At 46.9% G+C, this 128798-nt stretch overlaps 1 long non-coding RNA gene across 1 annotated transcript; it reads right to left on the bottom strand.

Annotated features, from left to right (window-relative positions):
- Positions 1-7298: 7298 nt before the first annotated feature.
- Positions 7299-70349, bottom strand: LOC137517865 (uncharacterized). The gene is made up of 3 exons (XR_011020695.1): positions 70100-70349; positions 8868-8962; positions 7299-7540 (listed from the first exon to the last, which is right to left on the bottom strand). It is a non-coding gene; the product is annotated as an uncharacterized lncRNA (long non-coding RNA).
- Between the last annotated feature and the right edge of the window lie 58449 nt (positions 70350-128798).

Below are 128798 nucleotides of genomic sequence, written 5' to 3'. Positions count from 1 at the left end.
TAATTTTAAGCGCCTTTGGTACTCAAAGTAGGCTTCAGCAGTGCTTGCACCAGAGTACTCCCAAAGACAGATACCTCAGATTAGCAAGTGTGCAGGACAGATGCACTAGTCTTCTGAAGTACTTAACACGAGTACTTCTGGTGCCTGCATGAAAAGTGCAGGAGAGGTATTCAAACCTACAGGAGGGAGGGAAGCTGCCATATGTCTTTCCTTTTAAAACGTACCAGTTGCCTGTCAGTCCTGCTTGATCCTTTGCCCCTTGTTCCAATGCAGGATCTTCCGTTAAAATCTCCCGCCATGGGAGGCTTCAGAAGTCTTCGTGAGCCCAAGTGCTCTCGAAGACTGGCCGCTCTGTACTGTGCATGTGGGAGAGAGCGTGCATACGCAGTACAGTATGGAGCCACATGTTTTCTTGAGCACTCTGGCTTCTGAAGCCTCGGGCAGCGGCAGAGAGCAGTCTCTGACTCATCGGGGGAGCCAGTGGTGGAACGCGTGGACCAGGAGAGGAACGACAAGGCTGTATAAGACCCATAGCCTTCCTTCTCCTTAGGTGATTATCTGTTTGTTTGTTTTTCTTTTTTTAGGAAATGCTTCAGATTCACTTTGAAGAGCAACTGTCGGGCATAAAATCAAAACTCAATTATTTTTTATCTGGTAAACAAGTAAAAAGGATGCTAACCAGGCAATCCAAAAGGTAAAATCGCTATTACTTTTCTTGTTGATAAATGATCATTCACCAGTTTACCTGACTCCTATATGGTACACACAAAGGAAGTTGCAGGGCATGCTGGGTTGTCCATTTTTGCTTCTCTATTTCCCCTCAGACTTTACTAATGCAGCCTGATTAGCTGAGGCCTCTTTCCCTCCTGTTTTCCCCTCCCACACCTCTGTTCCTCTCTGATTGGCCAATATTTCTCATGCTGAGACAATGCACTTTCTATAGTGGAGGGCAGGCAATGCATACACAATCAGGCAGAAGAGAGTAAGGGAGGAAATGACATCAGGATTGGATTCAAAATAGCCACAATTAAAATAGGAAATAAGAACGATTTTCTCTTTTTTTTTTAATTTACTGTAGAAATCACTAAAATCAAAACGTGGACAGTTAATGCATATGCAAGTAGAGCAAGTATTTATCTACTCTTATGTATGTTTGTTTTTCCTGAGATTGTATGGCTGACAGCTCCTCTTTATCCCTCTGGGGGATAATCCTGAGCTGAGCTCGGGGTAAGCCGCCACAGAGGATTTCTCAGGCCCTGGTGGGCCGATTTGCATAATTTTTTTGTTGTTGCACGCAGCTAGCACTTCGCTAGCTGCGTGTAGATACCGATCGCCGCCGCTCCGCACTGATTCGCCGCTACCCGCCGTGCCGCGCCGCTCCCCCCCCCCCCAAGACCCCGTGCGCAGCCTGGCCAATCAGTGCCAGGCAGCGCTGAGGGGTGGATCGGGACTCCCTCTGACGTGACGTCGTTGACATCGATGACGTCATCCCGATCGTCGCCATGGCGACGGGGGAAGCCAAACAGGAAATCCCGTTCTGAACGGGATTTCCTGTTTGCTTTGATTGCCAGAGGCAATCGGAGGGGGTGGGGGGATGCCGCTGCACTGCGGCTATCATGTAGCTAGCGCTAGGCTAGCTACATGATTAAAAAAAATAATAATTTAAAAAAAAATGTGCTGCGCCGCCCCCTGGCGATATTATTGTATCGCCCAGGAGGTTAAGCAATACCAGTTGCCTGGCTATTCTGCTGATCATCTCTCTCTCTACAGGCTGTCTACATGTGGGTTTGATATGGCTGTGTAAAACTTAAAGCTATAGGCTTGCTATACACCAGCGGTTCTGGATGCTTGCTTGGCTTAACAAGGGCGAAAAGGGATAATTTGCATATTCAGTAATAGTGCATTGTGGGTAACCACAAATGCTCACTTATAGCTGAATTATTGCAGATTTCCTTCTGTTTTAAGAAGGCAAATACACCAAGCTTTGCCAATATTTTAAGCCATAGACCCTGAACAAGCATGCAACAGATCAGGTGTTTCAGACATTGTTGCCAGATCTGACAAGATTAGCTGCATGCTTGTTCCTGGTGTTATTCAGACACTGATCCAGCCAAATGGATCAGCTGGGCTGCCAGGCATCCAGTATTGTTTAACCGGAAATAAATATGGCAGCCTCCATATACCTCTCTCTTGAGTTGTCCTTTATGCTGACAGCAAGGCACAGCTTTGATGTACAGATCTGAACTAAGGTGAATGCCATTTCTTTTATCATCAAACACAAAAAGAGCATTTTAAAGGCAAATTGACACAGAACCTGCAGTAGAGACACTAGGGAGGAATCCTACACAAGTCATCCTGTATTCCTTGCTCTGCCCACATGTCCTGCAGTGCCTAGGTGTTCCCAGGACTATCCTGGTACCGGTGTATTTATAGCCTGGAGCAGTTCCCCATTGTCCATGTGCTGCAGAGAATCTGGGAGGGCAGAGGAAGGATAATAACAGAACAGAATCACAACTATGTATCCCACCAAGGCAGGGACTGGCCACCGTCCAAGAAGAACATCCCTGACAGCTGTAATTATATCTCAGACAGAACCGCAGGCAAACCACTGAACACACAGCTGGATTACAGAGATGTCAATTATTTACCTGCCGAATGGCTTGTAAGTCAGTCCAGCCAGCTAGCTAGCCACGCCGTGCAGCCAAGCAGGCCACCTGTTTTATGTGGCAGCTCATTGGATGAGGAGGCATCAAACTGTCCAATCGGCAGGCAGAGAATGCAGGAAGTGGAAATGACATGTTCCTGTCTGTGATGTAGCAAACACAAGAATGAGGTCTCATTCACAGTGGCATGTTGTGTAGATGCGTTATAAAGTCTTATAATGCAGCTTACCGCACTGCAATGATAATCCTATGGGATGTGTCGCGTTGAAAAATGTTGCGTTATGATAACTCGCTGCTTGCAGTGCGTTACCTGTAAACGCAGACGCATTGCAATTGAAATTTTGAATACCAAGTACCCCAAAGCTCACAAACTTGGTAATCGAGTGACTGTGTTTCAAGGTTAGAAAAAGTGGGTGGGGCCAAAAACCAAATACATACCTGGGCAACGCCGGGTCATAAGCTAGTGTGTGTGTGTGTGTGTGATTATAAAAATATATATATATATATATATATATATATATATATATATATATATATATATATATATTTTTATATATATATATATTTTTATATATATATTTTTATATATATATATATATATATATATATTTATATATATATATATATATATATATATATATATATATATATATATATATATATATATATTTTTATATATATATATATATATTTTTATATATATATATATATATATTTATATATATATATATATATATATATATATTTATATATATATTTATATAGTGCTGCAATGTCACCTCCTGTGCTTTGTTTTAACTGCTGTGTCATGATTACAGAACATTCGACACATAGGTGAACTGGGGCCCTAGGTAAGATAGCAGATTTGCGATAGGTGGTACTCCCTCCACCTCCCAAGGAGTCACATCTGAGCGTGGTTGTGTTCAAATGTGACTTGTTGAGGTTCTCTGATCGCCACCATAAGTCAAGTGCTGCCATGTGTGGTGGTGCCATTTGGTTTCACTTTACTTGCACCCGAATTTCGCTTGTGGGCGGCAGATGGGACACTGAATGGCCCCACAAGAACGTAGTTCATCCTCTGGTCTGAGAGCTCTAGCAGCCACCTGACTGTAGGCACCCACCTACACTGCCTGGTGTGCCGATTCTCTGAAGAAGAAGCAGATCAGGTGTTCAGACTGCATGCTTGTAACACAAAAAAAGAGAAAACCGAGAGATGTGTAGCAGTCAATAGATATACTCAAACATAGGTTACCTCCAAGGTAACCACTGTAAAGGCAGGTGGGGGTCATAAACCTGTTCCCACTCAGGTATACTGTCGCTCTCTGTAGAAGGAAGGAAAGATGTGGGTACACCCCTCCACCAAGGGTGGATAACTATAGTACTTAGAGACCATGGATAGAAAAGCCAGTTAGGAAAAAATACTTTAAAATCGTTAAAAGGAGGTAGTGGTGGGCTCACCCCAGATAGTCTGACATGGGCTGTATTTTAGTGGTTGGATAGTGTACTGGTTAAGGGCTCCGCCTTTGACATGGGAGACCTGGGTTTGAATCCTGGCTAGGGGCAGTTCCTATTCAGTAAGAAGTTCTTGGGCAAGACTTCCTAACACTACAGGGTGGCCCTTTGAGTGTTCCCTTAGTGCATACATGTCAAACTCTGGCCCGCAGGGGCAAATTTGGCCCTCAGAGCCATTAAATTTGGCCCTCAAGTGGCTTCTTCACTTTACACAACCAGGGAAGCTATATTGGAGGTAAAGTCTTAGAACATCAGTGAAGCCATGGGGAGGTAGGGAGAAAGCACGAAACCCCAGTAAAGGGGAGGGTGGGGGTCTAGACATCAGGGAACTGTATAGGGGAGGAAGGACTATTAGACACTAGAGAACTTTATAAGGGAGGAAGGTGGCCAGTAGACATTGAGGTTGCCTCGTGACTAGGTCCCAGTGTACAGTTTTGGCCCACTTTGTATTTGAGTTTGACACCCCTGCCTTAGGGGCTGCAGCTCTTGAGTGCTTTGAGTCCAACAGGAGAAAAGCACTATACAAATATTAGGATTATTATTATAAAGGGGTTCTTAATTAATTAAAAGAAACTGCAACAGTAGTAGCTCCACTGAGACACGTTTCGTGGGAGAACCTGCTTCCTCAAGCAAAATACCGTGGAGCATCTAGGAGCCATTAAAAGCAGAATGCTCAGGACTACATATAATACCGTATGCCTGCATGCTTGTTCCAGGTGTGACTATACTAAAGGTAGATCAACAGTAAAGGCATGTGGCATTTCCTTATTAGGAAATAAAGATGGCAGCACCCATATCTCTCTCACTACAAGTTTTCATTTAGAAATTTTAATCCCGTTTGTTGGGGGGGATTTCAGCTGTTTCAGCGCTCCGGGGGATGTGTGGAGCGGCGGGACGTCATTGGAGGTCTGCATTAATAAATGGAATTTACTGAATGCTAATCACTTCCAGAGACAATCAGTCACTTATTAATTCCTCCATGTGAGGCCCATAAGGAAATGATGAAGCACAATTTTTTTTATACTCACCCCCCCCCCCCCCCCCCTTGTCTTTAAAAATAAATTTGTAGTCTACTTCTATTAACTGATGATGGATTAACTGAAAGGAACATCTCTATACTGTGCTATATACATGGTTAGTCTGAATTAGAAGATTTACAAAAAGAAAAAAAAAAGAGTACGACCGGCTTGGGTATTTTAGAACCCCTGAAATACCATGTTTCCCCGAAAATAAGTCTTTATATACATTTTTGCACCAAAAGTTGTGCTAGGGCTTATTTTCAGGGGATGTCTTATATTTTTGTGAACACACAAGTTCCTGTGCTGTGTGTCCTTCTGCTTTCCCCTCTGTGCCGCCTCTTCCTCTGATGGATCCACCTCTTGTGTGGCTCTGTATTCCCCATGTACCTTTAGTGTGCTCTTGCTATCCCCCTTTACCTTTGTCCTCCGATGTGTCTTTTGCTGTCTCCTATGTCCTCTGATGTCTCTCTGCATCCTCCTCTTACCTTCAGCTCCATGCCTGGCTGTTGCCCATGTCCTCTGATGTCCCGCTTCATCCTCTTCTTTCCCCACCTCCATGTCTCTGTATCCCCGAGCTCCAGTCTATGGAGAAGAAGTACGGCAACTTGTGTTTCTACTGGAACTGATGGTCTCGCATGCAGAACCGTGGCTCTGTTATGCCCACGAGACCGCGGGCTCCAATAATAACACAAATTGCCATACCTTTTCCCTTACTGCTGCCAGGACTTGCTTTCGGGGGTAGGGCTTATATTTTGACCATGCTCGAAATTCCTGCTAGGGCTAACTTTCAGGAGATGGCTTACTTTCAGGGAAACAGAGTAGTACTAAGGCTGGACTCATAGTGGTTGGTTTGGAGATGCGATGGAGACTGGACATAGATGTTAATTTAAAGCTTACCTGGGGGGTTCTTCCAGCCTCTAGAATTATTCAGGATACCCACTTTTATGTTAAAGTGGTATGAAAGTCAACATTTCTACTTTGCTCTAAAGATTCCTTACAGCTTTAAAGCTACTATCCCAGAACAAAAAATTGTAGCAGAACATCACTGAAACAGTTAAACAGCACCTTGTCCTGCCATGGAAAGGCTATTCAGCATGAAATCCGCATCCAGACTGGAGATAACAGTATCTTTGTTTACATTCCAATGTTGTTAAGGTGGCCATACATCAGGCGACTTGGAGGCCGATTGACCATCCAATTTGATGCCGCCAAGTGCATGCCTGACTGACAAAGCGACCAATTTCGGGACGGAAATTGGTCGCATGGTCGATCTCGCACGCTGCAAGATGTCGAGCCGAAGTTGGTTGGTCGAGTAGGCGGGCGGTACGGCAGCCAATTTCAGAACAAACGACGAAACCCTCGCCGCTGCCGCCATAATGTATACATGTGTGTGCATTTATACATTACCTGTCCGGTGTCAGCCTCCACGTGGTTTTCTTCCATCTCGCCAGGTTCCGCATACACGCTAGCGGCACAGTGTCAGCCGCTAGTGTGTATGCGGCTGTTACCCAGCATGGACGGTCACCATGCGGAGGCTGCTACAGGACAAGTAATGTATAAATGCACACACTGGGGGCAGCGGCGGTGCGGACGTGGTGGGCTCAGCCGATTCCCTGAAGAATTCATGCTGTAATTGGATGGGAATCACCCTGTGTATATGGGCAGGTTCGGCAAGAGAAAACTTTATCTCTAATCAGATTCGATTAGAGATAAATTTGTCTCTTTGTCGAATCTGTTCATAATCAGAGTTTCAGACCACTGTAAGTTTCAGCATCAGCAACACTTCCTATATCTTGTATACTGCTGTGTATTGGTATATAGCCCTGCCCTCTTAGTTATGTTTAGCCTAGGTTGTCAGGTCACACAGTCTTCAGCCCTAGTGCACTCTGTGAAACCAGGTGTTGTTTCTGCTCACTTTGGAACACAGAAAAAAATATCTGCAGTGATGCGCCCACCAGCAGTAAAGATGTCGCCACCTCTGATAAATGTAAATCAGATTGAGGATTAGTTTACAATGGACAAAAACATGGACTAAATCATTCATAAATTAATATTGGAAAATATAAGCAACTTTAATCATTTAGTTACATTCAGTAAAGTCCCCCTTTAGGTCCTGCCTCTTCATCTTCAGACAGTTATGCCATCAATTCCTAGTTACCTGGAAACTTCCTCAGTACAGTTACCATCTCCCTCCAGCAGGTGGCGCAGGAGAGGTCAGACAGCTGCTCATCCTTACATTGTGCAGAATTTCGGAAGCTGGGATAGACTGGGATAATGCTTGTGCTCCTCTGCATTACATTTTATTGCGCCTGGCTATAAACCTGTATCTGTCATTTCAGTGCATCCCTCAATAGAAAGAATAAAGATTAAAATGTGAAAATAATTTTTTGAAACTGCTGTACCATAAACAAATTGAAGGCCTAACAAGTACCAGATGGCATCATGTGACATCTCCAATCACAGGAACTGTCTGTGAAGGATTATTTGGGTGGGTCGGACATGTAGAAAGTCAGACAGTCGTGGCTGTTTACACCAGACCAGCTGGTAACGTGAGCTGCACCTCACTGCGGGGTAACTGTCTGCTGCACTTGCTTCATGTCATATGGAAATGGAGTCAATCGACCTCTGCTTCAATTTTTTCTTCATGTTAAGGGGGCAAAGAGGACCTGTAACTAAAATCACCTTACGTAAAACGAGCAAGATGTTGTCCGTTGGTAAGGTCCACAATAGCCCCTGGGACCCCTGCCATTGCTGAGGGGGGGGGGGGGGGGATCTAAGGGGGCCTGCTCCTGTCAGCAAATGAAGAGTTAAATGCAGAGAAACGGAAGTTCCAATTTCCGCCAATGTCAGTTTTTTTGTTTTTCCGATTTTCGAAGTTTTATTTGTCATTTTTTTTCATCAAAAAACGCAAAAGATGACCAAAAAAAAAAAAATCTGGAAATCTGAAGAATGGAAAATCTTGTCTTGTGATTGGTCTAAAATTACTGCGGTAATATTTTTGCAGAAAGCTTCTGCGTTCTCAGATTGGTCCAATGCTTCCAAGTTCTGTCATTGGGCTAAAATTACCGAGGTGCTGTAAATCGCTCAATCCCGATTTCCGAACGGAAATGCTGAAATTTCAATTCTGTTGAATGTGAATGAGCATAAGAGTGTCACATAGATCACCGACGTTCGGAGCATATCCCCCCGTTCTCAAGTTGTGACAGTCTCGCCAACATCATCAGTAGCACAGTAGTTACACCTCCCCATCAGGTCCGCTTAGTGCAATGTGACCTGTGATTGACTGGCACAAGTATACCGCCACTGCCTGGTGGCTTAGCTGATATGGTGAGGTATAAATACTGTGATGATGATGATTTCACAACTTGAGTAGGGGCGATATGCTCCGAAACGTCTGTGATCTATGTGACAGTCTTAGGTAAGGTTCTGTAATACAAGACCGTAATACATGTGGATGGTATACAAAATCTCAGCGCTTTTTTACACTTTAATAACCTGCAGTCACCTTTGTGCTCAACAAACAGGTGACCACAACCGCACACAATAGTTATGCAGGTCAATATTATGGTGCAAAATAAAGCAGTTTATTCCAGATGGACATAAAAGCACGTAGAACAAGTAAACAGATACATTGTGGGTCCTGAACAACAGGGACCCACATGCATAAATTCACCTTAAATACACAACTCGGTGTAAAGGTAGATCAGTGAAGAGCCCACTCTCCGTATCCCGACCGGTTTCGGCATTCCACCGTCGTCAGGGGGGATCCTGTGGTGCAAAATAAAAGCAGTTTATTCCAAATGGACATAAAAGCAAGAAGAACAAGTAAACTAATTTGCCTTAAAGAGACATTGAAGCGAAAAAAAAAATATGATATAGTGAATTGGTTGTGTACTATGAATAATTACTAGAAGATTAGCAGCAAAGAAAATATTCTCATACTTTTATTTTCAGGTATATAGTGTTTTTTCTAACATTGCATCATTCTCTAATATGTGCAGATTACACAACACTCAGCATTCAAAATGAGTCTTTCAGAGCAGTCTGTGAAGTAATGACCTCTCCTCTAGCAGAGGAAAAGTAAATAGTCCAGGAACAGTTGAGATAATAAAAGTCAGATAACAGCCCTCTCCACGACTAACTTAGTCGGAGAGCTTAATGGCTTGTTTGCACAGAGATAACAACTGGAGTTTCTCAACTCTTCCTGTACTGGAAACAATTACACTGATGTATCTGATCTTAATGTTTTATTTCTTAGCTGTGCTACACATACAAATCATAATATCATCATTTTTTTTCTCGCTTCAGTGTCTCTTTAAGTACACAACTTGGTGTATAGGTAGATCAGAGAAGTGCCCACTCTCTGTATCCTGACTGGTTTTGGCATTCGGCTGTCGACAGGGGGGATCCTGCGGTGCAAATTAAAAGCAGGGTTTTTTTTTTTTGGTTTTTTTTATACAATTCTTTAAAATAAAAGCAGTTTATTCCAAACAGTCATAAAAGCACAGAGATTTTGTATACTATCTTATTACCTATTTCTGTGCAATAGGATCTCTGGCTGCCTTCAAGCACTGGTCTATTTGTGTGGTTGAAGAGGAGCGCTTGTATATATTGTACTATTACAGCAATACATGTGGATGGTGTCTGCTACATTCTTGTCTTCCTGCTTGGTGAACCGGACAGCCATGGCACATCCAATTATTCATTAGTGCATCCTTCCCATCGCTTCTACTTACCTGCTTCCGCCAGCGGGAACTCCTCTTCTGTGTAGCTGTGCGCCCGGCAGCCAATCACCATACAGCTCATGATGCTTGTAGTCACATGACAGGAGCCGCATGGTGATTGGCTGCACTGCACATAGGAGAGGAGCAAGGAAGACCAGTCTTGCTGCTCTGCATTTAACTCTGCATCTGCTAAATTAGAATTATCGCAATTCCATAAAAATTGGTTGTACAGAAAAATTAAGTTTTTTATTTTTTTTATTCAAATGAATCTGATTGAATTTCCCATTTTTGTCAATATAGGTCAATTGGGCGTGGCATTTGCCCCCTTTGCCTCTATGGTAGCGCCAGCCCTGTATGCTGGCGTGTGTATGGTGAACATGGATGTATTTTGTAGCTCCCTTGTGGGATTAGTTTGATGCACTGTCTACACCGAAAGAGGATGTATAGGCAGTAGCAGTGTTAGGGAGTCTTGCCCAAGGACTCCTACTGAATAGGTTCTGAATTACTGAACAGGCAGAGCCGAGATTCGAACCCAGGTCGCCTGTGTCAGAGGCACATACAAATAAGAATTATGTTTCTTCCATAGGAAAATTAGCTATAAATTACTTTTCTCCTATGTTGCTGTCACTTACAGTAGTTAATAGAGATCTGACAAAACTGACAGGTTTTTGACTAGTCCATCTCCTTATGGGGGATTCTCTTTATTTCATTTATTCTTTACAAAAGCACTCCCTGGAATAGATCTATACAAAGAGGCAGGCTGCCCACTACCTGCTTGCACACTATTCTGGCATATTTATATAAGTGCTTTTGAAAACAGAAAATCCTGTGAATCCCACACGAGGAGATGGACTAGCCCAGAACCTGTCCGTGCTGTCAGATTCCTACTACCCACTATAAGTGACAGCAACATAGGAGAAAAGTAATTTATAGCTCATTTTACTCTGGAGAAAAGTACTTTTTATTTAAGTGTTTTTGTGTATTTAAATTTTTAAAGGTTTTCACGAGAGTGGTCCTATAACTTTTGTAGAGCATTTGTGTACTGATAATAAGTGTCGATGACAGTTATCCGCTCTTGGCCACGGCTGTAACATGTGATATCTGTTTGGCTGTAATCTGTGAAATCAATCCTAAAAAGATAATAAAAATGCGATGAAGAGGCAGGATGAAGCATCTTTTCCGCATTATTGGTGGAGCTGAATTGCGATGTCTCCTATTGGCAATGCACTCGCCGCCAGCAAATCAATCCCATCCCGCAATATGTGTGTGCGAGCCGGGGGAGCGTGTTAACAGGATGCAGCCATGTTGATTGATTAGCAGTTTCCTCAATTCCTTCCTGTGCATTAATGGAGAACTGCTGCTTGGCTTATAAACGTCTGGCAGGATTCATCATCATCATCTCCCCACTCCAGTGGCCTCCTGGCTGTAATGCAGTGGCGTAATTAATGAGCTATGGGCACTAGTGCAAGCATGGCTGGATTTACCATAAGGCACTGTAGGCATGTGCCTACAGGAGCCTGATAAAGGGAAGGGCGGCTCACTCCCTTCACCTAGTGCCTCCTTCCCTATGCAGAGCATAAATGAGAGGTTACTCGCCCAGCTCACTGCATCCCACTGACGAAATCTCCCTCCAGTCAGGGGCACTACTAGCTACTTAGTATTAGGTAGCCAGAGGTACCCTCAGTATTAAGGGGCACCTATAGCTACCTACGCCAGGCAAGGGAACTAAGGGAGACGTGACAGCTGGGCCAGCCAGCACACTTGTGGTGCGGTTTGGTGGGTTCATAGAGAGAGAAGTCTAAGGTGCCAGGACATCTGTGCCTATAGGCTCCTGTGATGTAAATCCGGGACTGAGCGCAACTTTTACATCGGTGTGTGTCCCCCCCCCATCACACACCCAAAACCCTCTCTATATAAAAATTTGTATGGCCCTATAATACCTGCCAAGGACTATCACAGTATGAAAGGTACAAAAAGGAGATGGGGAACAATTTGTTAAAGAAAACCTGTAATGACAAAAAGTTCCCCTGGGGGGTACTCACCTCGGTTGGGGGAAGCCTCTGGATCCTAATGAGGCTTCCCCCGTCCCCCTGTGTCCCACAGCCGTCTCGTTCTGGCCCTTCGAACAGCGGGGATGTAAATATTTCCCTTCCCGGCTCCAGCGCAGGTGCAGTATCGGCTCTCCGCTCGGAGATGGGCAGAAATAGCCAATCACTATCGGCTGCTCTCCTGCGCAGGCGCAAGTCTCCTGCCCTGCGTAGTAGAGCTGACCCGACGGAGATCAGCTATTTCTGCCTATCTCCGTGCTGAGAGACGCAACAGCGCCCCCGCTGGAGCCAGGGAAGGTAAATAAATGTAGCTTGTCAGGCGTGTTGAGCCTGGATTGCAGGTCGCTTCGGGGGAGCCAGCGCTGGATTGCCTGCAGCTACAGCGGAGGGGGGAAGTCTCATTGGGACCAGTGGCGTCCCTACCATAGAGCGCAGGGGGGCGGGGCGCACCGGGTGACAGACACCCAGGGGGGTGTCGCCACGACCCCCCACAGCAGCACAGCAGGAGGGGGAAGCAGGGCTAGAAGGAGGGGCTGTGGAGGCAGCGGTGGGGAGGGGGGAAATATCCCCCCCTCCCTCACCTGGGACCTCTCCTTCTGCCTCTCTCTCCCCCTCCAAAAATTAGCGGCGACAAGTGCGGGGCGGCCGGAGGCGTATGGACAATTACTCACCTGATTTCCGCGTTCCAAGCGTGGAGCGCAGCGTCATGACGTTACAGGCCTCCGTCTTCAATGCCGCCCACTGTGCTTCCTGATTAGCGGAAGCACAGTGGGCGGCATTGGAGGCGGAGACCTGTAACGTCATGACGCTTGGATCGCGGAGATTAGGTGAGTAATTATCTGTACACCTCCGGCCGCCCCGCACTTGTAGCCGCTATGCTGGAGGGGGGAGAGAGACAGAAGGAGGGGTCCCAGGTGAGGGACCCCTCCACAGCCCCTCCATCTAGCCCTGCTTCCCACTCCTGGGGCACCTACACTGGGGGCAACTATACTAATTTACCGGGGGCAACTATACTAGCCATACTGGGGGCAACTATACTAGCCATACTGGGGGCAACTATACTAGCCATACTGGGGGCACCTACACTGGGGGCAACTATACTAGCTTACTGGGGGCATCTATACTACCTTACTGGGGGCAACTATACTAGCCATACTGGGGGCAACTATACTAGCTTACTGGGGGCAACTATACTAGTCATACTGGGGGCAACTATACTAGTCATACTGGGGGCAACTATACTAGTCATACTGGGGGCAACTATACTAGCCATACTGGGGGCAACTATACTAGCCATACTGGGGGCACCTACACTGGGGGCAACTATACTGGCCATACTGGGGGCAACTATACTAGCCATACTGGGGGCAACTATATAGCTATACTGGCTGGGGCAACTATACTAGCTATACTGGGGGCAGCTATCCTGGCTGGAGGCAACTATACTGGCTGGGGGCAACTGTACTAACTGGGGGCAACTATACTAGCTATACTGTCTGGGGGCAACTATACTAGCTATACTGGCTGGGGGCGACCATACTAGCTATACTGGGGCAACTATACTAACTTCATTGGGGGCAACTATACTAGCTATACTGTGGGCAACTGTACTAGCTATACTGGGGGCAACTATATTACCTACACTAAGGGCAACTATACTAGCTATATTGGGGGCAACTATACTGGGGCAATGGCAGCGCCATTCTCCAAGCACCCCTAAAGCACTCCCCAGCGTGAACTGACTTTCGGCGTCTAATAGACGCCGTGTCAGTTCACTGACAGCAGCAGCCCACAGCTGCGGCAGAGCAGGGCTACAGTAAAATGGCGTCTGAAGCCCTGCTCTGGAGACTTTGAGTCTGCAGTGCAGGGCTTCAGGCGCCATTTTCCCATAGCACGCGCCGCAGGTTATAGCCACACCCACTTTTTTTTGGGGGGGGGGGGGGGGGGGTCTTTTAATACCCAACACCGGGTGTCAAATGCCCTAGGTACGCCACTGATTGGGACCCTGAGGCTTCCCCTTACCGAGGGGAACTTTTTTTGTTAAAGGTTCCCTTTAATGGTGCCAACACACGGTACAATAAAAACGTTCAGTTTTCCCATTTGTTCGACCAAAATGATCGAATCGAATGAAAGTCAAAAATAATTATTTTTTTCGATCAAGAAAAACGAACGATTATCCCATGTTTTCAATAAAAATCAGATTGGACATGTTGGAGAAATCTTTATATTCAATCTACCGGAATAATCAAACAAAATTATCTAATCGAAAAAATTGTACCATGTATGGGCAATATAGTAAACCTCGCTGATAAACAAATTACAGCCATAAAAGTTTTCCTGGCAGAATACAACTTCTGAGCTCAGGGGGCTGGGGGGAGAGATAAAAAGGTCAATAGTTCATGTCGTTTAACTCTGGGACACTTACTACGGTGCCACTGATTAGAGACAGTAAAACATTCAACCTACTTTGTAAATGTTTAAATATAAAAGAAAACCCTGGGATACTTAAAAAATGTCATTTTTAGGAGTAGGAGGATAAATATAATTGTTTATCTCATCCGTTTATTTTCACCTCGGGTTTACTTTAAGGCTATGTTTCCAGTGAAGCATTGAGTTTTCACATCAGGAATATCACATGCGATTTTTCTGAAAATGGAAAAAAAAAAAGCATGGTATTTTACATGTGTGTTTAATGCAAATGTTCATGTGTGATTTTTTTGTGTGCAATACCCCTACTTTACATGTTCTGCCTAGTAACAACACAATTGCTAACTTCCAGCTAGAGCAATATCCTGCCTCTATCTGGCCAGCAGACACCAGTCAGCCAATCAGGTGTACTGTCATACACCCTTTGCCTGCTGTACCAAATCTAGCAGGAATTACATAAATTAGCATTCAGGTGGGAGGCTTCGGTTGGATGCAATCGTGAATTGCATCGTTTACAGGGACGCCCCGTGTAGGCACATCTCCCACATGGTCCCCTCCCTGACCACTCACCTGTCAACCGCATCCTAGAAGCTGCAAAAAAGAAATTTAAAATCACAAACACTGGTTCGCATGACAGCCGGGGGCCCCAGGTCTCTCTCACTCACTGGGGCCCCCAAACCACCATGCGACACCTAGAGGGAAGTGTGGGCAAGCCCTGGACCTCTCACCTCCAGGGAACTCACCCCCACCACCTCTAAACTGAATGCCAACTGCAACAAACACAATTGCTAACTTCCAGCTAGAGCAATATCCTGCCTCTATCTGGCCAGCAGACGCCAGATAGAGGAAGGCCCAGGGTAGGGTCTGTTTTGTCCCCACCTTTGTCGCCTGATGAAGCGGGCTGGGCCTGCGAAACGCGTTGCACTGTTTTTGGGGTACCGTATAGTAAATGTATTGATTTATATGAAGACAGGATCTCGTGTCTGCTTTTGGGAGGCAAGCTCACCACTTCCTCCAAGCAATTTTTATTGACTTTTATCCTGCTGGCGCCTCTGTTCTACATACAAAAATACTCTGTGTCCACTCCTGGTGGAGGGGAGTGCTACCCCCTTTCTGAGTGAGGACAGGTCTAATCTCCTCACCTGCCTATACAATGGTTGCCTGAATGGTAACCCATGTTTGTGAGTATAAATTCTCTCACTAAACCACTTACCAATTGTCTTTAACATACTACACCATATTGGGCTCTTGTTTTTTTCTATTTTATGATGCAAGTACAGATCTGAATTGCTTAGCCGTGTCATGCAGAATACTCGTTCGGGATCGCACCGCAGTTTGATTCGGACGGCAAGCCATAGAAGATATAGGTAGAATTTCCCCGTCCAGCTTGCCTGCGGGAAAAAGCTGCAGATTTGGGCTGCATTCGACCTCAATGGAAAGGGGCCCTTTTTAGTACAATTGTTAGCGAGTGATGATATTTTCAATCAGAAAATTCAGATTGTGTTGTATGAAAAGCAAAGAAGTGGGTCCAGTCGATCCTGAATGCATTAGCAATCTTTTGATCAAGGAAATGGTCTAACGGCATGGCAGATCTTTTTCATAGATACCATCGTACCAGATTTAGATACGATAGCTCATTGGATTCTTTAGTGCTGTGAATAGATTAAATATAGGGTTTTTATTTTTCGATTTGAATGAGCTTATCGAAAATAGACAGTTTAGTAAAAATTGCACCATTAATGGGTACCTTAAAGGCTCATATACATGTCGTCATGCCGACGCTGAATTCAGATGTGCGCTGACGCTGTTCGCTTGTCGCTAACCGTCAGTGATTGCTCGTTTTCCAATGACTGTCATCTAGTGTGTGTACAAATATATAGGAGTCGGAAAGGGGTTGATAATGGTTAAATACTCACGTGATCAGCTGTACTTTGTTGAGGTGGGTAATCGCTCCCTGCCCCGCCCCCTCCCATCAGAATTACGCCCATGGTGGATTTTTTTCAGATTTCGCCCAAAGCTCCGGCCACCCCCCTCTGCATTGCTGTGACCTGACCCCAACTCGGCAGCCAGGACCTAATTGATGGTTGCTGAGCTGGGGGCGGGACACAGCAATACACGCGGGGGTTCCGAAAAAGCTTTGTCAGACTCTAGAAACATGAGAAGGGGGGCGAAGCATCACCTGTGACCCGATTACGTCAGGTAAGTATTCAATGAGACGCCCCCTCCCCCTCATCCTGCAGCATACCAACCATCAATAAAGGATTCGGATGAAAAGGGGTCATAAGCAAGGTAGTAGCATTGGCTCATCTTGATGATTCTTTTGGCAACGAGGTGGACAGGACAAGTGGGGGTTTGGCCCCCTGACACCCCTAGGTCCCAGGCACCTGCCTACCTAGCCTTGTGGATTATCCTGCTCTGTCTGGCATGAGAGGCTTTGTATTTTTATACTGGAGGAAAGAAGCCCTGAGTATTTTGCCAAGGGTATAGAGCTGATCCATCCACGACTCATATGAGCTGAATTCAGCCTCAAGCAGAGGACCACCATGACGAAGTCACCTGATCTGCACTGTCGAGCCCGGACCGGTGGCTGGATGGGAACAGACAATGTTTAGTAATTTTAGACACAGCACAATGTTTTCACACCCCCATCCAGAATGTGCAGAGCCTAAATATAGATATCTCTGTGTGCAGCGCACCAACCACATCAACACTCCACATAACATGCTCTTTATTCCCGAGCCAAGACGCCTGCAGTGCCCAGCCAGCCCGCGCAGATCCGCCCGGCCTGAACTGGTTAAAGGAACTTTACAGTCAAATGTAAACTTTTTATTTCTTCAACGAAATTAGCTCAGTGGGCAAATGAGGGAGAGACAAACTGCTATTTTTTCCCCAGCTCTGTATTCAGTTACGTTCCTGAGGACCAGCTTTGAAGTGTATCTAAACTTCAGTTAGAAAAACTGATCCAACATTTACAGCCTCAGTGCTGATGAAGCCATTTTGGAACTGGATGCTATTTCAAAATGACCTTTTCCATGCCCATTGCCAGGCAGCCCTGATTTACCCTACCTGAGCCTATTGAAAGGCTGTGCTGTGAAACCATGGCAACAATACAGCATTTGGTGAACAGAATAGCCCCAAATTGTCATATTTCGTGGCTCTGAGATGATCCTTTGCAAGAACGACAAAAGCTTCAATTCATTAAAGAGACACTGAAGCGAAAAAAAAAAATTATGATATTATGATTTGTATGTGTAGTACAGCTAAGAAATAAAACATTAAGATCAGATACATCAGTGTAATTGTTTCCAGTACAGGAAGAGTTGAGAAACTCCAGTTGTTATCTCTATGCAAACAAGCCATTAAGCTCTCCGACTGAAGCTAAGTACCCACGGGGGTACAATTGTAGCTGTCGCCGCACACGGGAGCGTGTGCGCGACAGTTCGGCGGCAGTTCGGCGACAGCTCGTCGCCAAATCCCTCTGCATCCACACGGCAGCAGAGGGATTAGCGATGCGGCGGAAGCTGTCGCCGAGTTTCCTCCCCCCCGCCGGAAGCTCCGTGTGTTGTGTGTGGGTAGCTGTCGCTAGCCCGCATACACATGCGGGGCTAGCGACAGTTCCGGCGAGGTTGCGGCGACGACTGTAGCCGGCGATTGAACATGTCAATCGCCTGGCGACAGCTCCGACGGGCGACGGTTCGGGGCGCGCGCATCATACACACGGGGGAACTGTCGCCGCAATACGCGCGTGCCACGCGGTTGCGGCGACGGCTGTCCCCCGTGAGTATGGGCCTTAAGTTAGTCGTGGAGAGGGCTGTTATCTGACTTTTATTATCTCAACTGCTCCTGGACTATTTACTTTTCCTCTGCTAGAGGAGAGGTCATTAGTTCACAGACTGCTCTGAAAGACTCGTTTTGAATGCTGAGTGTTGTGTAATCTGCACATATTATAGAATGATGCAATGTTAGAAAAAACACTATATACCTGAAAATAAAAGTATGAGAATATTTTCTTTGCTGCTAATCTTCTAGTAATTATTCATAGTACACAACCAATTCACTATATCATATTTTTTTTTTCGCTTCAGTGTCTGTTAGGTAAAAAAATAATAATTAGGTCGGTAAAATACCGCATTCAATATTTTAGACTTTTTTTTCAAATTCACTAAGAATTGTTGCTGTAATAGTTTCTTTTTCCTGTTTGTAGTGGAGATGAGTGGTACCCGGTGGGGTCTTCTGCTGTTGTAGCCCATCCACCTCAAGGTTGTGCGTGTTGTGGCTTCACAAATGCTTTGCTGCATACCTCGGTTGTAACGAGTGGTTATTTCAGTCAACGTTGCTCTTCTATCAGCTTGAATCAGTCGGCCCATTCTCCTCTGACCTCTAGCATCAACAAGGCATTTTCGCCCATAGGAATGCCGCATACTGGATGTTTTTCCCTTTTCACACCTTTCTTTGTAAACCCTAGAAATGGTTGTGCCTGAAAATCTCAGTAACTGAGCAGATTGTGAAATACTCAGACCCGCCCATCTGGCACCAACAACCATGCCACGCTCAAAATTGCTTAAATCACCTTTCCCATTCTGACATTCAGTTTGGAATTCAGGAGATTGTCTTGACCAGGACCACACCCCTAAATGCATTGAAACAACTGCCATGTGATTGGTTGATTAGCTAATTGCATTGATGAGAAATTGAACAGGTGTTCCTAATAATCCTTTAGGTGAGTGTGTGTGTGTGTGTGTGTGTATATATATATATATATATATATATATATATATATATATATATATATATATATATATATATATATACACACCTGAATTGGTGTGGATTGGTGCTATAATTCTGTGACAGGCTCCCGGTGAGCCTCATACTGGAGATCTGCTAGTGGCAGTCAGTTCTTTCGCACTGTATTACTTTTCGCCTTGAGTTCTACTTTTCCTCCTTCCAGTAGCATATTCATTGTCATGCTAAAAATAAGACAAAACTTCAGCCTAAGACAAGAAGAAAGCGTCTATACGGCTCCTTTGTCTCTCCTCTGTATATTCTGTTCTTTCGTACTTTGCAGAGAAACCGAAAAAAAAAAATAGCCCATTGCGCCTCTGTAGAGCCGGCAGCACTGGCTGCGCCCATCAGATGTGATTCCCTCTCATAAAGTACCTCGTTAGCTGGAGACTTCTGCTACTGTGTCATTGCACAACATCCTCACTCTCTCTGCTCCCCTCTTGTTAAGTCGTTTGTCAGGCTTTGGAGGGCGGCAGAGCGGTTCCAGAACAGCCAACGAAACAAAAAATAAATTCATAATAATAACAAGTTTTCTGTCTTCCCGGAGAGCGGAGAAGCTAAACCCCAAATAAAGAAAAAGCCAATTTCAGATATGAGCGAGGTAATTAGGTGTTTTGGTTCCCAGCCCGAGGCGAGAGTTCTGAGGCCTCTTCAAAGTCATCGTGTGCAAGCGGGCCGAGGCGATGGCGGAATCCAATGATAATTGCGTTATGGCTCTACTCCATGACTAACGCAAAGGGGAAACGGCGAAGCACCGGGTCAGGACAGGCGAGGGCGGCGGATTCCCAATGCATTGATTTTTGGCTTTTAGAGGTGTCTAGAAAAAGAAAGACAATTTACTTTCGGCTGTCAAAAACACTGTTGTTATTTTATTGGATTCAAATAATTTCGGCTTTTTGTGTCTCAGTTGTGTTGGCATCTTTGGTTCAATATATATATATTTTTTTTAAATGAATGTTCAAAATCCTTGCTGCTGAGTGCTGACACAGTAACTCTGGTATTTTTCATGGTCTTCAATTTTGGGTCGACCTCACTGCCTTCCAAGTGGACAAGTCCAGCTTCTTCCCACATCAACCCTCTCCACTGGATTTTAGTCCCACGTTGGAGGTCATGAACCTCTGTACACACTCCTGACTATTGACTGAGACCATCACTGTTTGCCACCTCAGCCTCAGTCAAGCATATGTATGAAGCTTGAAGGACAACTGAAGCGAGAAGTATATGGAGCAGGGGCGTAACAATAGACCCTGCAAGGAATGCCTCCGCAGGGGGGCCCAGAAGCCACAGGGGGCCCGTGGGGGGAAAAGTATGAGAGACTGACAGCTAAGGGAATGGAGAAAAAAAAACGTATTCTGCTCTCACACCATTGTTATATTGACTGCATGTGTCCACCACACAGATAAGGACTCATACACACTTTGGAATTTGTACACTGTCCCTAGGGTTCGTAAAAAAACATCTGTCTCTCACTGCTACAAAGTTCTGATGATTTCACGTACAACCTTTAAAACCAAACTAGTCACATTTTGAAAAAAAAGTTGTACACTTTCCCTTAAACTCCTTGCTTTCACTCTGAAAGGATTCCTAGATTCTTATCACACATGCTGACCTTATGGCCTCGGATTACTTTTACAACAAAATGGAGTGGAGATTGATGTCTTTACTGTTGCTGCTTCATTTAGAGCTTGTTGTCTCATGGTCCAAGATCTTGTAATAACAGTATCAATCGTGACATTCTGAATGTTTTGCCAAAGTTATGCTGGGTTTACACCATACAATTTTCTGTTACATTCTTCTGTTAGATTTTTCTGTTAGATTTTCTGTTAGAATGCATAATTAGATTATTTTCTGTAGGGAATGGTCATTATCTCTGGTGTACTGTCTTCTGTTTATCTCCTGCTGAGTAGAACAATGCCTAATTGCTCTGCAGATAGATCGTAAGATAGATACATTTCCAACATGTTGAACTTTATCTATCTGGCAGGTAAATCTAACAGAAAAATTGTATGGTCACGGTGTAAACCCAGCATTACAGTGAATACTATATGTTATGTTCAGCATGTCATTGTTGTTCCTCCATATAGCATGTGCTCTCATGTAGTAAAATAATACAGCTGTGTGTGTATGTATGTACTGGGAACAGAGCTGCAACCAGGGACTTGTCGGCTGCAAGGGGCTGGAGGAAGCCCCGGGTAAGTAGATCTGGGGGTAGCATAGATTGCCTGACGTTTCCTTTAAGTCTAATGCTGGGAATACACGTTTAGTTTTTGCCTTCGTTTAAACCTTCGTTTCGATTGTGCCTTTTGTCCTTTTCGATCCCGAAATAATCGATCGTACGGTTAATATCACCACCCACGGTTTCGGTTTTTTTTTCGATTCTGATGGTTTCGTTTTTCCAATGATCGAAGGCTGCAAAGAAACGAAACGTAGTACAGGGACGGACGGCATAAACGAATATATAATCGATCTGAACAGCCATCAAGCCTACCAATGGCTCGATTAGATGGATAAAGAGAGATAATATCAAACATGTTCGATCACTAGTCGTTCGTTTTTGGGGTCTATTAATCGAAACTATAATGAGATTATGACTATTTTCACATACGTTTTCAACACTCGATTCGTTTACCGAACGATTCGAAGGCTTAAACGAAGGCAAAAACGAAACGTGTATTCCCAGCATAAGTGTTTTTATCTGCATGGGGAAAACACATTGGTCCTCAGTTTTCCTGTGCAGAAAGCGAGGGGGGTGGGGGGCCCATCCAAAGTTTCGCAGGGGGGCCAGTGATGTCTAGTTACGCCTCTGTGGAGGCTGCCGTATTTATTTTCTTCTAAACAATACCAGTTGCCTGGCAGCCCTGCAGTGCTCATCTATTAGGCTGCCGTAGTATGACATTAATGTCAGAAACACCTGATCTGCCGCATGCTTGTTCAGGGTCTATGGCTGAAAGTATTAGAGGCAGAGGATCAGCAGGACAGCCAGGCAACTAATATTGTTTAGAAGGAAATAAATATGGCAGCCTCCACATCCTTCTCACTACAGTCTGGCTGGAGTTTTCTACTCTCTCCAAAAAACCTTGGTTTATGAACTTCTGCCTACATTATAAAAAGTTAAAAATCGTGAGGAAAAAATCCCTTTAAATTTTTGTTAAAGTGAACTTAAAGAGAGAACGGTATGGAGGCTGCCATATTTATTTCCTTTTAAACAATGCCAGTTTGCATGGCAGTCATGTTGATCTTCTGGTATAAGTAGTGTCTTAGGGCCCTTTTACACTTAAAGGACAATTGAAGTGAGAGGTATACGGAGGCTGCCATATTTTTTCCTTTTAAGCAATACTAGTTCCCTGGCTGCCCTGCTGGTTTATTTAGCTGCAGGAGTGTCTGAATCAGACCAGAAACAAGCATGCAGCTTATTTTTTCAGATCTGACAATAATGTCAAAAACACCTGATCTGCTGCATGCTTGTTCAGGGTCTACAGCTAAAAGTATTATAGAGGCAGAGAATCAGCAGGATGGCCAGGCAACTAGTATTGCTTAAAAGGAAATAAATATGGCAGCCTCCTTCTCACTACAGTTGCATACCTCCCAACTTTTTGAGATGAGAAAAAGGGACACTTAAGCCACACCCCTGCCACACCCCTGGCCACACCCTCACCACGCCTCTAGTCAAGCATCGCATAAAGATTTCATAAGAAACATATGTTGTTTTATAATTCAAATCACACTGGTCCTTTTTATCCTGTTCATTTTCCTTCATAGTAACATTTTAAAATTAGTAATATATCCATTTATAGGTTTGGAATAAAGTTTAGAGTCAATCAAACACATTTTTAGTATAGAAATATATATATTTACATAGGAAGAGGGACAAAGTCCTGAAAGAGGGACACATGAGGGTGAAAGAAGGACAGAGGGACAGGGTTCCCAAAAAGGGACTGTCCCTCCGAAAAAGGGACAGTTGGGAGCTATGCAGTTGTCCTCTACTGCATTGAAATGAGTTAGTATGCGTTAGAATGCATTGGTACTCATTTTTTTTTCATAGCAGTGCATTGTGAAGAAGAGTTAAAAAAAGCTTACAGTGGGAACTGTGCCATAGAGAGACCGGCATAACTTTGGAAATCAGATTTCTTTCAGGTTTAACTGAGAGCAGCTGATTGTCAGGCCCGGATTTACCTCACAGGAGCCTATAGGCACAGATGTCCTGGCACCTTAGACTCAGTGGCGGCTCCAGGAATTTTTTTTAGGGGGTGCTATGCAGGTGCTGGACCAATTTCCGGGGGAGCTGACGACCTGCGGTGCGCGAAGCGCGCCGCGCCAAAAATGGGTGTGGCTACAACCTGCGGCACGCGAAGCGCGCCGCGGCGAAAAAATGGCCGTGGTCATGACCGGATGAGGGCGGGGCTAACTGTAATTTAAAGTGAACCCAGGGTGAGAGTGATATGGTGGCTGCCATATTTATTTCCTTTTAAACAATACTAGTTGCCTGGCAGCCCTGCTGATCTATTTGGCTGTAGTAGTGAACTGAATTACACCAGAAACAAGCCATGCAGCTAATCTTGTCAGTTCTGACAATATTGTCAGAAACCCCTGACCTGCTGCATGCTTGTTCAGGGTCTATGGTTGAAAGAATAAGAGGCAGAGGACCAGCACGGCAGCCAGGCAACTGGTATTGCTTAAAGGGAGATAAATATGGCAGCCTCAATATTATTCTCACCTCGGGTTCCCTTTAAAAGTGCAACGCAAAGACAGAGGGCCCAAGTTTTGGTGACCCTTTTCCCAGAAAATTCACATAATTGTGCAGGTTTTCTCAAGAAAATACACGTAATGTGAGCAGATTTTAACAAAAAACACGTCCAATGACCCCAATATGCACAATCGTTATCAGATATGGCCCCAATATGCACAATCGTTATCAGATATGGCCCCAATATGCACAATCGTTATCAGATATGGCCCCAATATGCACAATCGTTATCAGATATGGCCCCAATATGCACAATCGTTATCAGATATGGCCCCAATATGCACAATCGTTATCAGATATGGCCCCAATATGCACAATCGTTATCAGATATGGCCCCAATATGCACAATCGTTATCAGATATGGCCCCAATATGCACAATCGTTATCAGATATAGCCCCAATATGCACAATCGTTATCAGATATAGCCCCAATATGCACAATCGGTAGCAGATATGACCCCAATATGCACAATCGGTAGCAGATATGACCCCAATATGCACAATCGTTATCAGATATGGCCCCAATATGCACAATCGTTATCAGATATGGCCCCAATATGCACAATCGGTAGCAGATATGGTCCCAATATGCACAATCGGTAGCAGATATGGTCCCAATATGCACAATCGGTAGCAGATATGGTCCCAATATGCACAATCGGTAGCAGATATGGTCCCAATATGCACAATCGGTGGCAGATATGGCCCCAATATGCACAATCGGTAGCAGAAATGACCCCAATATGCACAATCGGTAGCAGATATGACCCCAATATGCACAATCCGTAGCAGAAATGACCCCAATATGCACAATCGGTAGCAGATATGGCCCCAATATGCACAATCGGTAGCAGATATGACCCCAATATGCACAATCGGTAGCAGATATGACCCCAATATGCACAATCGGTAGCAGATATGACCCCAATATGCACAATCGGTAGCAGATATGACCCCAATATGCACAATCGGTAGCAGATATGACCCCAATATGCACAATCGGTAGCAGATATGACCCCAATATGCACAATCGGTAGCAGATATGACCCCAATATGCACAATCGGTAGCAGAAATGACCCCAATATGCACAATCGGTAGCAGAAATGACCCCAATATGCACAATCGGTAGCAGAAATGACCCCAATATGCACAATCGGTAGCAGATATCGCCCCAATATGCACAATCCGTAGCAGATATGACCCCAATATGCACAATCCGTAGCAGATATGACCCCAATATGCACAATCCGTAGCAGATATGACCCCAATATGCACAATCCGCATCACCTGAAAAAGAAAAGAAAAACCCATTTACTCACCTACAGCCAGAAGACCTTCTTTCCCGACCTCCTGTCCCGAGTCCCGACCTCATTGTGGCGCGCAGCGCCCGCGTGCCCACGATCCTCTTCCTTCCCGACGCCACCACGAGACTTCCTGCCTGCATGCAGAGAGCAGGGCTACGGGAAAATGGCCGCCCGAAGTCTGCAGAACAGGGCTCCGGGCGGCCATCTTACCGTAGCCCTGCCTGCTGCTCCGTGCTGCCGGTGTGTGAACTGACTTGGCGTCTTTTAGACGCCTGAAGTCAGTTCACTCCAGGGGGTGCTTTGGGGGTGCTTAGACAATTCTAGGGGGTGCTCGAGCACCCCCAAGCACCCCCCTGGCGCCGCCCCTGCTTAGACTTCACCCTCCATGACCCTACAAACCCCCATAAAACTGCTTAACAAGTGTGCTGACTGTCCTAGCTGTCACTTCTCCCCTACTTCCCTTGCCCATCATAGGTAGCTACAGGTGTCCCTTAGTCTTAAGTAGCCAGAGATATCCTCAGTATTAAGTAGCTAGTGGAGCCCCTGAATGCAGAGACCTGGGTGAATAACCTCTCATTTACACCCTCATCAGGACTCTGCCAGAGAAGGAGGGAGGTGCTCGGGAAGGGGAGTGAGCCGCCTTTCCATTATCAGGCGCCTGTAGGCACGGGCCTACAGTGCCTTATGGTAAATCCAGCCCTGGATTAAGTTTAAAAGGGCCCTTAGGCTTGGTTCACACATAAAAAGGTGTCCAGTCCTGTCCGGTCAGTTTTTGACAGTTGGCCTCAGTTTTGCATGTGTTTCTATGGTTGTGTTCACACATAAAAGGTGTACATTTCTGGTCTGGTCCTGTCTTGTCAGTTTTGTATCAGTATTGTATACGGCTGTGTTCACATATAAAAGGTGCACATTTCCGGTCCAGTCAGGTAAAACTGTTAGAAAACTGCAAAACTGACAGGACAGTACTGGACTGGACTGGAAATGTGCAGATTTATGTGTGAACCAGCCCTGACACAAGCATCTGGCTAAACCAGTCAGACTTGAGTCAGATCACTTGATGTGCATGCTTGTTCAGGGTGTATGGCTAAAAGTATTAGGGCTCGTTTCCACTATTGCGGTGCGTAATCGCCTGGATTCCACCGCTGATGAAATCGCATGCGGATGCGATTCCCCATGCGGTTTTTGCCGCGAATTCGCATGCGATTTCGCATAGGTGAGGGTATATGCGATTTTAAGCATGTCACTGCCTGTGTGAATTTACATTGGTACCTATGCAAATTTGCGTCAAAAAACGCATGGGGAATACGCATGCGATTTCCCTATTAACCATTTACCGACATCCTAACGTATTAAAACGTCATGCTTACCGCTATTAATGGCAACATGACGTTTTAATACGTCGTGCATTCCCGCCGCTGCTACCGCCGTGTGCGCGCCGCTACCGCCGCTGTTTCCGTCGGGATCCCGTGCTGGGTGATTGGGGAAGAAGACCGAACGGTCCTCTACCCAATCACAGTGCCTGGAGTGAATGGACGTGACCGCGAACAGCGGCTACGTCCAATTAGAGTTGGGCCGAACCTCCGATTTTCGGTTCGCGAACCGGGTTCGCGAACTTTCGCGAAAGGTTCGGTTCGCGTTAAAGTTCGCGAACCGCAATAGACTTCAATGGGGATGCGAACTTTGAAAAAAAAAATTAATTATGCTGGCCACAAAAGTGATGGAAAAGATGTTTCAAGGGGTCTAACACCTGGAGGGGGGGATGGCGGAGTGGGATACATGCCAAAAGTCCCCGGGAAAAATCTGGATTTGACGCAAAGCAGCGTTTTAAGGGCAGAAATCACATTGAATGTTAAATGACAGGCCTAAAGTGCTTTCAAACATCTTGCATGTGTATACATCAATCAGGTAGTGTAATTAAGGTACTGCTTCACACTGACGCACCAAACTCATCGTGTAACGCACCGCAAACAGCTGTTTGTGTAGTGACGGCCGTGCTGGACTGGTGCGCACCATGGCGAGAGTGCAGGTTTTGGTGGCTTTACAGCCCATATGGTCAGTCACCTGGCTGATGTAGCTGAATGACAGAACAGTGACTGTCCAGCTGATCAAATTTGGTCTGACCACAATGAGGCAACGACCTTATTATCGTGGGTGTGCCCCCCGAGACACTCATCTAGGCGCCGGTCATTGCTCCATTGTGATACGCAAGCCCCTTCACCACGGCAAGGTAATGATCACGAAGGGGAATGGGCGCATGTTCATGCCTTTTCTTTTGTTGTTGCAGCTGCCCGCAGTGCAGCCAGAAAAATTAGGCAGTCATGTACACGCACCCGAAAAATTATTACAGCGGCCGCTGCTAGCAGCGGCCTAAAAAATTCAGCAATCCGCCTGGAGTCCCGGACCCTGTTGGTGGTGGCGGAGAAGGTAGTGAAGCGGCCTGCAGGCAGACATGCTGTGTGGAGGGACTGGGAGCGACTTAGTCTTCTTGGGGCAGGCCAGGCAGCCAGTCACACGGCGTGCAGGCAGAGATGCTGTATGTGCGGGGACTGACTTAGTCTTGGGGCGGGCAGCAGCCCTCCGGGATCCATGCCTCATTCATTTTTATAAAGGTGAGGTACTTAACACTTTTGTGACTTAGGCGACTTCTCTTCTCTGTGACAATGCCTCCAGCTGCGCTGAAGGTCCTTTCTGAGAGGACGCTTGCGGCAGGGCAGGAGAGAAGTTGGATGGCAAATTGGGACAGCTCTGGCCACAGGTCAAGCCTGCGCACCCAGTAGTTCAAGGGTTCCTCATCGCTGTTCACAGCAGTGTCTACATCCACACTTAAGGCCAGGTAGTCGGCTACCTGCCGTTCCAGGCGTTGGTGGAGGGTGGATCCGGAAGGGCTACGGCGAGGCGTTGGACTAAAGAACGTCCGCATGTCCGACATCACCATGAGATCGCTGGAGCGTCCTGTCTTTGACTGCGTGGACACGGGAGGAGGATTAGTGGCAGTGGTACCTTGCTGGCGTTGTGCCGTCACATCACCCTTAAAGGCATTGTAAAGCATAGTTGACAGCTGGTTCTGCATGTGCTGCATCCTTTCCACCTTCCGGTGAGTTGGTAACAGGTCCGCCACTTTGTGCCTGTACCGAGGGTCTAGTAGTGTGGCCACCCAGTACAGCTCATTCCCCTTGAGGTTTTTTATACGGGGGTCCCTCAACAGGCAGGACAGCATAAAAGACGACATCTGCACAAAGTCGGATCCAGTACCCTCCATCTCCTCTTGCTCTTCCTCAGTGACGTCAGGTAAGTCAACCTCCTCCCCCCAGCCGCGAACAATACCACGGGAAGGTTGCGCAGCACAAGCCCCCTGCGACGCCTGCTGCGGTTGTTCTCCTGCCGCTGTCCCCTCCTCCTCCTCCTCCTCCCCCAAAGAAACACCTTGCTCATCATCCTCTGAGTCTGACTCATCTTCTGCACATGACCTCTCTTCTTCCTCCTCCTCCCCCCTCTGTGCTGCCGCAGGTGTTGAGGAAACAGCTGGGTCTGATGAAAATTGGTCCCATGCCTGTTCCTGCCGTAACGGTTCCTGGTCACGCTCATTCGCAGCTTCATCCGCCACTCTACGCACAGCACGCTCCAAGAAGTACGCGTAGGGAATTAAGTCGCTGATGGTGCCCTCACTGCGGCTCACCAGGTTGGTCACCTCCTCAAACGGCCGCATGAGCCTGCATGCATTTTTCATCATTGTCCAGTTGTCGGGCCAGAACATCCCCATCTTCCCAGACTGTTTCGTTCTACTCCAGTTGTAGAGGTACTGGGTGACGGCTTTCTTCTGTTCTAGCAGGCGGGAGAACATGAGGAGGGTCGAGTTCCAGCGAGTGGGGCTATCGCAAATGAGGCGTCTCACCGGCATGTTGTTTTTACGCTGAATTTCTGCAAATCGTGCCATGGCTGTGTAAGAGCGCCTCAAATGCCCACAGAACTTCCTGGCCTGCTTCAGGACATCCGCTAAGCCAGGGTACTTTGCCACAAATCTTTGAACCACCAGATTCATGACATGTGCCATGCAGGGTATGTGTGTCAGCTTCCCCATATGCAAAGCGGCAAGCAGATTGCTGCCGTTGTCGCACACCACGTTGCCTATCTCCAGGTGGTGCGGGGTCAGCCACTCATCCACCTGTTTCTTAAGAGCAGCCAGGAGAGCTGCTCCAGTGTGACTCTCCGCTTTGAGACAAGCCATGTCTAAGATGGCGTGACACCGTCGTACCTGGCATGCAGCATAGGCCCTGCGGAGCTGGGGCTGTGTAGCTGGAGAGGAGAACTGCCACTCAGCCAAGGAGGAGGAGGAGGACAGCGAAGAGCATGTAGCAGGAGGAGAGGAGGTGGCAGGAGGCCTGCCTGCAAGCCGTGGAGGTGTCACAATTTGGTCCGCCGCTTTCTGCTTGCCATCGTTCACCACCAGGTTCACCCAATGGGCTGTGTAGGTAATGTAGTGGCCCTGCCCGTGCTTGGCAGACCAGGCATCCGTGGTCAGGTGTACCCTTGACCCAACGCTCTTCGCAAGAGATGACACCACTTGCCTCTCAACTTCACGGTGCAGTTGGGGTATGGCCTTTCTGGAAAAATAAGTGCGGCCTGGCATCTTCCACTGCGGTGTTCCGATGGCCACAAATTTACGGAAGGCCTCAGAGTCCACCAGCCGGTATGGTAACAGCTGGCGAGCTAACAGTTCCGCCACGCCAGCTGTCAGACGCCGGGCAAGGGGGTGACTGGCCAAAAGTGGCTTCTTCCGCTCAAACATTTCCTTCACGGACACCTGACTGCTGCTGTGGGCAGAGGAGCAGGAACCGCTCAAGGGCAGAGGCGGAGTGGAGGAGGGTGCCTGTGAAGGTGCAAGGGAGAGAGCGGCATAAGCAGATGATGCACCTGAAGGAGGAAGAGGAGAAGGAGGGTGACTTTGCTTTTGTGTGCTGCTGCTGCTTTTGCTCAGGTGGCCATCCCATTGCTGTTTGTGCCTTTTCTGCAGGTGCCTTCGTAAGGCACTTGTCCCTACGTGAGTGTTGGCCTTTCCACGGCTCAATTTTTGTTGGCAGAGCGAACAGATGGCTTTGGTCCGATCTGAGGCACACACATTAAAAAATTTCCACACCGCTGAGCCACCCTGGGATGTGGGCACCTCAGCAGCTGATGCTGAAGGGCAAGTTGGCTGGCTGTACATAGGTGGCGAATCTGGCGATACATGGTGCCGGACTCTGCCACCAGCTGTTTCTGACGAAGAGCTGCCCCAGCTTCTTTCAGCAACTTCTATCCTCCTACTACTCTCTGACTCCCCCTCTGAACTGTCCCCCTCTTCATCTCCTCTATTGGGAACATACAGAGGATCCCTATCATCGTCATCATCGTAATCATCCTGCCCAGCTTCGCTTGCCTCAGAAAAATCCAAATGTGTAGGTCCTTCATCCTCCTTACACGTTACATCCATAGTGTTGTCGCGTAACGCAGACATATGAGCTGGTGAAAATTCATCTGGCTGTAACAATGGCTGTGCATCAGTGATTTCACCACCACTAAATAATTCTTGCGAAGTGTCAAATGCAGCGGAAGTGGTGCTAGTAGTAGCGCTGGTGGCTGAGCAAGATGAGGTGTTCTGTGTCGCTAAATACTCAACCACGTCCTGACAATCTTGGGAGGTGATGGGACGTGCCTTCTTCCGAGCACTGTACTGTGGGCCAGGTCCACACGAAATTACATTTACACGACCTCGCGCAGACCTGCCGGGTGGCCTTCCTCAGCCTCTGCCACTACCTCTTCCTCTTCCTCTACCTGTTTTGTCCATATCGGGTATGCACGGAGTGGTATATCACACTGCGTGCACTCACGTAGGTAGGTGGGTTCACTTAACTGCACAGGTATGCGCACTGATGCGGTGGGTTCACTGAACAGTACAGGTATACAGTGGCGGGTTCACTGAACACAACAGGTATGCAGTGGCGTGTTCACTAAACAGGTATACAGTGGCAGGTCCACTGAACAGAACAGGTATACAGTGGCAGGTCCACTGAACAGAACAGGTATACAGTGGCGGGTCCACTGAACAGAACAGGTATACAGTGGCGGGTTCACAGAACAGGTATGCAGTGGCAGGTTCACTGAACACAACAGGTATGCAGTGGCGTGTTCACTAAACAGGTATACAGTGGCAGGTCCACTGAACAGAACAGGTATACAGTGGCGGGTTCACAGAACAGGTATACAGTGGCGGGTCCACTGAACAGAACAGGTATACAGTGGCGGGTTCACAGAACAGGTATACAGTGGCGGGTCCACTGAACAGAACAGGTATACAGTGGCGGGTTCACAGAACAGGTATACAGTGGCGGGTCCACTGAACAGAACAGGTATACAGTGGCGGGTTCACAGAACAGGTATACAGTGGCAGGATCACTGAACAGGTATGCAGTGGCAGGATCACAGTACAGGTATGCAGTGGGCTGAGGGCTCACTGAACAGAACAGGTATGCTGTGGCAGGATCACTGAACAGCTATGCAGTGGCAGGATCACAGTACAGGTATGCAGTGGGCTGAGGGCTCACTGAACAGAACAGGTATGCTGTGGCAGGATCACTGAACAGGTATGCAGTGGCAGGATCACAGTACAGGTATGCAGTGGGCTGGGGGCTCACTGAACAGAACAGGTATGCTGTGGCAGGATCACTGAACAGGTATGCAGTGGCAGGATCACAGTACAGGTATGCAGTGGGCTGAGGGCTCACTGAACAGAACAGGTATGCTGTGGCAGGATCACTGAACAGGTATGCAGTGGCAGGATCACAGTACAGGTATGCAGTGGGCTGAGGGCTCACTGAACAGAACAGGTATGCTGTGGCAGGATCACTGAACAGCTATGCAGTGGCAGGATCACAGTACAGGTATGCAGTGGGCTGAGGGCTCACTGAACAGAACAGGTATGCTGTGGCAGGATCACTGAACAGGTATGCAGTGGCAGGATCACAGTACAGGTATGCAGTGGGCTGAGGGCTCACTGAACAGAACAGGTATGCTGTGGCAGGATCACTGAACAGGTATGCAGTGGCAGGATCACAGTACAGGTATGCAGTGGGCTGGGGGCTCACTGAACAGAACAGGTATGCTGTGGCAGGATCACTGAACAGCTATGCAGTGGCAGGATCACAGTACAGGTATGCAGTGGGCTGAGGGCTCACTGAACAGAACAGGTATGCTGTGGCAGGATCACTGAACAGCTATGCAGTGGCAGGATCACAGTACAGGTATGCAGTGGGCTGAGGGCTCACTGAACAGAACAGGTATGCTGTGGCAGGATCACTGAACAGGTATGCAGTGGCAGGATCACAGTACAGGTATGCAGTGGGCTGAGGGCTCACTGAACAGAACAGGTATGCTGTGGCAGGATCACTGAACAGGTATGCAGTGGCAGTATCACAGTACAGGTATGCAGTGGGCTGAGGGCTCACTGAACAGAACAGGTATGCTGTGGCAGGATCACTGAACAGGTATGCAGTGGCAGGATCACAGTACAGGTATGCAGTGGGCTGAGGGCTCACTGAACAGAACAGGTATGCTGTGGCAGGATCACTGAACAGCTATGCAGTGGCAGGATCACAGTACAGGTATGCAGTGGGCTGAGGGCTCACTGAACAGAACAGGTATGCTGTGGCAGGATCACAGTACAGGTATGCAGTGGGCTGAGGGCTCACTGAACAGAACAGGTATGCTGTGGCAGGATCACAGTACAGGTATGCAGTGGGCTGAGGGCTCACTGAACAGAACAGGTATGCAGTGGCAGGATCACAGTACAGGTATGCAGTGGGCTGAGGGCTCACTGAACAGAACAGGTATGCTGTGGCAGGATCACTGAACAGGTATGCAGTGGCAGGATCACAGTACAGGTATGCAGTGGGCTGAGGGCTCACTGAACAGAACAGGTATGCTGTGGCAGGATCACTGAACAGCTATGCAGTGGCAGGATCACAGTACAGGTATGCAGTGGGCTGAGGGCTCACTGAACAGAACAGGTATGCTGTGGCAGGATCACTGAACAGGTATGCAGTGGCAGGATCACAGTACAGGTATGCAGTGGGCTGAGGGCTCACTGAACAGAACAGGTATGCTGTGGCAGGATCACTGAACAGCTATGCAGTGGCAGGATCACAGTACAGGTATGCAGTGGGCTGAGGGCTCACTGAACAGAACAGGTATGCTGTGGCAGGATCACTGAACAGCTATGCAGTGGCAGGATCACAGTACAGGTATGCAGTGGGCTGAGGGCTCACTGAACAGAACAGGTATGCTGTGGCAGGATCACTGAACAGGTATGCAGTGGCAGGATCACAGTACAGGTATGCAGTGGGCTGAGGGCTCACTTAACAGAACAGGTATGCTGTGGCAGGATCACTGAACAGCTATGCAGTGGCAGGATCACAGTACAGGTATGCAGTGGGCTGAGGGCTCACTGAACAGAACAGGTATGCTGTGGCAGGATCACTGAACAGCTATGCAGTGGCAGGATCACAGTACAGGTATGCAGTGGGCTGAGGGCTCACTGAACAGAACAGGTATGCAGCCAGGAAGAAGTTAAGCCTAACTAATCTTTCCCTGAGAGACAGTCTGCAGCAGCTCGCCCTACTCTGACTAATGCAGGCACACGAGTGGCCGTAATGGCCGCCGCTGCCTGCCTTATATAAGGGGGGGTGGGGCTCCAGGGGCTAGTGTAGCCTAATTGGCTACACTGGGCCTGCTGACTGTGATGTAGAGGGTCAAAGTTGACCCTCAGGTGCATTATGGGGCGAACCGAACTTCTTCCGCAAAAGGTTCGCGTGCGGTACCCGCACGCGAACCACCTAAGTTCGCGCGAACCCCGTTCGCCGGCGAACCGTTCGGCCCAACTCTACGTCCAATCAACAAAAACAGGAAATGTAACAATTAAATAAAGTGTGTAAAAAAAAAAAAAAATTCCTATAGTGTTCACTAGCGCCATCTTGTGGCCAAAAAGTATATTACATCTACAAAATACACACATTTTCAAGTACATACACTTCATTAATAAAATTACACTTCAAACCCTTCCCCCCCCCCAAAAAAAAAAACACTTGTAAAAAAAAAAATCAGCTTAAAAAAAAAAATAGTTGCCTTAGGGACTCAGCTTTTTTAATCTATATTTTATGAGGGAAAATTAATTTTAATTTATTACATAGGGGCTGGTAATTATGGCCAGAACAAAAAAAAAACAGAACAGAAAAATAACACTTATATTTCAAAATAATATACTGTCGCCATACATTGTGATAGGGACATAATTTAAACGGTTTAATAATCGGGACAACTGGGCAAATAAAACGTATTTGTTTTATCCACAGGAGAATGTTTAATTTTAAAACTATAATGGCTGAAAACTGAGAAATAATGATTTTTTTTTCTGTTTTTCTCATTAAAACGCATTTAGAATAAAAAAATTCTTAGCAAAATGTACTATCCACAGAAAGCCTAATTGGTGGGAAAAAAAAACGAGGTATAGATCATTTTCTTGTGATAAGTAGTAATAAAGTTATTAGGGAATAAAAGGGAAGAGCACTGACAACTGAAAATTGCTCTGGTCCGTTAGGATAAAAACCCTTGGGGTAAACTGGTTAAATACATTGCATGCGATTCGCATGCATTCCACTCGCAGGCGAATTCCGCGGCTCTTTTGTGCGTTTTTTTCACCGCTGAAAAAAACGCACCTCAACAACGCTACAGTGGAAACAGGCCCATCCACTTGCATTACATGTGCGAATCCGCATGCGTTGTATGCATGCGGATTCGCGATAGTGGAAACGAGCCCTCATAGACGCAGGATCAGGGGGACAGCCAGGCAACAGGCATTGTTTATAAGGGAATAAATATAGCAACCTCCATTTCCCTCTCAGCTCAGGTTCCCTTTCAAGGGAACCCGAACCGAGTAAAATGTAAAACAAATCCATGATGTACCTGCAAATGAATATTACATACTTACCTCGCCATCAGTTCCTTTCAGAAGCTCACCATTTTCTCCTAACAACAATTCAAGATTTTGTCAGAACTAAAATTATTTGCTGTCAGTTACAACTGGAAGGACAACTGATGAGCAAGGTAATGTCCATGTTTCCCTATGGCTCACATGGATGATATTACAGTTTAACAGTTTGACCAGAAAGCTGTTATGGGGTAATGGCCATTTTTGAAATGGAGGACAGAGAATTCCACTGATCGTAGTGGACAAACAGGACGCAGGAAAGGAGAAAGAGATTGATGAGCAGACTGCACAGGAGGTAAGTATGATGTGTGCATGTTTATTTTGACGTTTAATTTTCTGTTTAGGTTTGCTTTAAGCTGCACAACAGTCAACAGGCACGGCAGCGCCCTCCGGTCACGTCGTGGACATTCGCACGTCTGCCGGGAGACTCCGCTTCACTCTATTACAGTTCGACAAGTGCAATAAAGGAGAGCTGCACATTACGGCGGAGAACCAGGAGGACATTTATTACGGCAGCAGTCAGGGAAGAAAGGCCGAGTTTATCGAATACTCTCTACACCACAAAACACTGATTAAACTGTCACACCAATGGAAGGGTAAAATATTAGCAGGCAGGAGCAGCGCCGGAAATACGCCGTGGAGAGGGAGACGGTTGGCGTGCAGACAAAGCGCGGCTCAGGCGGCCTTGCAAACGATTTATGCTTCAAATTCACCTGCTGCTTGGCGGTATTAATCTTCCTCCTCACCTACAGATCTGTGCGGCGCCTCTTATCGAGAGACCGAGATGAACTGAGCGTTGCTACATTGCCCACATTTCATCTATATGTCATTACACAGGGGGCCCGAATGCTGGGGGTCTCTGTGAGGAGTCATTGGATTACACCTGGAATTTTAAAGTAAACCCATAATTCTGAACTTTTTGAGATAAGAAAGAGAGACAATGAAGCCACTCCCCAGCCACGCCCTTAACCACACCCCTGATACACCCCTAGTCACGCATACCATAAAAATGTCATAAGAAAAATATGTTGTTTTATAATTCAAACCACAATAGTGCTTTCTATCCTGGTCCATTTTCCTTCTTATGAAAATAAGAAATATATCAATTTAAAGGTTGGAAATTAAGTTTAGAGTCAATTAACCTTCCTGGCGGTAAGCCCGAGCTGAGCTCGGGCTATGCCGCGCAGGAGGATATCTCTGCCCCTGGTGGGGCGATTTGCCCTATTTAAAGTGCTGTGCGCGCAGCTAGCACTTTGCTAGCCGCGCGCACAGCTTGATCGTCGCCGCTCTGCTGTGATCGCCCGCACGCAGAGGCGGAAGAGGGCCCCCCCGCCAGAGCCCTGCGCTGCCCGGACCAATGAGTTCCAGGCAGCGCTATGGGCTGGATCAGAGGCGTCTGACGTCAGGACGTCGGCTGACGTCCATGACGTCATTCCGATCGTCGCCATGGCGACAGGAGAAGCCAAACAGGGGAACGCGTTATATACGCGTTCCCCTATTTGCTATTGATGCCGGCGACGATCACACTAGAGGGACACATGCGCCCTCTAGTGGTGTTTCATGTAGCTACCACTCTGGTAGCTTTACATGAAACAAAAAATAAATAAATAAATAAATAAATGGATTTCTGCCTATTTGGCAGATAAAATAAACCGCCAGGAGGGTTAAACACATATTGCAGTAGAAAAATAAACCTATTTACATATATCTGCACATCAGTCCTGAAAGAGGGACAAATGAGGAACAAATAGGGATAGAGGGTCAGGGTTCCCAAAGAGGGACTGTCACTCCAAAAGAGGGACAGTTAGGAGCTATGGTGAACCCGAGGTAAGAGTGATATGGAGGCTGCCATATTTATTTCCTTTTAACCTCTTGCTGACCGTGTCACGCCGATGGGCGTGGCCGCGGCGGCAGCCCCAGGACTGCCTAACGCCGATTGGCGTAAAGTCCTGGGGCCAGCTAATGCAGGAGATCGCGCGCAGGCTGCGCGCGCATCTCCTGCTCGGGGGGTGGAGCTCCGTCCTGCCTTCAGTCTCCGAGCGGCTATTGCCGCTCGGGAGACTGTTAGACGGCGTGATCGCCGTCTATTTGCATGTACACCGCTGCGATCGGCAGCAGCGCTATACTGGGGAAAGCCGTGTCACACGGCTGTCCCCCTGGGGGACAAGAGCAGAAGCCTATGACAGCCGATCGACGTAATTGGCTGGCTGTGGGGAGGGAGGGAGGGAAGACAATTAAAGAAACAGGTTTTTTAATTAAAAAAACAAAAACAATAATATTTATTAAACAAATAAATAAACATGAGGGGGCGATCAGACCCCACCAACAGAGAGCTCTGTTGGTGGGGAGAAAAGGGGGGAATCACTTGTGTGCTGTGTTGTGCGGCCCTGCAGCTTGGCCTTAAAGCTGCAGTGGCCTATTTTACTAAAAATGGCCTGGTCACCAGGGATGAGCAGAAACTACGCCAGTGCGAATTTACGCATCGTAGTTCGCATCTACGCATCGTAGTTCATAGGCGAAGTTTCAAAACTACGCTTACGAATTTACGCATAGCGAAGTACCGCTACGCGTAGCTTACGCCCACTATGCGTAGCTAACATGTGCATTGCGTAGTGAACTACGAATGCGTTACTCGCGTCTAATTTTCCGCATGCGATTGTATGCATACAAATTTACGCATTGGAAAGGGGAATGTACGCATAGAAGGGTTACCTATAAATGCATTTATAAAGAAATTAATGCGTACAATTTTTTGCATACGGGCATAAGTATCCGCACACACTACGCTTTGCACTACGCGTAATTGCGTATTTTAACGCGTATTCTACGAGTTGCTTACGAAGCGAATATTTGTTTTCGGAGCCGTAGTTTGGCGAAGTGTAATTGCGTAAAACTACGCGTATTTCCAGCGTAGCGAAGTTGGCTGACTACGACCATCCCTGCTGGTCACTAGGGGAGTTTAGCACTGCAGTCCTCAAGAGGTTAAGCAATACCAGTTGCCTGGCAGCCTCTAATACTTTTAGCCATAGACCCTGAACAAGCATGCAGCAGAGCAGATTTTTCTGACAATATTGACAGATCTGACAAGATTAGTTGCATCCTTCTTTCTGGTGTAATTCAGCCACTACTGTAGCCAAATAGATCAGCAGGGCTGCCAGGCAACTGGTATTGTTTAAAAGGAAATAAATATGGCAGCCTCCATATCACTCTCACCTTAGGTTTACTTTAATAATTGTCATTTATACCTTTCTATGTCCTTTTTTCCTCCCAGAGTAATTATCGACAAATCTTCAGACAACAGATACGGTACTCAAAGTCAATAGCCTGATGTCATTGAAAATCGTTTCCATTGTATTCTAAAACCTCTATGCATAAATAGTGTTCTTTGTCTTCAGTTTGGAAGTAGGATTTGCATTAATAGCTTCTGAATAAAACACATCACAGGAACAACCCCCTAGCTTCACCTCTGAGTGAACTTATCTCTTATGAGAGGTATATTTCCTCTAAAGCTGAGTGCACAGGCCGGATAAAGCTTTGCTGATAAAGACCTTCTCCGCAGTGGCATAGTGATCACCATAGCAGCCATAGTGACTGTTAGGGGGCCCATACCCAAGAGAACCCGATCCCGGTATTCATTTATTTAAAGAGAACCCAAGGTGTTTTTTGGGGGGCTGATGGGACACAGAGGCATGTTGTCCGCCTCATGACATGTCTCTGTGTCCCCCAACCTCCGCTCTCTGCCTCCTCACCTCACAGCAGTTCTGTAGAAAGCGAACACAGTAGTACTACTAATCTAACAACTACTAGCACTAACTGAAATACTACAGTACTAACTACACAATAACACAGTAATCCTATCCCCTAACCTATATCTAAGGCTAATAGCTGGCCAGCAGGCAGCAGCTGGCCTGGTCTGTGCACAGCACACACACAGCCACATAGCAGCTGCCTGCAGCACACACTCTGACTGTCACACAAATGACATCAAGCTAATTAATGATTTAACAATAGTGTAGTGATAGTGAAGGGGTTAATCACTGACCAGCTTTCGGTTTATCACTGTGTACAGCCCTTGCTAGGCCAGCAGCACTGGAGCACACATTCTGACTGTCATGCAATGACATCAATCAAGCTAATTAACGATTTAACAATAGTGTAGTGGTAGTATTGAAGGGGTAAATTACTGAACAGCTTTAGGTTTATAACTGTGTACAGCCCTTGCTAGGCCACCAGCACTGGAGCATGTCTCTCAGTGAGCATTCAGCAAGCTAAGACGATATGTCTCATCATGGCAGCCCTCCTTATTATACAGTTTCTGTGATTGGGTGCCAGGGTTAGGACTCTGTATGGGGAAGGAAGGAGGGAGGAGCTCAGGAGGGGAAGTAAGCCACCTTTCTTTCATCAGGCGTCTGTAGGCACGTGCCTACCTTGCCTTATGGTAAATCCGGCCCTGCCCCACCCTCTTGCACAAAAAGTCATCAGCGCTTCTCTACCTCCATATAAAGCACCTTTTTGTGCTAGGGGACTGGGCTATGTGCTGGAAGAGGACAGACATGAAACTAAGGAGATTTGGCTGGTAGTTTAAACTTCATTTAAAACATGAAAATCTCCCACAAATTCACTGCAAAATTACTCTGGTCCAGGGACCCTGGTGCAGTCACAGTGGTTGCGATTGCACCAGGGTCCCTGGACCAGAGGCGCCCACTATGGGTCTTTTTTCATCCATCTTATTAGCTTTTCTTTATGTGCACTGTGGTAATCCTTAGCAAGCTGTATCTTTCCTCTGATCACACCTCTCGGACACTGCAGCTAGAAACAGGAAATTTGGGCGCCCGTGGCTAATGGACGATTTGGGCATCACCATAGATGCTAATTCAAATATCGGCTATTAGGTGCCGAAAGCAGGAATTTGGGCCCCCGATAAATATCGTTTTGAAAATTAGAACATTATAGTTTTTGAAATTTTTATCTTTTCAAAAAATTAAGTTTTAGTGTTTTTTTTTGTCTTTTGTCTTTTTGATTTTTTTTGCTTTTGAAAATTATTGTTATAATGTTATGAAGGGGGGGTTTAGGGTCAGGCATCAGGAAGGGGAGTTTTAGGGTTAGGCGGCAGGGAGGGGAGTTTTAGGGTAAAGGCTCCGGAAGGGGGGGCCCCGCTTAGCATCACAAAGAGGGTTTTAGGATTAGGCGTCAGGAAGGATGATTTTAGGGTTAGGACTCAAGAAGGAGGGCACATTTACATTTGAGGGGACAGCGGCCTGGGTTCCATCACGTTAGTCCCCCCGATATTGCACACCACTACCTGCACCTGATCGACTACATCGGCCCAAGATTTCCCAGCATGTTAGACATTCGACCGATTTTGGCCTGAAATCGGTCGAATCATTGATCGGACATGCTTGTTGTGGCACCGATCTTCATCCAATTTGATAAAATTCTCAAATCACATGGTCGATGGGGCCTCAAAAACGATAGATGCATGCCCACCTTAAACCTTGTACTCTCATAGCAATAAGTGTCAGTGAGTGTTCTGAAGGTATTTTATGCCCCCCTTGTTGTGTTACATTACTCCTCCCAGACAGAGCCCAGCCATTCTGTAACCTTTCAAAGCAGCTCTCCTGTCCCCTGTAGTTATAAATCAAATGATCTGTTTCATTAGTGATCTCTTCAAATAGCACAAATCATCCATATGGTAAAAACTAGCACAGTGGGTAAATGTTAAAGAAAATATTGAAAACACAACTGATGACATCATGGAGTCCTCCTTTAAATTTTCCAAAAATGTGTTAAAATAAAAATAATTTGATTACAAATATTAATAGAATATGGAATAATCATCCTCACCCGCATTTACCGTCAGCCAACGTTTCCATCTGAATGTTTATAACTCGTGTGATGATTGATTGGATGCTGGTGGACTTTGTCTTCGGTTTCCTAAATTGTGACTTTTTTATTTTTAATATGCAGAACTTATGATTCCTTCGTCTGCCATCGCTGACTCTGTGTTTTGTATTCATGTCCATCCAACTTTGTGTCACCAGGCCGAGACATTTGCTTGTAATTAGTCTTTAAAATTGGCTAATGTAAAAAATACTTAAGTTTTCGAGAGAGTGGTGCCCAAAGGGGAAGCCCACCCACCGAAATCCCCCGCTTAAATGGTCTTTCTATTTTACTGCTGGGGTTGCTGCATGGGTAGAAGCCATCAAAGCGAGCCCTCTGCTTGGAGTGTCTGGTAAGGTTCTTTTTTTACGGGCGATAGGAGAGGACTTTACAGACCTGGGTTTGCTGGGCGGGTTCCAAGCTGGGATATGAGTTTGGCCGCCTGGCTTCTGAATTTATGGGGAGAAGGAGTTTATTATGGACGCTCTTAGTAACTGAAGTCATTATTTCATTCTGCCAAGGTATTATGGGTCGGAATGCTGCCAGATCAAAAAATTCCAAACACGAGCTTAGAGGTTGCTTAGAGGATTATTTAACGTAAGAAAGAGTGAGGTTAAGAAAGAGAAACAATCGACGGACAAGGCTAAAGAGTAGCTCCGAGAGGTGCAGAAAGTGCTGCTGTAGGTAGAGATCGGGGGAATTGGTTGCTTGCTGACCCCACCATTCCCCTCAGTATGATATCTACCTCCACCTTCCAGCCTCCATCTATCAGTGTCCCTGTGCTGTCATGCCTCCTCCTTCCAGCTTACACCTATCAGTGTCCCTGTGCTGCCACGTCTCCTCCTTCCTGCCTGCACCTATCAGTGTCCCTGTGCTGCCACGCCTCCTCCCTCCAGCCTGCACCTATCAGTGTCCCTGTGCTGCCATGTCTCCTCCTTCCAGCCTGTCCCTATCAGTGTCCCTGTCCTGCCATGTCTCCTCCTTCCAGCCTGCACCATCAGCATACCCCCCAACCGTCCCATTTTCGTCGGGATTCTCCCGATTTGGGGGGCCCTCCCGCTATCCCGGGCCCCCCCTCTTGAATCCCGACGGCTGAGCAGAATATAGGAGGAAAAAATGATCGAGGCTCCAGCCGCGGTAATGAGGGATGCGGGAGCCCGGCTTCATTACTTCCTCCCTCCCTCCCTCTCTCTCTCTGAATGCCCCCCTGATGTGTCTGTCTGTCCCCCCTTGTTAGCAGAGTGAGCGCAGCGGAGCAGCCAGCCGAGTCCTCTTACCGCAGATCCACTCGTACTGTCTGGCATCGGACCTCCATGTGCTTCCTGTTTACAATGACGTCACAGGAAGCAGATGGAAGTCCTATGCCAGTACGAGTGGATCTGCGGTAAGAGGACTCGGCTGGCTGCTCCGCTGCGCTCACTCTGCTAACAAGGGGGGACAGACAGACACATCAGGGGGGCATTCAGAGAGAGGGAGGAAGTAATGAAGCCGGGCTCCCGCATCCCTCATTACCGCGGCTGGAGCCTCGATCATTTTTTTCCGCCTCCAGGCAATCCCCCCCCCCCCACCTAAAAGTGGCACCCTCCTCCCCACCCATGGGCATTCTCCCCCCCTCCACTGACAACCCCCCTACCCACTAGCACCCTCCGCCCCACCAAGAGTGTGCCCTAGGCACCCTACCCCAGGCACCCTTCCCCAGGCACCCTTACCCTGGCCCCTGCACTCTTACCCTGGCCCCTGCACCCTTTCCCAGGCACCCTGCCCTGGCCCCTGCACTGTTCCCTAGGCACCCTGCACCCTTTCCCAGGCACCCTGCTCCTGGCCCCTGCACCTGGCCCCTTCACCCTTCCATAGCTCCCAACTGTCCCTTTTTCGGAGGGACAGTCCCTTTTTGGGAGCCCTGTCCCTCTTTCCCTGTATCACCCTCATTTGTCCCTTTCAGGACTTTGTCCCTCTTTCTATATAAATATATACATTTCTATACTAAAAATGTGTTTGATTGACTCTAAACTTTATTCCCATCCTTTAAATTGATATATTATTAATTTTAAAATGTTATTATGAAGGAAAATGAACCAGGATAGAAAGGACCAGTGTGGTTTGAATTATAAAACAACATATTTTCTTATGAAATTTTTATGGTATGTGTGACTAGAGGCGTGGCGGGGGGTGTGGCCAGGGGTGTGGCAGGGGCGTGGCTTAAGTGTCTCTTTTTCTCATCTCAAAAAGTTGGGAGGTATGTATCAGTGTCCCTGTGCTGCCATGCACCATCCTTCCAGCCTGCACCTATTGGTGTCCCTGTGCTGCCATGCCTACACCTTCCAGACTGCACCTATCACTGTCCCTGAGCTGCCACTCCTCCTCCTTCCAGCCTGCACCTATCAGTGTCCCTGTGCTGCCATGTCTCCTCCTTCCAGCCTGTACCTATCAGTGTCCTGTGCTGCCACGCCTCCTCTTTCCAGCCTGCACCTATCGGTGTCCCTGTGCTGCCACGCCTCCTCCTTCCAGCCTGCGCCTATCGGTGTCCTGTTGTGAGAAAACGCAGAAAACCCGCCGCATCTGCTGTAAGCAAGGCGGCTGATTCCGCGTCCAACGCGGCGGTTTGCACGCGTAAGCACGCGTCTGGTAGTGTGGCAGAACGCGGAAAAGCCGCCGCATGTTCTAATAGCAAAGCAGCTGTTTCCGCGTCCAAAGTGGCAGTTTGTACGCAGCAGCGTGCCTTTGGAGTGGCTGGGTCTGTTAGTCCACATAGATGGATGAAGAGCTACGCGCGCGCGGGCCAGAAGTCAGGACCTTTATACCAGCAGGGGAAGTGTCAGCTGATCAGGACGATCAGCTGATTCCTGCTGGACTCATGATTGGCTGAGTGGCTCGGGCGGGGCAGCAGAGTTCAGCTACTATATATTCTGCTTGCTTGTCAGTTGCTGGTTGTCTGCCATTGCAAACACTTTGTGGAAGCATTCAGACCATAGTCAGATCCTTACAGTGTGTTTGAACCAGGAGGACTTGGGAATTCACACTGAGCCAGATTACCTTGTACTGTTTATTTGTTAGACCAGTTCCAGGGTGTTGAGATCAAGGCCCTCACACCCCAGACTAGGAATACTGTGTATCTTCTGTGTATTCTCTAGCATAGTTCCAGGGTGTTGAGATCAAGGCCCTCACACCCAAGACTAGGGAACTGTATTGTCTTTGTGTTATATTCCAGACTAGTTCCAGGGTGTTGACGATCACAGACCTCACACCCAAGACTAGGGAATTGTATTATCATTTATGTTATATTCCAGACTAGTTCAAGGGTGTTGACGATCACGGACCTCACACCCAAGACTAGGGAATTGTATTATCATTTATGTTATGCTCCAGACTAGTTCCAGGGTGTTGTGACTACGGACCTCACACCCAGACTAGGATTGTGCTATTACTGTATTACGTTAGCCCAGTCCAGGTCAATACCTTTCATATTAGCTGCAGGGCTTCCTGCAACCCAGCCTCGGTCCCTCGCCCAGGGGTCCACAGGCTACAGGAATATCACCCACAGTCAGGGGTGAATTCCTCAGGAGTCTTAGGCCGCCAGCTCCTCTGGTGGTCTCCATTTAGAGTTGTTACTGTTGCACCAAACACTCTCACTATTCTGGTGTCCAGAGGTTAGCAATACATCTGTATTATCGCTGATTCTGCAGATCATCGATAATCAGGCGTATATCTGCATTCTTGGTGGTACTGCAGATCGCCAAGAATCAGATTCTCTCTGCGTGCTGACACCAATCGTTACACCTGTGTTGCCACGCCTCCTCCTTCCAGCCTGCACCTATCAGTGTCCTGTGCTGCCACGCCTCCTCCTTCCAGCCTGCACCTATCAGTATCCCTGTGCTGCCATGCCTCCTCCTTCCAGCCTGCACCTATCAGTGTCCCTGTGCTGCCATGCCTCCTCCTTCCAGCCTGCACCTATCAGTGTCCCTGTGCTGCCATGTCTCCTCCTCCCAGCCTGCACCTATCAGTGTCCTGTGCTGCCACGCCTCCTCCTTCCAGCCTGCACCTATCAGTGGCCCTGTGCTGCCATGCCTCCTCCTTCCAGCCTGCACCTATCAGTGTCCCTGTGCTGCCATGCCTCCTCCTTCCAGCCTGCACCTATCAGTGTCCCTGTGCTGCCATGTCTCCTCCTTCCAGCCTGTACCTATCAGTGTCCCTGTGCTGCCATGCCTCCTCCTTCCAGCCTGCACCTATCAGTGTCTCTGTGCTGCCAAGTCACTTCTCTCCACCCTGCACCTATCAGTGCCCCTGTGCTGCCATGCCTCCTCCCTCCAGCCTGTACCTATCAGTATCCCTTTGCTGCCATGCCTCCTCCTTCCAGCCTGCACCTATCAGTGTCCCTGTGCTGCCATGCCTCCTCCTTCCAGCCTGCACCTATCAGTGTCCCTGTGCTGCCATGTCTCCTCCTTCCAGCCTGCACCTATCAGTGTCCTGTGCTACCATGCCTCCTCCTTCCAGCCTGCACCTATCAGTGTCCTGTGCTGCCATGCCACCTCCTTCCAGCCTGCAACTATCACTGTCCTGTGCTGCCATGTCTCCTCCTTCCAGCTTGTACCTATCAGTGTCCCTGTGCTGCCATGCCCCCTCCTTCCAGCCTGCACCTATCAGTGTCCCTGTGGTGCCATGCCTTCCTTCTTCCAGCCTGCACCTATCAGTGTTTTGTGCTGCCATGTCTCCTCCTTCCAGCCTGCACCTATCAGTGTCCCTGTGCTGCCATGCCTCCTCCTTCCAGCCTGCACCTATCAGTGTTTTGTGCTGCCATGCCTCCTCCTTCCAGCCTGCACCTATCGGTGTCCTGTGCTGCCATGCCTCCTCCTTTCAGCCTGCACCTATCAGTGTCCCTGTGCTGCCATGTCTCCTCCTTCCAGCCTGTACCTATCAGTGTCCTGTGCTGCCACGCCTCCTCTTTCCAGCCTGCACCTATCAGTGTCCCTGTGCTGCCATGCCTCCTCCTTCCAGCCTGCACCTATCAGTGTCCCTGTGCTGCCATGTCTCCTCCTTCCAGCCTTCACCTATCAGTGTCCTGTGCTGCCATGCCTCCTCTTTCCAGCCTGCACCTATCGGTGTCCCTGTGCTGCCACGCCTCCTCCTTCCAGCCTGCACCTATCAGTGTCCCTGTGCTGCCATGCCTCCTCCTTCCAGCCTGAACCTATCAGTGTCCCTGTGCTGCCATGTCTCCTCCTTCCAGCCTGCACCTATCAGTGTCCTGTGCAGCCACGCCTCCTCCTTCCAGCCTGCACCTATCAGTGTCCCTGTGCTGCCATGTCTCCTCCTTCCAGCCTGCACCTATCAGTGTCCTGTGCTGCCATGCCTCCTCCTTCCAGCCTGCACCTATCAGTGTCCTGTGCTGCCACGCCTCCTCCTTCCAGCCTGCACCTATCAGTGTCCTGTGCTGCCATGCCACCTCCTTCCAGCCTGCAACTATCAGTGTCCTGTGCTGCCATGCCTCCTCCTTCCAGCCTGTACCTATCAGTGTCCCTGTGCTGCCATGCCTCCTCCTTCCAGCCTGCACCTATCAGTGTCTCTGTGCTGCCATGCCTCCTCCTTCCAGCCTGCACCTATCAGTGTCCCTGTGCTGCCATGCCTCCTCCTTCCAGCCTGAACCTATCAGTGTCCCTGTGCTGCCATGTCTCCTCCTTCCAGCCTGCACCTATCAGTGTCCTGTGCTGCCATGCCTCCTCCTTCCAGCCTGCACCTATCAGTGTCCCGTGCTGCCACGCCTCCTCCTTCCAGCCTGCACCTATCAGTGTCCTGTGCTGCCATGCCACCTCCCTACAGCCTGCAACTATCAGTGTCCTGTGCTGCCATGCCTCCTCCTTCCAGCCTGTACCTGTGCTGCCATGCCTCCTCCTTCCAGCCTGCACCTATCAGTGTCCTTGTGCTGCCACGCCTCCTCCTTCCAGCCTGCACCTATCAGTGTCTCTGTGCTGCCATGCCTCCTCCTTCCAGCCTGCACCTATCAGTGTCCCTGTGCTGCCACGCCTCCTCCTTCCAGCCTGCACCTATCAGTGTCCCTGTGCTGCCATGCCTCCTTCTTCCAGCCTGCACCTATCAGTGTCCCTGTGCTGCCATGCCTCCTCCTTCCAGCCTGCAGCTATCAGTGTTTTGTGCTGCCATACAATAAAAAAACAGAGCAGGAGCGCAATAGCGAACAGCAGCAGCCAAGGTGAGCTCAGGGCCAGTCCTCAAGCCCTAAACAGGAGAATTGGGAGAAGATAGTGGAGCACCTGACGCTTACAATAATGGTACAGATCAATATGATCAAGTTCGTCCGTCCAGAAAAACTGCGCAGTGCAAATACTCGTGGACATCAATTCCTGAGAGACAGTTCATATGTGTGACACAGTACCTTTTGGGAGTATGGAAATACCTCCCTATCAGTGTGCAGCGTCCTCCGTATATTGCGTACGATTGTACGGGGTCCGCATGGATAGTGGAGCTGTATGCACGCGGATGGTCGCACGGAGATGCGGAAACCGTCTCCTTCCCCTTCCGCCAGTGGTGATGTCGCCGCTCGCAGTCCAATGTGTTCCAAGACTATGCCGGCTGGTTCCTGGTTATGGGGATGCAGAGGGGACAAACACCATAGTGCAGACTGCGCCCAAAGTTGACAGACCCACACAAAATTGCACTTACAAACAAATTCTTGTGTTTATTGCATATCTAAAAGTATTCCCAATCCGGATTTCGGTCATATGCCTTCGTCAGGGGATTACAGAAAACAAATTTCACAGAGTATATATATGGTTGCCAACTCCTCCCACCTCCCCTGCAGTTGATAGCCGGCACTACGGGAAGCCTGGAGGAACATTTGGAAGTTCAGTGTGGCATTAACCCATTGCATTGTTAAGCAATGGGTTAATGCCATGGCAACCATATATATACTCATAGTCCTGGAACACATTGGACTGCGAGCAGCGACATCACCACTGGCGGAAGGGGAAGGAGACGGTTTCTGCATCTCCGTGCGACCATCCGCGTGCATACAGCTCCACTATCCATGCGGACCCCGTACAATCGTACGCAATATACGGAGGACGCTGCACACTGATAGGGAGGTATTTCCATACTCCCAAAAGGTACTGTGTCACACATATGAACTGTCTCTCAGGAATTGATGTCCACGAGTATTTGCACTGCGCAGTTTTTCTGGACGGACGAACTTGATCATATTGATCTATACCATTATTGTAAGTTTTGTGCTGCCATGCCTCCTCCTTCCAGCCTGCACCTATCGGTGTCCTGTGCTGCCATGCCTCCTCCTTCCAGCCTGCACCTATCAGTGTCCCTGTACTGCCATGTCTCCTCCTTCCAGCCTGAACCTATCAGTGTCCCTGTGCTGCCATGTCTCCTCCTTCCAGCCTGCACCTATCGGTGTCCCTGTGCTGCCACCAGGGGCGGACTGGCCCGGGGGGACGGGTGGCATTCTCCCCCCGGGCCGCCGCCACCTCAATCGATCAGGGCCGGTGCGATGGTAAAATAGATTCAGCCCCGCCCCCAGCAGCGCACTGCTGTTCTGATAGGCTTACTCAGTAGGGCCAGGGAGCAGGGCATTGGCTGAAAGCTCCTGCTTCTCCCGGCATCCTCTCTCATTGTGCACCAACAGACTGCGTGGTGCACTGTGTGTATGTGTGTAGGCTCCGCCCCCCGGCCTGTGGAGACCACGCTGAGACACACTTGCCAGGCTGCTCTGTGTGGTGTGCATTCATGGGGAGAAGCAGCCAGGGCCCCAGAGAAGAGAGACACCACACTGCACTGGGAGAGAATCAGATGCATGGCTGGGAATTTCTTCTGCTGCTGTGACTCTGCATGCCTGTAAGTTTCTGACACCCCTCCCCCACTCCACAGCATTAGGTAGCCCATTTTTCCCCTCCCCCTCTAGAGAGGTACCATATCTCCCAGCAGGTTCCCCCCATAGAGGCACTACTGTTCCCAGCATGTCCTTCCCCTCCATAGAGGTACCACAAGTCCCAGCATGTCCCTTTCCCTCAATAGAGGCACCAAATCTCCCAGGAAGTCTCCCCCTACCTTATAGAGGCACTAAAGCTATGCCCCCCCCCCCCCCCCCCATGGAGGCACCATAGCCCCATCAAGTCTTCCCCCTATAGAGTCACTACTTTTCCCAGCAGGTCTCTTTCCCTCAAAAGAGTTACCACAGCCCCCAGCAAGCTCCTGCCTATAAGCACCATGGCTCCCGTCATGCTCCTTGCCTTCCCTAGAGGCTCCACAGGTCCCAGCATACCCCTACTCCATATATTGTTGGGTTGTTCCCCAGGGCCCCACAGCTGGTTGCTGGGCCCCCTTGGTCTCCCCAAATTGAATAGTGGACCCCCGGAGCCTCTGCAGAGTATTCACAGCGGAGCACGCTCAGCTGTGTGCTAACGTCTCCATCCTCACAGGCACCTTATCTCAGTGACCCAGCAGCACATAGGTGTGTACATGTCACCAGGTCATGGAGATGAGGTGCCTGTGAGGATGAAGCACACAGATGGAGGGAGCCCGCTGGCTGGACAGGTGAGTGTGCGCCACTGTAAATACTCTACAGGGGCACCAGGGGAACATTATTCACATTGAAAAAAGCCTGGGGAGCCCTGGGGGCTATCTAATTCTATATGGAGGAGGAGAGGCATGCTGGGAGCTGTGGTGCCGCTTTGGAAGGGGAGGAGCATGATGGGAGCTGTAGTGCCTCTATGGAGTGGGAGAGGTATGCTGGGAGCTGTATCTGTACTCCACATGCGCAAGTAACATCCACACATGCCCAGTCAAATGGAGTGCTTTTACATGAATGAAAAGAGCCATGCACAAGTGCCTTAGTTCTCCTGGGCATGTGTGGGCCTCATTTGCACATGCCCAGTATGGACATGCTTTCCCACGGTCAAGCTTCTGCACTGAAGAAACCTATGTGACCATTTCCCTGTACTGTCACTGCCGTTAGATGGGGTATTGTGAAATACTGAAGGGAGGGGACAGGCAGTGTAGCTTTAAGGCTGGTACACACAATTCTATATTCCATCAGATCCACGGGTCGAATTGATAATGTCCGGCATGTATGATCTGCTCCCTATCGAGAACGGGATCGATTTTTTTTGTTTTGTTTTGTTTGAAGTAGTACTAATCTGAAAATCGATCCCATTCTTGATCAGGAACAGATCAGACATGCCGGAAATTATTGATTTGACCCATCAATCTGACGGAAAATAGCATTGTGTGTACTAGGCATTATGAAGCTGGGGGCACCTGCTTCATTTAGGGACACTGGGCACCAATGACTTAGGGGGTGCGGCTGGTGGTGGCTGCATTAGGCCCATGACTGAGGGGACTCTGGCTGCACCCAACACTGCACTGAGCAGAGGAGGAGACACTCACTGCTATACTACTGTGCTCCCCTGTATGCAGAGCAGCAGCACAGCAGTCTCAGCTCATCCAGCTAGATATCTGTCCTCTGTAGTGGCCACCTGCTCACTACGACTTGGTTATCCTGAACATCGCCTGATTACACACAATGTGCAGGAGATGGAGATAGACAGAGAGCAGACGGCCACTAGCTGTGGAGGACGGACACATTGCTGGAGGAGGTAAGACTGTCAAGCACCACCGCTGCACCACTACTCTGTTTATACAGGAGGAGAGTGGGAGAGTGACCACTAGTGGAGCTAAATGAGGATAGGGGACCACTAAACAACCAAACCAGGGCTTACTGTAAAGGGGAGAGGGGACCACAAGATCATTAGGGAAAGTTATATGGAGATCAAGGGACCATAAGACCACCAGGGAATACCTTGAGTGTGATTTTTTAGTATTTATAAAACGTCTTTTGCAGCGTTCTACAGAGTACATAGTCATGTTACTGACTGTCCGCAGAGGAGCTCACTATCTAATCCTACCATAGTCATAGCCTAATGTCCTACCATATTATTATTATGTATTTATATAGCACTGACATCTTCTGCAGCACTTTACAGAGTACGTAGTCATGTCACTGACTGTCCTCAGAGGAGCTCACACCCTAATCCTACCATAGTCTTATGTCCTACCATATTAATAGTATATATTATATAGCACTAACATCTTCTGCAGCATTGTAGAGTACATAGTCATGTCACTGACTGTCCTCAAAGGAGCTTACAAGCTAATCCCTACCATAGTCATATGTCTATTGTAGTCTAGAGCCAATTTAGGGGTAAGCCTTTTAACTTATCTGTATTTTTTTAACGTGGGAGGAAACTAAAGTGCCCAGAGGAAACCCACATAGACAAAGGGAAAACCTACAAACCTAATGCAGATAGTACCCTCAAAGGCCCAAAGTGCAACAAGAAAATGTCCCCCACACAATTACACCCCCAGCCTGAAGTGCTGACAGGAGGCAAGATGGATGCATGCTTTCTTAACGTAAATGCAAAATGTATTGTTGCTTTAAACTACCATTGAAACATATCTTTATTGCGTGCAAATGTATTTGGGCTGGGGATTCCGTGACCGGGCCTCTAGGTTGTGTTTTCCCCCCAGGCCAAATGGTCCCAGTCCTCCCCTGGCTGCCACGCCTCCTCCTTCCAGCCTGCACCTATCGGTGTCCTGTGCTGCCACGCCTCCTCCTTCAAGCCTGCACCTATCTGTGTCCTGTACTGCCATGCCTCCTCCTTCCACTCCTTCCAGCCTGCACCTATCTGTGTCCTGTGCTGTCATGCCTCCTCCTTCCAGCCTGCACCTATCAGTGTCCCTGTGCTGCCACGCCTCCTCCTTCCAGCCTGCACCTATCTGTGTCCCTGTGCTGCCATGCCACCTCCTTCCAGCCTGCACCTATCAGTGTCCCTGTGCTGCCATGTCTCCTCCTTCCAGCCTGCACCTATCAGTGTCCTGTGCTACCATGCCTCCTCCTTCCAGCCTGCACCTATCAGTGTCCTGTGCTGCCATGCCACCTCCTTCCAGCCTGCACCTATCGGTGTCCTGTGCTGCCATGCCTCCTCCTTCCACTCCTTCCAGCCTGCACCTATCGGTGTCCTGTGCTGCCATGCCTCCTCCTTCCAGCCTGCACCTATCGGTGTCCTGTGCTGCCACGCCTCCTCCTTCAAGCCTGCACCTATCTGTGTCCTGTACTGCCATGCCTCCTCCTTCCACTCCTTCCAGCCTGCACCTATCGGTGTCCTGTGCTGTCATGCCTCCTCCTTCCAGCCTGCACCTATCAGTGTCCCTGTGCTGCCACGCCTCCTCCTTCCAGCCTGCACCTATCTGTGTCCCTGTGCTGCCATGCCACCTCCTTCCAGCCTGCACCTATCAGTGCCCCTGTGCTGCCATGCCTCCTCCTTCCAGCCTGCACCAATCACTGTCCCTGAGCTGCCACGCCTCCTTCTTCCAGCCTGCACCTATCTGTGTCCTGTACTGCCATGCCTCCTCCTTCCACTCCTTCCAGCCTGCACCTATCGGTGTCCTGTGCTGTCATGCCACCTCCTTCCAGCCTGCACTTATCAGTGTCACCAATTCTTCCATCCTCACCTTCTTCATATTATTGTTCTCTGCCTTCTTTTCTCTCCAAAATGTATAAACATAACAGAAACGTTGCAGGTAACTTGTCGTTGCAAAATCTTTCCTCTAGTGATGGAATCAAGAATCGACATAAGGAATTATTATTTTCATTTCTGTTTTCAAGGGAATATTTTAAATAGATCATTTTTTCTACAGTGTTTGATTCATTAAAAGTGCTGGTCTTGGAGCTTTTGCACAGGGAAAGCAATAACTATCTAACAGAATAGTCAGGGCCAGATTTCTGGAAAGGCCATAAAGGCCCTGGCCTTGGGCAGCTGAAGCCCCAGGGGGTACCTGGATATGAAAGAGGGGTTGCTACATATGAAAGGGAGGCTGAAAATGGGGAGCAACACATGGAAAAGGGAAACTGATACCCAAGGGAGCTGTTCATGAAGCAAAGGGACTGCTGTACATGAATGTTACACATGGAGGAGGGGCTGCACATGGAATGGGAGGGGCTGCTGTAGTGTACATGGATGATACACATGGAAGAGGGGGCTGCATATGGAATGGGAGGGGCAGCTGTACATGGATGTTACACATGGAAGAGGGGGCTGTACATGGAATGGGGGGGCTGCTGTACATGAATGTTACGCATGGAAGAAGGGGCTGCATATGGAATCGGAGGGGCAGCTGTACATGGATGTTACACATGGAAGAGGGGGCTGCACATAGAATGGGGGGGGGGGGGGGCTGCTGTACATGAATGTTACGCATGGAAGAGGGGGCTGCTGTACATGAATGTTACGCATGGAAGAGGGGGCTGCACATTGAATGGGGGGGGGGTGGGGAGTGCTGCTGCTGCACATGAAACAGAGAGTCTGCAGTACATGAATGATACACAGGGAAGAGGGGCCTGCACATGGAATGGGAGGGGCTGCTGTACATGAAAGGGGAGGCACAATGTACTTGGCCTAAAGGCACAAAAAGTATAAATCTGGCCTTGAGAATAGTAAAAATAAGTAAAAAGAAAGCAAACTTTGCACCAGCCTTTGTTAGTTGAAACAGTATGAGGATTTGCATTTGTTCTCATTTAGGGTAGGAACACACTTGGCAGAATCGCATATGCGTTTTCCACTTTGTGCTATGGAAAATGCATATGTGATTCTGCCTAGTGTGTTCCTACCCTTAGGGGGAGTGCAGCCCCCATCTCCTCCCCCTGCACCCCACTGGCTATACCCATATTTTAAAATAAAGTAAATAAGAAAATATAAGTCAGTGCGAGTAGCTCATGTTGTCTGATCCAGCCATTTATAGATAAAATGGGTTTCAGTCCTATGACTGTATCCGTTCCTTCCACCATCTCCGAAGGATCATGATTGCCCGTGCAGAGGGAGGAGCCTGGCTCTGTCCCCTCCCCCTTCCACTGAGAATCTTCACAGCTTTAACGTCATGTGACAGTACTTTGCAAGTCCTCCAACCATGTACCAAATAATTTTGATTTGATGCAACATTATGCACATTTATGCAGTTTGAAAGAAGAACCAATCAAATGTTGCTAAGGCAAAACTCGATTGGACCATTTTCATGCTGCATACATTTGTTTACAAAATGTGCATAATCCTGCATCAACCCAAAATTATTTGCATTTTATTGATAATCCTTACAAGTATGATGTTTCTGCTTGCTCTTCTCTTAGCAGCTGATCCTTGTCTCTGTTACATGTCGCAATCAGCCTAAAGGGGCCCATACACCTAACGATTTTCCCGCCAATATACAGATGGTTCGATCACAGTGATCGAAACGGCTGTGAAATCGCTGCGCACACCGCTGACAGAACGATCGATTTCCGTCCAAAATCGATCGTTCCCGTTGATTCCTGTCGAGTGTCGACCCATCCGTGCGGAAAATTTTTCTCGGTCGCCGGCGGGTCGGGAGTGCGTCGATAGCGGCGTTCGAATGCCCGACGACCGACGCAATGCAGCGGGTATACATTACTTGGTCCGGCCAGCGCGAGTCCCCGCTGTCACCGCTGTCTTCTTCTCCGCTCCGCTCCAGACCGTTCCTGCAGCTACACAGAACTTCCTGTTCAAGCAGGAAGTTTAAACAGTAGAGTGCCCTCTACTGTTTAAACTTACCCTGGACAGGAAGTTCAGTAGCTGCAGGAATGAGAAAGAGCAGTGCCCCAGAAAGAGCAGTGCCAGACCAGGATAGCTAGTCCTAGGATATGCTTGAAAACGAAAGAGGTCCGCACAATGCTCCTAAAATCCTATGTCTTTATTCATTTTGGATACGTCCATGAATAAAGACATAGGATTTTAGGAGCATTGTGCGGACCTCTTTCGTTTTCAAACACCGCCCTGTGCATGCAGAGAAAGCATGCATGTTATGTAAGACCGCATGCACACCAATCTACTCCTTAAAACTGGCAGCAGCTGATTGGAGGATTCTCTGTCACCATGGCCACTGACTCCACCCACTGACAACACCGCCCTGTGCATGCAGAGAAAGCATGCATGTTATGTAAGACCACATGCACACCAATCTACTCCTTACAGCTGGCAGCAGCTGATTGGAGGACTCTCTGTCACCATGGCCACTGACTCCACCCACCCACACTGGAGCAGCTTCTGGATAGGCCAGAGCTGCCAGCATTAAAGTGAACCTCCGGACTAAAAATCGACTCAGCGGCACTGAAAAGGCTTGGTGTTTCTTTAACAGTTTCACAGCATCAGAACTTTGTTTCTCTTATACAAGCCTCATTTTTAGCTGCACAGATGAAAACTGCCCGGGCTTTTTCCCCCTGATGCTGTGCAAAGCATGATAGGATTTCTGATTTTGTTGTTTTCATTCTGCTGTTTTGGTGCAATATTTTTTTTTGACATTTTGAATTTGACATTTGAAGCCTAGCGTGTGCAGCTGGGAGGGGTGATCAGCACACAGGACAGTTGGAACTGTGTCGCCTGCTCCCTGTCACCGCCTTTCAACCAAAAAGATGGCTTCCCCCATGAGAAAGATGGCAGCCTCCATGAATCACAAACATTTGCCTGTTCTTTTACAACGGGGTGGGTAAGAGATTATATTACCTATCTATTCTAATTAACATAACTAATGTAACTTGATGACAGTATGTTTGTTTAGGCTGAAGTTCCCCTTTAACACATTTAAAGCAGCAAGCGACCTCACAACAGTACAGAGGTGCTCTGCTTGCTATAACTGAATTGCTATTAAGTCTTTATCTTTATTTTTAACCACTACACAGCTACAACTTATTACATTCCCTACCTTCTACTGAAATATACCTAAAGCGGTCAATTTGATACCAACTTAATCTGATTTACTAACTACCTTTTACCACTGTTATCTAGTCCATTCCCCAATACACATTATGTAGTTTACACCGACCCATTCCTTGCAATCACCCCCCTACTATAACATATCACTAAACACTATTTTTTAAATACTATTCTTATTACACTAACTAATAAGCCATTTGTATCTTTTTATGGCAACATTTATAGCTATGCCTCTGTCTTTTGTTTACAGTTGTTTATCCCCTGCTTATTGCCTGAAGAAGTGGGCTGTGCCCGCGAAACGCGTTGCATCTTTGGGGTATTTTTAATAAATGTGTATATCTATATATTTACAGTCCTTGGTGTCTGCTTTAACGGAGGCGAGTCCACCACTTCCTCCCAGCAATTTTTTAAAAATGTTATGTACTTTTATCCTTCTGGCGCCTCTGTTCACCTACCAATATATTTGAGTCCACCCCAGGTGGAGGGGTGATCTACCCCCCTTTCTTCCTATCTACAGAGAGCGACTTCTTAATCCTGAGTGAGGACAGGTCTAATCTCCTCACCTGCCTAATGAGTGGTTACCTAGGTGGTAACCCGTGTTTGTGAGTATTACCATCTCACTGTTTCATTTATCCAATCAATTTTGACATACTACACCATATTGGGCTATCGAATTCTCTTCACCTGTGAATGTTGGTGGTTTTCTGCAAAACATGTACTGTTGGTGGGCCCTGAGGACAGGGTTGGGGAACTATGTAAGTGACAGCAACATAGGAGAAAAGTAATTTATGGCTCATTTTACTCTGGAAAAAACGTACTTCTTATTTGTCTATTTTGCACATATTTTAAATTTTACAATTTTTCGCCATAGTGCCCCTTTAACTGCACTCTGCTATGTGCCAGAATGGAAGCTATTTAATCCAATCAAGTTGGAAATGGCTGCTATGTAGTTCAGTTTTGTTCATCTTCAGCTTAAAGTGAATCTCTGGACTAAAAATCTACTCAGCAGAACTGAAAAGGCTTGGTGTTTCTTTAACCTCCCTGACGGTCTATTAAAAACCGGCAGGGGGCAGCGCAGCCGTTTTTTTTCTGTAATTTTTCTTTTTTAATCATGTAGCGAGCCTAGGGCTCGCTACATGATAGCCGCTGTGCAGCGGCATCCCCCCACCCTCTTCGATCGCCTCCGGCGATCGGCGATCAGGAAATCCCGTTCAAAGAACGGGATTTCCTGGAGGGCTTCCCCCGTCGCCATGGCGACAGGGCGGGATGACGTCACCGACGCCATCGATGTCGTGACGTCATCGGGAGTCCTGATCCACCCCTCAGCGCTGCCTGACGCTGATAGGCCAGGCTGCGCAAGGGGTCTGGGGGGGGGGAGGGCGGCGTGGCGGATAGCGGTGAATCGGCTCGGGGGCGGCGGCGATCGGTGTGCAGCAAAAAAAAATTGTGCAAATCGGCCCAGCAGGGCCTGAGAAAACCTCCTGCGCGGCTTACCCCGAACTACATTCGGGGTTACCGCCAGGAAGGTTAACAGTTTCACAGCATCAGAACTTTGTTTTTCTTACCAAAGCATAATTTTTAGCTGAATTTTTAGCTAAGCTCCACCCATCAAAGAAAACCGCCCGGGCTTTTTCCCCTGATGCTGTGCAAAGCATGATAAGATTTCCTATGTTGTTATTCACATTGCCTAGCAACTGGGAGGGGTGATCAGCACACAGGACAGTTGGAACTGTGTCTCATGCTCCCTGTCACCTCATTTCAACCAAAAAGATGGCTACTCTCATGAAATCAAACATTTGCCTGTTCTTTTGAAAACAGGGTGTGTAAGAGATTATATTACCTATCTATTTTAATTAACATAACTAATGTAACTTAATGACAGCATGTTTGTTTAGGCTGAAGTTCCTCTTTAACTGATTCGCTGCTATGCAGTTTAGTAATGGCCATCTTCAGTGTAACCTCCTTGGCGGTAACCCCGCGTGTGACACGGGGTAAGCCGCCGGAGGGTGCCGCTCAGGCCCTGCTGGGCCGATTTATATAATTTTTTGCTTTTGCTAGCTGCGTGTGCATACCGATCGCCGCCGCTACCCGCCGATTCACGGCTATCCAACCCCCCCCCCCGACCCCTTACGCTGTCTGGCCAATCAGTGCCAGGCAGCGCTGAGGGGTGGATCGGAACACCCGCTGATGTCACGACGTCGATGACGTCGGTAACGTCATCGCGATCATCGCCATGGCGACGGGGAAGCCCATACAGGGAATCCCGTTCAGAACGGGATTCCCTGCAGGGTAAAAGCGCCGGCGGCGATCGGAGGGGTGGGAGGGATAGCGAAGGTAGGGGGGAAGCATGTAGCTAGCGCTAGGCTAGCTAAATGCTTTAAAAAAAAAAAGTGCTGTGCTGCCCCCTGGCGAATTTATTGTACCGCCAGGGAGGTTAAATGATTGGCTGCCACCTAATTGGGTGTGTCAATCTTGGGTGTGTCAATCTTCAGCTAAATTCATTGGCTTGCTGTCTACCTTTATTAACTCATTAACTGTTTTTTTAGTCCAGTCATGTCCATCCTCAACTCAACTGGTTGGCTTCTTCCTAATTCCCTTTGCATGCTGTGAAGTCCAGTCATGTCCATCTTCACTTCCACTGATTGGCTGCTCTGTAGTCCATTTTTGTCCATCGTCAGCTAATCTGATTGGCTGCAATTGTGTCCATTTTTAACTGAAACAATTGCCTGTTGAACAGCAAAATCCTGCTAAGCTAGCTTCTATAAATCTGATTAGATGCCTAATGGTCACATCATCCCATCATCCATAACCTTCTGTCCTGACATGGAATAGGCGCTCTTTTCATAGCAATGTATGGTCCACGTAGCCTAAATATAAATAATCTGTGAATAGGGAAATACATGCAGCCTAACACGAAAAACAAAACACCGACATTCCTCTTATAACCATCGGTCTATTTCTTGTGCCAAGTTTTCTATTTTCGTACAGTTACTGTGTAACCTCTGGGTCGGTGCCAGTCACACACACTCTGGAAATCAAATTAGACTCATGCCAACATCTGGCGCCCACACAGCCATCTCTGTCCGCCGTCCACCTTGTACCAAACACACATTTTCAGGAACGTATGTCTATAGGCAGCATGGCACCTTCTGATAAATAATGTATGGGGGGGGTCAGTCTTAATACAGCTGATAAAGCAAACACTGGGTTGTCTATTATTTGCTGTGGTTTTTAAAGACTTTTTTTTAAAGAGAATGCTGAAGTTTCGCCTTTTGTATCTCTGTATCTTTTAGTGTCTCCTGATTACCCTATTACAGATTTGCTGCATTTTATAGTGTTTTATCCCCTTGGAATTGAGTTAGTCATTACAATTTATTGGTAACTGGGTAACTGTTATGCACATGCTGTGAATGACTTCTCTGGGTTTTGTCCTGAAGTTGGAAGTGATGGTCTGAGCCCACTAATGCAGTTATGTCCGCTTTTCTGCAAAACATCAATGTTACAGATGCTGAAAAGTGGACAGAAGCAGACACAACTGCGTTAGTGGGCTCAGGCCCTAAAGAGGACCTGTAACCAAGGATTTAACTTCATCCCAATCGGTAGCTGATACCCCTTTTCCCAAGAGAAATCTTTACCTTTTCTCAAATAGATAATCAGGGGGGTCTGTATGGCTGATATGGTGGTGAAACCCCTCCCGTAGTGTGATGTCATGACCAAGGTCCTGACAGTTTGCTGTCTTTGAACAGTGTTGCATTGTGGGAAATAACGGCTGTTTCCAACTGCCAAGCAACCAGTATCTTCCTCTGTGCATATGTATATCTATAAAAAACAATCTTTGAAGCCTACCGTAGAGGTTCTCAAACCTGTCCTTGTGACTCCCCAACGGTGCATGTTTTGCAGGCAAGCTCACTTATGCACTGGTGGGGTAATTAGTGTCTCAGCTAGGTGGATTCCATGTAGCTGAGACACTAATTACCCCACCTGTGCATAGATGAGGTTGCCTGCAAAACATGCACCGTTGGGGAGACACTAGGACAGGATTGAGAAACACTGGTCTATCACATCGTTAGGGGGCGCGGTTACAAATAATGACAATAGATGCGCTCTGTTTTTTTTCATGTCTGCCAGTAGTAAAGGTGAAGAAGCGTAGGCTGATTGTGGATCAAACAATTGAGTAGATTCATCAAGCTGTAAGGAGAGGAGCGTGAGCTAAGCACGAGCTATGCTGCGGCAGTGCAGCTAGCGTGTGCTGGTAACTTACACTCGGTCCACCGAACTAACGGAGGTTCCACTGAACTCCAATGGCTTTAATGGACGTGATCCCAGTGCTTTGATTGGCCCAGTAGGCTGCCTGTCACTTGATTTTCCATAATTTGGTGTGAAAATTACACAAGTTAATTGAAAGCTGAGACATAGGAAAACAAATTCTCGCATATGGAAACCATAGTTTTGCATAAATGCATTCAAGTCTATGGGGCGGGGCATAAGAATTTTTTTTTTCACATATGAGAAAACATATTTTCTCATAAATGCATTAAAATTTATGGGCATGAGAAAGTTTTTATTTTCAAAAAATGATACGTCACTGCAAAATTACAGCTGACAATTATGATTTACATGGGAAACTAATTTCGTAATAGTCTGAAATTTCACATTATGCTTTTGCATCATAATTCTGAATTTTGCTCCTAATGACTAACACTAACCTCCCCTCCTACTGCCTAACACTAACCCCTTCCCTACCCTACTGCCTAACACTAACCCCTCCCCTACCCTACTGCCTAACACTAACCCCTCCTCTACCTTCCTGCCTAACACTAATCTCCCTCCTACTGCCTAACACTAACACCTCCCCTACCTTACTGCCTAACACTAACCCCTCCTCTACCCTCCTGCCTAACACTAATCTCCCTCCTACTGCCTAACACTAACCCCTCCCCTACCCTACTGCCTAACACTAACCCCCTAGTGCCTAACACCAACCTCCCCTCCTACTGCCTAACACTAACCCCTCCCCTACCCTATTGCCTAACACTAACCCCCTCCTAGTGCCTAACACTAACCTCCCCTCCTACTGCCTAACACTAACCCCTCCCCTACCCTACTGCCTAACACTAACCCCCTCCTAGTGCCTAACACTAACCTCCCCTCCTACTGCCTAACACTAACCTCCCCTCCTACTGCATAACACTAACCCCTCCCCTACCCTACTGCCTAACACTAACCTCGTCCTAGTGCCTAACATTGACCCCTCCCCTAGTGCCAAACACTAATCTCCCTCCTAGTGCCTAACACTAACCTCCCCTCCTACTGCCTAACACTAACCCCCTCCTAGTGCCTAACATTGACCCCTCCCCTAGTGCCTAACACTAACCCCACTCCTAATGCCTAACACTAACATCACCTCCTAATGCCTAGCACTAACCCCGCTCCTAATGCCCAACACTAACCCCCCTCCTAATGCCTAACACTAACCCTCCCTCTTATTGCCTAACACTAATCTCCCCTCCTACTCCCTAACACTAACCTCCCTCCCATTGCCTAACACTAACTCCTCCTCCTAATGCCTGACACTTACCTTCCCTCCTACTGCCTAACACTAACCCCCTCCTAGTGCCTAACATTAACCCATCCCCTATTGCCTAACACTAATCTCCCCTCCTACTCCCTAACACTAACCTCCCTTCTATTGCCTAACACTAACCTCCCTCCTAATGCCTAACACTAACCCCGCTCCTAATGCCTAACACTAACCTCCTTCCTAATGCCTAACACTAACCCTCCCTCCTAATGCCTAACACTAATCTCCCTCCTAGTGCCTAACACTAACCCCGCTCCTAATGCCTAACACTAACATCCCCTCCTAATGCCTAACACTAATCTCCCCTCCTACTCCCTAACACTAACCTCCCTCCTATTGCCTAACACTAACTCCTCCTCCTAATGCCTGACACTTACCTTCCCTCTTACTGCCTAACACTAACCTCCCTGCTATTGCCTAACACTAACTCCGTACCTAATGCCTAACACTAACACCACTCCTAATGCCAAACACTAACCCCGCTCCTACTCCCTAACACTAATCTCCCCTCCTACTCCCTAACACTAACCTCCCTCCTGTTGCCTAACACTAACTCCTCCTCCTAATGCCTGACACTTACCTTCCCTCCTACTCCCTAACACTAACCTCCTTCCTATTGTCTATGCCTAACACTAACTCCTCCTCCTAATGCCTGACACTTACCTTCCGTCCTACTCACTAACACTAACCTCCCTCCTAATGCCAAACACTAACTCCTCCTCCTAATGCCTGACACTTACCTTCCGTCCTATTCACTAACACCAACCTTCCTCCTATTGCCTAACACTAACTCCTCCTCCTAATGCCTGACACTTACCTTCCCTCCTACTCCCTAACACTAACCTCCTTCCTATTGTCTATGCCTAACACTAACTCCTCCTCCTAATGCCTGACACTTACCTTCCGTCCTACTCACTAACACTAACCTCCCTCCTAATGCCAAACACTAACTCCTCCTCCTAATGCCTGACACTTACCTTCCGTCCTATTCACTAACACCAACCTTCCTCCTATTGCCTAACACTAACTCCTCCTCCTAATGCCTGACACTTACCTTCCGTCCTACTCACTAACACCAACCTTCCTCCTATTGCCTAACACTAACTCCTCCTCCTAATGCCTGACATTTACCTTCCGTCCTACTCACTAGCACTAACCTTCCTCCTATTGCCTAACACTAACTCCTCCTCCTAATGCCTGACATTTACCTTCCGTCCTACTCACTAGCACTAACCTTCCTCCTATTGCCTAACACTAACTCCTCCTCCTAATGCCTGACACTTACCTTCCCTCCTACTGCCTAACACTAACCTCCCTCCTATTGCCTAACACTAACTCCTCCTCCTAATGCCTGACACTTACCTTCCATCCTACTCACTAACACTAACCTCCCTCCTAATGCCTAACACTAAATTCCTGGTGCCCAAATGGCCAAAACTCTTTCCAAAATACAGGCCTATGAGCTATTAAAAGCTCTAGCCGATCAGGTGAGTAATAGCAGATCGGCTAGGTAGTATCAGCACATTATGCCCATCTTACCACCTAGACGCCGGGTTAGTGTAATTTAGCAATGGAAGTCTGTGGAAGTCGGTGACCCAACCGCCTGATATGGCATTAGTATAACATGAGTAAACTCAAACATTACAGCATACTGGTGCTTTGTGAATCATGCTATACGGTACTATACAGCAGGAGGAGCTGGCTGCATCTATGTGCTATTTCAGTTTGCATTCCATTTTAATCTGAGTTTAGGGTTAAGTGCATAGTTTGCATCTGTTTTGAATACAAGGTGTGTATTTAGCCTCTAGGGGGTTCTGCACGCCTCTGTTGGTAGTCATTTCAGGTGCAGCCTGATTAGGAGCGGCGCCAGTTTGTCTGTTTCCCCCGAAAATATGCTATACAGTGGTGGGATCAAAGACCTCTTCTTCTGTGACATCACTCCAGTGCTGTAGCACCTCTCATCTAAGACTAAAAGTGGATATCACGCTCCCCTAGCAGCAATTCCAGCCAGGGGACTATATCTGCATGGGATTTGTTTGTTCTTCCCGTGTCTGCGTGAGTTTCCTCCGGGACCTCCAGTTTGCTCCCACACCCCAAAAACATACAGATAAGTTAATTGGCTTCCCCCTAAATTGGCTCTAGACTATGATACATACACTACACGATATATACATAGACATATGGCTCTGGTAGGGATTAGATTGTGAGCCCCTCTGAGGGACAGTTAGTGACAAGACAATATACTCTGTACAGCGGAAGATTTTGGCGCTACATAAATACTAAATAATAACTATTAAATAAGAGTAACAATAATAATCTCCTTTCTGGACTTTTTCTATCTGTTGCCGTCAGCGGTGTAATTGACGGTCTTGTTTGCATCTTGATATTTTAGATAATCAAAGTTAAGCTCGGCAATGAGGTGACGCGGTGTTGTCATAGTAATGCTGCGGGAGGAGGCGGCGGTGGGCTGAGATGCAGGAGGTCTGATAACCTGATGGGATAAATCGCTAATGAGCATTACCAGCTGTACAAAGGAAGACGGCAAAGCCATTGATTCCATGTAGCCGGCAATGAGCTAATTAGCGTGGAAGAAAAATGTATTCACGTGGATCAGCGGCGACTAATGTGACGCTATTGTGCAGGGAAATGGGGGGAATATAATGATGCTATATCAAAGGATTAATCTTATAGGTGAAAAAGGCAGAACAACGCATGGTAATTACATTGATTTGTTATATTTATTCTTAAAGGGGAACTGTAACCAAGGATTGAACTTCATCCCGATCAATAGTTGATACCGCCTTTCCCATGAGAAATCTTTAGCTTTTTTTCATCATCAGGGGGGTCTGTATGGCTGATATTGTGACGAAACCCCTCCCATAGAGTGATGTCAGGACCTAGGTGCTGACATCACTCTATGGGAGCCTTGTTGCATTGTGGGAAATAACAGCTGTTTTCCAACTGCAACCAGTATCTCCCTCTGTGCATGCATATATATATATATATATATATATATATATATATATATATATATATATATATATATATATATATATATATATATATACACACACAGTAATGCAACGTTAAAGTCGCAACGTGTCTGCAAGCAGTGAGTCACCACAATGCAACATTTTCAATGCGGTGATAACGTCGCGCTGTGAACGGCCCATAGGATTATCATTGCAGTGCGATAAGCTGCGTTATAAGACTTTATAACGCAGCTCCACAACGTGGCACTGTGAATGCGACCTTAGCCTATCACATTTTTAGGGGGTGTGGTTATAGATAACGGCAGTTGGTGCTGTCTGTTTTTTTTCATGTCTGCCAGAAGTAAAGGTGATGACTTGCAGGCTGATTGTGGATCAAACAATATGAACAAATTACATGGCGAATATCAATCATTTCTCGATTTCTCTTCTATTTTTGAATGCAGGGCCGGGCTGAGGCAGAGGCAAGAGAGGCTCCAGCCTCAGGGCGCAGTGTAGGAGGGGCGCACAACTCACTCAGCTATAATTCCCCTTTTATGTTTAAAGCAGAGAGAATAAAGAAAATGGGATATATGGCAGTGACTGCAACCTAGATAACTAGAGATTAAGGTGTGTGTGTATGTGGTGGGGGGTGGATGCCCTGGGGCGCCTCTTAGTCTTATAGCAATGAGTGTGTGACGGCTGGGGTGGGAGGGATTGAGGGGCGCTCTTTGGTATCTCAGCCTTAGGTGATAGGGGACCTTGTCCCGACTCTGTTTGAACGTCTCACTTTGCAATTTATTGATTTATTTTTTTCCCCTTTTCACTAAAGTTTCTCTTTAAAGGGGAACTCCAATTTTTTCAGAAAAATTGCTACACGCATACAGCAGTTGCCCCACAAGTCATTTTTGTGATTTCAGTGTTATTGTTTTGTTTTGAAATCTTTTTGTTACGGCAAGATAGAAAAACAGCCTGTTACAAGATCACATCTTTACAAATACAGCCACTTAAAAAAAATAATAATAATAACATAGCACTGCATTTCAGTGTTATTGAAAAGTTACTTTCTTTTCAGTTTACAATCAGCCACAAGTTTCCAAAACTAACTAAAGCTGATATTGTTTCTAGCAGGTAAGGAATTTGTACTGTGTGTATGGACTGCTGCACATGGAAGGGGAAAATGCATAGACGATTTCGCATGCGTTTCGTGTATTTTTGTAAGTATGTGATTTTAACCATGTCAGTGCCTGTGTGCTTTTACATGGATTTTACACGAAAACGTATCCAAATTCGCATGGAAAATTTGTATAGCGAAAACGCATGCGAATTTCCTTATAAATACATTGCAGGCGAATCGCACACTAGCCTTGCGGTGTGCGAATTCGGATGGCTCTGCTGTGCAGATTTTTTTTCGCACAGTCCAGAAAACGCATGCAGATTTACTCTAGTGGAAACGGACCCTAAATCTGGCCTTGATTACAGTAGTCGGAATGGGAAATGATCAGAGCATTTACAAGCATTTTGGTTGCCTCCTGTAAAAGGACATTACCGCGGCCTCTAGTTAAAGACGCCTCATTCTATCGGTAAGAACTCTCCTGTTCTCCGTCCCCCGGTGCTTTTTTTTTTAATTTCAGGAACGAAGTAAAACTAATGACCGCCTGGCGGAAACAAAGGCGAACGCTAGAGTTCACGAATACATCTTGTCGTTTCAGGAAGGCCGCGGGCGAGGCGTAATAAAGATAACGGCGTGTTGTATTAGAATGAAGGTCACCCTGCACAATAGCCATGATTACTCAGCCAGGCCCTTTACATTGCAAATGCATAAACTGCGCTGAATTCAGATGAGACCTCGGGATAAGAGCGCCGCCGGAGTGCACGGCAGATGCAGAGAGGGCGGATGCCGGTCCCCGGCGTGTTCCCCGGCGTCTCCCTCGCCGGGCCCAGGCATTGTCTATGAATCATTAGACCATCATAAGCCTTTTATATTTATTCTTGTAATTTCGGCCTTGTTAAATTTCGGAGTTAATAGAATCCTTGGGGGAGCCGGCTGTTATTGCCTTTCGCCCCGGCTTAATAATAAAGAAGAAAGCTGCGTATTTCATTCAAAATGATGACTTCGGTGTAATGTTTTGCAAGCGGCGGGAGCAGAAATCAGTTAATAAATTAAATTTCACATAGAGGAGCTCAGAAAATACACAGGTTCATGTTTTCAGGACTTTGCCGGAGGCTGAAGAGATAACAATACGCAAATCAACAGAGCATGATGCTAAGCTGTAGCTGGATCTAGACTGCGCTGTGCTTGGTAAACTCAACCAGCTCAGAGAAGTAAACGTTCTTCTTTAAAAGCAGGATCTACCGGTGTACCTGGGTATGCCCCCCACCCATGGAGGAGGTAAAAGTCTGAATCCTGCCTACTGAGCTTGTTCTAAGTGGCTGCCACTCTGTATAGCTACTCAGGTAAGGATGTAACCGGTCGTGTGAGGGGAGGTCCCATCTCCCTCCACCTTGGTGAATAGCAGCGGCTAGGACCATTCTATTTAAAATGGGTCCCCTGAGCAAAACTACCCCTCCATCAGACAACCCTCCCCCAAAGCAGCATTAGGGGCCCCTTGTTTCTGCCAAATTACCCCAACAGCCCCCCATGGCCCCTGATCCAACTGCTGCCCTCCCCCCAGGTCTCACCTCAAACGTTATTGTTATCCCTGTGGCCCATGCCAAGTTTTTAGCACCTGTCCTAGCTGGTGCGCTCCTCCATCAGTTCATGGCTCCTTGCAGATTGGAAGGAGGGGGCATGGCAACACAAGGACACTGATAGGCACAGGTTCAATGGTGGAGACATGGCAGCACAGGGACACTGATAGGTGCAGGTTGGAAGAAGGAGGCATGGCAGCACAGGGACAATGATAGGCGCAGGTTGGAAGAAGGAGGCATGGCAGCATAGGGACACTGATAGGCGCAGGTTGGAGGGTGGAGGCATGGCAGCACAGGGACACTGATAGGCACAGGTTGCAGGGTGGGGGCATGGCAGCACAGGGACACTGATAGGAACAGGTTGGAGGAGGAGGCATGGCAGCACAGGGACACTGATAGGCGCAGGTTGGAGGAGGGGGCACGGCAGCTCAGGGACACTGATAGGCACAGTTTGAAGGGTGGAAGCATGGCAGCACAGGGACACTGATAAGTGCAGGCTGGAAAGACCAGGCATGGTATCACAGGGCACTGATAGGTGCAGACTGGAAAGAGCAGGCATTGTAGCACAGGGCACTGATAGGTGCAGACTGGAAAGAGGAGGCGTGGCAGCACAGGGACACTGATAGGTGCAGGCTGGAAGGAGGAGGCGTGGCAGCACAGGGCACTGATAGGTGCAGGTTGGAGGGTGGAGGCATGGCAGCACAGGGACACTGATAAGTGCAGGCTGGAAAGAGGAGACATGGCAGCACAGGGACACTGATAGGCACAGGCTGGAGGGTGGAGGCATGGCAGCACGAGGACACTTATAGGCACAGGTTCATGGGTGGAGGCATGGCAGCACAGGGACACTGATAGGTGCAGGCTGTAGGGAGGAGACATGGCAGCACAGGGACTCTGATAGGTGCAGGCTAGAGGGAAGAGACAAGGTAGCACAGGAACACCGATAGGCGCAGGCTAGGAGAAGGAGGCATGGCAGCACATGGGCACTGATAGCAGCAGACAGGGAGAAGGAGGCATGGCAGCACAGGGATGCTGATAGCATCATACAGGAAGGAGGCGGTATGGCAGCACAGTGATGCAGATAGTTGCCGGCTGGAAGGAAGCGACATGACAGCACAAGAATACTTAGTTGCAGACTGGAGGGAGGAGGCATGGCAGCGCAGGACACTGATGCAGGCTGGGAGGTGGCATCCTGGCAAGTATCACCTCCTCTTTGGTTCTCCATGCAGATCCACCTGGTGCAAGGAGAATAGTCAATTTCACTCAAGCATTGCAAGCTGTGCCAGCCTTTCGTAACCGGTCAATCTTCATAATCTTATGGTTCTTCTTTAATAACCCCAGCAGGTGGGAGGACCTGGGAACTCAGGTGCAAGTATACCCTCTCCAGAGTTCTTGAAAGAGCTTCAACCCACTCACTTCCCCCGAAACCTGAAATCTTGTCTGGTCACATCATGAAGACGTACGTGAGATTCTTTCCTATTTCCTGGAAAGCAAATTAGGGAGCCGTGTGACATATGGCCCTTCCCAGTCATGTTTTGCTTTTTGATGAATGTCAGGCGAGGGTGACAGGGCCGTATTTCACGGAAGCAGGTTAGCAACGAATTCTCACATCCTGCCTATAGAGCAGGAGGCCATGTAAGGCGTTGAACGTCTCGCTGTATTATAAATACCTCCTCTCGGCAATAGATCAGGCTCAACCACAGCAGGTTTTATCCCTAGGACATGACGGATTTGTGTTTTTTTGGCCATCGGGTCGGTGGCAGAGACATGGCCGCTGGCAGCTATGGTAAATATTTGTTGTTAGAATCCAAGATTGGCTGGCAATTTGCTTTCTTCCGCGGTAATTAGGTAAGAATGAGTTTCGAGTTGAATTATGCACGCTTTCAACATCCTATTTCAGCTATAAACAGCTCGCTAATTTCACTTTTGTATGTCGGGAGACTCCTTCTAATCCGAGGATTATGGGAAAGTAGATTTTTCCACATCATGCTGTATATTATATGTCCTCGTCCCGATCACTTCCCGGCATACTAAACAGCCCTTATTTTCCTGACCCGCGTCTCGTTTAGCTTAACGCCTCGGCCCGTCTCGTTACTATTTAATTCTGCAGCAAAACAGATCTGTTTTCTTCTAACGTGATACATTAGGATATATATTTTTTTTATTTATTTATAGGTTTTGTCCAGTGGTGTAGCTAAGGAGATATGGGCCCCGATGCAAGTTTTACAATGGGGCCCCCAAAGCACACTATGCATAACAATTGATGCGGCGCAAGAAGGGAACAGTTTGTTAATGATTACCAATATTCAAAGTATCAACAGAAGCAATTATTATGAGCACAGGACCAATAGAGAGCTAATACTGCAGTTGAGGGAGGGCCCTTCGGGGCCCCCCTGGCCCAAGGGCCCCGATGTGGTTGCAACCTCTGCAAAGCCTATTGCTACGCCCCTGGTTTTGTCTGTAGAAGCCTTGCGCAGTTCCACATGAATGACCAATCAAGAAGACCGCTACTGGATAGTGTACTGGTTAAAGAGACTCAGAGATAAAATAAGTGAAAGATTTTTTACTTACCCGGGGCTTCCTCCAGCCCCATAAGCAGGGATGCGTCCCTCGCCATCCTCCTGCAGTCCTCCGTTCAGCGGCAATCAGCCCCAGTAACAAGTTCAGTTGCGTCGGTCCGGGGCTACTGGGCATGCGCGGACTTCCCGCAGAAAACCCAGACTGGATACGACTGAGCCAGTTCCCGGGAATAATTGCGGACGAACGGAGGACGGCAAAGGAAGCCCCGGGTAAGTAAAAAATCTTTCACTTATTTAATCTCTGAGTCTCTTTAAAGAGGATCCATCGCGAAAATCTAAAAATTTAAAACACATACAAATAAGAAGTACATTTCTCCCAGAGTAAAATGATTTATAAATTACTTTTCTCCTATGTTGCTGTCACTTACAGTAGGTAGTAGAAATCTGACATTACCGACAGGTTTTGGGTTAGTCCATCTCTCCACCGGGGATTCTCAGCATGGCCTTTATTCTTTATAAAGACATTCCCTGAAAAAGATTTATACAATGATGCTGGCCAGCCTCCCTGCTCACCGTACACTTGTTTGGCAGTGTATAGGAATGTGCTAGAGGCATTCCTGAATAGGGTCAGCATAAATTTCTCACTTGAGCTTATGTTAAAAAAAACAAAAACCTCCTAACCCCAATTCTTCTCTTCAAAACAGTTGATCTGCATCAGTAAATCAGTTGTTTCTGACGGTTTAGAGAAGCAACCAAGCTTCTCCCTCATTGGCTGCCTATCTCCACGTGATGTCTGCAGCCAAACAGTGTAATATGTCTGTAGCTCCGCCATCCCAACTCCTTCATCTTGTGCATGCTTCCGCCCCCTGCGTACCTGGTAAGGAGCTGTGCACTGCTCGCCACCCACCATAATGGCGATGACGCGGTGCTATAATAAGGAGTCGCCGAGTCGGCGTCCCCAGAGCACTAGAGATGGGAAGTTCTGATCTTTTCAATGATCCGGATGATTCGAATCGGATCATTGAAAAGATCCGGATCTTTGATCCGAATCTCGGATCATTTTACAAGGGAAGCATTAGGGGGGTGAGATGCAGGACAGGAGAAGGGGAGGGGGGTGGACAGACAGAGAAGGGGAGAAGATGGACAGAGGGCAGGGAGTGGACAGAGAAGGGAGGAGGGAAGCAGAGAGCATAAATGTTTGTTTGCACACATTACCCACATGCTGCAATCATATGCTTTACATATATTTCACCTATATGCTCATCTGTATACTGTGAAAGCAAACCTCGCACAGTGAAGGAAAGCATTCCCAGAAGATAAGTGCAGCTGTTTAGAGCGAGTGCAGGAGGATCATATTGCGCTGCAATCACAGTGCCTGCAAAGTTACTGAGCTGTGCTGAGCTGAGCCAAAAGTTTCCAATGTGTTCACTGAGCACAACTACGGAACAGTCAGCCTATAATGAGCAGCACATTATAGCCAGTATGTGTGCTCTACACATATCTGGCAGTGGCACCCATGTCCCCTCTACCCGTCTCCCTGCAAGGCTGGCTCCCCTGAGTCCCCTCCAACAGAGCGATCCATCTCTGCTCTGCTTCCAGGACCCCGCTGCCCGCTGAGAGGGGGCGTGTCGCTCCTGACCCCGCCCCTTTTGCGATCCGAATCGTTCATTTTGATGATTCGGATGATTCGACTCACAAAATAGATTCGGATCAAAGATCCGAATCGTTCATGATCCGGACAACACTACAGAGCACTGTGGCAGGGCAACATCCGGGGCAATAGAATCTGGGTAGTGCCCCTGATCTAACAGCCTAATGACGCGCCTGCCTATATCTGAAGGTGAAAGAGAAAATGCTTTATCCCAAACCACGCAGCTAGCGTCTGCCTGACGAATCCCCTGTGCTAATATATTCAAGCACAGGAAATACCGGGCAACTCTATCCTTAGAAATAAGATGACGGACATCACTGAAACGCCATTGTAGTGGATAAGCCAGACGTGGCGTGCTATGAAAGGTGCTCATTTATTCAGCCTCAGTCTGGTTATTCAATTACCGTAACTTTATCCACTGCTCTCCTTGTTAGCAAATGACTATTAGCCTCAAGTAATATTCCATATGTTTTATTGTGGTGTGTTGCTCCCCGACGCACGTTGTCCGCTGTGCGCGGCACAAATAAGTTAATGAACTCGTACAGAGAGGTCGTGATGTAAGATCACCAGAGAACCCCTGACTCATTGGCTCGCGTCCTCTCAGCAGATGGAGAGGTGAAATATCTGTGGCTTGGGGCCTTCTGGTGGGACCTATTAGGCTAAGCGCTCTCCAGGGTCCATCACTCAAAGCAAACCATCCTCCGCAGGACGTCCGTCTATGGAAGTCATCTGTTTCTGTGAACCCAGAAGGAAAGACTCCCCTCCGATGTCGGTGGGAGACGCCACTTTATTGGCAAATAGTAAAAGTAGCCTTGCGGTGATGTAGCAGAACAACAAAGATGAGAAACTCTCCAAGGCTTATGCTGATGAACATTACTAAAGGGATAATTCATTTTCTGCAGTGGTTGTCCTTCTGATTCTCTGCCTCTAATACTTATAGCCATAGACCCTGAACAAGCATGCAGGTCAGATGTTTCTGACTGAAGCCTGACTGGATTAGGCGCCCGATTAGTGTTAACGATTAAGGGTAGGTACATTTCAGTGCCGTGAGGCGCCCAATTGCCGGCAATCTATTTAAATTGTTGTGCAAGGTGCTGGGGCTTGCGAAAATGCAAATGCAGACGCATTTTGAGGCATATTGTGGCTTTGTAGTAGAGGTGGTAGTAAAGGGTTGGGGTGGATTTAGGTTTAGGTGCCACCAGGGAGGGTCTCAGGGTTAGGCACCACTGGGGTGAGGGGGGGGGGGTCATAGGATTAAGCACCACTGGGGAAGGGGGGGTCTTAAGGTAGCCATACATCTTGTGATATATCGGCAGATTCGACAAAGAGTCAAATTTATCTCTAATTGAATCTAATTAGAGATACATTTGTTTTTTGTTGATTCTGCCCATACACTACAGGCCGATTTCCGTCCGATTTCAGCATAAAATCTTCAGGGAATCGACTGAGTCCGCACCGCTACTGCCCCCCTAATGTATAATGTACCCCCCCCCCCTCATGTGTGCATTTATACATTACCTGTCCAGTAGCAGCATTTACGCGGTGTCTGTAGTCCTCCACTGGGGACTTACGGTTAGGCATCAGTCGAGGGAGGGTTCTATGTGAGAGTAGGGCTAGGTTTAGCGATAGTAAATTATCAGTTAATTTTACCAGTATCTTACTATCAGAATTCAGCAGTAGATTATCGCTCATTTTAGCGAGATTCTACTAGTGGCAAACCCCTGCGCCTTTTTTCATGTATGCCAGGTGGACTGCCAGGCAACTGGTATTGTTTAAAAGGAAATTAATAGGCAGCCTCCACATGTCTCACACTTCAGGTGTGCTTTAAATGGATATTACATTTTTCATTTTTTTAAAAAAATGATCCCCTTTGCTCGGATCTGCTCCTTTCATGATTTTTTTTAAATATTGTTTTATATGCCTTAAAGGGGTCCTGTAGGGTGTGCTGAGGGTAAAAACAGACACTTACCTGGGGCTTCTATCATCCCCCTGTAGCAGTAATGTCCCGCGCCGTCCTCCTCCGATCTGCTGTCCTCCGCCGCCGGCTCCGGTCTAGCGCAGCATGCTTTCCAACTGCGGCTGCTCCCGCTTGCGTCATCGAAAGTGTATTGCGCAGGCACAGTACAAGAAACCTTTGTACTGCGCCTGCGCAGTGAGTTTCGATGACGCGATCAGGAGCATGCATTATTCAACTGTGTCAGAGGAATAATTGCCCGTTGCCGGCGGCGGGGAACGGCAGATCGGAGGAGGACGGCGCGGGACATTACTGCTACAGGGGGCTGATAGAAGCCCCAGGTAAGTGTCTGTTTTTACCCTCAGCACACCCCCACAGAACCCCTTTAAAGTGCACCTGAACTCTTGCACAGGACAGAAAGAAAACATAGAGAAATGCACCCTGTATTTATTCAGAGAGTTAAGCCTGTCAAATCCACCCTCATCAGTCATGAAAGTCACATACCTCCCAACTTTTGTGAGATAAGAAAGAGGGACACTTAAGCCACACCTCTGCTACACCCTTAATCCCGCCCCTAGTCTCGAATACTATAAAGATTTCATAAGAAAAGATTTTATAAGAAAAATATGTTATTTTAGAATTCAAGCCACACCTTTCTATTCTGGTTCATTTTCCATTATATTAACATTTGAAAATAAGAAGAAATATATCAATTTAAAGGATGGGAAAGTTTGGATTCCATTAAACACATTTTTCAGTAGAAAATACATATATTTACATAGATCTTTACATCAGTCCAGAAAGAGGGAGAAATGAGAAGGAGAGAGGGACAAAGGAACAGGGTTCCCAAAGAGGGACTGTCCCTCCAAAAGAGGGATAGTTGGGGACAGTTATGCAAGCATGCAGTCATAGGAGTCACACCTGGAACAAGCGTGCAGTAATGGGAGTCACACCTGGAACAAGCATGCAGTAATAGGAGTCACACCTGGAACAAGCATGCAGTCAGGGGACTCACACCTAAAGCAAGCCTAAAGTCAGGGGAGTCAAACCTGGAACAAGCATGCAGTTGGAGCCACACCTGGAACAAGCACGCAGCCAGTTGAGCCACACCGGGAGCAAGCATGCAGCCAGTGGAGCCACACCAGGAACAAGCATGCATCCATCTGAGTCATGCTAGGAACAGGCATGCAGACAGCGAATCACAGTTAGAGCACGCATGTAGCCATCAAGTCACACCTAGAACAAGCATGTAGCCAGTGGACTCAGATCTAGAACAAGCATGCAGCCAGTGGATTTAGATCTAGAACAAGCATGCAGCCAGTGGAGCCAGATCTAGAACAAGCATGCAGCCAGTGGAGCCAGATCTAGAACAAGCATGCAGCCAGTGGAGCCAGATCTAGAACAAGCATGTAGCCAGTGGAGCCAGATCTAGAACAAGCATGTAGCCAGTGGAGCCAGACCTTGAACAAGTATGCAGCAAGTGGAGCCAGATCTAGAACAAGTATGCAGCCAGTGGAGCCAGATCTAGAACAAGCATGCAGCCAGTGGAGCCAGATCTAGAACAAGCATGCAGCCAGTGGAGCCAGATCTAGGCAGGGCCGGCCCTAGACTTTTTGCCACCTGAGGCAAATTTAGGAAAGAGCTGCTGCTGCCGCCCCCCCCCCCCCCACTCCGTGAGTGAGTCGGACCCCCCCTCCCTCGCCTGGGTCCCCCGATCTGTGCTCCCCTCCAGCCTGTAATTAGGAAGCTGCTGCCAGATCGTAAGAGGCACGGGCGGGAGGACTCACCTTATCCGCGTTCCATCGTGCGCTCCACTGACGTCACTTCCTGCATCGCTGTCCACTTACAATACAGTGGGCGGCGATGCAGGAAGTGACGTCAGTGGAGCGCTCGCTGGAACGCGGAAAAGGTGAGTCCTCCCCGCCCGTGCCTCTTACGATCTGGCAGCGGCTACCTAATTACAGGCTGGAGGGGAGCGCTGATCGGGGGACCCAGGCGAGGGAGGGGGGGTCCGACCCCCCTCCCCACCGATAGGCCCAATACCCCCGACCTGCCCGCTACCCCTCCGGCTCGGCAGCCGCCCCCCCCCCCCCCGGGTGGGTGCCGCCCTTAGAAGTTTGCCGCCTGAGGCAAATGTTTCACCCCGCCTCATGAGCGGGCCGGCCCTGGATCTAGGACAAGTATGCAGCCAGTGCAGCCAGATCTAGAACAAGCATGCAGCCAGATCTAGAACAAGCATGCAGCCAGTGGAGCCAGATCTAGAACAAGCGTGCAGCCAGTGGAGTCAGAGCACCTTATTTGCATACTAGTTCTGTGTCAGAAATTGAGAAAATATCATAGGTTTAGCACAACAGCCGGACCAGTTTTCACAATGTATCCGGCTGTAGCTCTTTCCATACAGCTCAGGGTAACGTCATGCAGTAGTTGTGTGCCACAGTCTCGCAGCTCCTGTTCTGCATTCTTCGCAGAGCCGTGGCAGCTTTGACAAATCTCCTCCTGTGCACTTTTCAGGATGCTCCAAAATTTCTCAGTGCCCAGAACCATTATCAGAACATTACAGCATGTGCAGAACTCTTTATTTTAGTACACAGGAGATTTAGGTAAATTATTTCAGCAGCCTGGCCGGTCAGAGCGAAGCTGACACGCCGTTTCCCTTTTGTTAAAAATGGACCCGACATCTATAATTGCTACACAAGACCTTTTATAATTTAATGTTATTAGATATTATTTTTTCCATTTCTGCAGCCGGCTTTGATTTCTGGAGTGTTTTAATTGGCAGCGGTACGCTGTTTGTGTACAGAAGTTCTCCGAAGTCTCTGCTCCCTGCTGTTGTCACTGGCTATCTGCTTTTACCAGAAGTCTGTACAGGACTAGGAGGTGACATTCATGAATCCCACTCAGGTCCGACTGTAGTTTAGATATTTATTTTCTGATCAGATTAGAGAGATACTGTTGCGAAAAAAAATTATGATATAATTAATTAAAGCAGGCCATACACTGGCTCGATTCGCGGCCGTTTCGACAGCAGATTCGATCCCGGGATCGAATCTGCTGCCAATCGTTCGCGGTAAACGCAGCCGCCGATCCGATTTCCTCCCGAAATCGGATCGGTCCGTCGATCGCGCCGTGCGGGAAATTACCCTCGATCGCCCGCGGGTAAAGTGCGCGTCGCTAGCGGCGGCCGATCTGATCAAGTATACATTACCTGACGCTGGCTCCCGGGCGTCTTCTCCGCGCTGCACGGCTCTGTTCCGGCTCCATCCATCCCGGCGCTTCCTGTGTCACTGCAGTGACCAGGAAGTTCATATAGAGGGCGCTCTATTTGAACTTCCTGGTCACGGAGTAACACAGGAAGCGCCGGGATGGAGCCGGAACAGAGCCGTGCAATGCGGAGAAGATGCCCGGGAGCCAGCGTCAGGTAATGTATACGGGGGGGAGGGGGGGACGGCAGGAGCAGCTCAGCAGATGGGGAATCGGTTTCAGGCTGAAATCGATTTACAATCTGTTTGCAGTAAAGGCAGCCATACGATCCCTCTCTGATCAGATTCGATCAGGTAGGGATCTGTCAGCTGGTCGATCTAATGGCACATCGACCAGTGTATGGCCACCTTAATTGTGAAGTACAGATAATTACTAGAACATTAGTAGCAAAGAAAATACAGTGGGATGCGAAAGTTTGGGCAACCTTATTCATTTTCATGATTTTCCTGTATAAAACGTTGGTTGTTAGGATAAAAAATGTCAGTTAAATATATCATATAGGAGACACACACAGTGATATCTGAGAAGTGAAATGAAGTTTATTGGATTTACAAAAAGTGCACAATAATTGTTTTAAAGAGGAACTGTAACGACAAAACGTCCCCTGGGGGGTACTCACCTCGGGTGGGGGAAGCCTCCGGATCCTAATGAGGCTTCCCACGCAGTCCTGCGTCCCTCAGGGGTCTCGCTGCAGCCCTCCGTACAGCGGTGACGTCAATATTTACCTTCTCGGCTCCTGCGCAGGCGCTCTGACGGCTGTCGGCTCCGAAGTAGGCAGAAATACCCGATCGCCGTCGGGTCTGCTCTACTGCGCAGGCGCAAGTATCCGGCGCCTGCGCAGTAGAGCGGACCCGACGGAGATCGGGTATTTCCGTCTATTTCCGTGCTGAAAGCAGCCACAGCGCCCCCGCTGGAGCCAGCAAAGGTAAATATTGAAGCTACAGTCGGCTCTGTCGCCGGCTGTTCGGAGGGCTGCAGCGAGACCCCCGTGGGACAGAGGACGGTGTGGGAAGCCTCATTAGGATCCGGAGGCTTCCCCCACCCGAGGTGAGTACCCCCCAGGGGATGTTTTTGATGTTACAGAGTCTCTTTAATAAAATTAGGCAGGTGCATAAATTTGGGCACTGTTGTCATTTTATTGATTCCAAAACCTTTACAACCAAATAATTATTGGAATTCAAATTGGCTTGGTAAGCTCAGTGACCCCTGACCTACATACACAGGTGAATCCCTTGTGTTTTGGGGCTGTGTGGCCAGTGCAGGGACTGGGAATCTTATCAAAGTTGAGGGACGCATGGATTCCACTCAGTATCAGCAGATTCTGGAGACCAATGTCCAGGAATCGGTGACAGATCAGAGGAATCATGGTCCAAAATACCTTCAACCAGAATCCAGACTCTCATTGGAGCCTACAGGAAGTGTGTAGAGACTGTAATTTCTGCAAAAGGAGGATCTACTAAATATTGATTTCATTTATTTTTTGTGGGGCCCAAATTTATGCACCTGCCTAATTTTGTTTAAAGGATACCCGAAGTGTCATGTCACGTGACATGATGAGATAGACATGGGTATGTACAGTGCCAAGCACACAAATAACTATGCTGTGTTCCTTTTTTATTTCTCTGCCTGAAAGAGCTAAATATCAGGTATGCAAGTGGCTGACTCAGTCCTGACTCAGACAGGAAGTGACTACAGTGTGACCCTTATTGATAAGAAATTCCAACTATAATGCTGGATACACACCATGCGTTTCCGCGTCGAATGCGTCCGTCGATACGCGTCGATTTGATTATTTCCAAGCATTTCCAAACGAATTTCGATGATTTTTAGGCCGATTGCCATGTAAAGTATGGCAAATCGACCTAACGATCCATCGAAGCTTGAATCGGACATGTCGGAAATAATCAAATCGATGCGTATCGACGGACGCATCGAACGCGGAAACGCATGGTGTGTATCCAGCATAAAACACTTTTCTAGAAGAAAATGGCTTCTGAGAGCAAGAAAAAGATTAAAAAGGTGGGATTTCTTATCAGTGAGGGTCACACTGTATTCACTTCCTGTCTGAGTCAGGACTGAGTCAGCCACTTTCATACCTGATATTTAACTTTCAGGCAGAGAAAAAAAAAAAAAAAGAATGCAGCATAGTTATTTGTGTGATAGGCACTTTACATACACATGTCTATCTCATCATGTCACATGTCACTTCAGGTATCCTTTAAACAATTATTGCATACTTTCTGTAAATTCAATAAACTTCATTTAATTTCTTAAATATCACTGTGTGTGTCTCCTAAATGATATATTTAACTGACATTTTTTGTCGTAACAACCAATAATTTATACAGGAAAATTAACAAGGTTGCCCAAACTTTCGCATCCCACTGTATTTTCATATTTTTATATTCAGTTATATAGTTTTTTTTTATAACATTGCATTATTCTCTAATATTTGCAGTTTACACACTACTCAGCATTCTGAATGATTTTACAGAGCAGGGTAGTGAAATTTTGAACTGTCTTCAGCAAGAAAAAAACAACAACAATACAGTGACTGAGTGGTGGATTTTTCCATACCTCCCAACTTTTTGAGATAAGAAAGAGGGACGCTTAAGCCACACCCCTGCCACACCCCTGATCACGCCCCGTCACACCCCTAGTTACGCATACCATAAAGATTTTATAAGAACAATATGTTGTTTCATAATTCAAACCACACTGTAACGCTGGTATAAGGTGTACACAGAATATAAGATATCTAGCTCAGATCGTCAGCTGAGGTCATTCACATGAAGTCAGAGATATGCGGTACCAAGGGACTAAGACAGAGCAAGGTCAAATACAGGCTAGAATCATACACTGGTAAACAGATGACTAAAGTAAAGTAGGCTGAGACAGGTGCTAAGTCGTTAAACAAGCTTAAGTCATACACATAGGTCAGATGGCTGAGGTACAGTAAGGATGAGACAGAGACAGGGTCGTTAGGCTAGGTCAATATCGAGTATCAGATTACTGTAGTACAGAGGGATGAGACTTTAATCAAAGTGGAGGGCTCGCCGGGTCATACACAGAATAACAATCAGAATAATACAATATACAATGTACAGTACTAGACTAACGAGAGTACATATATATCGGCAGTGTCTGCATATATACGTAGCTCTGCGGAACTTTAACTAGACTCAGTAGTTAAGCAAGGTCCAGCGCTCAGTGACCTGATAGCTATAACGGACACTGGACAAGGACAACTGAGAAGCCAAGTCTTATATACTGGGGTAACGCCCCGAACTCCCAACCAATCAGAGGCTTCCCAAGTGTCAGCTGATCAGCCTCACACTCGTTTCCTTAGCCTATAAAGGCTGTCCCGAACCGTGCGCGCTCGCCCAGAGGGATGACTGGAAGCGCTGCACTGGCTCACAGCCGCAGGGAAGTCGGGGATGCCATCAGGTAATGTGGAAGTGCGCAGCTGCGCGGAGCTGCCGGCAGCTGCGTCCGCATGTATTATTACACACACTGGTCCTTTCTATCCTGGTTCATTTTCCTTCATATTGACAGTTTAGAGTCAATCAAACACATTTTTAGAAGATAAATATATATATATATATATATATATATATATATATATATATATATCTTCTATATATATATAAAATCGTGTGTGTGTGTGTGCGTGTGCGTGTGCGTGCGTGCGTGTGTGTGTGTGTGTGTGTCGGGATCACTCGAAAACGGCTTGACCGATTTGAATGAAACTTGGTACACAGATCCCTTACTACCTGGGATGATATGTTCTGGGGGTCTCGGGTCCCCCCTGCACACGTGGGCGGAGCTACAGACAGCAAATCAGATTCCACCTATTCAAGTCAATGGAAAAAATGTAAAAGGCTGCCATTCTCACAGTAATCAAGCCAGAGTCCCCACACATGGCACAGTTGGTCACTTGGTGACCGAGGTTACAAATCCAGGAAAAGTGGGCGGAGCATAAAACAGCCAATCAAATTTCAGCCGTTCATTTTAAATGGGAAAATGTAAACTGCAGCCATTCTTAGACGGTTAATCGCAGGGTTCTCAAACTTGCCACACTTGGCCACTGGGTGAATGTGATTAAGATTCAAGAAAATGGGTGGAGCCTACAACAGCCAATCAAAATTCACCTATTGCTTTTCAAGGGGAATATTTAAACTGCTACTATTCTTACACTTTTAATGGCAGAGGCTTCAAACTTGCTACAGTCGGTCATTGGGTGACTGGGATCCAAATTCACTTAAGGGGCGGGGCCAAAAACAGCCAATCAGATTTCCTTGGTGGATAAACTGCTTCCATTCACACATTTTTGATGCCAGGAACCTGACAGCTCACAAACTTGGTCATTGAGTGACTGTGTGTCAAGGTTACAAAAAGTGGGCGGAGCCAAAACAACTTTTACTGGGAAAATATAAACTGCAGCCATTCTTACACCGTTAATGGCAGGGTTCTCAAACTTTGCACAGTTGGTCATTGGGTGACTGAGATTAAGATTTTGGAAGGTGGGTGGAGCCTACAACAGCCAATAAAAATTCACCTTTTGATTTTCAAAGGGAATATTTCATCTGCTACCATTCTCTTATACTGTTAAAAGCAGACTCCTCAAACCTGGTACAGTTGGTTACTGGGTGATTAGGGTCCAAATTCAGAAAGGGTGCGGAGCCGCAAACAGCCAGATTTGTTTATTTTTCAATGGGAATATACAAAGTATTGATACCAAGGACCCCAAAGCTGATAAACATGATAATTGAGTGACTGTATGTCAAGGTTTGAAAAAGTGGGCGGTGCCAACAACTACATTTTTAACATGGCAGGGTTCCCAAACTTTACACAATTGGCCACTGGGTGACCGGGATGAATATTCAGAAATGTGGGTGGAGCCTACAACAGCCAATCAAAATGTACCTATTGATTTTCAAGGGGAATATTCACATTGCTACCATTTTTACACTGTTAGTGTCAGAGGCCTCAAACCTGATACAGTCAGTCACTGGGTGACTGGGGTCCAAATTCACTAAATGGGTGGAGCCACAAACAGCCAATCAGATTTGTTAGATTGATTTCAGCCATTCTGTTATTGGCAGGGTTCTCAAACGTGACACAGTTGGCCACTGGGTGACTGGGACTAATAATCAGAAAAGTGGGTGGAGCCTACAGCAGCCAATCAAAATTCACCTTTTTATTTTCAAGGGGAATATTTACATTGCTGCCATTCATGCACTCTTAATGGCAGAGGCCTAAAATCTGCTACAGTCAGTCACTGGGAGACTGGGGTTTAAATTCTGAAGGAAGCGGGCCAAAAACAGCCAATCAGATTTGTTTAATTTCAATGGTAAAATGCAACTTATTGATGCCAAGGACACCAAAGCTCATAAAGTTGGTCATTAAGTGACTGTATGTCAAGATTAGAAATAGTGGGCGGAGTCAAAAACAACTAACTTTTTACATGGGAAAATGTAAACTGCAGCTTTTCTTACACTGTTAATGGCAGGGTTCTCAAACTTCACACAGTTGGTCACTAGGTGACTAGGATTAATATTCGGAAAAGTAGGTGGAGCCTACAAGAGCCAATCAAAATTCACCTATTGATTTTCAAGGGGAATATTAAATCTGCAGCCATTCTCACTCTGTTAATAGCAGAGGCCTCAAACCTGCTGCAGTCGGTCATTAAGTGTCTGGGGTTCAAATTCAGTAAAGGGGCGGAGCCAAAAACAGCCAGATTTATTTGCTGTATAAACTGCTTCCATTAGCACAATTTTGATGCCAGGAACCCAAAAGCTCACAAACTTGGTTATTGAGTAGTGACTGGGTGTCCAGGTTACAAAAAGTGGGTGGAGTTAAAAACAGATTTTTCTGTGAAATTGTAAACTGCAGCCCTTCTTCACTGTTAATGGCAGGGTTCTCAAACTTAGCATAGCTGGTTACTGGGTGACTGGGATTATTATTCAGAAAAGTGTGTGGAGCCTAAAAATGCCAATCAAAAATCACGTCACTTTTCAAGGAGAATATTAAAATTGCTGCCATTCTTGCACTGTTAATGGCACAAGCCTCAAACCTGGTACAGTTGGTCATTGGGTCACTGGGGCTCAAATTCAGAAAAGGGGACAGAGCCACAAACAGTGAATCAAATTTGTTTCATTTCACAGGAAAATACAAATTATTGTTGCCAAAGACCCCAAAGCTCACAAACTTGGGCATTGAGTAGTGACTTTGTGTCCAGGTTGCAAAAAGTGGACGGAGCCAAAAACAAATTTCACTGGGAAAGTGTAAACTGCAGCCCTTTTTACACTGTTTATGGCAGGGTTCTCAAACTTGGCCCAGATGGTCACTGAGTGACTGAGATTAATATTCAGGGAAGTGGGTGAAGCCTATAATAGCCAATCAAAATTCACCTGTTGATTTTCAAGTGGAATATTTAAATTGCTGCCATTTTTACACTGTTAATAGCAGATGCCTCAAACCCGCTACAGTTGGTCATTGGGTGACTGGGGTTCAAATGCTGGAGAGGGGCAGAGCCACAAACAGCGTATCTGATTTAATTTCTATGGGAATATACAAATTATTGATGCCAAGGACCTCAAAGCTCACAAACTTGGTCATTGAGTGTGCGTTAGGGTTAGAAAGTGGGCGGAGCCAACACCAGTCAAATACATATCCGGGCAACGCCGGGTCATCAGTGGGTGGAGACAAATACAAATTTCACTGGGAAAATGTAAACTGCAGCCATTCTTACACTGTTAATGGCAGGGTTTTTAAACTTTGCACAGTTGGTCACTGGGTGACTGGGATTAATATTCAGAAAAGTGGGTGGAGCCTACAAAAGTGAATCAAACTTCACCTATTGCTTTTCAAGGGGAATATTTAATTGCTACCATTCTTACACTGTTAAGGGCACGGGCCTCAAACCTGGTACAGTTGGTTATTGGGTCACTGGGGTTCAAATTCAGAAATGGGGTGGAGCCAAAAACAGCCAATCAGATTTGCTTCATTTCAATGTGAATTACTGATGCCAAAGACCCCAAAAGCTCACAAACTTGGTCAATGAGTAATTGTATGTTAGGGTTAGAAAAAGTGGGCGGAGCCAACACCCGCTAAAATACATTCCCGGGCAACGCCGGGCAATCAGCTAATATATATATATATATGTATATATATATATATATATATATATATATATATATATATATATATATTTACAAAGAAAGAGGGACAAATTTGTAAAAGAGGGACAAATGAGGAGGAAAGAGGGACTGTCCCTCCAAAAGAGGGACAGTTGGGAACTATGTTTTTCTGATCAATTTTTCAGAGAATTGATCAGTGTAGGGTAGATTGTCAATTTCTTGATGTATAGATCCAAGCAATTTTCTCAGATTTTCCATACATTTTTTTCTTTATAATTGGGTGAAAATGGAATATGTGTGTGTGACACATTGGTCAGATTTTTCAAATGTTACAATCAATCAAAAAGAAATGTATTGTATTTCTCAGATTGGAAAGAAATATAAAAACTGCATGGTGTGTGGCCACCTTTATGGGGGGGTTAATTTAAAAAAAATGTATTTCCTAGGTTTCCAATATAATCTCCTGAAAATGTATTAAAAACTAGGGCACATCCAATCCTATCACCACATCTAGCAGTCAGAACAGGATCATCCACCAGGCAACCTAGGCATGTGCTTGGGGCCCACCAGCCACCTTCTCTGACCTCTCTCAACTTCAACTTACCAAAAGGACCACAAGGGGACCTCAAATCTACTATCTTGCCCGGGGCCCCCTTATATTTTATTCCAATTATGCTAGCAGTACAGAGTTGACAGTAGTGATGATTGTAATCAATTAATTGCTGCTTAGCACCCTAGTTAGCATGGCCAAAGCTTTTAGGATTGCTAACTGAGTTAGCACCCTTTCAGGGGCTAACTAGATCCCACCGGGCCCCCCTGCAAAAATTCTAAGCGGCCTCCCCCCCCCCCCCCCCCCCTGCAGGGCCTATTGTTACGCTAGTGCACCCTTTTGTGAATTGAGCCCTTTGAATGAAATCTCCTCTAATATCTACTGGTGCAAGCTGGAAGACCAACAAGGTAAATAAACGATATAAGGAGGATGGCAATCGTTCACCATCTGTGATCTACCACAAATTGTATAGTGCATGCAGGCTAGTGGGGGGGCTGCCTAGCTGGAGACTTATCAGTATTTTACTCGCAGGATAGCAGAGCTGAGCGATGAACTGCTGAGGAATGGCTTCCTGGAACTGTAGTTATTACAATTTCAGGTTGTCGAAAAGAAAGATAAATACACAGCATGCAGCGAGTAATATAATAAAATTACATCAAGGCGGGCGAAAGCATTACTCAGCTGTGCAGTGCGCTGGGTCTGTCCTCCTGGCATCCTCAGCCACTTTCATTTCTCTGATTAATTCAATGATAGGCAAGGTCAGGGCTGCTGCAAGGACGTCATACTAAGCATATACTTTCTGTACATAGGAGACATAGGAGGTCGTAAGGACCAGATTTGGACATTTTTCCATCTAAGGCCCGCTGTCACCAACCCCGCCCCATCCTGTGCATCCCCATCCCATGTGCACCTCCTCTCCCGTATGTTCCCCTGGTCCTGTGCACTCGGCTTCTGCTCCTCCATCCTTTCCTTACTTCCCTGGAGCTGTGCTCCCCCCATTCTGTGCTGTGCTTGGGGGACGCACAGCGGAGGATGAGAAAGCACAGAAGCAGTGCTCCATTGCTCTCCCCTGTGGAAGCAGGGTGGCCACATACTGGGTTTGTGACTTCTGAGATCTACATGTTTGTCAGTTTAACTGCCTTAGTGCGCCAACCCTCTGCCCGCCCCTTGCTTCCTGGTGCTCTAGGCCATGGCCATTGTCGCCTTGCCTCAAATTCGGCCATGGGTACAGCATGGGGAGTTGGAGGAGTGACAAGCTTCGTGCAGCCACCAATACGAACTTGTGTAATGTCTATGGGTCCCAAGAAGCCATGGACCAACATGGACAGAGTCTGCGCATTCACAGGCTCAATAATTGGTATTCCCAGAGAGCCAGATTACTGACAGTAAAGTTGCAACAACTTGCATGTATGTCACCTGTTACTCCGCTTTCACCTCTAGAAAGAAGCTAAATTCCACTCAAAGGCTTCAACTTTATATGACTGGTAACAACTCTGAGCTAAAGCTGTTTTTTATTGGTGCAGGGTTAGGGCAATTGAATACAGTTATCTGTGGGAACAGGGATGTAACCAGGGGTAGGGATGAAGAATGATATGCAAATATTTCCACGTTTCTGTAAATTTCTGTACATTTTTATGCAAATATATAAAACTTGAAAATGGACCAATCCATTTAAACCTGGGTGGGACTTGATTTTGTCAATTGTCATGCTGCATTTGCATACATATTTACATACATTTGCATAAATTCAGAAAAAATTGCATCTCTCTAATCATCCCTAATCAACAATAAGTTGCTGAGAGCACCCCCAAAAAATATTCCATCCGGGCCCCCTTTTCCCAAAGCCACAGTGTTGAGTAGCTTCCAGCCCCTCCCACCCCCTTATTAAAGGACCACTGTCGCAAAAATCTTAACATTTAAAATATATGTAAACACATACAAATAAGAAGTATGTTTCTTACGTAGTCAAATCAACCATTAATTACTTTTCTCCTATGTTGCTGTCACTCACAGTAGGTAGTAGAAACCTGACATTGCTGACAGGTTTTGGGCTAGTCCATCTCTCCATAAGGGAGTCTCGGAATGACCTTTATCCTATACAATAAAACTCCTGGGTCCCTACGTCCTCCTGTGTCCCCGTGTCCATGCTTTTGTCCCACCGTGCATGCGCGGCCGTTGGGACAGCAGGAGGATGGGGCTAGGAGGGAGGGTATGTGCGCTCGTGGGCATGTGTGCAAGTCGCGGTGCACGCAGGTACACGTTATGGGCGTGCGCGCGCATGTGCTTTGACCTGCGGGTGATACGGTGGAGGCGGGAGGGGGGTTGTGAGGTCAGAGGCCAAGCGCCTGTTAATGTAACGGGCCTTAGGTCTTGTTCTTTATAAAGACACTCCATGAAAAAGAGGCTGACCAGCCTGCCTGCTGACCGTACACTTTTTTGGCAGTTGGACATTTGAAAATAAAGAAAACCCTGAGAACCCCCCATGAGGAGATGGGCTAGTCCAAAACCTGTCGGTTCTGTCAGATTTCTACTGCTTACTGTAAGTGAGAGCAACATAGGAGAAAAGTCATTTATGGCTCATTTTACTCTGGAAGAAACGTACTTCTCATTTGTATATGTTTACACATATTTTAAATTTTAAGATTCTCGTGACAGTGGTCCTTTAAGCATAGCAGCAGCAGCATATTATGTTTCAGGTGAGAAACTGTTCAGTGTGAACAACACACAATAAAAGAGGGAAATCAGGAAAAGGGCGATTACTTTTTCACAGCGCTCTAGTTGTTTGTGAAGCTTTGGTAACAAATAAAATAAGCTTTTTTATGAGATGCGAACTCTGTGCGGCATCAACAATATTGCTTTCATCTTCCATTGCAGTAAATGCAGCACAAACTTGTTATTATCCTTAATAAAATATTTATCAGGTGTAAAATGGATATTTACAAAAAAAATAAAAAATTCTGCTGAGGTTTGAACAGAACATGACTTTCGTCTCGGTAAATGACTGTTAACGCCGTGAAGATGAGCGCCCGGTCCGTCCACGGAGGAAGCCATGTATCAGATTCTCCATGCTTGACTCTTTCCGCAATATAGGACCAATTTATTGTGTCCGCTGAACATAGTGTCAATCAGGGCAAATCTGGACAAAACTTTTGTTGATATTTAGACCCAGATATAGCAGTTGTTTAATATCTTCTATAGATAGCTGAGGGCACTGGGGAGGAATACACTGATTTCTGGTTTGCATTAAAATTTCTTAAAGTACGGTGACCAGACGTCCCGCTTTACCCGGGATGCATCCCGCCTTCGGGGTCCGCTGTCCTAGGATGCCTTGTGTCCCGGGAAACGTCCTGCTTTAAGCAGCGGGACGTCCCAGCCTCGGGACTCTGGCCACCGTAATTGCAACTGGCATCGGCGTCTATTAGACGCCGTACCAGTTCGCAGCCCACAGCCCCGCTCCAGCCTGCATAGTGTTCAGCAGGCGAGCAGGGCTACAGGAAGATGGCGTCCGAAGCCCTGTACTGGAGACTATTTGTGTCTCCAGTACAGGGCTTCGGGCGCCATCTTCTGGAATTCTCACAGTTCTCAGCATGAGACAGGAAGCTTCCTTCCCCCTCAGAGAGCTCTGTCTGTGAGTAGTAACTAGTAAACAAAGCACACAGAGCCTGCAGGAGGCGTGCATAACTTCTCCCTATCACCGCAGAGGCAATGCATTCCTCTCTGCCTTGACAAGGCTTGACAATGAAAAGAAGATTAGATATATTACAGAGACAGTACAACAAAAAAAGGCTGCAGTAAGTCAGACCACATTACAACAGGTATAGGTACTTATAGGATAGAAGAAATAAGGCTGAAAATGTTGTTACAGAGTCTCTTTAAAATGCAGCCAGGGCTGGATTTATAAAAACTAAGGCCTGGGCCTTAGGCTGCTGCAAATTTCTAGTGTATAGGCATAACTGGTGTGACAAACACTCGCCCATCCCGTCGTACTATGCCACAGTGGCCATACAAGTCTCATCCACTAGAAACTTCTGGAGGTGAATACACTGAAAGCACAGTAAACGTTTAAGATTGGTTAGTGTGCCCATACATAATACAATCTCAAATGTATGTACAATCGATAAAATAAAGTTATTGACTTTGCACTGGAAATCAAGGGGTAATTATTCCTAAAAGGAAGAAAACCAAACTAGCTAAATAAACAATTTATAAAAATAAGACAATGTGGTAGTGTGTCTCTTTCTTGAGGGGACATAGAGTTCTTAGCGTAGATCAGAATAATCAAGTGACAAGGGCAAAACTGGATCGATTAAATCATTTGTTTTATTATAAAACTATACACAACAAATATAGCTGGAAAATATACTGTATATATTTGGCAGCTGAACAGATCGGTTGGAGAGAATAAGTAAGAGATGAGAAATTAGTAGAGTGTCTGAAAGTTCAGCAGATGCAGTAGTAAGCAATGTTGCTATTTTTGCAAATGATACAAAATTGTGCAGAATCATCAACTCTCAGGAAGGTAGTGTCATATTGCAACAGGATCTGAATAGGATGGCTATATGGGCACATAAATGGCAGATGAAATTCAATGTTGAAAAATGTAAAGTCATGCATTTTGGTCGTACTAATGGTCTAGCACCATACAAAATAAATGGGATACAGTTGGGGACCTCAAACTTGGAGAAGGACTTAGGCGTACTCATTGACAACAAGTTAAATAATTGTACTCAATGCCAAGCCGCTGCAGCTAAAGCTAACAACATTTTGGGATGCATTAAAAGGGAAATAAAAACTCGAGATGCTAGCATAATATTGCCCCTGTTTAACTCTCTAGTACGGCCACATCTGGAATATGGAATTCAGTTCTGGGCACCACATTACAAAAAAGAAATTGCAGTTTTAGAGCAGGTGCAGAGAAGAGCAACAAAATTGATACATGGGATGGATGGTCTCGCTTACCAAGAAAGGTTAGATAAACTGGGTTTATTTAGTCTAGAGAAAAGACGCCTTAGAGATGATCTAATTAACATGTATAAATACATCAGAGGGCAATATAATAGCTTGGCGGATGAGCTTTTTGTCCCTAGGCCTTCTCAAAGGACTAGAGGACATGATCTGCGCATGGAGGAAAAACATTTTAGCCATTTATTTAGGAAAGGGTTCTTTACAGTAAAAGTGATTAAGATGTGGAATGCATTGCCACAGGAAGTCGTTATGGCAAACTCTATACCTGCATTTAAAGGGGGCTTAGATGCTTTCCTTGCGTTGAAATACATCCATGGCTACAAATTCAATTACTAGGTAATGCCTAATGATGTTCATTCAGGGATTTTATCTGATTGCCATCTGGAGTCGGGAAGGAATTTTTCCCTTTTGGGGCTAATTGGACCATGCCTTGTAAGAGTTTTTTCGCCTTCCTCTGGATCAACAGGGGTATGTGGGGGACGGGCTGGAGTTGTACTTTGTACTGGTTGAACTCGATGGACGTATGTCTTTTTTCAACCAAAATAACTATGTAACTATATGTAAAAAATACTGTGTTACCTCTACTGGTAAAGTCAAAGCAAGGCGAGAAAAGACTGCCCTACCTGTGCGCAGGGGCAATGGGGGTATTACAAGGAATAGGAAGTACTGCATACACTCATCATATTATGCCATAGGGCAGGATTAGCAATGGCCGAGGAGACTTGTTGCACATACTAAGATACATAGATTTCCATTATACAATACAATATACAATACAATAACATTTCTATACCACTTTTCTCCCATAGGACTCAAAGCGCTTAGGCTCTCTCAGATTCAGTAATTGGTAGTAGGATGAAGTATTCACACAACAAAAGTTATATTTCTGCAAATGCCAAACTGAACAGGTGGGTTTTCAGTCTGGATTTAAACACATCCAGGGATGGAGCTGTCCTGATCTGTTGAGGTAAGGAGTTCTAAAACGTAGGGGCAGCATGACAGAAGGCTCTGGGACCAAAAGTTTCCAAATGGACTCTGGGTATGACTAGATTATTAGAACCTGTGGATCTGAGAATGCGGGGATTGCTACGCAGCTGCAACATATCTTTCATGTATCCAGGGCCTAGATTATTCAGGGATTTAAATGTCAGTAGGCTGATCTTGAATAGGACCCTCCATTCTATAGGTAGCCAGTGAAGGGAGTGCAGGACTAGCGTTATGTGGCAGTGACGGGGTTGGTTGGTTAGCAGTCTGGCAGCAGTATTCTGTATCAGCTGTAGGCGGTACAAGACCTTTTTTGGAAGGCCAGTGTAGAGAGCATTACAGTAGTCCAGTCGGGATTATAATAAAACCACACATTTATTCATGACTAGTCACCGATAATTACACAAAATATTATTAAATATTATTAAAGAGACTCTGTAACAAAATGTTGAGCCTTATTTCTTTTATCCTATAAGTTCCTATACCTGTTATAATGTGGTCTGTCTTACTGCAGCCTTTCCTACTTGCACAGTCTCTGTAATAAATCTTATCTCCTTTCCTCTGTCGTGTCTGTCGGGCTAAGGCTGGAATGTATGGAATGTGCAGCACTGCTTGTCATTAGCAGAAGCTTTACACACCATCTCCAAGCTCTGCATGAGTCACACAGTAAGCTGTTTGTAAACACTGCCTAAAACTGGCAATTACAAGCCAGGATTGCAGCAGGGAGTGGCAGAAACAACACAGAGGGGCCCAGGAGAACATAATGAATAGAATGGTATGCTTTTTATTGTAAGAATTTTAGAGTACAGATTCTCTTTAAGATACAGTTATAAACTCTCAGTGTAAATTTAACAGTGTAGTAGCCACTACATTAAAAAACAACTGTAGTAAAAAATAATGTAATTAATACAATATTTATACATTATTTAGGCTATGTTTGCCCATTGTAAAATCTTTACTCACCCTGATTTACATTCTGACATTTGTCACAAGTGGTGACATCTCTTAGTCATGTCAGGTGATCTCTGCAGAATGTTTGTTTACTGAGAGTTCTAAAGCCAGTAGAAAATATACCTGGTCTCCCAGAATGCTCTGAGGGAGAGAATTCCACATAGCTAAGCAGCCTAGGCTAAGCATCACAGGGAGGGCGGGGCTACATACCAATAAACAGCAATATATAGATATAGGAAGTGTTGATGCTGAAAGCAGGAAAATTAATGTAAAACTGTAATTTATGGGTAGCAGGAAAAAAGGGCGCCGCCATAGATTTTAATGCAATTATCGTTATTACGTTTCTATGTGGAAAAGTGTATTTCTGCAGAGGGAGTGGTTAGTGTTAGGCAACACCAAGGGGAGTGGTTAGTGTTAGGCAACACCAGGGGGAGTGGTTAGGGTTAGGCACCACCAGGGGGAGTGGTTAGGGTTAGGCACCACCAGGGGGGTGGTGGTTAGGGTTAGGCACCACCAGGGGGGGTGGTTAGGGTTAGGCGCCACCGGGGGTTAGTTAGAGTTAGGCATCACGGGGGGAAGGGGGGTAATTAGGGTTAGGCGCCACCAGGGCGTTAGGCGCCCCTGGGTGGGGGGTAATTGGGGTTAGCCACCACCAGGGGAGGGTGCTGTGTGAGAATAGGGTTGGGTTAAGCTGTATTGTTGAATTACGTAACGATTTTTAACGTTAATATCTTTTCGCTATTATTTCCCTTTTGTTTTAACAACGGTGCTTATTGTTAACCAAGTTTGACAACGATGTTCATCGTTATAAGATTTCGTTATCCACCGGCGCCAATTCGTAATCCAGCTGGGCCCTTTTTTCACAGCGCCCTTTTTTTCATGCACGCAATTTATGTATAATATGTAGAATCATTTACTGCATCTACTATATGTCACTGTGGTGCCTCTTTAACAATTATACAAAGTTGTAATGATACCGAGCACACCGCTAGAGCAATCCAATATCCCTATATCAATAAGTCAGGAGAAGGTATATTGCTCAGGCAAAGGCAGATTGGGTAAATATCTCAGTGGGGAGTACAGGAGATGTCAGAGTATTGCTGCACAGTTCTGACAATGCTGATTATTTCTCAAGGCAATCCGCTGATTATTGATTACGGATCCAGTCCTGTAACCAGCCAAGTCTTGTATGAAATAATCTCACTTCTTCAGAGGCTAGCAGCTTTTATTAGCTTGAACAGTTGGTAAAATATCTCTGGCTGGGCAAATATCGTCAAAAGAAGCAACTAAAGTCTTGTGTGGATGCACAATTCTAGTCGCCTGCAAGGGTCAGGACCCGGATCCTACAAAATCCTTGACTGTGTGAGTATATCTACAGTATAAAGCTGGCCATACACTGGCCCGATTTGCCGCCGTTTCAACAGCAGATTCGATCACTGGGATCGAATCTGCTGCTAATCGTTCGCGCTACACGCCGAATTTCGATCCATTTCGTCCAATCCCGTCGATCGCTCCGTGCGGAAAATTACCGTCGATCGCCCGCGGGTAGGGAGCGCGTCGCGTTCGAGTACCCGACGACCGTCGCAATAGAGCCGCATACATTACCTGCTCCGCCAGTACGACTACCCCCAGTCACCGCTGCTCCGTGTCCGCGCTGGTCTCCGGCATGCTTCAGTTCCTCCTGCCCGGCAGGAAGTTTAAACAGTACAGGGCGCTCTACTGTTTAAACTTCCTGCCGGGCAGGAAGAAGTAAAGCATGCTGGACCTGGAGACCAGAGCGGAGAAGACAGTGGTGACCTGGGGACTGGAGTCACGGCGGCGGAGCAGGTAATGTATGCGGGCATGCGGGCGGGGGGAGCGCGGCAGCACCACCACCACCGATTGTGAACGGTTTCAGGCTGAAATCGGTTCACAATCTGTTTGCAGTAAAGGTAGCCATACGATCCCTCTCTGATCAGATTCGATCAGAGAGGGATCTATCTGTTGGTCGAATCTGATGGCAAATCGACCAGTGTATGGCTACCTTAAGAGCAGTGCAGTTTCTAGGCTAAAATGCACCCAGGGCAAGGGTGTAAAAATTGCGCCCCCCCCGCGAGCAAGGTATGGGTGCCCGCAGTATAGGTCAGCCAGGTCTAGTTGCACTTAGTATAGGTCCCCCCAGTATAGGTAGCCAAGAATAGGTACCCCAGTATAGGTAGCCAGGCATAGGTGAGCCAGTATAGTTTCCCCCGCTATAGGTTAGCCAGGTAGGTGCCTCCAGTATAGGCAGCCAGTATAGTTGCCCCCAGTATAGGTTAGATAGGCAGGCGCCCCCGGTATAAGTTAGATAGGTAGGTGCCCCAGTACAGGTTATTTAGGTAGGTGCCTGCAATATAGGTAGCCAGTATAGTGGCCACCTGTATAGGCTAGCTAGGTAGGTGCCCCCAATACAGGTTAAATAAGTGCCCCCAGTATAGGTTAGATAGGTAGCTGCCCCCCAGTGTAGGTTAGATTAGGTAGCTGCCTCCCAGTGTAGGTTAGATAGGTAGCTGCCCCCCAGCGTAGGTTAGATTAGGTAGGTGCCCCCCCAGCGTAGGTTAGATTAGGTAGGTGCCCCCCCAGTATAGATTAGATAGGTAGTTGCCCCCCAGTGTAGGTTAGATAGGTAGCTGCCCCCCAGTGTAGCTTAGATAGGTAGCTGCCCCCCAGTGTAGGTTAGATAGGTAGCTGCCCCCCAGTGAAGGTTAGATAGGTAGGTGCCCCCCAGTGAAGGTTAGATAGGTAGCTGCCCCCCAGTGTAGGTTAGATTAGGTAGGTGCCCCCCAGTGTAGGTTAGATTAGGTAGGTGCCCCCCAGTGTAGGTTAGATTAGGTAGGTGCCCCCCAGTGTATGTTAGATTAGGTAGGTGCCCCCCAGTGTATGTTAGATTAGGTAGGTGCCCCCCAGCGTAGGTTAGATTAGGTAGGTGCCCCCCAGCGTAGGTTAGATTAGGTAGGTGCCCCCCAGTATAGGTTAGATAGGTAGCTGCCCCCCAGTATAGGTTAGATTAGGTAGGTGCCCCCCAGTATAGGTTAGATTAGGTAGGTGCCACCCAGTGTATGTTAGATTAGGTAGCTGCCCCCCAGTGTAGGTTAGATTAGGTAGCTGCCCCCCAGTGTAGGTTAGATTAGGTAGCTGCCCCCCAGTGTAGGTTAGATTAGGTAGCTGCCCCCCAGTGTAGGTTAGATTAGGTAGCTTCCCCCCAGTGTAGGTTAGATTAGGTAGGTGCCCCCCAGTATAGGTTAGATTAGGTAGGTGCCCCCCAGTGTATGTTAGATTAGGTAGCTGCCCCCCAGTGTAGGTTAGATTAGGTAGCTGCCCCCCAGTGTAGGTTAGATTAGGTAGCTGCCCCCCAGTATAGGTTAGATAGGTAGCTGCCCCCCAGTGTAGGTTAGATTAGGTAGCTGCCCCCCAGTGTAGGTTAGATTAGGTAGGTGCCCCCCAGTGTATGTTAGATTAGGTAGGTGCCCCCCAGCATAGGTTAGATTAGGTAGGTGCCCCCCAGTATAGGTTAGATAGGTAGCTGCCCCCCAGTATAGGTTAGATTAGGTAGGTGCCCCCAGCGTAGGTTAGATTAGGTAGGTGCCCCCAGCCAGGATAGGTTAGATAGCTAGCTGTCCCCTATAATGGAGGGGGGAGCCGGAGCCGTGGGGAGGGCAGCCCGACCTCTCCCTCCCTCTCCCGGGCGCCCTCCGTGCTCCCCCCTCAGATGCAGAGCGAGCAGCCGGGAAGCGCTGTTTGCAACTCACCTGCCTGGCTCCAAGCGCTGCTCTCTCGCAGCTGGTCTGTCTCTTCTCTCTGCATACTGCGGATACACGCGGCTTCCTGTTTAGCCGGAAGCCGCATGTATCAGCATGTATGCAGAGAGAAGAGACAGACCAGCGGCGAGAGAGCAGCGCTTGGAGCCAGGCAGGTAAGTTGCAAACAGCGCTTCCCGGCTGCTCGCTCTGCATCTGAGGGGGGAGCACGGAGGGCGCCCGGGAGAGGGAGGGAGAGGTCGGGCTGCCCTCCCCGCGGCTCCAGCTCCCCCCTCCATTATAGCGCCCCCCTCCTAACAGCGCCCCGGGTGGCGGCACGCCCCGCACGGGGGTAGAAACGGCCCTGCTTAAGAGTTGATGCTGGTTTGAAAAGGTAGTAATACCGAATATTGATTTGATTTCAATTTTACTTTTATTCGCTCATGGGTCACTTTGCATTTTGTAATTTGATAACAATAAACAATCATTATTTGTATTTCTGAAAGCATTCTTTGTTTACAGCATCTTTTCACACCTGCCTAAAACTTTTGTGCAGCACTGTATGTAAAGACCAGAAATGAACTCTGCTTATAAATAAACATCTTCTCACTTTCTATGCCACCGATTGGGTTAGTGAGTATTATTTATGCAGCAAAATGTTCAGCCATTAATTTCTAATACGCCTAACCCTAACTTATGCTTTCATGCTTGGCTGGTGATATTCTCTGCACCTGTCTCTGCCTCATTCAAGCGAGAGACAATATTTTTGGAGCAGTGTAATTAGCAATAGAAAATGGATTGAGCCAGGAGTGAACCCTACAGTATAAAATATAAAAACAAACACCAGCCGCAGATATAAGTACACCGACTGACTGAAAGCTTAAAGAGACTCTGTAACAAAAATGTTAGCAGTATTTCTCCTATCCTACAAGTTCCTAAGGCTGTTCCATTGTGCTCTGGCTTACTGCAGCACTTTCTACTTGCACCATCTCTGTAATAAATCAACTTATCTTTCCCCTGTCGGATTTGTCGGCTGTGTCTGGAAGGCTGCCAACTCTTCAGTAATGTGAACAAGTTAACTCCTTCCAAGCCCCTCCAGTGCCCCTGTGATGATTATTCCTCACAGACAATGTCCCTGCTCTCACTGTCAGCTTGTCTGCTATCTGTGAGGTTGATAAACACAGACTGATAAACTGAACTGCGCTGGCTGAGGAGGAAGCTGCCTGTCAAGTTGACACTACTCCAGGCTCTAAAAACACAGCTTGTCATGCTTCATTGACACAGAGCTCTTTCAAAACTTGCACATAACCTCTGGAGACTGAATTCAATGTGTAACTCACTGAATTCTCTGTGTACTTACTGTGTATTAACTGAGTTCACTGCTCTGCTGATGTACTTCCTGTTTTGGTGGCCATCTTTTCTGTTTACAAAACAGTTTATAAAACAGTTTTTTTTACCCTCTTTATTGCAGCGGAGAGCAGCAAAAATATTACAGAGGGGGCTAGGAGATGACCCCAAACAGGCAGGGATGTTTGTTTATACTTCATTTTGTGAATACAGATTCTCTTTAAAGAAAAAACGTAACCAAGGACTGAACTTCATCCCAGTCAGTAGCTGATATTGCCTTACCCATGAGAGATCTTTACCTTTTCTCAAACGGATCATCAGGGGGCTCTGTATGGCTGATATTGTTGGGAAACCCCTCCCACAGTGTGATGTCAGGACCATGGTTCTGACATCACACTGTGGGAGCCTTGTTGCATTGTGGGAAATAACAGCTGTTTCCAGCTGCCAAAAATGCATCATCTCTTTCCACAGACATTAAATCTTTTTCCTGCCAGCAATAAAAATGTCGCCATGTGATAAATTTCAGAATGTAAATCAGGGAGAGGAAAGATTTTACAATGGCAAACATTGACTAAAGCAGTTATTAATAATTATTGAAAAAATGAAGCACATTAGGTAATTTTCACTGCAGTTCGTCTTTAAAGTGAACCTCCAGACTAAAAATCGACTCAGCAGCACAGAAAAGGCCTGGTGTTTCTTTAACAGTTTCACAGCATCAGAACTTTGTTTCTCTTATACAAGCCTCATTTTTAGCTGCACAGAAGAAAACTGCCAGGGCTTTTTTCCCCTGATGCTTTGCAAAGCATGATGGGATTTTTGATTTTGTTCTCGTTCTGCTGATTTGGTGCAATTTTTTTTTTTTTACATTTTGAATTTGACATTTGAAGCCTAGCGTGTGCAGCTGGGAGGGGTAATCAGGACACAGGACAGTTGGAACTGTGTCTCATGCTCCCTGTCACCTCCTTCCAACCAAAAAGATGGCTGCCCCCATGACAAAGATGGCAGCCCCCATGAATCACAAACCTTTGCCTGTTCTTTTAAAACAGGGTGGATAAGAAATTATATTACCTATCTATTCTAATTAACATAACTAATGTAACTTGATGACAGTATGTTTGTTTAGGCTGAAGTTCCCCTTTAAGGTACCCATATACTAGCTCAATTTCCCGTCGATATACAGCAGATTCGATCACTGTTGAATCTGCTGTAAAATCGTTGATGCAAATGTTGACCGATCAATAGAGATAGCCCGAACCTACGATTTTTGGTTCACGAACTTCCGCAAAAAGTTCGACTTGCGCTAACTTCCACGAACCGCAATAGACTTCAATGGGGAGGCGAACGTGGAAAACTAGAAACATTTATGCTGGCCACAAAAGTGATGGAAAGATGTTTCAAGGGGTCTAACACCTGAGATTTTGCATGGATGAGTGGGATAGACGCCAAAAGTCCAGGGGAAAAATCTGGATGTGACGCAAAGCAGCGTTTTAAGGGCAGAAATCACATTGAATGCTAAATTGCAGGCCTAAAGTGCTTTCAAACATTTGCATGTGTATACATCAATCAGGGAGTGTAATTAGAGTACTGCTTCACACTGACACACCAAACTCACTGTGAAACGCACCACAAACAGCTGTTTGTGTAGTGACGGCCGTGCTGGACTGGTGCGCACCATGGCGAGAGTGCAGGCGATAGCGGTTTTCAAGCCCATATGGTCGCCAGGCTGAGGTGATTGTCCAGCTGATTGAATTTAGTCTGTCCACAATGAAGCAACAACCTTATTATCTTGGGTGTGATCCCCCCCCCCCCCTTTCCCCGAGACACTCATATAGCAAGGTAATGATCACAAAGGGGAATTGGCACATGTACATGCCTTTTATTTTGTTGTTGCAGCCGCAGTGCATCCAGAAAAATTAGGCAGGCATGTACACGCACCAGAAAAATTAGTATAGCGGCAGCGGCCTTAAAAATTCAGGAATCTGCCTGGAGTCCTGGAGGGACAGGGTGTTGGTGGTGGCGGAGAAGGCAGTCAAGCGGCCAGCAGGCAGAGATGCTGTGTGGGGAGCGACTTAGTCTTGGGGTAGGCAGTCACACGGCGTGCAGGCAGAGATGCTGTGTGTGGGGACTGACTTAGTCTTCGGGCAGGCCTGACCGTGCTTTGCAGACCATGTGGTCAGATGGTCCCTTGACCCAACGATGTGTGCCAGAGATGACAACACTTGCCTTTCAACATCACGGTACAGTTTGGGTATCGCTTTTTTTGAGAAATAATTGAATATCTTCCACTGTGGTGTGTGGATTTGCTTTTGTGTGCTGCTTTCTCTCATCTCATTGCAGTTTGTGCTTTGTAATCATGTGACTTCGTAAGGTAGTTGTCCCTACGCGGGGCTTGGTCTTTCCACGGCTCAATTTTTGGTGGCAGAGAGTACAGATGGCATTGCTCTCATCTGAGGCAGACACACAAAAATATTTTCAAACCGCTGAGCCCTGGGGTGATGGCACTTTGGTGGTGGCGGCTGACTGAGTGTTAAGTGGGGTGCCAGAATCAGAGCAGGAGGAGGAAGATATATCAAGATTTCATGCGGAAGCTGAGAAAGATAAGGTGTTCTGTGTTAAATAGTCAACTACGTCCTGACAATATTGAGGGTTGATGGCACGTGCCTTCTGAACACTGTACTTTGGTCGAGGGCCGCACGAAATCACGACAGCGCAACCTCGAACAGACCTGCCAGGTGGCCTGCCTCTGCCTTTTGTTTTGTCTATATTGGGGGGGATGAAGGGGAAGGTATGCACTGACTTGACTAATACAATGTGCGGTCAGTCACACAGGTGCAGTTAACAGGTATGCACGGAGTGGTATATCACAATGCATGCGCTCACGTAGATAGGTGGGTGCACTGTGAACAACAGGTAGTAGGTATATGCAGTAATGGGTATTACAATGTGCACCTGTCACACACACAGGTAGTCACTGAATGTGCTGGGCCTGGCAGTGGCACACACAAAGTATGGATTATCAAGGCTGTCTATGCAACACAAGTGTCAGTGGGACAAACAGAAAAAAAAATAGATCACAAGAACAAGGTTAGCTCTCAAAAGAGCTGTTGTGGGGTGCTATTTTAGCAATAAGAATCAACAAGGAGCAAGCTAACAAGCCTACAAGAGCCTAACTAATATTTCCCTATGAGAGAGTCTGCACTGCAGCAGCTGTCCCTTCTCTATTTACTGCATGCACACGAGTGAGTATAATGGCCGGCCCCGGGGCCTGCCTTTTATAAGGGGGAGAGTGGCTCCAGGAGGGAGTGCAGCCTGATTGGCTACAATCAGGGGCGTAACAATAGACCCTGCAAGGGGGGCCCAGAAGCCACAAGGGGCCCCGTCCTGAGAGACTGACAACTAAGGGCAAGGTGATAGAAACTTTCTGCTCTCTGCACAATTGTTCTAATGACTGTATCTGCTCAGCAACTGATAAGGAATCATACAAAGTTTTGCAGACACAGATTTGTAAGACAGTCCCTATTCAGTGTTCAGTAGGGTCTTATGTACAGTACTAATTACCCCCAGCCTTTCTACCCTTTCCAAGTGCTGTGTCCTGTAGTGATGCTTGAGGAGTCTGAGCACGGAGAGGAAAAGCTTTCTCCTCTCTGCACAATTGTTCTAATAACTGCATCTGTTCAGCCACTGATTACAATCATACAAAGTTTTGCAGGCAAAGATTTGTAGACAGTCCCTAATCAGTGGTCAGCAGGGTCTTGTGTATAGTGCTGCTCTACCCTTAGCCTCTCTACTCCTCGCCAAGTGCTGTGTCCTGTAGTGATGCTTGTGGAGTCTGGGCATAGAGAGGAGGGGGCCCCATCCAAAGTTTTGCAGGGGGGCCCAGTGATTTCTAGTTATGCCCCTGGCTACAATGTACCTGCTGCCTGTGATGTAGAGGGTCAAAGTTGACCCTAATGGTGCACTATGGGGGTGAACCAAACTTCCGGAAAAGTTCCCGGTTCGCCACGATCGCGAACCACGGAAGTTCGCCGGGAACCGTTCGGGCCATCTGTACCAATCAACTGATTTCCATCTAATATCGGAGTGGTTTAGAAGTGCTTCAATAGCGGCATTCGATTTGCAGCATAGTGGCAGCAATAATGTCACCTGTCCGTTGGCACGAGTCCCCGGTCCATTCTGTCACGTCTTCTGGCTGGCCTTCTTCTCCATGTCCTCTTCACTTCCTGTCCCGTCCTGTGACAAGCCGAAGTTCAAACAGTAGAGTGCCCTCTACTGTTTGAAATTCAACTTGCCACAGGATGGGACAGGAAGTGAAGAGGACATGGAAAAGAAGGCCAGCCGGAAGCAGTGACACAATGGTCCCCAGGGACTCGCGACGGTGGACACGTGATATTATTGCTGCTGGCCAGGGAGCCCAAATCGGGGTAGGCCTGGGAACGGCGAAGCAGGCGTCAGAGGCGGCAGCTCCACAGGTTTTGAATCGATTTTATGCTGAAATCCATTCATAATCTGTGTGCAATGTATGGGCAGCCAATAGATTCCTCTTTGATTATATTCGATCAGAGAGGGATCTGTCTGTTGGTTGATCTGGTGGTTATCGGCTTTAGGTAAGCGGAGTTTACAACACACAAAAAGAGAGCATGCAAAAAACACAAAAAATAGAGAAAAGCGTCCCTATCCAGGACAGATCTCACCTCATGTAGTGCAGCTGTGCTTAGAGATCAGCCAGTAGACACTTGTGTACCTCTTAACGGTTGGGGACTAGGCTTACAATCAGGGATGGAGTACTGAAGCTACCCAGATGGTATCTCCAGGACGGGCGGTGATTTCTGCAGTTGGCGGCAGCCATATGCTCAGCTCAGTGCCCGCACACTCTCCTGCTGCAGAACGGAGCATAGGCACAAGGTGACGAGGGAAGTGGATACCGCTGAGTTGAAGAGCCACGTCGCTGCTTATCAGCTGTGCAATGCAATCTACGGCCAAGCTGGCAAACAGTACGGCACGCAGGGAAGGTAAGAATGAACTTATTTTATTCCAGACAACACATTTCTTGGAAGTCTCTCCTGCGTCCATTTGAAAAGGGCGCCTGGAAAAAAAGGCGCCTGGTGTTGCCCATATGCCAACTTCGGCTACAAAGGGCGCCTGGTGTAGCCCATATATGTCAAATTCGGCTACAAAGGGCTCCTGTTGTAGCCCATATATGCCAAATTTGGCTACAAAGGGCACCTGTTGTAGCCCATATGCCAAATTCAGCTACAAAGCGCGCCTGGTGTAGCCCATACATGCCAAATTCGGCTACAAAGTGTGCCTGGTGTAGCCGAAAAGCTAGTTTTAGTTTATAAAAAGGATGCTGTTATAGGCAAAATTTGTTGGGCTCTAGATATAGTTGAGAAAAGTGATTACTATGACCTAACTTCTCCCTACTCTCACACAGAACCCTCCGCTGATGGTGCCTAACCCTAACCCCCCTGGTGGTGCCTAACCCTAACCCCTCCCTGGTGGTGCCTAACCCATAGACAGCCCCTGGTGATTACTATGACCTAACTTCCCCCTACTCTCACACAGAACCCTCCCCTAACCCTAACCCCCCAGGTGGTGCCTAACCTTAAGACCCCCAGGCGGTGCCTAACCCTAAGACCCCCAAGTGGTGCCTAACCCTAAGACCCCCAGGTGGTGCCTAACCCTAAGACTTGGTGGTGCCTAACCCTAAGACCCCCCAAGTGGGGCCTAACCCTAAGACCCCCCAGGTGGTGCCTAACCCTAAGACCCCCCTGGTGGTGCCTAACCCTAAGACTCCCCAGAAAAAAGTCATTGAATCGCATATAAGCCCCCTCCCCAATATAGACCCCTCCACAGTAGCCAGATGTTCCTCCAGTGCAAGCCAACCCCCCTCCACATAGCCAGATGTGCCCCAGGATCATATAGATGTGTCTCAAGAAGCCACTAGATAGCATCATAGATATGAGACACAGCAATTGCCATACAGGAAGAATTCCCAATCATTGCACCGCTGACCCATTGCTGGCACGCTCCACAAACCAGGGGGCACAGGTAGTCTTGAGCAGCGCACTCTGCACACCATGTTGCAGGGGATGGAGGGAACGGACAAAGCAGGGTGCAAGCTGGTAAGAGCAGTATCACCACTAGTGCACAATCCTTACGCTCCTCCGCCATTAACAAAACCTACTCCACCTGTTTTGCTCCATTGTCTTGCATATATGCTAAGGAGGTAACTTTTCAGCTCATTTTTTAATGCTGAAAAATTAGGCTTATACACAAGTATATACATGTAATGATCTGCTCTGTTTGACCATTCTTTAGGTCTGAATGCTACTGGTCTCTGGTAAAGAGACCTGTCTTCACTTTGCAAGTTTCAGAGTTGCTCTGCTGGTGAGGAATTTGCATACACTTGTCATGCAAATTGCTTAGCTGTTTCCTCTGATGGCTTGCAGTATTAAAACCATTTCATCGTCATCACACTGAAGAAGCCCACGTGATGTGGGCGTAACGCGTATGTGGGCGTGGCAAGCTGCGAATGGCTGACGGGACGCTCCTTTATTTCACACATGCTGGAAGTTTGATGTCCGCAATCTGGGCCACACAGACCGGGTACCTGGTGTCGCGGGACGCCGCGACGGAACCGTGAGCAATTACATCCTGAAGGAAAGGTAAAGGCTTCTGTTACCATAAGGTGGCTGTCAGAAGAGGAATCTTTGCAAAAAGTGACTGGTTATGTTACACAGTGGCTTGATAAGGCTTGTGTTGATCCTACAGCCGCTGGCTTACAACAAGGCGGAATTAGGCCATCAAAGTGGTGGATGTTATGGACTATGGTCTGTTAATGAAGTTGCGCCTGGTGCTCTTTGTGATCTGTTGAAGATTGAGGTATCAAACGAACTGTTGTATCTGGGCCCAGTTGAAGTGGACATTTGAATGCAGCCTCATAGGTTCCACATGATATCAGTCTTTAGAGATCGGCCGATCAGGATTGTATGCATGTGGTGTAGCTGTTGATGTGTGTGTATTCAGGAGCGCTCCTGTTACGATAGCCTATGCAGTTTTTTAATGGGGGGGAGGCAATAGATCTGGGGAATCAGCTGGGGTTTGGAATTGGTTATTGATGAATAAAGTTTTGTACTTTTATAGTTCCTTGAGTGGCGGTCACTCTTTTTTGTGCTAAAAACCATTTCTTCGTAGAATTCCTTGCTGGTCATGATGGTTTGTTCCTGCTAACTCTCCTGGAGTATCAGCCTTGCTATTGTTTGCTAAGATTATCTTAGAGTAATTCCTTGGGACTGCACTAGGCATCCCTTCTAGCGCAGTCAGGTTGTATTATCTGTTTTGTCTTGTTCTGTCTATCTGTTGCGATTGTCTTGTCACCAGCGGCGGTCGACAGGAAATCGTTCTGCCTGTACCCTGTCTTAGGGGTGCTAGCCAGAGCAGCGGTTGCTACTGATAGCCCCATCTGTTTGTCTGTCTGGATCGCATCCGCTCTAGCGGCAGTGGCGGTGGGCCCTTCTGTGCTCTGTCTGGGAGTGTAGGCCAGAGCTGCGGTTGCTGCTCCTTCTGTCTGTCTTGTCTGATACGAACGCTTGCTGTAGGCTCGGTGAGGTAACCGTTTAGCAAGCGTTCGCGTTCTCTATTTCGTGTTTGTGTTACATTGGTTAGTTAGGGTGGCACACTTATCACTGGGCGCCTAACGTGCGGTGATCGTGTCTTAAACGCGTTCGCTGTTGCGAATGAGTGCGGTGTTCGCGTTTAGCTAGCGTTTGTTATTTTCCTTGATGTTCTGATCGATGTTATTTGCTATGTCTTTCTTGCTACACTTGTGCTCTGTCTAATTCGGTATTGTGTCACTATTGGCAATCGCCACTCTTGCGATTGCGTTCCCACTTCGGTTCCGTTGTTGTGTGTTCACCGTCGCTGGGTGGCGACTAGATTGGTGGACACACATACATTCTGTCTCTGTGCTCTCTCTCTTTAAGGGCTATCTTGCCCTGCATTTCTTCTACTCGTACAATTCCCATCTTGCATCTGTGGCCGTGCAGAGGCTGTGTTCATCTGCACTCCACAGCTCCATCTGCCAGTGAGAATTGCCCTCTACAGGTGCACAGCACCCAAGCTGGGTTCTGTCAAATTACACGCTTGTGGAGGATTTCCGCAGTGTCAGCGCACATCTTGTGCGCTGACCACGGAAATAGTTCCGCAATCGTTACAATACAGTATCTGTATATATATATATATATTTTAGGAATTGCTCCAGACTCCCTTTAAGAGGAAATAAATATGGCAGTCTCCATATCCCTCTCATTACAGTTGTCCTTTAATTATTAGTAAAGTGACACCAGAGAGCGGGGGACAGTGACCACGATAGACATCAACCCTCACACAGACAATATCTGTATAAAAAGGACTTCTTGAAAGACAAGATCTTAAATATTGTGACTGCTGGGCTTTCGTTTTAATATCTGATTATTGTAAATCTAAAAATCACTGTCCACGGAAGCCTCTTAATCGCCTCCTGATTGCCCGCCGTACGCACGTTTTTATCTTCCATGTGACATGAACACAATAATATTCTTGGATAAAGATTTCCAAATAGCTTCATCCATCTTCCGTTATTTATCGTTCAGCTCAGATTTATTTTTTAAAGAGCGTCCTTTTTTTTCCCCCACTTTTTTCATAAAATGCATTTGATGAATACCTTGACAAAAAATTACCTTCATCATCCCATTTTAATAAAGTAGCACTCAGTTAATTACATTTGTTATCCAGGTGACATGATCAATCACGGCGCTTTTTAATTCCAAGAAGATTAATATAATTAATCATGTTACGGGAACAACAAGGAAAAAAAGAAAGAAAGAAAAATAAAATAATAATACAAAAAAACACACTGACAGTCTTCAGCTCTCTAAGGTCGTCAGTGACACAAAAGCATCAAAAATTAAATTCTATTTTTTTTTTTACATCTTGGGGGATTTACCAAAGCGCTTCGACCAAAAGTATGTAATTATAATAATTATCGATCGGCGTTCTGCAATCTATTGTCGCCCTGATTACAGTCTCTGGGCCTAATTCCAATTCCATCCCTCCAAACGTGACGCAGTTGGGGCGACGGCTCCTACATACTGATGCGAGGGGCGTTCGCCGCCGCTGCTAATCTCTCCCCGTATCGCCGCAGACGTTGCCGCGGCTGATTGATGCATTGTAAAAAACGCACAGGGAACATAGAAGTGGGCTGAAATCAATAGGCTGCTGAAATATTCATTCTTTCTGTTAGAATAAATGCAAAAATATTGCTGGTGGGGAGATGGGTTGACTGATCGCTGCTTCTGGAATGTGTGATCGTACTGACAGGGGCCTTTTATCTGCATTGGCCTCGCCTCGAGCATCTCTGATAAGAGAGTTTATTAAAATGCACCTTTAACGGTGGAACGCTGTAAAGGGCTGTTGTACTCGGGTTGCACAAATCTAAAGCTACTCCCGCCCTGTTAGCTAGCTGTATTCACCTTTTTTTTAAAGGTAAATGCAAGAGATAAGCAATTTTTTGGCCTAAAAATATCTCAATTAGGATTTTTTTTAAACGTACCTTAAAGAGAGTCTGAAGTGTCATAAAATGCCACTTTTTATGTAACATTTAAGTTCAGCAGTTTCGCCCTAATCGGTTCCTCATAGTGGCAGAGCTTAGAGCTGGAGCTCTACCTCCATGCGTGTCAATCTCCGCTGAGACCGCCTCTCCCAGCTCCTCTCAGTCTTCCTTCACTAAGAGGGGCGGGGGAGAGGCGGAGATCTGCAGGGATTGACGTGAATGGAGGCAGAGCTGCAGGTCAAAGCTCTGCCTCCCCGTGCAGCAAAATCCATGACCAAGAAAGTCGTGGATTTTTGCACTAAGATTTGCGAGGTTTAAATGTAGCGATCTGCCGCAGGGATGCAGCGTTTTAGTTAGGGCGAAACTGATGATAAATGTTACATAAAAAGTGGCATTTTATGAGACTTCAGAGTCTCTTTCAGTGACATGAGACATAGGGCCAGTGCACACCAAAAAGCGCTAGCGTAAAAGCAAACGCTTAGTGCTTTTTGAAGTGATTTTTTAAGGCAATTCTAGGCATGTGCCTAGTAGAGATGTCGCGAACGGTTCCCGAACCGTTCGCCGGCGAACATCTCAGTCTCTCTGTGCTATGTACTACTTCTGGGTCGCTATGACCCGGAGTAGTACGCCTGCGCTGGCCCGGCGGTGCGTGTCCTAGATCGCGCTCCTGTTTCCGGGCACTTTCTGCACATGTACATGACATCATGAGTGACGTCACGCTCATGCGCAGAGAGTCCCGGCAACAAGAGCGCAATCTAGGACGCGCACTGCCGGGCCAGCGCAGGCGTACTACTCCGGGTCATAGCGACCCGGAAGTAGTACATAGCACAGAGAGATTCGCTCGGCGAACGGTTCGGGCCATCTCTAGTGCCTAGTAATTTTCAGATATGATTTTATGTCTTACTTGTAGACCTAAGCCCGTTTCAAAATGGCCTCTAGTTCTGTGTTGAAACCCCGCCTACCTCCCCTCCCCTCTCCTTCCCTCCCTCAGATCTCCTCAGTCTCTGCGTCCCTCCCTGCACATGCGCAGTAGCACAAAACACGGGACACACACACACACACACACACACACACACACCGGAAGTGCAGGGACGCAGAGACAAAGGGGTTTTATTATAGAGGATGGTAACGCCACTGCATGTCAGTGCTTGACGCATGGTGTTACAACCACTGCTATTCGGTTGCATTTAAATTGCACCCGAATGACAGTCATAGGCAGCGGATAGGACGTTGAACTGCTTGACAAATAAGCAGTCCAGGCACCCCAGGGAAAGAGGCCTAAAGCCTGGTACACAAATACAATTGTGATTGACCAATGACTGGCCAATTTAACCTCTTCCATATAGTATGAGAACTTACACAAGCTTTTCATAGTGTTCAGAATCTGTTGTCCCTCATACTACATGGAGGTGGTAGAAATGGTCAGTGATTGGCCAATCAAAATTGGGGGTGTGTATGCACCCTAAAGGGAACCGAGCATCATTTTTAGCTCCCAGGGCAGCTCAATAGCACATTTAAAAGCTAAAAATGTGGCTCTTTAATAAAAAAAACTTTAATTTTACCTTATCTTTTTACAGTACATTTAAGGGTTAATTTCAGGCAGTATTCTTCTACTTCCTCTGCAAGCTGTGCCCAAGCAGCAGAAAGTGGAAGGCAAATAAGGAATCATCTAATTAGAATTAACTGCCCAGAAGCTGAGATCAATATCCCATTCAGGATTAGGGTGCTGGCAGGAGGGGGGCGGGCCACTATGCTTCAAATAGATAAGATAAGTCACACTAGATCAACTTCACACCAATCCTGGATAATGGCAGGGGAGGGGGGTTAACTTCTCAAACATGGCAGCCCTTTCAGCTATTTGAAATCACAAGCTGCTAAAATCCCTATGAAGTATGCTCCTTGTCTTAAGATCCCTCTACACCATTCAATTCCAGGTGCGATCGATCGAATTTGATTAAATCCGACATGTCCGATCGGGATTGATTGCATTGAAAACTAGCCAAAAATCGATCACACAATCGATCGAATCCTGATCGAATCCCGATCGGACATGTTGGATTTAATCGATCTAATCGAATTCGATCTAATCAAATTCGGTCGATTGCGCATGGAATTGAATGGTACAGAGGGGGCTTAAGGCCCCTTTCACATTGCACTGCGCTTGCGCACTCACCCGCGCTGAGCGATTATTATTTTTTTTTTCAAATCGCTCTGCTCTGCGTGCTATAAGCGCTTTTATAAGCAATCATTTAAATCACTTCCTGACGTCAGTGATTACTTTGCCCCCGGGAATGTATAAACACGATGTATTTATTCATTAAAGCGCTGGGAAAATCGCTATACAAATCGCTTTTTCAAGCGCTTTGCAATTTCCCTATACCTTCCATTCAGGATAAATTGTCCTGAAAATGGTACATACATTGCTTTTGTCAGCGGCAAGCAAACGGAACGTGCCAATTAAAACTATCTCATTGGACAGCATAGTGTAAGCACTTTTAGGGCGATTTGTACAAATCGCCTACGCTTAAAAAATCAAAAAAACGCCAACATTAAGGGCTCATGTGAATGTTGGAGCAGGTCAGTGATTATCAGTGTGTGAATATTTGACAGACCAGTGATCTAGTTTGGCCATTCTGGTCATGTCAGCGTGCGCAGTGTAATGTTATGTGTCCTCCATCTACTGCCAGGCCGTGTGACATTTTTAATTTCCCATATGGCAGTCCACATGCAGATAAGAGGAATGGCACGTGGAACGACGGATAACATGGCCTGGAAATTAATAAGCGGGTGTGAACAGCTTCTCTGAGGCCCACGTCTTATCCGCTGACATATATCCGGGCTCTGGCGGACCTCTGGCTGTATCTGCGCTGTTGATCAATCACCCCTCCTCAGCCGGTGACAAGTTTTATGGCGGTGGCGCTGGTGGAAGCATTCCTTTAATTTGTCAGTTTAATCAAGGCATATAAAATATACAATGTCGCCCTGTCACTCCTTAACTAGTTCATGTTATTAACGTCATTGTGCTCCCTGCAATTTCCTGGATGTGAGAGGATTAGTAGTGCCATAACTTCTTAATGCCCGGACATTATTCCGCGGGGCTCGACAGGACATTTAAATTGGACAGATATATACGAAGAAGAAAAACATAATGTGCGGCAACTTAATCTGCCCATAGCTGTAGGGCTGGAGGCGTTCTAGGACTCCCTGCTCGCATACTGGAAGCAGCAAAAAAGCCTCTCACCTGAATGTTGCTGAACTTATGCAGTTCCTGCTGGATTTGGTACTGCAGACACGGGTGTATATTATTACGGTTGATTTGCTGGCAAGCTTTTTGTGTACCATATAAAATGGCTGATTGCTGGCTGGGTGAGCATTCTTGTGTGGCTGGGTGCACACATAGCAGAAACGCTGACGTTGCGTCAGGGCCGGCGCTACCATAGAGGCAAAAGGGGCATTTGCCCCGGGGCTCCGACCTCTGCTTGGTCCCCAGCAGCGCCGACCCTGCAATATTTTCCCCCTCGACCCCCCTCCCTGCTCGCACTGCTCCCCGGGGCCCTGCTGCAAGTATATTAGCAGCCATAATCAACTTATCCCCATCGGGTGAGCGGGCGGCAGCGGCTGCACTCGGAGACACTCTGTCTCCCTCCCACTCTATGACCCGTCGTGTGTTTACACATGACACGCTGGGTCATAGAGTGGTAGGGAGACAGAGTGTCTCCGAGTGCAGCCACTGCCTGCCTGCTCACCCGACGGAGATAAGGTGATTATGGCTGCTAATATACTTGCAGCAGGGCCCTGGGGAGCAGAGGGGTAATGTGGGGGGGGGAGACCCCAACGATGAAGTTTGCCCCAGGGCCACAGGGCCCCTTGAACTGGCCCTGCGTTGCGTAAAACACTGCGTTCTTGCTGCTAATGGAAGTCTATGGGACACAAGAAAAAAATGCATATGCGTTTTATATTATGCGTTTTATATGCGTTTTTAAAAACGCTACTGTTGTTGCATAATATTCAAAATGAAAGTCAATGGGACCGCAATGGTATGTGTTTTTCATGCGTTTTCCATGCGTTTTTAGATGCATTTTCCCCCCTCAATACATTTATTTTGCTGTATTTCTGCTTCCTATTGTCTTCCTAGTGATTTGTATAAATGGAAATACAAAAACGCATGGAAAATGCATATGCGTTTTGTATATCCGAACCACAAACGCATCGCAAATGCACCAAAAACGCTGTAAAAAACGCACACAACATTACCATAAAACATGACATAAAAAGCAGCCTTTCACGCTATGTTATGTGCAAGGCTGGATTTACCATCAGGCACTTTAGGCACGTGCCTACAGGCACCTGATGATGGAAAGGCGGCTCACTCCCCTCCCCTAGAGACCCTCACCTGCAGAGCCCTGATGGCAGTGTAAATGAGAGGTTTCTGATCCTGCTCTTGGCATTCCACTGATGAGCTCTCCCTTCAGTCAGAAACTGAGAGAGATCCAGATTGCCTACTGCCTGCTCCTCCCCCCACGTCACCCCCATAGGTGTTCCAGGTATGCCCGAGGGGGTAGCATCCAGCAAGGGGGGCAGTGGGCACAGTGACGGGGAGGGGGTTGCCCCCCCTCCCTCACCTGGGTCCCCCCATCCCCGCTCCCCCTCCAGCTATGTCTGCTATACCAAAATGGCAAGAGGAAGGAGGGTAATGCTTCCCCACTCATTATTGCCATTTTGCTATAGCCGACATAGCTGGAAGGGGAGTGGGGACCCCCCTCCTTGCCGCTGTGCTCCCTGCCCCCCTTCCTGGCTGCTACCCCCTCCAGCTCGGCCCCTCCCCCCAGCCAGGGCTGGTGGTACATTTCCACGGACTGGAAACGTATGCTGCAAAATTTATTTTTTTGCAGAACTGAGAAAAAAATTTGGGAAGTGAAATCGTATCTGTTTGAAATGGGATCCAATCTGCAACCTAACAGGTGTGGACCGAGCCTTAGGTTAAAGGTCCTCTTTAAATTCCTTCATTTATAAGCTACTTTTGACATTTCAGGCAGTACTTTGCTCAAGTTAGAAATGTTGGGAGACACTCTGCTGTGATTAAGAGAAGCGTGAATTCTCTCCCCGTGTTGGTGAGTCACTCTTGTGTCTCTGGACCTGGAAGGTCTCAGAACATCCTTGGATTCCGGCAGGAGCTGCAGCTAGATGCATAGAATGTGCGGAGGATGCTGCCACCGCAGGAAGAGCGACACAGAACAACAATTACAGACACAATATGAGAATAAACACCAACAATGAGGATTTCATTCCAGCGCTTTGCCTCACCTTGTGCTATTTGTAGCAGTACGTGGGAGAGCTGATTAATTGCCTGGGTGTTCTTAAAGAACACTCCACTTGTGTAAAAAATCTTCAGGTGAAATGTAACCATCGCTATAGCTAATCCAACTACACCTAATAACTGCAGGGCCGGCACATCCATTGGGGGCAAACTCAGAGCAGGATCATACACCAGCAAACCTGCCGGTGCCTGGGGCCTAGTGGGTGTTAAGTGGCCCATCAGCCATCTTCTCTGGCCTCTCTCCACTTCAGCTTACAAAAGGAACACAAGGGGGCCCCAAATATACTACCTTGCTTAGAGCCCCATTACATCTTAATCCATCTCTGGGCAAACTGGCAATTACCAGGTCTCCGAAGCCAGATATATGGGCCCCCAAGTCTTCCCCTGGGGGCCTCGATATGTTGTAGAGTACATGCAGTGGACCATTCTCATCTGCCCGGCTGCCGTGCTCCCTTTTCTTCAAGATCCTTCCATCTCTCTGTCCCCGTGTTGCCGGCATGTTATGTAAGCATGTGTCCTCAGGAAAGGAGAAGGAATAACACTCTGGTGTGTGCCATCTACTGGAGAAACTAGTAAAGGCCCCGGTTTCAGCATCGTGGCTAGGTTTCATTTCACTAAAATTCTACAGTGATCTTCACATTGTTTTGCACACTGCTCCCACTCTCCTGGGGTCAATACAGAGGCCACCCGGCAAGACAGACACCATCACGCAGGGCAAAGGCCACTGTCGGCAAATTCATTAGAGCCAGACGCAATTGCTCGAAGGAAGAGAATCTGCTGAGTGAGTTGGATATTGTTGAGAAACGCCTGAGAGCGCGCGGTTACCCGTCATGGTCAATTAGGAGGGGGAGACTTAGAGCTATGGAGAAAACCCAGACTGAACTATTACAAAATGATGGTCGTCTGGCTCGAGATCAACAAAAGCCAACCTTTGTGACCACTTACTCAGCAGAATACAGACGTGTGACCAATATCATCTCCAAGTATCTCCCCATTTTGGAGGGAGATGCAGGTCTCTCGCCTGCCCTGAAGGATGGTGTAAGATTTTCTAGTCGACGGGCCCCGCCCCCTACTCTGGGACAGATGCTCTCTCCTAGTCTATTTACGTCTCGCACCACAATGGACACTTGGTTGACAGTTAAGGGGTCCTTTAAGTGTGGGATTGCGACATGCAGGTATTGCCACCTACATAACAAAACAAGAACCGCTGTCTCTGCCTCTAATGGCCACATTTATAATCTTAAGCAGTTCATTAATTGTGGCACCTGTTATGTAGTCTATCTTATTGACTGCACCTGTTGTTCCATTCAATATGTTGGGTGGGTGCTCTACTAGGCCTTTGAGGCAGAGAATAGCCGAACATTATCTAGGGGCAGGGTGGTCTCTACCACGAACATTTCAAATGTGGCTACACACTTTAGGGACGTGCACGGGGGAGACATGACAGGTTTCCGTTTTCAGGAAATAGAGAGAGTTATGTCACCAAAAAGAGGGGGGGATTTATATAAGATTCTCCTCAAGAGAGAGGCCATGTGGATATACCGCCTGGGGACTAGGTTGCCCCATGGCCTCAATGCTAGGTGGGACTTAGCGTTCATTACTCAATAGTTTGCCAGTGGCCTTCCCCCCCCCCCCCCCCCCTTTCCTCTTTTTCCTCTCCTCTTTTCCTCTCCTCCGTCTTTATTAGAGGCCTCTTGTGCGTCACATTATGGTTCAATTGGGAAACCTTCCCTCCCCTATTTTCTCTATTTATAGATAGAGTTTGTGTGTGGCTTCATACATATTTACATGACTTTTTGCTCACTTATGCTGTTCTTTATGCAATTTTACTCATTTCTTAGTATTTTGTATTTTGTATTTTATATAATTTTTATCTGATGTACATAGTGCTTTGTTTTGCAATGTGCCTATACAAGTAATCACCTGTTCATTATATTGTTAGACCACCTTTCCTCCACTTCCTTCTTGGGGGTGGAGTTCTGAGTGGCAGGCACAGGATATCCTCCTATTATAGGAGGTTTTGTCATTTTCTAACCAGCTATGATTAAGGGCTGAGGTAGCTCGAAACATGTTAGCGTTCTGATGCACATGTATATTCTTATACTGGATATGTCCTAAATAAAGATATTGATTGGAATCCTGGACTGGTGCGGACCTTCTTGCTGTACATTGTGGGCTTTGCTGACCTGATCGTGCACAGTCCGGAGATTGGTGGGTAGAGCGGTGTCAACACAAACTCTACAAACTCAGAGCAGGATCATACACCAGCAAACCTGCCGGTGCCTGGGGCCTAGTGGGTGTCAAGGGGCCCATCAGCCATCTTCTCTGGCCTCTCTCCACTTCAGCTTACCAAAAGGAACACAAGGGGGCCCCAAATATACTACCTTGCTTAGAGCCCCATTACATCTTAATCCATCTCTGGGCAAACTGGCAATTGCCAGGTCTCTGAAGCCAGATATATGGGCCCCCAAGTCTTCCCCATGGGGGCCTCGATATGTTGTAGAGTACATGCAGTGGAGCATTCTCATCTGCCCGGCTGCTGTGCTCCCTTTTCTTCAAGATCCTTCCATCTCTCTGTAACCCGTGTTGCCAGCATGTTATGTAAGCATGTGTCCTCAGGAAAGGAGAAGGAATAACACTCTGGTGTGTGCCATCTACTGGAGAAACTAGTAGAGGCCCCGGTTTCAGCATCGTGGCTAGGTTTCATTTCACTAAAATTCTACAGTGATCTTCACATTGTTTTGCACACTGCTCCCACTCTCCTGGGGTCAATACAGAGGCCACCCAGCAAGACAGACACCATCACGCAGGGCAAAGGCCATCAGGGCGGAACAGAGGCCACAGGGCACAATAGAGGCCATCAGGCAGCATATGTTGGACAGAGGCTAACAGGGCAGGACAGAAGCCACCAGGCAGGACAGAGGCCATCAGGTCAGGGCAAAGGCCACCAGGGCAGAAGCCGCCATCGCAGGACAGAGGCCACCAGGCAGGACTGAGGCCACCAGAGCAGGACAGAGGCCACCAGACAGGACAGAGGCCACCATGGCAGGACCGAGGCCACCAGGCAGGACTGAGGCCACCAGAGCAGGACAGACACCCCCAGGCAGGACTGAGGCCACCAGAGCAGGACAGACAACACCAGGCAGGACAAAGACCATCAGGACAGGACAGAGACCATCAGGGCACGACAGAGGCTACCAGGGCAGCACAGAGGCCACCAGGCAGGACTGAGGCCACTAGTGCAGGACAGAGGCCACCAGAGCAGGACAGAGGCCACCAGGCAGGACAGAGGCCATCAGGCAGGGCAGACATCTTCATGCAGGGCAGAGGCCATCAGGGTGGGACAGAGTCCACCAAGCAGGACAGAGGCCACAGGGCACAATAGAGGCCATCAGGTCGGAGATGAGGGGCAGAGGCTGCCAGGGCAGGACAGAAGCCACCAGGCAGCACAGAGACCACCATGGCAGAACAGAGACCATCAGGCAAGACATAGTAGACATAGGCCTCTAGGGCAGGACATAAGCCTCTAGGGCAGGACAGAGACCACCAGGCAGGGCAGAGGCAACCATGGCAAAACAGAGGCCACCAAACAGCACATGGCCACCAGGCAGGACAGAGGCCATCAGGCAGGGCAAACACCATCATGCAGGGCAGAGGGCATCAGGGCACAATGGAGGCCATCAGGCAGGAGATGGTGGGCAGGGTAGGACAGAAGCCACCAGGCAGGACAGAGACCACCATGGCAGAACAGAGGGCATCAGGCAGGACATAGTGGACAGAGGCCACCAGGCAGGACATAGGCCACTAGGGCAGGACAGAGGCCACCAGGCAGGGCAGAGGCAACCATGGCAGGACAGAGGCCACTAAGTAAAGTATCTCTTTATCTGTGTTAATATACTTTGAATTACTGTACATTATTAACATTAAGGCAGAGTTCATGTTATGTCATGTATATAGACCAGGGGTATAGTACTGTATTAGCTAGGCCTCTTTTTAACATTAAGCCTCAAGCAACCAAAAGGCACACTTATCTGGCATCAGCCGATCCCCATCGGTGCTGGATAACCGAGACTCTACAGTATACAGTTCATCATTATCATTATGGCACAAATGGAAAGCTAATTCAGCAGCTGAAGGAGGGCCCCAGGCATACCTCCCAACTTTTTGAGATAAGAACGAGGGACACTTAAGCCACGCCCCTGCCACACCTCTGATCAGGCCCCTGTCACACCCCTAGTCACGTATACCATAAAGATTTCATAAGAAAAATATGTTGATTTATAATTCAAACCACACTGGTCCTTTCTATCCTGGTTCATTTTCCTTCATATTAACATTTTATAATTAGTAATATATCAATTTAAAAGATGGGAATAAAGTTTGAGTCAATCAAACACATTTTTTAGTAGAGAAATATATATATTTACATAGAAAGAGGGACAAAGTCCTGAAAGAGGGACAAATGAGGAGGAAAGAGGGACAGGGCTCCCAAATAGGGACTGTCCCTCCAAAAGAGGGACAGTTGGGAGCTATGCCCCAGGTGGCCCCTCAGGTTCAGGGGCCCAGGTGCAGCTGCAACCTCTGCCTCCCCTATTGCTGTAAGTGAGAGAAGAAGTCACTGATATACAGCCCTGACATGTTACGGTCTACGAGGTTATAAAACCCAATGAAAGGACTAGAGGAGGTGAGCCAGAGACTTTTTGTACCTTCAAGATTCTTCTAGGAGTTTGAGGTGAATTTTTACAGTCCTCCTATAACCAAATACCGTAAGATGTTTGTACCTGATGAGATCTGCCCGCACCCAGAATACGTAGACATTTATTTTCTGTATTTATATAGTGCCAATGCACGGTGCTTTCCAGAGCATCACAGAGTCATTCAGATCTGTCTCAGTCCAATAGCCTTACACAGAAACACACAGATTAGAGCCAATTAACCTACAACTGAGGCCCTCTGGCAAACTTGACAAGCACAGTAATTAGTTGTCACACATGACTTACAGCAGTCCTTGGGGAAAAGAAGAAAGTGAGTTCTGTCAAGTGCTCCGTCCCCAGCATCCCGGCCTATATCACCCACCGGGGCTGCAAATTAAACTGAGCAAAAGTCAAGCCAAGAAATCAACCCAGTGTACAGCAAAGCCATCGCAGTAACCAGGGCAGACCTCAGGGTTCATGGTGCCTGCAACAGGGTCATAACTGGGGGGGGGGGGGGGGGGGGGGGGAGCAGCATGGGGCCCAGAGGTGTAGGGGGCTCCAACTACTAACCTTCCCTTTCTCATACTCCAGATCAGGTGTTTTTGTGGTTGCATATGTTACGGGTGCGAAGATCCTGAAGGACACTCTTGTTTTATGAGCCTTGTAAGATGGCCCCCTCAGGCTGTAATGGGTCATCAAAAAAACCTGTCTAACCTATACTGGGGGCAACTGTACCTGGCTAATCTATACTGGGGGCAACTGTACCTGGCTAACCTATACTGGAGGCAACTGTACCTGTCTAACCTATACAGGGTGCAACTGTACCTGTCTAACCTATACTGGAGGCAACTGTACCTGGCTAATCTATACTGGGGGCAACTGTACCTGGCTAACCTATACTGGAGGCAACTGTACCTGGCTAACCTATACTGGAGGCAACTGTACCTGGCTAACCTATACTGGGGGCAACTGTGCCTGACTAACCTATACTGGAGGCAACTGTACCTGGCTAACCTATACTGGGGGCAACTGTGCCTGACTAACCTATACTGGAGGCAACTGTACCTGGCTAACCTATACTGGGGGCAACTGTACCTGGCTACCTACCTATACTGGGGGCAACTGTACCTGGCTAACCTATACTGGGGGCAACTGTGCCTGACTAACCTATACTGGAGGCAACTGTACCTGGCTAACCTATACTGGGGGTAACTGTGCCTGGCTAACCTATACTGGGGGCACCTGTGCCTGACTAACCTATACTGGGGGCAACTGTACCTAGCTACCAATACTAGGGGCACCTATACCTGGCTACCTACCTATACTGAGTGTGTTTTTTGTGGGGCTCACCGCAGCTATAACGTGCGGTGCAAATTGCCGGCTGCTGTGCAATCATTTCAATTCATGGCGGGGGGGGGGAGTACGCATCCTCACAAGGTTGTCTCAGGCAGCACAAAGTCTAGAACTGGTGCTGCATAGTTATTAAGTTAACTTAAAAATGTACCTGTAGTGAAAAGGGTAGTCACCTTAATAGAGGGGAACCTGTGGATAATCCAGTGACTTTCCCGCTCTCCTCCACGTTCCAGCTCTGCAACCTTCTAAAGATCGTCAACAAAACCCTTGTCCATGGCTCGCACCTGCGCAGTGGCACGGACCCGATCGGGCTCAGCTTTTTGTACCGAATCTGAGCAGGTCCGTACTACTGCGCAGGTGCAGTGTGCCCGCACTTCAAGGTCCTCAGTGTTGGAACAGCCTGATGGGGAGATCTTCACCTCTCCCGAGGTAAATATCTAACTTTTTTTTTTAACAAAGCTTATAGGTTATATTGCACACAGTTCTAAACTGTCCAACAAAGAGACTACAACTTAACTTTTAATATATCAAAAGCAGATAAACGGCAGATAACTGGGTAGGAAATACTTTAACTGTAGGTCCATCTGTAAGATATTTGTTTTCTGTGCAAACATTTGTGTGCTTTCAATTATATTTGGAGGCTACCCTCCTTAAATCTCCTGCACCTATGTACTTACCCCTGACATATTTTTTATGGGGTGAAACATATTGGATTATGGTGGGGTGATGTTGTAGCACAAGTAAACATTATTCCTTTCTGGGTTCCAAGGTCTAATCTCAGTTTCAGGCGTCCAAAAAGGAAATTATATTGGCTATCATGCCTAGACCTTGTTGATAGTATGCTATTTAAGCAAGTATTTAAACAGACTAATCGTTTTTAACTACTTTTCATATATTCAAAGTTGAGTTTTAATCTCTTTATTGGACAGTATAGTGCTGTGTGTGCTTATGCAAAGTGGATTTTGTGTTAAAAGGTTATATTGCATAAAGTACATACAGTGGGTTGCAAAAGTATTTGGCCCCCTTGAAGTTTTTCCACATTTTGTCATATTACTGCCACAAACATGAATCAATTGTATTGGAATTCCACGTGAAAGACCAATACAAAGTGGTGTACATGTGAGAAGTGGATTGAAAATCATACATGATTCCAAACATTTTTTACAAATAAATAACTGCAAAGTGGGGTGTGCATAATTATTCGGCCCCCTGAGTCAATAATTTGTAGAACCACCTTTTGCTGCAATTACAGCTGCTAGTCTTTTAGGGTATGTCTCTACCAGCTTTGCACATCTAGAGACTGAAGTCCTTGCCCATTCTTCTTTGCAAAACAGTTCCAGCTCAGTCAGATTAGATGGACAGCGTTTGTGAACAGCAGTTTTCAGATCTTGCCACAGATTCTCGATTGGATTTAGATCTGGACTTTGACTGGGCCATTCTAACACATAGATATGTTTTGTTTTAAACCATTCCATTGTTGCCCTGGCTTTATGTTTAGGGTCATTGTCCTGCTGGAAGGTGAACCTCCGCCCCAGTCTCAAGTCTTTTGCAGTCTCCAAGAGGTTTTCTTCCAAGTTTGCCCTGTATTTGGCTCCATCCATCTTCCCATCAACTCTGACCAGCTTCCCTGTCCCTGCTGAAGAGATGCACCCCCCGAGCCTGATGCTGCCACCACCATATTTGACAGTGGGGATGGTGTGTTCAGAGTGATGTGCAGTATTAGTTTTTTGCCACACATAGTGTTTTGCATTTTGGCCAAAAAGTTCAATTTTGGTCTCTTCTGACCAGAGCACCTTCTTCCACATAGTTGCTGTGTCCCCAACATGGCTTGTGGCAAACTGCAAACAGGACTTCTTATGCTTTCTGTTAACAATGCCTTTCTTCTTACCAATCTTCCATAAAGGCCAACTTTGTACAGTGCATGACTAATAGTTGTCCTATGGACAGAGTCTCCCACCTGAGCTGTAGATCTCTGCAGCTCTTCCAGAGTCACCATGGGCCTCTTGACTGCATTTCTGATCAGCGTTCTCCTTGTTCGGCCTGTGAGTTTAGGTGGATGGCCTTATCTTGGTAGGTGTACAGTTGTGCCATACTCCTTCCATTTCTGAATGATCGCTTGAACAGTGCTCTGTGGGATGTTCAAGGCTTTGGAAATCTTTTTGTAGCCTAAGCCTGCTTTAAATGTCTCAATAACTTGATCCCTGACCTGTCTTGTGTGTTCTTTGGACTTCACGGTGTTGTTGCTCCCAATATTCTCTTAGACAACCTCTGAGGCGCTCACAGAGCAGCTGTATTTGTACTGACATTAGATTACACACAGGTGCACTCTATTTAGTCATTAGCACTCATCAGGCAATGTCTATAGGCAACTGACTGCACTCAGATCAAAGGGGGCCGAATAATTATGCACACACCACTTTGCAGTTATTTATTTCTAAAAAAAATGTGGAATCATGTATGATTTTTGTTCCACTTCTCACATGTACACCACTTTGTGTTGGTCTTTCATGTGGAATTCAAATAAATTTGATTCATGTTTGTGGCAGTAATATGACAAAATGTGGAAAACTTCAAGGGGGCCGAATACTTTTGCAACCCACTGTAAATATCAAAATAGAAACAGGGAGAAGAAAAACTATTTGGACTCCATCCGTCCTTGACCCAATGGCCAAAGTCATTTAGTCGAAAGAGGACTTAAGCTAAGTACCAATTGGAAAATTGATTGGGGAATCTGTGAAGACAAACGATCGTTCCCCGATCCACCTTTCAAAATCGCAGAACGAACGTCAGAACAATGGTTTAAAGGATCGTTCAAATTTTTGCTTAAGTCAATTAACTGTAGCGGAAAGCTTATTGACGGTCTCAGATCTGATCTGTCATAATGGTTGTTCAAAACAAATAACCGTGGTAGTCTGCCATCGTTAAACATTGTTGAATTAATTTTTGTTAAGCAATGTTACACAATATCGTGAAAACGAACATTTGTTACCCAATAAACAGTTAAAAAAATCATGTCATGGGTATGGACCTTTAGACTTCGTAAACAATTTCCCAATGCCACCTACAACTGTAACAAAGCTGCAATACTCCAAACTACAAGGCCACCAAGTTCTCACTGACCCTCATGTAACATTGTCTGGATTACGGTTTTCTGGCTACAGGGCCTTGATGATCTGGAGGATAAAATCACCCTCTCCTTCTACCGGCACTAATCGGCCTTTAATAAAAAGTCTAGTTCTAGATATACAGTTAAGCATAGAGGAATTCTTAACGAGAGAAACAGATGTTGGAGATGGGTAGGGTTGGATTACACTCATTAGGAACCTATTATCATAATTAGCATGCCAAGTCTTGGCTCGGTGGTCCAGGAGATTCAGGGAAAACCACTGGACCATGGACAATGTCTACGCTACGAATGGGTGGAGGGTGACATGTGACCTTCATCAGCATTCCGCTCACTGGAAGAGTTCTCTGCACAGACCAAACTATTACTAAAAAGAGTCTTCATTATAATATCTGCATCTAATATTACCTAAAGTAACCAAGCTTTATTTTCTACTAATGCTTTTTCTTAAAGTGAAATATATTGTTTTTTGTCGAGGAAGAACAAAGCGCTGTAGTGCAGCTCTATACGTTGCATGGATTGGTGACAAACATAATTTCAGCTTGCCTTTATTTTTTGAGTGTCTAAAAGCGTTTTCACAGAAACTGTCAAACTTGGAGTGTAAAGTCCTACAGCCAGTGAACAGATCAGATGTTGAAAATGAGTTACACGGGCTCATGCTCTGTGCAGGACTTTACTCATGCAAGGAAGGTGGGAATTTGTAGGCATTCAGCACTCTAGAGGGATGTTGGACTCCAGGTCTATCTATCTATCCATCTATCTATCCATCCATCCATCCATCCATCCATCCATCCATCCATCTATCTATCTATCTATCTATCTATCTATCTATCTATCTTCCATCTATTCTCCATCCCTCCCTTTATTTTTCCTTCCCGCTTTTGCCTTAGCCCCTCCTCTCAGCTCTTTCTTCCTTTGCTCCCTGCATATCTCCCTTTCTCCCCTTCCCCTCCTATAATTCTCTCTTTCCCAACACTTTTCCTTCCTTTTCCCTCTTTTGTGTCCTCAATTCCTCCCCGCTCTTATGTACTTGAAATTGAAATTGAAAATGTGTCCCATCCCCTAGATTGCATTATAAGGAGCCCTTTCTGCCTCATCCCACGCCTATAAATTATTATTTTCCTTTGACACCAACCCAACACCCCCCCCCCCCTACCCCCGGCCAAATAATTTCTGGTGTAAATACTGGCTGGCAAAAGGAAAAGATGTACAGTGGTCTCAGGATAGGGGGTATGATTACAAAATTTGCCCACAGTATCACCTGCTGGTGACATCTAGTCTTGTGGGCATCAGAAAAATCTTGTTGTTCCATGGGATGGGCTCAATCAAGATGGGCTCAACTAAAATGGGCTCAACCAAGAGCTCGTTCATTAGCACCAAAACCAGTTTTTTTTTCTAAATCCATTAGAAATGAAGTCACTGTCACAGGCCCCCTAGTGGCCAGACCGCACAATGCCTTCCAATCAGTTTCAGCACACAGGTCATGCAATCTGTGGTCACAATCGGTGCGCAGAAACCGCTGGGATTTTGGCAGCAGACCGACTAGAAGGGAGCCTGTGAGTTACGGTAATACAAATTACACACTATTTCAGGGTATAACTGCCACCACCTCTGTTACCATGGGACAGAGGAACTCACTGACTGACTGACTCTAGACCTGCAAATAGTAAACGGTTAAACACCCTCTATTTTATCTAACTATCAACAATAGTAGCGACTCTTCAGAAGCCAGGGTTCAGTTTTGTGTTGCTGAATAATAGGTGTAGGGTCACCAGTAGGGGGTTCCAAATATTTTACATTTATCAGTCTGGGATCAGGAAACACCGCAATGCAGCCTGACTGCCTCATGGTACTTAATTCACACAATCAAGTTTGAAAATTAAAGATTCACAATTGTTACAATGATCAACATATGAACACTTCTAAAAGAAAAGTGAAACGACAACTATCATGAAAAATTGTAAAATTTTAACTACATATATAAAATGTGCATTTTTCCCAGGGTGGCATGCACTATACATTTCTTTCTTCCTATGTCGCTGTCACTTATAATACTGTAGGTAGTAAATAGCTCACAAATCTGAACGGTTTTTGATTAGTCCATCACCTCATGCTGGATTCTCAGCGCTTCCTTTATGATTGACAAAAGCATCCCTACTTGTTTGCACATTATATTGGCAGCTGGACTGAGCAACTTCAGTTCCGTAAGTGCCTTTGTAAATTATTAAATAACTGAGAATCCCCCATGAGGAGATGGACTAGTCTGGGCCAAAATGTGACCGATTTGTCAGATTTTCACAACCTACTGTATGTGACAGCGACATAGGAAAAAAGTAATTCACAGTGTGTTTTGCTCTTTTATATGTCTGTATTTTTAATTTTACAATTTTTCATGGTAGTGGTCCTTTAAAGAATCACTATCGCAAATATCGTAACATTTTAAATACAAGTAAACACAACGCATACAAATAAGAAGTAAGTTTCTTCCAGAGTAAAATGAGCCATCAATTACTTTTCTCATTTACAGTAGGTAATAGAAACCTGACAGAACTGACTGGTTTTGGACTAGCCAATCTCCTCATTGTGGATTCTCTGGGTTTTCTTTATTTTTAAAAGCACTTAGTGAATGACAGTTGCTCTGTCCAACTGCCAAAAAACAGGCCCCCCTCCCCATGAAGAGATGGACTAGTCCACAACCTGTGGGATCTGACAGATTTCTACTACCTACTGTAAGTGACAGCAACATAGGAGAAAAGTAATTTATGGCTCATTTTACTCTGGAAGAAAAATACTTTTTATTTGTACGTGTTTACGTGTATTTTTAATTTTACAATTTTTCGCAATAGTGGTCCTTAAAAATAGAAGAAAGGTTGTTACCATTTCCCATGAAACAGATTTTTGCTACTTTTTTTCCAGTTCCCTTTAATAAACTGTCTGCACATTTCTGTACCGTGTAACACTGTTATTATTATGTACATTACATTGTTGATTTACTTAATAAACCTGTTTTCAATAAGGGCGCGAGAGAGAAATGCGCAGACAGCAGTAAACGATGACTGATATTCGGTGCTACTCCATATACTGTGAAATACTTCCACAAGCCTTGATGATGCGACCTTCACCCTGGTGTTTATATTCGCAGTAACACAGCTGTGCTTTAAAAGCATGGAAGCCTAACGATAAAAAGCAGACGGACTTTCTCAGCTCGCTCTGACTCCCGCTTACATGTGAAGAATACACTGAGAAGGTCTGTTATACAAGTAGAACGGAATGATAAGAATAACAGCATCAGAATCCTTCTGATTAAAACATTTTGCTGTTAAGGCTTTATACTAAATGTTGGCAGTATCAACAGAATTACTTTCAACTGCAGTATAGTAAAGCAAGCACAAGATGTCACTGTAAAATGTAAAGCGCTGCAGTGATCTCTATGGTATTGTGATTTCCTGTATTCACGCTGTGTTCCTCTCTGTTCTAAGTAAGCTGAATTACCTGATGGTGGTGTATGCAGGCTAGTGATGGGCGAACACCTGGATGTTCGGGTTCGGGAAAGTTCGCCGAACATGACCGAGATGTTCGGCATGTTCGGGCCGAACCCCGAACTTTCCGAACATCCAGCTTTTGGGGGCCATATGGGGTCGCAGGCATAAGGGGGGAGCATGCCCCGATCGCGGGGGGGGGGGGTCGGAAATTCCCCCCACCCCCTCCGCTAGCGCTCCCCCCTCTGCCTGCTTCCCCATTCAAAAGTTTAAGCAAAGTACCTGTAGTGGATGGCCTGGCAGTGGGCGGCACTGTGGAGTGAGGAGGAGGAGTCCGGAGAGTGACGAGTTGAGGGAGGCCGGGCAGCGGGCGGTTCAGCGGAAGTACCCTTGTGGTACTTCCGCCCTTTCTCTGACCTCACGCCCGCTGCCCGGCCTCCCTCAACTCGTCACTCTCCGGACTCCTCCTCCTCACTCCACAGTGCCGCCCACTGCCAGGCCATCCACTACAGGTACTTTGCTTAAACTTTTGAATGGGGAAGCGGGCAGAGGGGGGAGCGCTAGCGGAGGGGGTGGGGGGAATTTCCGACCCCCCCCCGCGATCGGGGCATGCTCCCCCCTTATGCCTGCGACCCCATAGGGGGGCAGTATTCGGCCGAACAGGGCCCTGTTCGGCCGAACAGGGGCCCTGTTCGGCCCTGTTCGGCGGGCATTAGAAGTTCGGGGCGAACCCGAACTTAAAAGGCCGAACACCATCAGGTGTTCGGCCGAACGCGAACATCACCCGAACAGGGTGATGTTCTGCAGAACCCGAACAGTGGCGAACACTGTTCGCCCAACACTAATGCAGGCCTGGATTTACATCAAAGGGGCCTATAGGCACAGATGTCCTGGCACATTAGACTTTGCTCTCCATGAGTTTACAAACATCTGCCAAACCGCACTGCAAGTGTGCTGGCTGGCCCAGCTGTCACTTCTTCCTAGTTCCCTTGTCCGTCATCGGTAGTTACAGGTGCCCCTTAGTATTAGGTAGCCAGAGCTATCCTTAGTATTAAGTAGCTAGAGATGCCGCCAACTAGTATTAGGTAGCTAAAGATGCCCTGACTGAAGGCAGATCTGGTCAGTGGAATGCCAAGACCCGAGTGATTGACCTCTCATTTACACTCCGCTTATGACACTACATAGTTAACCCATTTGCGTTCCGTCGTTTTCACTTGAGCAATGTTCAGCTCCCATTGATTAGCCTATAACTTTATCACTACTTATTACAATGAACTGATCTATATCTTGTTTTTTCCGCCACCAATTAGGCTTTCTTTGGGGGGTACATTTTGCTAAGAGCCACTTTACAGTAAATGCATTTTAACAGGAAGAATAAGAAAAAAACTGAAAAAATTCATTATTTCTCAGTTTTCAGCCATTATAGTTTTAAAATAATACATGCCTCCATAATTAAAACTCACTTATTGTATTTGCCCATATGTCTCGGTTATTATACCGTTAAAATTATGTCCCTATCACAATGTATGGCGACAATATTTTATTTGGAAATAAAGGTGCATTTTTTCCATTTTGCATTAAACTATTTACAAGTTTAAAATAAAAAAAATATAGAAATATTTCATCTTTACATTGATATTTAAAAAGTTTAGACCCTTAGGTAAATATTTACATGTTTGTTTTTTTTATTGTAATGTGTTTTTTTTTTATATTAAACATTTTATTTGGGTATTTTTGGGAGGGTGGGATGTAAACAATAGTTTTATAATGTAACTGTGTCTTGAGTTTTATTTTTTTTACTTTTAGTTGTAGTTTTACTTTTTGGCCACAAGATGGCGGCCATGAGTTTGTTTACATAACGTCAGATGCATGGGGGAGGCAACAGCCAGAAAAAGTTAAGCTTCCGAGAGAAGCTGTCGCTTTTTCAGCGGGGGAGAGGAATCAGTGATCGGGCACCATAGCCCGATTCACTGATTGCCTGGCTAAAGAAACGCGTGCGATCGGCCTCGGGAGCACACGGGAGCGCGCATGGTTTCTGGGCGTAGTTTCTACGTCCAGGAACTAAAATAGGTTAAGGTGGGAGGGAGATACTTGGGGAGGAGAGTGAGCCACCTTTCCTTCATCAGGCGCCTGTAGGCACATGCCTATATATATCTCTGCATGTTTTTCTTCAGTAAAGAGTTCTAACTTGTTATACTAGGTGCCTATCTGCATGTACAGAACACTCTGCTCTATCACTATGCTGCTATTCCATTTTGACCTGTTTTGGGCTGCTAAAATGTGTTCTTGATCAATTCATAGTTAAAATCCTAGTTAGTCTGAAACGCGTCAGCCTGGAACCGTGGCGCTCTAAAAATGCTAAAGTCAGGGGTACAACTGTGTTTACTGTTATAGGACTATCACATTCCCATTTTGCTTGCTGCCTGGGGCACCCTGTTTTAGGGCCTGTACCCACTACGCAAATTTTCCCTAGATTTTAATGACGACCGATGATTTTTTGGGCGACGAGCAATCGTTTCCACGATATCGTGACATGAGTACAGGCGCAAGATTACCCGAACGAACGATGTTTGGTGGCGTGCAGCAACAAAGACCATCACAGCGGATAAGATCTTTAAGATCCCGGTGACTCTGTACAAAGTACCCTGATTGCTTGAACTCTTGTTCACGCCCAGAGTAAACCCACCGCAGGCTCGAATTTACATCAAAGGAGCCTATAGGCACAGATGTCCTGGCACCCTAGACTTCACTCCCCATGAACCTACAAACCGCCACAGAACCACATCGCAAGTGTGCTGGCTGGCTAAGCTGTCACTTCTCCCTTACTTCCCTTGCCTTTTATAGGTAGCTACAGGTGCCCTTTAGTATTAGGTAGCTAGAGGTACCCTCAGGATTAAGTAGCTGGAGGTGCCCCTGACTGAAGGGAGATCTCATCAGGAATGCCGAGAGCAGGCTGAGAAACCTCTCATTTACACTCTCCTCAGGACTCTGCATAGGAAAGGAGGGAGGAAGGCACTCGGGGAGGGGAGTAAGCCGCCTTTTCACCATCAGGCGCCTGTAGGCACGTGTCTACACTGCCTTATGGTAAATCCGGCGCTGACCCACCAGCAGGAAGATGGATAGGGGAACCCTCCTTGCCGTGGGACGTCGCTGGGATCCATCTTCCTGCCTCGGGAGGCGAGTATTAAATGGAGCTCCACAAACACGCACCAGGTGGCTCCCTGCAGCTCCTGGCTTATAATTATGCATATGTGCTGTGGTTAAAGCAGACCTGAAATCAGAACTTCCTCTCTGCTCTAAAATAAAAGCAACAGCATAATAACCTTTAAAGAAAAATCTTTATAGCTGATGCAAATCCTGCAATAAATCTGCAGTGTGTCTACTTCCTGTTTTGATGGAAGCAGACATAGGGCTAACATCCTGTGTTTACAAATTAGCTGCTCTTCTGAGGCAGCCAGCTGACACAGCTGAGAGATCAAATTAATTACGGATGTGATTAGTCACAGATGAGGGGGGATTAGATAGGCTAAACTCTCTAAATACATACAGGGTGCATTTCTCTATGTTTTCCTTCTGTCCTGTGCAGGAGTTCAGATTCACTTTATACAGCAATATCGCCTACTTGAGCCATAGGGAAACATGGACATTACCTTGCAAATCAAGTGTCATTTCAGTTATAACTGACAGCAACTGATATATAACTGACAGCAACTGATACATTTCAGTTCTGAAACAATCTTTTCAGAACTGGAAGGGATCATTGTTAGAAGAAAATGGTGAGCTTCTGAGAGGAACTGACGGTGAGGAATTTCATTTCATTTCATTTGCAGGTACATCATGTGTTTATTTTAAATAATTTTACTCGGTTCAGGTACTTTAAAGTGTTAAACAAAGAAAAGAGCTGGCACATCCAAAGTTAATCTTTATTAGTTCCATGCAAAAGAATATGGCCAATGTTTCGGAGCCACATAGGACCCCTTTATCAAGGCAATGCTTGCTCGGAGGCAGCTGCTGCTGATCCCAGACAATACACATCGCTCTGTGTCTAGAGGAGCCTGACTCCCACTCGCTTTGCAGGAACTTTTGCACAGCAGCAGACAGATCTTTGCCTGCGAGCAAACATTGCCTTGATAAAGGGGTCCTACGTGGTTTCCGAAACGATGGCCATATTCTTTTACATGGAACCAATAAAGATTAATTTGGAAGTGCCAGCTCTTTTCTTTGATGAACACTGCTTAGAGGGGAGTCATCCCTCTTTCCAGCTGTCGCACTCCCCTTGAAGACTATGGGTTTGATCCTTCAGTGTGTGCGAGACAATATTACAAATGTGATGCATATCACTTTAAAGTGTACCTGAGATCTAAAATTAATTAAAAAAAATATACATACCTGGGGCTTCCTCCGCCTCCTTGTTTCTCCGCAATTTGGCCCAGTAATTCGGCCAGTTGGTGCAGGAGCAGTCCGCCCATGCACGCTCACCCATCGTGTTCTTGTAACGATTGTGGAATTCTCTCCGTGATCAGCGCACAAGACGTGCGCTGACACTGCGGATATCCTCCACAAGCGTATAATTTGCGGGAACCCAGCAAAAGGTGCAATGCACCTGTAGAGGGAAATTCCTGTCGATAGGGGTAGCTGTGGAGTGCAGAGGAACAGCTCCTCTGCCCTGCCACACACGCCAGACAGGAATTGTACGAAGGGAAGAAACGCAGGGCAAGAGAGATCAAAGCGACAGAGGGTATGTGTGTTCACCAAACTAGTCGCCACCCTGTGACGATGAACACACAACCAGGAAGACAAAGCGAGAAGGCAATCGCCGGATATGGCGATTGCTAACAGCGACACAAGACTGAATAAGCACAAATGAGGAATGTATGTTTGTCCACCAATCTAGCCGCCACCTGCGACGGTGGACCTACAACAGAAGAAACCAAGTGACAACGCAATCGCAAGAGAAGCGATTGCGGAAGAGAATGAGCACAGGGACAGATTGTATGGGTGTGCACCAAAC

The sequence above is a fragment of the Hyperolius riggenbachi genome, chromosome 5 (genome assembly GCF_040937935.1).
Source record: "Hyperolius riggenbachi isolate aHypRig1 chromosome 5, aHypRig1.pri, whole genome shotgun sequence".
NCBI classification, from domain to species: Eukaryota; Metazoa; Chordata; class Amphibia; order Anura; family Hyperoliidae; genus Hyperolius; species Hyperolius riggenbachi.
Note: the sequence above shows the minus strand (reverse complement) of the source record. Positions and strands in the feature narration are given on the sequence as shown.